Here is a 144,179-nt window from a genome sequence, read left to right as displayed (position 1 = left end):
TAGCTATGCCCGTTGAAGTGACTGCCTCTTTCACGTGGGCAGGAGTTGATTCTATGGGAATGACTCTCTCTTCTCTACCATCCCAGCTCTTGCATGAGTGCTCATCATTTAAAATACTTTGTGTTCTCGGTCTCAAGCCACCCTGACCCTACCATTTTGAAGCCATGGCGAACTTAGCCGCTGATGCACCACAACAGCTGCAACCTCACTACCACTGAGTTGTAGCTTTTCCGTCTCTGTGAGGGTGTGACCCCCTGTCTCATATTATCACTGATCTTTCTTGAATTATTATTGCTCACTGTTTTCTCAGGTATTAGCTCACTATTGGTTGATTCAGTAACGAACCTGATGTAGTCTCATAAAATGAAATGCCTAACATAGGTAGACACAGCCCAATACTTTGACTACACTGGGCAAGGATCTAACATGACTCTCTTCCCACACTTCTCTTTCCCCAACAACATCGATGCCTTGGGCCTCAAACAGCCACCCTTTTCCTCTCTTGCACTCCCTTGAGAAACTGAGGACTTTCAGAATGGAGGACAATTATACAATTCCCTCCAAGGACAGAGGAGACGTCTATAACACTCCTGACCTTTATAAAACAGGGGTGGCCATATCTCCATAGCCTCATGGAGCTACTGTGAAGCAGGTGTGCTCCTCAGAAAAGAAGCTTGACAGGACAAAAGTCTACAGACTAAGGTTTCACGTCTTAATATGAAAATGTCACAAGATAATAATGGGAGGTAAGGCTTTAGGTTTCACCTGTCTATACTGAAAGGCTTATCGGAAGTTATTTCCTCACTAATAATTTTAAAAAATGGACAGCATTCGCCTGAAATGGCAAGGGGAACCAACATTTACGGGCACCTGGAATATAGAGGTTCTAGCTATGCTATTCAATTTAGCCACGACAATGGCTCTGAGAGCTTGACCTTATTATTCCCATTTCATAGAAAAGCTGAGGCTAAGAAGTTATGTAATTTGCCCAAGATCAAATTGAGTCAAGCCTGGAACCCAGACTTGTCTTTCTTCTATATACTATGGCTTTGTTGAAAAGCATATAGTTACTAAGGATGTCAAAGTGAAGGACAAAGATAAGCAACCTTTCAAGGAAAATAAGAACATTCAATGGAAAAATATCGAAGCCATTTACATGGATCACAGAACCAATTCTGTGACACCAATTCTGACACCGTTTCCAATGTGTTTTTCTTTGACATACCACCAAGCAATTAACCCAGTTCTCTGTGGACACTAACCAGATGTCCCACAAAGTTAACTCAATTCTGACACGACCTACCTGGAGGTAGCATTTGATTCCACAGCGTAAGGGCCCAGTCCCACAAGCCCTCACTTCAGATGCCAAATGCAAGTCAAGGTTATTACCTCTGTTTCTGACTGGCTGCAAATGAGGGGTTCCCACAACTGCCTTCTTGGGTTCCATTAACTTACAAGAGCTACTTACAGAACCCAGGAAATCAGTTTACTTACCAGATTGCCCGTCTATTACAAAGGAAATCACAGGATACAAATCAACAGCCAGATGAAGATACAGAGGGCAAAGTCCCAAAGGCAGGAGCTTCTTTCTGCATGGAGTTGAGGACCTGGCACATGGATGGATGCATTATGGTCCCTCAACCCAGAAGCTCTCTCTGAAATCCTGTTCTTTAGGCTTTTGTGGAGGTAATTGAGGTTACCCAGGCATGATTGGCTACATCACTGGCCTTTGGTAACTGAACTCAGCCTCCAGCCTCCTCTGACACAAGGTCAGAGGGTGGGGCTGATCAACCCAACCCTCTAACCAGGTTGGTTCCCCCCAGCAACCAGCACCTTACTCTCCAGTTACCTGGAGCTCTCCATGTTTGCTTCATTAACAGAATAAAAGACGCCTTGATCAACTGATAGCTTCTATTAGAAAATTCCAGGGGATTTTGGAGTCTGTGCCAGGAATGGAGAGGAAAACCAAATATGCATTTCTTACTGTAAATCGTAATATCACAACATTTAAAAACCATTACCAACAAGCAAAAATTCAAAAATAAAGAGAGATTTGAGAAGTATTAAGAGATACTAATAGAAAGTTTCAGGAAAATTGGAGTCCAATCTTTGCTAACAAGTAGCAGACAAGAATGGGCAACAAATGCTTACCCGTGAAGGTATGAATATACCATAACGAAGACACAGAGAAACAGGAGTACCATTATGAAGAATGGGAATGTGGACAAAACCAACTAAAATAAAGTATTTCTTTTTATTTTTTAAACGTTTATTTATTTTTGAGAGACAGACGGAGAGCATGAGTGGGGGGAGGGGCAGAGAGAGAGGGAGACACAGAATCCGAAGCAGGCTCCAGGCTCTGAGTCATCAGTACAGAGCCCGATGGGGGTTCGAACCCACCAACTGCGAGATCATGACCTGAGCTGAAGTCGGACACTCAACTGACTGAGCCACCCAGGCGTCCCATAAAGTATTTCTTGAGTCTGGTTAAAACGGAAGTGGAAAAGGAAATAGAAATAAGCATGTTATATAAATGGTAAACGCTAGAAATGTGTCAAGGAATTTAAAAAATAAACTGCCTAAAGCAGAGAAAGGAGGGGGGAGGAGAAGGGAGAGAAGAAAAGAGAAGAGGCAGAAAGGGGGAGTGAAAGGGAGGGGAGAAGGGAGGAACAAGACACAGGAGAGAAGACAGAATTTCTAAAACGTTTCCAAGAAACAGGCATGCAATTATTCCGATGTTTATAGAAACATTGATTTTCTGTTAATGAGGGAAAATGCCGATATGAAATGCCTTTAATGATTTCAAAATCAAACTACACAGACAGGCTAAAGTGACAATATCAGCAAGGTGTTCTTCAGAGGAAGGAACTCCATGAATTGAAAAGCCAGGCTGGACTTTTTTCTTCAAGGTGCCTCAGCGAACCCTGGTGAATTCAGTTGCCTTCCCTTCTTTGCTTTTCTCTGGCGCATTACTGAGGTGCAAGCAAGCAAGGTGCTGTCACAACCCCCAGCCAATAAGGGTGGGTTGGAAAGACACACCTGCTACTCTTCCTTTTATAGTTAGGAGCAAGCAATGCAAGTGAGGATTTATATCATGTCTGAAAATGCCCCAAAGGCAGCCACTGTCTATAGGATAACTGGCGTGGACAGCCCAGACTCAGATACAGATCCCACATGGAACCTATTGGAGGCAGCTGTCTTTATGGACTGTAGGATAGTAATTGAGGTTAATTGCCACTGAAAGACACACACCGTGTGATCTCTTTATGTCCGTTTAGTGAGACGGTTTCAGCATCGAGATCTTTTCCCAGGGGCACCACAGTGATTTGCTCTCACAGTTTATGTGCTCCTTACATTTATGGGTTATGCACAAGCTAATGGGGCTAATTGTTACTGCTCCAGTGGAGGCCCCTTTAACATTTTCCCCTACCTCCTGCCTAAATGTCAAACCCATTGTCTACTTGTGCTTTAGTGTTTCCACATTCTGTAGTCTTCACCTTTGAATTGCAGTTTGGAAGAAAAAAAAGTTAGCACGAGTGGAGGTTGGCAGCCTTGACTGTTGCTCTCTGCTCAAGAGAGATTTTGTTTTTCGAGTCATAGAAAAAAAATGATTTAAGAAAAAGAATCCTCAGCACTCAGGCTCTGCCTTCTAGCTTCAAAGCCTTTTACAAGCTGCAATTCATTAAACGCAATAATCATTTGAGGCCAGTGGACCGACCTCTGCAGGGAGAGGGGCCAAGCCCTCCCACCCCACCCTCTTTCCCTTTGTGTTCCCAGCCACAGAGAGCAGGAGGGGGTGGAATAATTGTGCTCCCACCAGGCAGGCCGCCCGTGGCCCTCAGCCCAGGCCTGCTTTTCCTCCCTTCCTTGCCAGGGCTCCACGCTCCACTTAGCCATCGGGTACAGGCTCTTCTCTCCTCGGGGCGGCATTTGTCTGCTTTTCACAAAATAATCTGCCCACATTTTGATTTCCTTCAGACAAATGAAGAATTTCCTAGCCACAGCGCCCAACCAAGCCTAACATTCGCCCCATGGGACAGACTGCTCCCGCTTGGCCACTCAAGGGCAGAGAACCAAGAGGTATCACACCCCACTGTCACCAAGAGAGAGCCAAGGTACCCCCACAGCCTGCAGGGCCCATTGTGTCAACATGTGCCCTTTCCATCGCAGCCAGATCTGGTTAGCCCTTGGCAGTCTCCCGTCCACTACTGACAAGGGTTGCCTCTACAGTGAGGGTGTAAGCATGGCTGACTGCAGTTCTTTGGTATGGGGTCACTGACACAAGAAATATGTGGTCTACTGAGGTCCCCTGGGTCGCTCCACGGTTTGGAACACCTATTTCTTTTGCCTTCCGTTCTTCTACCTGTACCCTAACCAGATGGTTTCTTGGAGAGAGGGAACAATACTAAAGCACCCACAAGGCCCAACGATGGCATATTACATTTCATAAGAAAACACCAAGTTGCTTTTTATAGTTCTTTCTTTCCAGTTGCCTTTGCTCTCCTCAATTCTGCCCACTCGTTTAAGGAGAAAAAAAAAGGATAATGCCCTCTTAAAACACTACATTAATGATGCCAGTGTAAGAAGGCAGGTTTGGTCTCCTTTTAACAGCTGATCATTTCCTAACGGTACTAAAAACATTCATGCATTTCATCCACACAACAACCTTAAGAGCAGAAATTTGCGCCAGGGTCTCCACAGACACATGTTCATGTGGATGAAAGATGAAAAACCATATCCAAAGCCAGTCCTGACTGCCTCCTGCCCTTCTTCACCCTCTCTACCTCTCACCGCACCTGTCTGCTTTTTTCTCACCCCAACAGAAAGGTCCTGCGAAGACCATTCCTCAGGCACGCGTTTTCTCCAGGGCTCTCTCCTCGTGACCAGAGATTTATATGCTGCCCCACATGTAAGGTCCCACACCACTCCCAGCAACTCCATGAAGACCTTTCTATCCTGCTCCAGCCCAAATGAATCTCTTTTCTTTGAATTATGAAAATGTTCATTCTCACTGATGTTCAAAATTATAATTTTGAACTTGAAAGAGCCTTAAACTCCAACCCTCTCCATTTACGACACAGAAAATTGAGTCTCTGCGAGCTTAAGTGACTTTCCCTATGTCACAGTTAGTTTGTAGCAGGGCAAGATAAGAATTCGAGTCTCCGGACAACAACCTGCCTTACCACTTCCCCCTCAAAGATTGCCAGAGACAGGGATGCCTGGAGATCACCAAGGGCATCATGCATGGCACATCTAATCTCTTCAACGCTTTCAGCAGAATTAATTTCATTCCACAGTGAATCATACCCTTGCCTCCAACTGCATTCATTCTTATAGCACTCAATACTGCCTTGCTCTGGACATCTCCAGCCAGTTCTGTCATGAGCCCTTGCTGTTCTCTTTTCACCCTTTCTCCCCAGTTCTGCACTTCCCTGCTCAGGTCACTAGCTGGGCCCCCTCTGGACACAGAGAACTCACGTGTGTTCGCTAACACATTCAGAGTTAAAAACCATCACTTTATACTGATGTTAATTGGCACCAACATGACTGTGAAGACACATTAGACGATAGGACTTAGTTATAAGGAGGAAGTAGAGATGTCTCAGAATAGACTTGTATTGAACTTTTACTTTTTAGGGGTGCCTGGTGGCTTAGTCAGTTAAGCATCCGACTCTTGATTTGGGCTCAAGTCATGATCTCATGGTTCCTGGGATCAAGCCCCACGTTGGGCTCTGTGCTGACAATAGCAAGCTTGCTTGGGATTCTCTCTCTCCCTCTCTTTCTGCCCCACCTCTTGTGCTCTCTCTCTCTCTCTAAAAATAAATAAATCAACTTAAAAAAAACTTTTAAACAATTTCAAACTTACATAAAAGCTTCAACAGTGCAAAGAACTTTCTCCTTGAACTTTTTGAGCGTAAGTGGTTGACATGATGTGTCCTAACCCCCAAATGCTCTAGCGTGTAACTCCTGCTAGAGAAGATATTTTCCTACATAACCACAATACAAACATCAAAACCCAGACATTCACACCAATACACTACTAGTATCTAATTTGCAGACCCCATTGAAGTTTTAGCAATTGTCCCAAAAAGGTTCTTTATGACAAAAGCATCTAATCCAGGATCATACTTAGACTTAGTTGTCATGACTTTCAATGCTCATCGATTTGGAGCAATTCCACAGTCTTTCCGTGACTTTTGTGACTTTAACTCTTTCAAACATGTTACAGGCCAATTATTCATAGAAAATTTCTCAATTTGGGTTTATTGGCCATTTCTTCATGATTACATTAGATTATGTTTTGGGGGCAGAAACATCACAAAATTGATGTTCTCATTATTATTATATTAAGGCAGTATCTTATCAGGTGGTATATCACTTGGTCCAATTAATAATAACATCTTACTGGGGCGCCTGGGTGGCGCAGTCGGTTAAGCGTCCGACTTCAGCCAGGTCACGATCTCGCGGTCCGTGAGTTCAAGCCCCGCGTCGGGCTCTGGGCTGATGGCTCGGAGCCTGGAGCCTGTTTCCGATTCTGTGTCTCCCTCTCTCTCTGCCCCTCCCCCCTTCATGCTCTGTCTCTCTCTGTCCCAAAAATAAATAAAAAAACGTTGAAAAAAAAAATTTAAAAAAAAAAATTTAAAAAAAATAATAACATCTTACTAACAGCATAATACAACATTAGAATACAGAACACTTAAGAACCTAGAACGTAAGGAAGTTCTAGAATTTACAGAAGCACAATAATAGGGAAAGATTTTAACAAAATCCTCCTTGTTTTTGATAGATCAAGGGGCAAAAAAGTAAGTAAGGAGAAAGAGACTTAGAGAAATACAATTGATACAGTTGTCTCATTTTATATATATTGACTTCTGGACCATATGAGCAGATAAATATTTTTCCCCATAATTGACATGCCTTGGGTCACAGAGAGCACAGCATTAAGTTTACCAAAGAAGGCATTTTATACTTTATTTTAATAATAAAAGTAGAAAACATTTAAATCACTACTTGGTTATCCAAACATGCTTTTAAAAGTTACTCTTGGGACAGAGAAAATTCACAACCATGATTAAAGAATACTGAAAGAATAATAATAATGAGAACATCATATTTTATAACCTGAAAATATAATCATATTTTATGAGGTCAGTGTAATCAGAAGCATATCTGTAACATTAAATGCATTTTTAAAGAAAGAATGAAGTGTACTACAAATTGACTGAAGACGTTATAAAGAAAGCCAAAATACCAAAATAAAGAGGAAGATGACCCATTAAAGAAGAAGCGAAAACTAGTGAAGAGAAATTGAAAGAAAAGAAAAAACCTGATAAATAGAAGAGCTGGATAAACCTATGATCACTAAAGAGATTGGTATTGCTTCAGAATTGCACGTACAGATCAGTGAAATTCTATAAAGTACCTAGAAACAGAGTTCATGTATAAGTATTTCCTATATCAACAATGTGGCATTTAAAAAAATTTTTTTTTAACCTTTATTTATTTTTGAGACAGAGAGAGACAGAGCATGAACGGGGGAGGGTCAGAGAGAGGGAGACACAGAATCTGAAACAGGCTCCAGGCTCTGAGCTGTCAGCACAGAGCCCGACGCGGGACCCGAACTCACGGACCATGAGATCATGACCTGAGCCGAAGTCGGACGCTTAACCGACTGAGCCACCCAGGCTCCCCAACAAGGTGGCATTTTATATCAACAAAGGATGACTCTGTTACTCAATAAATGGAGTTGGGAAAATAATCTGGTAAATGGAATTAGATTTCCTAACTTATCCTATGGAGCTTTAAATTACAAAGAGATTAAGAAGTTACTTGTGACATTAAAAAATTATTTCTGAATACTAGGGGGAAAAATGAGTATTATATCCTACAGTGGAAATAATCTACCTATGTAGCATCCAGTATACAAAATAGCATCAAGACACTAAAGGTAAAAGATTAATACATTTGATTATATGACATTTAAATAATAAGGTAAAATTAAAGGAAATGACAAATTAGCAAAGTATTTGTATCATATAAAACAAATACAAAATATCCCAATATATAAATAGTTCTAATAGAGCAATTAAAAATAGGAACACCCCATTTATTGGTGATAATGTATCTACATATTTCATCAACAAATAAGTGAAAAAAACACCAAATCACACTAATAGGCAAAAAGGTTCAAATTAAAGTCATGAGATAGAACTTTAGGCTTTTCAATTTGACAAAGATTAATGAAGATACAGTCTATCCAATGTTAGACTGTAAAAGATACATTTCATATACTATTGATACAAATACAATTTAGAACATCTTACTGGTGAGAAATAATGTAGTATGTATAAAAAATTTAATGTGCATATTCCATTTCTAGAAATGTATTTTAAAGATAAAATTATGAAAGTGAGCAAAGACTTATGTTAAAATAAAGACAACCTAAATGTCCAACAATAGGTGTTTAATTGAGTAAATTATGGTACATGAAAAGATGAAATAATATTCAGTGATTAAAATCATTTTTCGGGGTGCCTGGGTGGCCCAGTCGGTTAAGTGTCCGACTTCGGCTCAGGTCATGATCTGGCGGTTTGTGAGTTTGAGCCCCGCGACGGGCTCTGTGCTGACAGCTCAGAGCCTGGAGCCTGCTTCAGATTCTGTGTCTCCCTCTCTCTCTCTGCTCCCTCTCTCTGCTCTCCCCTGCTCACGCTCTGTCTCTCTCTGTCTCAAAAATAAATAAAACGTTAAAAAAAAAATTTTTTTAATCATTTTGCAAAAAAATATATAACAGTGAAAAAAGCAGGGTATAATAGAATATGATTCCTCCTTTAGTTAAAAATATGTATATATATAATATATAATTTCTTTATGTATAAGGAAAAAAACAGATTAATTTATACCAAAGTGCTAATATATTAATAACAGTTATCCCTATTTGAATGATTTTTGTTTTTCTACTGGTGATTCTTGGGTTTCCCATGTTTGTCACAGTGAGAATGGCTATTTTTATAAACAAGAAAAGAAAATCTGCTATTTAAAAAAAAGGTATTTGAGCCCTTTAATGACAGTTACTGAATGTTTTTTCCCCAAGATCGCTGGTAATGAGCTTGGCTCAGAGCAAAAGCCAGGTCTACTCAGGTTTCCTTCTCCTCGCCACCCCCTCTCCCCCCCCCCCCCCGCCGCTCATAACTGTCCATCTACCCTTCCTCCCATGCCCTGAATCCCCAGAGTGCTCCTCTGTACACAAACAGCTCCTTTTTTGAGCCCTTTCCTGGGTTCCTAATAAAGAAAGGGCTGGGAAGCCCCATCAGGCATTGGGCTTTTCACAGCAGCTCCCATCTTCTTCTATAAACCCCTAGGCAGCTTACGATCCAGCAGACTCTCATCCCTGCATGACTCTCCTGAGTCCCAGCCAGCCCCAACACAATGGGCACTTCACAGCTTCTATGGAAAGGAAGCCAAGCCAAGAGCCCAGCGTGGTCAGAACAAAGTGTCCGAGCTACAGAGCAAAGTGCAGCCTGTGGCGATTGCTGTCAGTATCTGTACGTCCAGGGCTCACAACAGAGCCCCGTGGAAGAGCAATGACTAACCAGAGCATCTGAGGCCAGCCTGGGATGATTTGCTCACAACAAGACAAGAGTCTTACTGCAATAATTGAGGTCAATTCTGCAGAACAAAGCTAAGAAGACATTGTCACTGTCCTCCTATGCACATGGCCTGGATGGACCTGGCTTCTCTGGATTTCTATAAGAAAAAGAGGGAGAGGACATGAACAGTAGGTAGAGTGGGTTCCAGGCTACAAAGCAGTGTGATTTTGGCGGCTTCCATTTGCCTCTAAGTCTCTCCCCAGCTAGCTTCTGTCAACTAAAATAATTTCTAGATGCCTTAACACAGTCACTCCGTAAGAGTCCCTGTGGGTGGATTTGCTGCCTTCTCCCTGGAGGGGAGAAACAGAAAGGTGGCCAGGTGTGCTCTGAAGGTATTTTCTAAGTGAACAGATCTAGGAGGAGACCCTGCATGATGAGGGGCCACTGCAGGGCTCTGGGACTAACAGGGAAGAGAGAAAAACAAAGAGAGAGAAGGTCTAAAGCAGGGTGAAGGGGTTCAGAGAAATAGTTTTCCTGACTTTATGTCCTGGCCCAGCCCTGGGTTTGGGGTTTCTGCCTGTTCTCAGTGCTTGCCTTAGTGGGGTGGTACACAGGGAAATAGGAGCTTCTTGCTTGATTTACATGTGAGCTGGGCTCAGGATAGGGTTATCCAGCTGAGTTCCATCGAATTCTCGCTCTGCATTGAAGGTAGCAGTCATTATAAGTTTGGTTATTTGGAAGGGAATTTAATATAAAATCCATATGGGTTTAATATTCTGATGGGTCCCTTCATTTTCACATGTTTAGATCCAAAGCTTTTGCTTCAGTGGCAGGCACTCAACTTTTCCATCCCCTTCATACTTATCAAAACTTACCTGTCCAACATCCTAGCTCTTTGACAGCTCCTTCTTCAGGCAGTGAAGGATGGAGAGTGACTGGTATAACAGAGAAGCCAACATTGAACATCACTAGGTGCTAGTAATGTATCTGCCCACATACAGTGTAATGTTTTCCTGATTGCAGAGTCATATTATTTTCACCTCACCTAGTAGGTTGAGGAAGGGACTTGGACCATAGTGTTGGATGATGGGAACTCATTTCACCTATAGATACAGAAGGCCCCCAAACTAATTATAGCTCATGCCTATGCTCAAAGTCTCAAGGATCCCAGGCTGCTCCAGACGAGGCATACGAAGAGCCACAGCCACATCTACTCCATATGATTCCACAAAAAGCCCTTTTATTCGGTATTGTCAGCATCTGTTGCTTCAATGAACTCCTCCCATTGGTCTATGAAAAGCTTAGGAAACAGTGTTCCCTTTGAGGAAGCAATTTCAATAACTCATGATTCAGTAAAGAAGACTTCTCAGGAAACATCTCCTATCAATGGACTTCAAGAATGTACAAATGTCTTCCTTGTCCCTTGCATGTTGCTCTAAGTCGTAAGCAAAATCATCATAAACCAGACTTGCTATATTGTTGCCACTTAAACAGCATTTGGGATGATATATCCATTTTTTAAAAAGATCAGAGAAGCTGGTTCTGTCTGTGCCTAGAATAGTAGCAGATTCCTGACATACGAGAAATTGGGAAATGGATGGAAACTGAGGGAAAAAGGACAGAGAACACTCTAGAAGCTAGAGTCTCCCCACACTACTCTTCCAAAAGAAGGTGGCTTTGTTTTTGCCTGTTTTCTCTTTTTCTTAGGAAAATGAGGAGGAGTTTCTCTTTTTATAAGTCATGGTTTTTTTTAGTGCTATCTCCATTAAAAAATAAACAGAGGTTCCTATGAAATTACTCCACATCTACATTCTTCAGACTTTGGGCAAGCGGGAGAGAGAAGAATTTTCCCTAACTCGCCACCTGCTTCAGCTGTTCCATCCCCTGTCCCCCTATCTTGAGAGCTTCCTTATTTAATTCTAGTCTTGGATTTGCTTTGGGCTTACAGTCAATACAGTAGGTCTTCTCTGCATGACAATCACTTTAGTCCACAGATAGCTCTGGTTCGGGGTTCGCCTTTCATACAAATCATTTTTTAGATCACCTCATTTCTCCCATTTCTGTCGGAGGAGTTGTTTAAAAAAAAAAAATTCAGCTCAACGTCTTATGTCCAATTGCAGGGATTCTCTTTAACCTAACCACTGGTGTAAGGATACGTATAAAGATACAACTGAATTGAGAGAAAATAATCCTTACATTTACAATCAATTGATTTTTGACAATGGTGTCAAGGAAATTCAATGGGGAAAGAATAGTCTTTTTAACACAAGGTGTTAGGAAAATTGGATATCTATATGCAAAAGGTGAACTCAGACCTCACATTATTCACAAAAGTTAGCTTAAGATGGATCAGAGACCTAAATGCAAAGGTTGAAATATAAAACATTTAGAAGAAAACAGGAGAAAATCTTCGGTAACTTCAGTTAGCAAAGACTTCCTAGATACAACACCGAGAAAGAACACGATAAAAAGAAAAAAAATTGATAAATTGGATTTTATCAAAATTCAAAACTTTTGTGCCTCAAAGACATTAAGAAAATGAAACTAAGCCACAGGATGGGAGAAAATATTTTTGCAAATTACATAACTGACAAAGGACTTGTATCCAGAATATACAAAAAAAAAAAAGAAAAAAACTTCTTACAACCCAATAATAAAAAGATGAACAACTCAATTAAAAATGGACCAAAGATATAAATAAACATCTTACCAAAAAAGATATCGAATGCCTAATAAGCACACAAAAAGATTGTCCACATCATTAGTCACTAGAGAAATGCAAATCAAAATCACACACAGATATCATATTATACCCACCAGAATGGCTGTCAAAGACAGGTAACAGAATACATTGTCCAGGATGCAGAGAAATAGAAACCCTCACACAGTGCTGGTGGGAATGTAAAATGGTACAGGTGCTTTGGAAAAATGTTTGATAGTTTCTTAAAACTTAATCATAAATTTACCATAGGACCCAGCAATTCCAGACCTACATATCTAACCAAGAGAAAGGACAACATATGTCTATGCAAAGATGTGCACTCAAATGTTCATAGCAACATTATTCATAATTGCCTAAAAGTGAACAGAACCCAAATGTCCATAAATGGATGAATAGATAAATGAAAGGTGGTTTATACAAAAATGGAATGTTCTCAGCAATAAAAACAAGTGAAATATTGAAAATGCAACAACATGAATGAATTTCAAATACATGTTGAGTTAAAGAAGCCAGAAACAAACAGATTACATATTGAATAATTCCATGTATGCAACATGTCCAGAAAAGGCAAATCTACAGAAATGGAAAGTAGATTAATGGATGCTTGAGGCTAGGGTGAGAAACAGGATAAATTGTAAATGGATATGAGAAATCTTATAGGAGGGATGATGTTTTAAAATGATTATTGTGCTGTTACATCACTTAATAAATCTACCCCCAAAAAATCACCAAATGGTACACTTAAAATGACTGAATTTCATTATATGTAAACTTCACCTCCATAAAGTTAAGTCAGTCGCAACCAAAGTAAACGCAATGAATGAAAATTGTAAAGATAAACTCTCAATCTCAATTTCAAATGTTTTCTAATCCTTATTAACACACATACACACACACAAAGGGAGGGAGAGAGAGAAGGAACAGTTCTCTAACTGCAAAAAAAAAAAAAAAAAGAGAGAGAGAGAGAGAGAGAGAATGTCTTTATGTCTTTTCTGGAAATGCAAAATGATCCATTAACAAAAAACAAATTCATACTAACCTAGGCATAATCAAAGAGAATGCTAGTTATCTCCCACGCATTTTCTTTGTAAAAGATATATCTCAATAAGAATCAGTCCTGAATCTTGTATTCTTAAATTACATACTAGGGCAACCACCCATATTTTCCTCAAAGTTCTTTTCCAAACAGAAGGAAAAGCAGGAAGGAAAGAAATGGGGAAAAGGGATGGGAGGGAGGGAGAAAGAAAAACTAACAAACTAGAAGAAGGGACGGACCTCAAGCCAAACTCCAAGGTTGGACAAATCTCACAATAGTGAACCAAATTCCCATAGCTCCAACTCATAGAGCCAGTTTTCAGGAAGAAGAACCCACTGCCACTCCTCTCCCTTAGTACACATGCTCTCTGACACTATTCTTGAATGAATACAAACACGGAAGTTATACCCCAGGATTGCAAGCAAAAGCCCAGCTGCCCCCCTCCCTAGATTGATTAGCCCTAGGAACCATCAAAGTGATCAAACGTTCTACCCTCTGGTGGCCAGGGCAATATGTAAACCACTACCTATTTATGGAAGCCCCCAGTCCTGAGGAGAATACACTCTGTCTTTTGCCATCAGTGTCCAAACCCAAAGTCAGATTATTGTTCATAGGGTCCTGTGATCTCTTTAACAATCCTGTTTTTTTTTTTCCTTTTGAAAGGGTGCTGATCACTAGACAATCAAGATTCATCTAAGGAAGTAATATGAATTGTGAGGTTTCAGAACATGTGTCTGCAAGATCAAACTGTAGCTGCTCTTTCCAGGGTTAGCCCTGGGATGATAATCAAGGTATATCTGCGATCAACTTCTTGTCAACTGGCAGCTGAACTGGCCCCTTGCAGCCAGGCAAGACCTGAAGAGGAATCACGCTGGGGACATGACATGGGTCTAATTCTCTTTTAAGACCTGGGAACTTTTTTTGGTAGGCTGGAGAGAAGGATGTGAGAAATGAACCTCCTCCTGACAACAAAGAAGCAGTTCTGGTAACTGTTTATTTTACCCACAAAAGCTCTGCATGTCTATCAGACAAAAGGTGGTTTGTTCCTTTACAGACTCATTGATACTGTGGAATTGGCTGAGGTGGTTCCAAAAGGTGTTTGGCCAGTGCAAATGTATGAGCTTGGAGAAGGGCTTGCCAAATCCTGTTAAGGTTTATAGAAGTCAAGAAGCCATGGCATTCCAGCTCTGGTCATATTTCTCAAGTTCGGCTTAAGTTTTGTGCTTGCAGTTGACTGGCTTTTTGTATTTTGATTTTCATTAACACAGAAGGCTTGCTGTTGGCAATAACGCCTTGGAACGTCCTTGCTGGAGCTTAACATTTCAGCACATTTCGCATTGCCTAATGATGGAGTTGTGGTTTGCCAGGAAGGGACTGTTAACGCTTTCCTCCTAGAACTGGGTAGAACTATCCCCATGCAAACCTCAGCTAGTTCAAACAGAGCTTCTGTAATGGCAAAGGGAGAGAAAAGCTGCTATAAATACTTTTATAGGCTGCATAGGTGATTTACAACCCGCTTTATTAATCCTATAAAAAAGGCACAGCTGAACGCCTTTAAGTTACATGCATACAGATGACTAATTAAATACACAGTTAAAAGTCTTGACCTAGCACAATTCTGACCATTAAAGAAATAAGTCTTGAATTCCCCCGCCCCCAGGCAAAAGTTTTGGGATGAATTTGTGGGTGCAAGAGGAGTGGGAGGGAGCTGGAGGGGGAAGGTTGACACCATTGGTGATGGCAGGTGAGAGAGCTGAGGGGGAAATGGGGTTTCTGCTGGTTCATGTTTACCCACTCTTCACTACACTTACTAAAGACAACACAGGAGCCTTAGGACTGCCCAACACTGCCAAAAGGCTGCTTTCTCTGACTTCTGACAATGACGAGGCCATGGTTAGGTTGACTGGGGATGAATTAAATTGCCTTTGGATGTAGAAGAATAATAGAATCCTAACATTCATGTTGGGAGGGATCCTACTAGCAGCCTTTCTCACCCAACTGGTTTATTATCTCAGAAACTGGGATTCAGGGATGAGAATGACATTTTTCAGTGACAGGACTGATACATGGCAAAGCCAGGATGAAGATCCAGAAGGCACCTTGAGAACATTAACTTTCCTGAGACATTCAGGCTGTGTTGCCAGGAGACACAACATATTTTGATGGGGGCAGGGGGTAGGGACTAGGGGATTAGTGGAAGGCAAGTCAGGTAGGATATAATTCCAAGACTCAAATGTTTGCCAAACCATTTATCAGAAACATAAAAGGCCCTTTCAGCTTTAAGGTTCTTGGAAGGGATTGGAAGAGGAGGGAGTGGCCTCTCCCATCAGAGGACAAGCCCCAACAATTCTCCCATCAGCTAAGTGGGGTTTTCTTTGTTGGTTGGTCCTCTCACAAAGTCAAGCTCTGAAAAAAGATTTTCAGAAGCTTCTAAATCAGGCTGTGAAAGTGTTGTGAGAACACTAGGCCAATGGGTCAGGAAGATTGCATACCATGCCTGAGGGGCTGCTTAAGGCAGCCAATATTATTCCTCCTGCATTTAGCAGTCGAGGTGACCCACCCAAGTCAAGGTCACCTCCACACCTGCATGCTGCCCACTTAGGGACTGCAGCTGAGAACTTCCCCACCCCACACACACATCTCTGCCTGCTTTGCTCTATTCCCTCATGACTCTGGGGCCATTCCCTCAGCTCCAAAATGGAAGACAAGCTTTCTTCCCTGTTTATACATGAAGCACAGAGGCTTTTGCCTCTGCCTAGAAACACTGCTCTCATTGCCCTCACTGTCTTTCATTTATCTTCCACCCCTTCCACTAGCGAATCCTTATCTATTATTCAGGTTTTAGGTCAGATGTCACTTCCAAGTCAGAGAAGTCCTTCTGGATCCTAAGAGTAGGATCTGCTCCCTCAACGGGCTATGCACACCCTTGTCTCATAATTGTCTAGGTTCAAGTTGGTTCCTGCTAGACTATAGGCTCCGGGAAGGTCTGTAGTTATCATATCTCTGGCATACAAGATGGTGCCTGGCATACAGAGGGATGCTCATACCACAAGCACTTGTTACATTTCCAAGTGATCCTCTTCCTCCTCCTCATTTCTCTGTGTCTTTCGTGTCTGAAAACAGTTTCATAGAATATAATTGTTTTCATTTCAAATTAAAAAAATTATTGTACTCTAGATGCAGCAATATGGAAGAATATGATTGAATATGGAGATCGAATTAGTCTTCTAGGGCTGACATAACAAAGTAACAGATGCTAGGTAGCTTAAACAACAGAAATTTATTGTCTCACAGTTCCCTTTTGGCCTCCAGGCCAGAAGGCCAAAATGAAGGTATAAGAAGAGTTGGTTCCTACTGTGGGCTGTGAAAGAAAGACGTGTTCCAGGCCTCCCTCCTTGACTTGTAGATACCTGTCTTCAAGTTCACATGGCATTCTCCCTGTTATGTCTGTCTCCAAATTTCCCCCTTTTTGTAAGGACACCAGTCACTGGATTAGGGCCCTCTTTAAAGAACTCATTTTTTTTTTTTTTTCAACGTTTTTTATTTTATTTTTGGGACAGAGAGACAGAGCATGAACGGGGGAGGGGCAGAGAGAGAGGGAGACACAGAATCGGAAACAGGCTCCAGGCTCCGAGCCATCAGCCCAGAGCCTGATGCGGGGCTCGAACTCACGGACCGCGAGATCGTGACCTGGCTGAAGTCGGACGCTTAACCGACTGCACCACCCAGGCGCCCCTTTAAAGAACTCATTTTAACTTGATTACCTCTATAAAGACCATATCTCCAAATAAGGTCACATTCTGAGGTCCTGGGGAGTAGGACTTCAATATATGGATTTGGAGGGATAACAGGGACAGTGGAAGTCATTGCAACTATAGCTAGCTGCTTGAAAGCCTAAAATCAGAATGAAACAAAAATACTGGATATGGTCACTTTTTGTGGGGTTTGGAAAGCCAGGTTTGGTAGCATATTCTAAGGACATAACCTTCTCCAAATTCGAACATTCAAACCTTCAAGACCCTTCACTGTATCACAGAAACACCTTGATTAAGGAACACCCTGGGTCACCTGTCATAGTCAAAAAACATTACCCCTTTTCTCTCATGATTACTCCCATGACCATGACAAGAAGCAAAGGAAAACTGATTTTTCCAAAGGAGTTATGAGGTTTCCATTCCCTGCTCTAAACTCACATGATTATTTCCAGGATAACTGTGAAATTAGAACGTAGGCCATTATCCAGTGAGTAATCAGCTAAGGTCTCTTAGAGCTACATAGGCCTCTGCTTGCTGAATCAGCATTTCTTCTCTCCGTCCCCTTCACAAGGCCAGAATCCAGCAGACCTCTAACGCAGCCTCCCTCCTGCTTCCATCTATTTCAATTTGCATTTGTAGAGTGAGTGATATTGAGTATCTTTCCATATGTTTATGAGCTACTCATATTTCCTCTTTTGTTAGTGCCCTTTACATATGAATATATAATATATATATAACATTATATATATATATACACACATATATATATATAATTTATATGTGTTGAGTATAATTGACACAATGTTACATCAGGTTTAAGTGTTTAACAGTGATTTGACAGCTCTGTATGTTACACTGTGCTTTCACAATGGTAGCATCTCTCACCATATAACACTATTACACTACTAATGACTATATTCCCTACGCTGTACCTTTTATCCCCATGACTCACTCATTCCATAACTGGAAGCCTATATATCCCTCTCCCTTTTAACCCATTTTGTCCATCTCCACACCCCCTCCTCTCTGGCAACCATCAGTTTGTTCTCTGTATTTATAGTTGTGATTCTGCTTCTTGTTTATTTCTGTTAATTGTTTATTCATTTGCTTTGTGTTTTAGATTCCACATGTGAGTGAGATCATACAATATTTGTCTTTCTCTGTCTGACATGTCACTTAGCATAAAAGCCTCTCAACCCATGGCAAGATCTCATCCTTTTTTATGGCTGAAAAATATTCCAGTGTGTGTATGTGTGCGTGTGTGTGTGTGTGTGTGTGTGTGTGTATCACATCTTCTTTATCCACTTCTCTATTGATTTACACATGGTAAATACTACTGCAGTAAACATAGGGATGTATATATCTTTTCAAATTACTGTTTTCATTTCCTTTGTATAAATACCCAGTAGTGGAATTACTGGATCATATGGTATTTCTAGTTTTAATGTTTTGAGGAACCTCCATACTGTTTTCCATAGTTGGCTGCATCAGTTAAGGTAGGACTTAATGTGGTTCTTTCTCCTTCCCCCAGGTTCCCAAGTTTCAGTTTCATTTATGATTTCTTCCCAGCCAAAAGTTTAAATACTTAGGCACTCAATAAGTATTCCTGTTTATCTTTTATTCACATGTGTTTTTCTCTTAGAAACTTCGCTGATTCCTGAGTGGCATCTTCTGTCCCCTGCCTTTTTCACCAGGAATAGTTCATGTCTGAATTCTTTAGAAGTCTTGAGGAACTGCACAGTTTCCTTAAGTGATAGGTTTTATTTTCTCAGGGTGGCTTTGCAATATCCTTCAATAGCATCAAATAGCACTTCTATTCATTGTGTTTATTGCATTTTATGTAATTGTCTGTGTAGATGTCTATGTCTCTCACCAGACTACCTCCATTGAACGTAGGGACTATGTCTTGTTCAGTGTTGCAGCCTGAAGCTTAACACAGTGGCTGGCAAACAACAGGTGCCCAATAACTATTCTCTTAAATGCCATCACCTAGGCCTTTCCTGTGCTTTGGTTTCCCCTTATCCTTCCAGTGTCCATGTCTCACATACTAAGTTTGCTCAGATTATTGAGACCTCAGTATCTAATAACCTTGTCAACCCACTAGTCACATGGTGTCAAGATGGATGATCAAGTGTGGTGACTCCACTCCAAAAATAGTTTTACTAGAAAAAAAGGAGCTAAGGAATGAATTCTTTGGAATCTCTCAAATTCTATCCCTAAGCCTGTTTTTTTTTCTTTTATTCTTTTTTTGTGTTTTTTGTTGTTGTTGTTTTTTACGTATGAGGCTGAACCAGATTGAGTGACTTTGTCACCCAATACCTTGGCCACTTCTCAAATTAATCTTTGTCATTTGTTCCTTCTTACAGTCACACAGCCAACAAATACCCTATATTTCATTTTGCTGTTACTGGTCCTAAAGGGTGGGGAGTTCAATCGCCATTGAGACATGGATGCTACAGAAAGAATTTTAGATTCCCTTCTATGTGGCCACTGAATAGAATAACAGAATAATAGGATCTTATAACTCAGGGTACACATAAAACAGCCACCATTGTTGCCCGCTCATTTTTCCTCCCCACAGACTGGTGCTGAGTGAAGAGAAGACACACACATGCTGAACTACTCTAAACCTAGAAATTAGATATGATGACTTTGTTTGAGAAAAAGAACCCTGCTTTGTGTTCCTCATTTCCACCTTAGCAAACTTAGACTGCTTCTCAGAAGCTGGGCAAGCATGTGAAGGGAGGGAATGAGAAGAATGAAAGGGGATGCGTCTGTCAAATCCAGCACAAGTTTGCTTTTGGATTTGCTATGAAAGTGATTCATTTCATAAACAATACAGCTGCTGTAGGAGGCAGTCCTGTCAGATTTGATGGATGGCTGTGTATCTCTGGATCTTCTGCAGTTGTCGGGGCAGACAGGCTTTGGGGCCAAGCAACCATATCAAGTACATCTTGAGTCAATAAGAAATATGAGAAGTCTTCCTACCAGTGATAAAATACAAGAAGAAAGCAAAGTTTTCTGAATAGTAGAACTTTGGACCCACTCTACATGCTGGCCCCACCTTGCCTTTTGACCACAGTTTCACATTTGACCTATCCGAGTTCTCCTGCTTTGCAAGGGAGAGTTCTGGGGAGTCTTTCTCCCTTTTATAGGGCAAGACAAATCTCAGTTGGTCCCCAAATAGGAAAGCCTGAATAGGGAGATGGGTAAGGGATAAGGTATTATGAGGAAAGACTGGATTTCTGGGACCTGTGAGCTTCAAAGGACAAGTCCATGAATTAGATAATGGCCCTTCTCTTTTTTTGGCCCCCCCTCCTCATTATTAGCAGAAACACCACCAACAGAACAGCTCCTGGGGGTCATAAGCAGTGAGAACCGAGAATAATCACCCATGGGCTGTTTGCAGATAAAAGAATATAGCCAACGGTAGAGCTTTCTGCCATCTGTCTCCTCCACTCAGGCTTAAGGGACAGTGGATTTTGCTCTAACCTGACCTTTCATCTCCTAGAAAGCTTGAGTCCTTGCCAAGAAAAGCACTAATTTTGACAGAGGGAATGTGATTAGAAGAACTCTGGAAAAGTCCTCTCAGTCAAATATATCTACACACCCACTCACTTCTCCTGGTCTCTGAAAGCCCTACCACAATACCTTTCGTTAAGACATTGAAAGAATCTGTGAAATTCAATCATAAAAGGGTGGAACATGAAGCCATTTCTCACAAGACATATCTAAAGGAAGTCAATTCTGGTGCCCACCAGCAATGTATGAGTGACTTTGCTCTACATTTTAAATGTTTTTATTTGACTAATGTCAAAATCAAAGTCCTTTCAACAGTTTCCTTGAAGCACCCAAAAAAGCAAAACCAGAAAGGGAAGCCCTTGTCGTGTTTGAGTTGGATGGTTTATGCCCCTGCCTGCTATTGAGCTCTCTCTGCCCACGCTCACTTTGATTCTCCAGACTGCCTTCGTGTTTTTCCTTCCTCTGAGAATCTTCCAAATCGCTTATCAACATCAGCTGCAATTCCTTTGTGTCTTGTTCTGATCATAATCTCCTAATCCTCCCCAGATGCCATGCCAAGTGCAGTGGTGCAGCCGGGACTGTAACCACAGCTCATGACTCAGCACCTCGGACAGAAAAGCTGGGCCTCTGGCCCCAGGGACCTATGCCAGCACTAGCCATTCACTCTTTCCAGGCCCAAGGGACAACTGTCTCCATTCCTATTTTGCTAGGAGTAACACAGAACTGTGGGATGGGCAGAGAGGGCAGGCCTGAAGTGAACAAGGCTGGAACAGGCGCCTGCTGACAGGGGAGCCCACACAGAGCTGGATGCAGCCTTAGCACTAAGAGCTTTATTATTTGGGCCAGGCTTTTCCTCAGCGTGAGCATTGTGATCATAAGTATAGCAATGCTAGTTATCATTTATGGGTTATTTGATGTGGGCTAGGGAGTTTCCAAACACATCTTCCATCTATTAGCTCCTGAAATACCATAGCCACTCTACAAAGGCAGTTCTATTCTTCTCTCCATTCTTCAAGCGAAGGATCGGATCTGGAGCCTGAAATTGCAAAGGGATTTAAACCCAAGCAACCAACTTCAGAGTCCACACATTTAGCCACATTATTCCTTTTCAAATGAGTAGGCTTCTGTAGCTCCAGGTTCTACAAACCTTAAGAGAGAGCTCTGTATTCCCTTCCTACTAAGTCAGACCCAAATCATTTGCATGCCGAGAAGGAGAGCCCATACGGGGTGGGAAGCATGTCACAGGCAACAGCTGTGCTGCCTATTAATCAACCTTTGGTTCTTAAGAGTCAAGTGACAGTGCCTCATCCACATAAACCAACATCTTATGTCAATTTACAGTTTCCGTGATGAAAGAGGACAACCAAAAAGTTGCTTCCCATCCAAAAATGATTGAGGGCATATGGTATGCAGCAAGCTTCAGACAAGGGACACAGGCAAGTATGGCTCTCATCCACCTGCTCATGGCCCTGTGGCATACCACAAACTAGCAAGGATGCAGTGCCCTTCATGGTATGCCACAGCCCCAAACACATATTTGTCACATACCATTCACTCTGGCAACATGCATTCCACATACCCCAGAATTCTGCAACTCATGCTATTTTGTCTTCTGATGCAACAGCTTGCTGACAGTAAAGACTTCTTGATAGAAGGCCTCTGCTCCAAAGCTGAATGTTATTTGACTAATGTGTTAGATTCTTCCCCCCGCCCCCACTTTAAGCCACACCTCCTTAATCTTCACACACCCCAGCCTGCATAGCCTGCTAAAAATTCCATTCTGTCCCAAAGAGGACTGCATTCTAGATGATCCCTCGTGTCTTTAACCCAGGCTTGTCATGGGACTTCTTGACACTTACGGCTGCCAAGAACAACTTGGAATTCTTGCAGTCCACATACTCCATGCTCCTCCTGGCTTTCCTTGACACTAGAGAGCTCCAGCTTTCCTGGGCACATTCCATCCCGACTCATCCCACCCACCCTGGTCCCCTTTATTTGCTCATTGGGTGGTGTCACTCAAGCTTGTGAGCTTTTCTTTTCCCTTAGGCAGGGATTTAGATTTGATGGTTTTGTCAGCTCTGTGTGGTCCAGGGCAGGATGTAGTATTTAACTACCAGGAGATTGTGGCTTCCTGTCCTGATTCTTGTGCTAAGAACATACCCAGGTGCCAGTTGTGTTCACAATTACTAGGTTATCAAAAATCCACGTGGACAAAAAAATTCTGCCCCTATCTTGATTACTAGGAACACCTTCAATGTCAACTTTACCTCCCCCAGTTCCTTATATCTGCTGCTCCAAAACAACACGTCTTCTTTCTATTTAATGACCCCTCCCTTATTTAATTTTCTTCTTTCATCTCTGCTTTTTATATATGCTGTTTTAGACGTTTCATAAACTGGTTTCAATGCTTTCTGACTGTAAGTAGTAGGAAGAGTAAAGGAAGAAGTTAAAGAATAAAGTAACAAAAGAACAAAGGAGGGGGAAAAGGAAGGAAGAGGTAAACAAAATTAAGAAATTCCATACAGAACTCTGTCCATATCATATAAGATCACAATGCCTTAGCAAATTTAGCTTTTTCATCTAAGCAAAACAAGGGGCAACCAAGGGGAGGGAGCATCTGAAATCTCATAGGTAAGAAATGAATACCTTCAATTTCTTATATTATATGCACATCTTCACAGGTGAGGTGATTCTCTTTCTGATTCTCTTTCTCCACCTGTAAAATGAGGTGGGAATTATGGAACTGAGCCGCAATAACTAAGGTAAGACAATCTCTTATAAAATATTACCATTAAAAATACAAAGTAGCATTATTAAGGTCAATTAAAAACTCTGTTCCAAGCAGTATACTAATTGTTAGAAGAACACAATCATTTGTCAGTATTATCTAGGCAGAACCACAAATGCTAATTCCACCTTGTAAAGTGTTCTCTGTGTTTCTGATAAAAAATACATGATAATCATTGGAAATGAGTATAAATAGCTTAAAGCACCCCAATAACTTTTTCACCTTTGCCCTCCTCAGTTCTCCTTGGGAAGAACTTACCCTGGGACAATAAGTTTTACATTTCTGGGATTGCTATGCTTGGACTCTTAACCTCTCATTTGTCTTTGACTCTGTTTAATCTTCTTGAAACTCTCTCCTTCCATTGGCTTCCACCACTCTTTGCCAATTCTCCCCCAATCTTCTTGCTTTCTGTTGCTGGTTCCTCCTTCTCTGTCTTAACTATAGCCTCTTCTCTGCTCATTTTATACCGTCTGCCTTCCAGTGTATCAGTATTTTCCAATGGGGATATTACTGGAATTTTGGCTGGGCCAATTCATTGTGTGCAACTTTCCTTTTTACCACAGGACACTTAGCATCCTTGGTCCCCACTAAGTCATGCCAGCAGTACTGCCTCCAGTCATTGTGTAAGCCAAAAACATCCTTAGACATTTCAGAATGCTGCCCAGAGAGGCTGCATCACTCACATAGTATGAGAATTTGTGTCATTTTACCATACCCAGCCCAAATATCCCCCCTATGCCTTAGTCCTTTATTGACTACCTATTTTCACTTGGATAATGCAGAATAATTTCAAACTTATGTATGAAGCAGAATCCATAAGCTCTCATTTCCTTCAGTCTGATTTTCCTCCTGAATTCCTCTCCCTGTGCTCACTTCAGCAGCAAATATACTGAATTCCTATCTCTGTTGGCCACACATAATTATCAAAGCCAGAAACCTAGGTATCAACTTTTACTCCTCCTTCTTCAAATCCCAATCAACTAATCACCATGTCTTTTCAATTCTACTTCTTCAAGACTTTTGTCTAAATCTTTTCCCCTCTATCTCCACATAATAACCATTTCTTTGTAACCCGGTGATTTTAAGCATAGATCTTCAGCCTGGTGGCTGGCCATAAAAGATCTCCCAATAAGCTACATAATGATCAAATAAGTTTAGAGGGAATTGTTGAATAATAAACATCATATCTAAACTATATATATCTAAACATATTCTTATTAAGAAAAATATGGTTCTATTCAGAATCTGTGTTTCTCTGAGTTCTATAATCACCACAGAGTAAAACTGTTAGAGTAGGTGTGCTGAGGCATTTTTTTAATCCTGTCTGAGTGAGCTAGGTCAAAAATCTTATGCACCACTATCATATTGCACCACGATGAGTTCTTAAATGTATTAAATCTCATCCTTTTCCCCTCTCTCTTCTTCCTCTGAAGTTTGTTCTTCTATGAAGTCTCAGAATTATCTTCCTAAAATGTTTAACTGGTGCTATCATGCTTCTGTTGAAATTTGCTCAATTGATTTTTATCACCTAAAACATACATTTTGCTCAATCACATGTGAAATTTCAGGATATGATACCTCCTGACCTCTTCATCTTCTTCCTCTTCCTTGGCCCCTGAATTTTACATGAAGCTCTAGCAATGCCAAACTTAGAGCTTCCCAGCTATATTTACAGTTTTGTATCTCCTTGCTTTTGTACATGTGGCTCTCTTGGGCTGGAATTGCCTCCTACTGATTTGAATTCACTTATGTTTTAAAAGTATCAGCTCTGGCACTGTATACAGAATAGGTTTCATGGGGCAAAGGCAGAAGCAGAGAGACCAGAATTGATGGTGGCTTGGCCTATGGTGATGGCAGTGAAGGTGAAGTGTGTTCAGATCTTCACATGTTTTTAATGTATCCATTTTGTATATTTCTTTTTTTAACTTTATATATTTTATTTAAAAGCCTACCAAAAATGTTAAACTTGTTGATAGGTGGAAAAATTGAGCCATGAGGTATTCAAATATCTTGTCACCATTATACCTGAAAGAAAGTCCTATAATAGATTTTCTTACATGAAGTGTTATTCTCTGTCAAAAGCAAATAACAACAACAAAACAACAAAAACAAACAAACAAACAAAAAACCCTGATACTCCTTGTAAACGAAGCAGGGTGTAATTTCTATTCATCTTAAGGATCTTAAGATCTTGGATCCTAAGGATCTTTGGATCTTAGGGATCAAAGATAAGTGTCATAATTATCTTGAAAATAATGCCCCAACTGAGGTGTTCTGTTTTTGTTTTTGTTTTTTTAACAGGGCTGGTAATAAGAAAAACCATAAAACAAGAAAAACCAGAGAGAAATTCGTAAAGTTTCTTTCTGGCTCTTGTCCTTTCTCCTTTTTCAGCATTCTTCTCTTAATTGTACAATAGTCCCATAACATCATAAGGTCCTTTATCTTAATAATTGTATTGGTAATAGTAGTAGTACTAGTTAGTAGTGTAGTTGTACTAGAAATAATAGTAACAATACAATGCATTAACTGCCATCCATAGAATCTTGCCAGCCTGAAGTTTTATGCAAATTATATCACTTAATACTTATAGGAACCCTAAGAAGCAGTTGGTATCTATGTATCTGTTTTGCAGGAAAGGCAATAGAGGTTCCAAGAAGTTATAAAACTTGTTTAAGAGGATTCACTTAAATTGTGGAATGGAATTCAAATCCAGATTTCATGGCTTTCCCCCTCATGCACTACACCATATTGGCTCCTTTAGAGCCATTTTTACCCAGATTCCAATGATCATATGACAGTGGATCAACCTAATGAGGCATTTTAAAATAATGTTTTAACAAATTTGTTAAATAAGTTTGTGTTTTTTGTAGAATATCTGGTAAACCCAGATAAAACACAAAGCAGAAAATATTTCTATAATATCACCAGGGATAACTATTGATAATATTTTTATATTCTCTATATCATACTTATTATATATTAATATCATTGTGATTAAAAAGAGCAAGTAGTTTTAAAACATGATTTTTTAAACTTAATGAAGTTGTTAAAACATTCTCCCATATCATTAAGTTATCTTCACACATTTTACTTTTTTTTTTTGTAGTTAAATAGCAATTTATTATGTGGATGCACCAACAAATTTATTTCACCAATTCTATACTGTTGGACATTTAGGTTAAAATTTTTTTCCTTATCATAGGTTAAAACATGTATTTGTTTGTTTGTTTAAAGTTTATTTATTTACTTTGAGAGACAGAGAGAGCACAAGCAGGGGAGAGACAGAGAGAGAAGGAGAGAGAGAATCCCAAGCAGGTTCCACACTGTCAGTGTGCATCCCGATGTAAAGCTCCATCCCACGAACCATGAGATCACAACCTGAGCCAAAATCGAGAGTCGGATACTTGACTGACTGAGCCACCCAGGCACCCCTAAAATGTTTATGTATTATAATTAATTCTGTAAAGAATACTTTTATGTATGTCTGATTATTCCTCTGGATAAATGCCTAAACGAAGAATTGCTAGATCAAAAATAAAATGTTTAAATTCTTTTTCATTTTTCCAAAATGGCTTTCTGAAAAATTGTTCAGATTTAAATCCTAACCAATAGTTTTTTAATGCAGGCTGCTTCCATACACGCTAATACTCAGTATTAACTATCTGAAGTTTTACTATCTTTATGATTTTACATCTGGAGTTTTCTTTTCCTTTTAATAATTCTTCCCATTCACTTTACTCTTAAAATCAAAAGGGGAAGGATTTTGCTTCCACCCATGAAGGAATAGTAACTATATGGTGTTTGTACCCCACCCCTCATAACCAACAAGTTACAGAACTAGACAAAATGCTTTTTTTCATACATAAGATACCAGGCACTACTGATCTATGATTCATGAGAGCATGACTTAGAGCCTAGAGCCAATTTCCTAACCTTAGGGCAGGGAGGAGGAACCAATCTCTGAGTTAAGGAGAAAAAAACTGGAACACAAAAAGGCTGAAGCATCTAAAAATTGCAGGGAAGCATTCCAGAGTAGGAGGAGTTACACAAAGCAAGTTCTCCAGAAATATGCATAGTACTGTCATTGAGTCTCATGCCAAATCCAAGACTGCACATGTGTAAATTAATGCCATAAAACCAGGCAAAAAACAATAACAAAGACTGTCTCTAAGAACAACCAAGCCTTAGTAGTAGGGGATAAACTAGCCCTATAATAAGGCTACTCTAGACCTGCCGTAAGAAGCTTAACAATCCTCAAAAGGATCAAACAGAAGACAAACAATACAACTGCCTGACAAAATAAATGTCAATACTCCTTAAAGAAGACAACAAAATACACTCAATAGTGTAATATTTCTAATATCCAACGTCCACCCTCAAAATTACTAGATATGTTAAGAAGTAGCAAAATGTGATCCCTAATGAAAAGAAATCAGTCAATAAAAACAGATGTAGAAATGGCAGAGATGTGAAATTATTAGACAAGGACTTTAAAAGAGCTATTATAAAAGCTCAACAATTTAAGAGAAAATAAGGATATGAAGAAAAAAGCAGTTGAAAATATAAAAAGAAGACACATAAATACTCCAGAGGCCCAAGACATGACATCTGAAATGAAAAAATTCACTTAATGGACTTAAGAGATGATCAGGTATTGCAGAAGAAAGGATCGGCGAATTTGAAGACACAGTGACAGAAACTACCCAAAATCAAGCTGAGAAAACAGAGAGGCTGGGGAAAAAATGAATAGGACTTCATTAATATGTGGGACAATATCAAGCAGTGTAACATGTGTGTAACTGGAGTCTCAGATCAAGAAATGAGAAAGCGGCTGAAAAAAATAAAGAAATAGTGGCTGAACATATCCCAAATTAATTTTAAAAATTCTTTACCTTGTATACATTCAAAAAGCATAAAAAATCTCAAACAAGATAAATACAAAAAATACCACATCCATGAAGATAGACCACATTCTGGGCCATAAAACACAACTTAACAAGTGTTAAAGAATAGAAATCATACGATGTTTGTCCTCAGACCACAGTGAATTAAACTAAAAATTAATAACAGAAAGATAACTAGAAAAATCCCACAATAAGTGGAGATTAAATAATACACAGGTCAAAGAAGAAATTTCAAAAGAAATATTTAAAATATCTTGAACTAAGTAAAAATGAAAACACAACTTATCAATATTTGTGCAATGCATCAATAACAGTGCTTAGAGGGAAACTTGTAGCATTTAATTACATACATTAGAAAAGAAGAAAATCAATAAACTAAGTTTCCATCTGAGGAAACTAGAAAAAGAAGAGCAAATTAAATCCAAAGTAAGTAGGAGGAAAGAAATAATAATTAGAGCAGAAATCCATCAAATTGAAAACAGGAAATTAGTAGAAAATATCAACAAAACCAAAGCTTGTTCTTTTGAAGGGTCAATAAAATTAATAATCCTCTATTTAGACTAAAAAAAAAAAAAAAACCACGAGAGAAGACATGAGTTACTAATATCGAAAAGGAAAGAAGGGGCATCACTACAGATCCATGGAAATTAACATGATAATAAAGGAATACCACAGACAACTCTATGACCACAAATCTGATAATTTAGATGAAATGGACCTATTCCTTGAAAGATACCATCTGCCAAAACTCACATAAGAAAAAAATAGATAATATAAATATACCCATATCTAGTAAAGAAATTGAGTCAATAATTAATAACCTTCTAAAAGAGAAAGCACCAGGTCCAGATGGGTTTACTGGTGAATTCCACCAAACATTTGAAGAAGATATTACACCAATTATTTGCAATCTCTTTCAAATGAAATAAATAGAAGGAATACTTCTTAACTCATTCTGTGAGGTCAGAATTTCCTTAATACCAAAACCAAAAAAAAAGACATTACAAGACAACTACAGACCAATATCTCTCATGAACACAGATGCAAAAATCCTCAACAAATTACCAGCAAATCAAATCCAATAATGTTAAATGCCATGACCAGGTGGGATTTATTTCAGATATGAAAGCTTATTCAACATTCAACATTCAAAAATCAATTAATGTAATCCATCACATCAATGGGATAAAAAAAGAATAATCATATGATCATATCAATAGGTGCAGAAAAAGCATTTGACAGAATCCAACACCCACTCATGATATAAAAGAACTCTCAGTAAACTAGCATTAGAGAAACTTCCTCAACTTGATAAAAAGTATCTCCAAAAAGCCTACAGCTAAAACTATACTTAATGGTGAGAAACTTGATGTTTTCTCACCAAGATTAGGACCAAGGCAAAAATTTTTCCTCTCACCACTCCCTTTCAATATCATACTTGAATTCCTAGCTAATGCAATAAGGCAAGAAAAGGAAAGAAAAAATATATATACAGATTGGGAAGGAATTAATAGAACTATCTTTGTTCACAGATGATATGGCCATTTATTTAGAACTAAAAAAAATCAACACAAAGTTTCTAAAACTAATAAACAATTATAGAAAGATTGCAAAATACAAAACTAATCTACAGAAGTCAGTCACTTTCCTATATACCAGCAAAGAACAAGTGGATTGACATTAAAAATACAATACATTTAAATTAGTATCCCCCAAAAGGAAATAGTTGGGTACAAATTTTAAAAGTCTGTACAAGATTTATTTGAGGAAAACTACAAAATTCTGATGAGATAAATAAAAGGAGAGATATTACATGTTTATATATAGGAACACTAATATGGCCGAGATGTCAGTTCTTCCCAACGTGATATATAGATTCAGTGCAAACTAAATAAAATAAACTCAATAAAAATCCCACTCTGTTATGTTTTGGAAATTGAGGTGTCCTACCCAAGTCAGCATCAGCTTGCCAGGCACAAGGGTGAGTTATCTCGGAAGGAGATCCTTCAGCCCCAGTCAAGTCCTCAGATGACTGCAGACCCAACCAACATCTTGAGTGAAATCTTAGAGAGATCCACAGCAGAACCATCCAGGTAAACTATACCTGACTTTCTGACCTACAGAAACAATGAGATATAAGAAATGTTGGTTATTGTTTATAGCCACTTGATTTTGTGGATAATATTTTACACAGCAATAATTGTGTTTTTATTTGCTAGTAAAATAAAACTGGAAAACAAAATCTAAAAAAAAAGTTTATAATTGTATCAAAACAAGTGAAATACTTAGGAATAAATATAACAAAATAAGGGAAAACTTTTCACTAAAATTACAGAGCATTGCTAGAAGAAATTAAATATCTAAATAAATGGAGCTATCAACCATGTTCATGGATTGGAAGAGACAGTATTGTTAAAATACCAGTTCTCCCTAATTTAATATAAAGGTCCAGTTGTGACCTCAATCAGAAATCCTGCAGGATTTTTGTAGGAATTGACAAGTTTATACTAAAATTAATATGGAAATGTAAACAATCCAGAATAGCCATATAAATCTTGAAATAAGAATAAAGTTAGAGGGAGGCCTTAAATTATCTTATTTCTGAATTATTATATGGCTGTAGGATTCAATACAACACAATACAATGTTATTTCATTAGCATAAAAATAGACATATAAATTAATGAGACACAATACAGAGCCCGGAAAGAGACCACACATATAGGATCAAATGGTTTTAGCAAGAGTGCTAAGACATTTCAGTGGGAAAAACAAAATCTTTTAACATACGATGTTGAAATTACTGGATATCCTTTGGTGGAAAAAAAAAAATGAATATGAACTTTTATCTCACACCATATCCAAAAGTTAGTCTAAAATGGTCACAGAACTAAATATAAATGCTGAAACCATAAAATTCCTAGGAAAAAAATCTTTGTGTTCTTGTGATAGGCAAAGATTTCTTAACATAGTACACAAAACCACAAACTCTAAAGGAAAAATGACAAATTAGCCATAATCTGAATTTAAAACTATTGCTTCCCAAAAATCACCATTAAGGAATCAAAAAGTAAAGACACCAAGTGTGGAAAATAATTGTAATACATACATGGCAAAGTACTTGTAGCCAGAATAAAGAACTCCAAACCTCAATAATAAAAAGGCAAACAACTACATTAAAAATGGGCAAAGGGTTTAAACAAACATTTTACAAAAGAAGGTATATGGCCAGTTAGCACACGAAAGTCTCATCAGTCATCAGAAAAATGTGAGATACCTTTACACATATTAGAATGGATAAAATTTAAAAGATGGATAATACCAGATGCTGTGGAGTTCTCATGAAAAACGGTACAATCACTTGAGAAAACTGACAATTCCTTAGAAGTTAAACATGAAGTATTTGCCATTTCACCCTTGCACTACTATTTCCACAAGATAAATTAAAACATACATCCCTAAGACTTATATATGAAGGTTTATAGTAGTTTTATTAATTAAGGCCAAAAATAGATCAATTCAAATGACCATTAGTAGGTGAATGGATATACATAATGTGTTATATCCACCTAACCAACACCACTCAATAAAAAGGAACAGATACTCATATACGTAACACAAAAGATAAATCTCAAAATCATTTTGCTGCATGAAAGAAGTGAGACACGAGATAGTACATACAGGGTTCCATTTATACAAGATTCTAGAAAATGCAAACTAATCTGTTGTGCCAAAACAGATCAGTGAATTCACTCCTAGTTACAAGCCCAAAAGAAATAAAATATGTCCACACACAAAAAAAACTTGTACTTGAATATTCATATAATAGCAGCATTGTTCATAATAGTTCCAAATTGAAAACAACCCAACTGTTAACTGATAAACAGATAAATAAAATTTCGTGTATCAATGTAATGGAATATTGTTCCACAATAAAAGGAAATGATGTATGAACCTTGAAAACATTACACCAAGTGAAAGAAGCCATCCATAAAGACCGCACACAGTATGACTTCATTAATATGAAATGTCCAGAGTAAGCAAATTAATAGAGACAGAAAGCAACGGTTTTCTATGGCTGTGAGGTTGGGGCAAAATGGAGAGTGACTACTAATGGGGACAGGTTTCATTTTGGGGGTAAAGTTCTCAAATTGATTGTAGCAATGGTCACACAGCTTTCTTAATATACCAAGACCTATTGAGTCCTATGTTTTAAGTGAATAAATTATATGGTAGGTGAAGCCATTTTATTTAGTTAAATAAAGCTATTATTTTAAAAAAACTAGTCAGACTGGTTGTTGCCTGAGGCCAAAAGTGGATAGCAAAGGAGCAAAAGAGGAATCTTTTGGTGGCGATTAACATGGGTTTTGTTTGTTTGTTTGTTGATGGGGTTTTTTTGTTGTTTTTATTTTTAATCCTTGGGGCACATGGGTGGCTCAGTTGGATGAGTGGCTGACTCTTGATTTCAGCTCAGGTCTTGATCTCAGGGTCATGAGTTCAAGCTCTGCATCTGGCTCCACGCTGAGCATGAAGCCTACTTTAAAAAAAAAAAAAAATGTTTTTTATATTCATTGGGTAAGCGATTTCATGACTGCAACTACGAAAATTCACGGAGTTATACACTTCAAACAAATGCAATTTACTGTATGTAAATTGTTCAGGTTGCTTCTACAAAGAGCGTATACTGAAAAGTCTCCCTCCTAGGTGTGGCTCTCATTTCCCAACCCCAGATGAAATTAACATTACCAACTTCTTATATATTCTTTTAGGTGCATTTTATACATATGTAGGTACATTCATATATTTGCTATTTTTCCCAATCCTAAACCAAATGGTAGCATGCTATACACACTCTTATATACCTTGGTTTTTTCACTTAAAAATTTTTGAAGAGTTATTGATTTTCTTTGATCCTGAAGATTATATGTAAAAATAGTATCTAATTTACTTACATTTATGTTTCTGTAACTTTGAGGAAGATTGTGTCTGCTCAGGGTTCTCCCAATCATTTGCACTTCTTTCACTATAAACCACTATTTGTAACCTTTGCCTATTTTTCTATTACAGTCTTAGGCATGTACTTATTTATTTGTAGAAGCTCTTTCTATATAAGCAAATTATCCGTTACGCGTGTTACAAGAGGCAAATATTTCTTCCAGTGTGTCATTTATATTTTGACTTGGATTATATTGAGTTTTACACCAATTCTTTTAATATAGTCTAATTTATCACTCTTTCATGACTTCTGGGTTCTGTGTTATATTTAGGTCTTTCCCATTTCACGGTTATAAAAATAATTCTCCATAGGTTTCTTAGGTACGTTCATGGATTTCATATTTTGTGTCCAAATCTTTAATCATTTGGAAATACATTTTGTAAAATGCAGAGGTCTCAAATTTTTTCCAGATGGACACTCACTTGTTCCAATACCATTTATTGAGTAACCCATCTTTCACTGCTGTTTTGAAGTATCATCTTTATCATGTACTACATAACCATATGGACTTGGATCTATTTCTACACTTTCTATTTTATTCTACTGATCTGCCTATTCATGTAACAATAACAGATTATACTATACTTATTATAGCTTTATAATAAGAACTAATAACTAATAGGCTAGTTTCTCCCTCTTTCTATCTTTTTTATCAGAATATTTCCTAGCTATCCTTACTTATTTTCCATTTAAACTTTAGCAACAACTTGTATAGTTGCACAAGAAAAATCCTTTTGATAGTTTTTATTGGAATGATATAAAATTTATAGATTACAGGAAACTGACATCTTTCTGATTTTGATGCTTCCTATCCAAAATCAATTACAGTATGCCTTTTCATTTATGTCTTTTTTTTTACTAGTCTTCAAGTCCTTTCCTAGCATTTAAATTTTCTTCTTTATAAGTCTTGTTTATTCCCTTTTCAGTTGTTTTAATCTAATTGCATTAGCAAGAACTTCTTATAATTTATTAAAGAACACTGATAATAGAGGACATCTTTGTCTTGTTCTTAATTCTAATGGAAATGTTTCTAATATTTTCCTATTTAGAATCATACTGGTTGAAGGGCACCCTGGTGGTTCAGTCAGTTAAGTGGACAACTATTGATTTAGGATCAGGTCATGATCTCACGGTTCATGGGATCAAGCCCTACATCTGGCTCTGAGCTAACAGCACACAGTCTGTTTGGGATTCTCTCTCTCCCTCTCTTTGTCCCTCCCTCTCCCTCCTCTCATGTATGCACATGCTTTCTCTCTCTCAAAATAAATAAATAAACATTTAAAAAAAGAGAGTCATACTGGTTGAGTAAAATATATATACACACAAACACAGGTCTATTACTACCTATTGAGAGATTTTTAAAATCAGGAATAAGAAACAAACTTTATTAAATGCTTTTTAAACCTTTATGGAGGTTGTAATATTATGTTTTACTTTACCTATTAATCTTATAAATTTGGGAGTAAATTTTCTTATTGAAGTATAATTGACATACAATATTATATTAATGTCAGGTGTACAACATAGTGATTTGACAATTATATACATTATGAAATGCTCACCATGATAAGTGCAGGATCTTAAAATCAATGCTATACTTGTTATAAAATGTTTTGGAAGCTTACCTTCTTATTAAAGGTTTAAATGGCATGCAGTTCTCTAGCCTGTAAAGGTTTGATAAAATTACCCTCTGAATTCATCAAATACACTGGGTTTTTTTAGGAAGGGAGCTATCTTGAAAAATGTTCTCTAGGGGCGTCTGGGTGGCTCAGTCGGTTAGGCGGCTGACTTCCACTCCGGTCATGATTTCGCCGTGTGTGAGTTTGAGCCCCGCTTCGGGCTCTGTGCTGACAGCTCAGAGCCTGGAGCCTGTTTCAGATTCTGTGTCTCCCTCTCTCTGACCCTCCCCCGTTCATGCTCTGTCTCTCTCTGTCTCAAAAATAAAATAAATGTTAAAAAAATTTTTTAGAAAAATGTTCTCTATTTGTATTATGATGATGGTGGAATGACATTTTTATCTCCTCTTGGTCAGTTCTGGAAATTTATACTTTTCCAGAAAATTGTAAAGTGTATCTGGATCCTGAAAATGATATTTATTTTTATTTATTTATTTATTTGTTTGTTTGTTTATTTATTTATTTATTTAGAGAAGGAGGAAGAGACAGCATGCACATGTGCTTGCACAGGGACAGGACAGAAAGAGGGAGAGCAAGATTTTTATGCAGGCTCCACACTCAGCACAGAGCCCAATGTGGGGTTCAATCTCGCAACTGTGAGATCATGACCTGAGCCAAAACCAAGAGTCAGATGCTTAAGCAACTGAGCCGCCCAGGTGCCCCTCAAATTTATTTTGATAAATGTAAACACAGAAATAATTTATTTCTGTTTTATTCTCATTTTCCATCCTCTGCTTTCCCTAGCTTTGTTTTGCTTCTGTATTGTTACCCTTCTAAAATTGGACATTCAGCCATTTTCACCCTTTATTTATTGTTTATTACTATAAAATTCCTCTCATTACCGTGGAAGAGGGCCTATATCCGGATGGATCTCTTATGTTTTGTTTTCATTACCATCGTCATTATTTTCTAGATAATTGGCAACCTCAATGTTGAGCCCTCTTTAGCTGAAAAATTTGTTTAAGAGAGAGTTTTTCTTTCCCAAGTGGTATTTTGTTTTGTTCTATGGTTTTACTTTATAATTCTACTGCACAGTGATTAGACTAAATTGGTTAGAACTATTTCAACCATTTGAAATTTATTCAGTTGTGCTTTATGGCTTGAAATTTGGTCAATTTTTATAAACATTCCATGTATAGAAAAAGTAAGTTTATCTTCAATTTTGATGGTACAGAGATTCTATATATCAGTATAATCTAATTCAATAGTTGGGTCTTCTGTCCTTATTTTGTCCACTGGATCACTCATAAATAATTAACTTCTTCTCCACTAAATTGTATGAATAATTTTTCCTGTTTTTTTTTTTAATGTTTGCCTTTATACCTTTATAATTCTATCTTTATTATTTATCAGTTAATTAAATAATCCTAGTTATAGAAAGTCAGGAATAACTTCATTATCTATAGCTTTTTATTCCCCATCCCCATTTAATTTTTATTATGTATATTATTTCTACATTTTCAGGGTTTACAATGTTTATATTCCATTGATCATCTCCATTTCTTTTTATCTGTACTTCTTCATTTACCTACTTACTGGTTGGCTAAAATTCTTCTGCTACCATCTTGAGAAAGGGCTCATATGAAAAAGATTTCCTCATCATTTTCTTTTTCATGTTAAGTAATATTTTGTCATTGCTGTTCTTGTTGTTTTTATATGTAAAGGACAATTTGAACATAATTTCCTTGACTCACACATTCTTTCCTTCAGTACTTAATTTTATTTATTTATTTATTTATTTTTTAGAAAGAGATAGAGCAGGGAGGAGGGGCATAGGGAGAGAGAGAATCCCAAGTAGGTTGCACACTCAGCGCGTAGTCCTATGTGGGGCTCGATCCCATGACCCTGGGATCATGACCTGAACCAAAACCAAGAGTGAGACATTCAATCAACTGAACCAGCCAGGCACCCCTCTCCTTCAGTACTTTAAAGACATTACTGCATCCTCGCTGACACTGAATGTTCCTGTGAAGAAGTCTGAGGTCAGCACTGTTTTCTCTCTTACAGGTGACTTCATCATTTCCCTGATTCCCCCAATGTCCTTTAGCTTTAGGCCTACTAACTTTATAAGGAGATTTTGGCATTATTGTTCTATGTCAACTCTTTCCTGGGATATGACTCGCCCTTAAAATTTCTGGATTCCAGTCCTTAAAGTGTTCTTGATTTATATGAAGTTTTCCACTTTAGAGGCACCAATTATGCCTGTCTGTATATATGTTATATATGTACATATATAATCATATATTTATATATGTATATGTAAATATCTATATTTATATCTATCTCTATCTCTAGATATACTAGATATACTAGAGATAAATATACAGATATATACCCACGTAGGTATATGTCTGATTCATATATGGTAACATTAAATCATACTCTCCATTCATTTTGGAAGTATTTAATTTAAAATTCAGACTCTTGAAATCCCAACAAAGTTTTTGCTGCATCTACAGACTTCTAAGCTGGCTATAAGATCACAAACAGATAAGCATAATATATGTATCAGTCTTGGTGTCCTTCTCACACATTCCATCATCCACTAAAGAGCAAGCCCTTGATGGTAATAGCAAAAGCATCAGATAGGGGAAGCAATCTCAGTGTCCCTTAGAAATAACTAAATTAAGTCCCCAGCAATTTCTTTCCATTCATAATAATAGTATCATTCTACGCTCATCACAATTTTATGAGACTGAATGTTCTTTTCAGTTTTGTTGCATGTCAAATACTGACTACACACACACACACACACACACACACACACACACACACAACCACTTTTTAAAAAAAATTTTTAAAGCCTTTAAGTGTTTTTTGTTTGGTTGGTTGTGTTTTTTTTTTCAAAGAGAGAGACAGACAGACTGCAAGAGTGGGAAAGGCCTAGAGAGAGGGAGACAGAATCTGAAGCAAGCTCCAGGCTCTGAGCTGTCAGCACAGAACCCGACATGGGGCTTGAACTCAGAGACTGTGAGATCATGACCTGAGCCAAAGTCAGTGCTTAACTGATTGAGCCACCCAGGCGCCACCACGCAAAACCACTTTGATAAAATTCTTTAAACTTAGGAGCTGCTGAAGTAAGATGTGGATATAATTACAAATAGACTTCATGGAAAACAAGGATTTCACCACACTAAACAAACTCTTATAGGTCCCAACTCTATTAAAAAGCTTCAATAGGCAAGTATGTTTTGGGATATTATTAATTCCAGTTTTATTGAATTGTGATCAGAAAGTATTGACGATAATATTTCTAACTCGGGGAATTTACTAAGATTAATATCTGGCTGATTTTGAGATCAGTATTTGTCCATTTTCATGAATTTCCAAGGGCATTTAAAAATGGTATATTTCCAATCACCAGTTTCTTCATATAAGTCTTATTTACACCAGTTTATGTTATATCGATCTTTTTTTTATCCTGACTTATTTTTTTCCTCTTGATTTGGTCCCTTTTCCCTGTATTTCCTATTACTCCTGCTTAATTACTGTTGTGCTAATTAGAGATAGATATTTGTAGCTATATTTTCTTTGTGAATTACATCCGTTAGCACTCAATAACCTTTTTGTTTGAAATTATTTGGGCCCCTCAATTTTACCTTATCTGAAATTGACATCAGGGCCATAGCATTTTTCTTGTCTTTTTTCACTGTACTCTGGTATCTTTTTGCTTCCCTTCTCTTTTCAAACATCTCAGAGTTGTATTTTAGGTGTTTCTCCTGCATACAACATGAAATTGGGTTTTCCTATGTAATTCAATTTGAAAGGGTTGTTGTTGTTGTTCATTTAATAGATGCATCAGACTCAACTTATATTTATTAATATGACAGGTAATGTTTAGCTTTAGTACCGTCATTATTTTATTTTTTGTTTTCTGCTTTTTATCCTTTTTTTAAAATGTCTTCTATTATGTGACTTGTTGATTTCTGTATATTAATTTTGAGCTCTACTACCCAGCTGAAATCTCTCATTCAGTAATGCCCATAAGTCTCTAGGTATACAATTTAAAATAGAATTCTTCTAAAGTGACAATTGGTGAAGTCTCCCCAAATATTATAAAATATGTATTTCAGTTCCAAAGCCATGTCATGTTCAGTGGGAAAATAGCAAATGCATTTCCATTAAGATCAGAAATACGACAATTATTCCATTGTAACCACTATGGTAATACAATAATCTGAGAGAAAAGAATAAGTGGTATAAAAAATTGTACACAATGAGGTAAAATTATATACCCAGAAACAAGAGAATCAACTGAATGAAAAACTACTTTAAAATTTTTTTTAAGGTTTATTCATTTTTCAAACACAGAGGGACAGAGTGTGAGTGGGGGGGAGGGGCAGAGAGAGAGGGAGGAAGACACAGAATCCGAAGCAGGCTCCAGGCTCCGAGCTGTCAGCACAGAGCCCCACGCGGGACTCGAACTCAAGAACTGCCAGATCATGATCTGAGCCAAAGTCGGACACTTACCTGACTGAGCCACCCAGGAGCCCCCTCAAAACTACTTTAAACAATTAGAAAATTCATGGGGCGCCTGGGTGGCTCAGTCAGTTGAGTGACCGACTTCGGTTCAGGTCATGATCTCGCGGTTCGTGAGTTCTAGCCCCACGTCGGGCTCTGTGCTGACAGCTCAGAGCCCGGAGCCTGCTTCCGATTCTGTGTCTCCCACTCTCTCTGCCCCTCCCCCACTCATGCTCTGCCTCTCTCTGTCTCAGAAATAAATAAACATAAAAGAAATTTTTTTAAAGAAAATTCATTAAGTTAAAATATGTAAATTTCTTTCATAGGTACACAAATTAGTTAGAAATCATATTGGAAAAACAAAAACACTTATAAATAACAAGTCTCACAACCACAAAATATACTAGGAGAAAAAAACCCAAAAACTTTCACAAATTCATGGAAAAAAAAAAGAAAAAACTTTTAAAACTCCTGAAAGGCACTTAAGAAGATTTGACCTAATAAAAAGGTGCACTGTCTTCTGAGATAAAAGGTGATTAGAATGTCAATTTATTTTATAACCTAATGCTACAACATTAATTTATACCAACAAATTTTTATTATAATATGCGAACACTTTCTTGTTTGAAACAAATAGCTTTTAAATCTCATGTGAAAAGATGATATAAATATCCCATAAAACTCCGGGAAGGAGGAGCAGTGAAGGAGTAACAAGTCCAAATGAGTATTAAGATACATTATAAAGCTACAATAATTTAAATTGCATGATGTTACAGTAATTCATATTGCATGATACTGGGCATGAATAGATAGACCAGTGGAACAGAATAGGAAGTAGAGAAATAGTCTAAATCAACATGGGAATTTAGTATATGATGAAAATGACATTTCAAGTTAATGGTGTTAGGAGAACAGAATGGCTAGCTAGGAAAACTGCTGTCATATCACCTACTTAAAATTTAATGTAATACATTCTGAATGGATCGAAGACTTAAATGCAAAAATAAACCATAAACATACTAGAAAAAAAAAAAGTCTATGCACTTCTTTTGAATTTAAAAATTTTTTAAAGTTTATTTATTTTTGAGGGGGAGGAGGGGGAATAGAGAGAGAAGGGGACAAAAGATCCAAGGCAGCCCACTCCACCATCTCACATGAGATCGTGACCTGAGCCGAAGTCAGACGCTCAACCAACTTAGCCACCTGGGTGCCCCTCTTTTGAATTTTAAAACGGGAATGGTCTTCCAGCTTATGACATAAAATCTAAAACCCATGTGAAAAGGACGGGTAAATATAACTATCCCTAAAATAACTTTTGAATAGCAAAATGATAGCGAATAGGATTAAAAGATAAAAGGTGAACTAGGAAAAAAAAAGTTGCCACTTGTATCACAAAGGGTCAATTTTTCTGTTTAAAGAGCTCCTAAGATTGATAAGAAAATAGCTAATAATCAAATAGAAAATATGGATAAATTATATGAATAGAAGTTCACAGAACATGAAATACAAACAACACAAATATGAAAAGATTTCCAATATAAGAGAAGGCATTACTATAATTACACTGAGACGTATTTTTTTAACTTATAAGGTTGACAAAAAATCCAAATATTTAAAAAGACCTTCTTTTGGCAACAGTAAAAGGTACAAAAGTATATAAATGTGTGTACGCTTTGACCCAGCAATCTGGCATTGGAGAATTTACCCTACCCATATACCTGTACATGTGAAAATGTTGTATTCAATATTATTTTTGCAATATTGTAATAGTAAAAACTACCCAAGTATAAGAGTGACTGGTTACATAAGTAATAGTACATCCATTCAAAGAATATTTTGAGGGGCGCCTGGGTGGCGCAGTCGGTTAAGCCTCCGACTTCAGCCAGGTCACGATCTCGCGGTCTGTGAGTTCGAGCCCCGCATCAGGCTCTGGGCTGATGGCTCGGAGCCTGGAGCCTGTTTCCGATTCTTTGTCTCCCTCTCTCTCTGCCCCTCCCCTGTTCATGCTCTGTCTCTCTCTGTCCCAAAAATAAAATAAAAAACGTTGAAAAAAAAAATTAAAAAAAAAAAAAAAAAAAAGAATATTTTGAAACTTAAAAAAAATTTAGAAGCTATATATTGATATTAAAGTATTTCCAGGATATATTAAGCAAAAAGAATAAAGAACAAAACAGGGTATAAGCATGATAACTTTAGGGTTAGAAGAGCTGAATGTGAATATACATTCATATTTGCTCATATTTTATAAAAAATACCCTGGAAGACACATTAAAAAATGAAAAATAGAGGTTATGTTGGTGGAGGGGGGCTAGATGAATTAGGCATAGAATGTGAAGAATAATTTATTAACTTCTAGATTTGTTTTACAACTAAATGAATCTATTGCCAACTCAAAGGATTAAATTTACATAGACTTTCTCTTTTTATTGGTGTGAATATAATTTATAGATTAATTTAGGTAAAAATTGTTATCTTTGCCCTGATGAGCCTTCCTATGCCTAAACAAAGTATTCTTTTTCATTCTATTCAAATTTTCCTTCAGTATCTATCTCTAGGTTTTCACAATTTTCTTTCCACCAATATTAAACATTTCTTAGGACATTTATCACTAAATATTTTACTGTTTTTGATTGTGTTATATTGTTCTTTTCTCCATTACAACTTCTAAAAGATTACTGTTTGCTGTCTTTATCTGGGTGGGCTGCTATAAGGGAATATTACAGACTGAGTGGGTTACAAATGGCAGAAACTTATTTCTCACAGTTTTGGAGGCTGGTAAGTTCAAAATCAAAGCACCAGAAGATTCAGTGTCTGTTGAGAGCTTCCTGGTTCATAGACAGCCATCTTGTCGCTGTGTCCTGACATGGTGCAAGAGGTGAGGGAGTTGTCTGGGGTCTCTTTTACCCTTGTAATACCATTCATGAAGACTCCACCCTCATGACCTAGCACCTCCCAAAACCCCATCTCAAGATATTGTCACATTGGTGTGGAGGTCTCAATATACTAATTTTGGAAGGATATAAACATTCAGTCTATAGGAAAGACTTAATTTTGTTATGCTAATTTTATATGCAGACATCTTTCTGAATTTGTTCTTTTTTTATAATAATTTTACAGTTGAACTTTTTGGATTTATTTCTCCTGTTCAATTGCATCAGTTTGGACTTCTGGAACAGTGGACATTAAATTACAGCATGGTGTGTGAACTTCCTTACTTTGCTCATGAATTTAATGGCAAATGTTTCATAAGTCTTCCCTCCCACCAAAAAAAAAAAAAAATGTTTTAATGAGCTTTTAGGGCAAAGAAAAAGATGTATAGAGATGGATGTTCAGGATATGATAGACCAAGTATTGACCAACTACATCCATGGGCCAAATCTAGCTTACTGCCTATTTTTATAAATTAAGTTTTACTGGAACAGAGCCACATTCATATGTACTATCCATGGATGATTTCATGGAAAATATTTACTATCTGATTCTTTACAGAAAAAAAAATTTCCATCTTCAGTGCTAAAGTGTGCTTCAATAACAATTCTAAAATATTACTGGCTTAAAATAATAAAAGTTTATATCTTACTTAAACTACCTATCCAACTTACGTCAGCAAGGGCATGAGTTCCAACATCCACTCAGGGACCCACGTTGATGGACTCTCATAATCTTGTAGATATAACACCTGGAACACACATTCTTCTAGGGACACATATCACTTCCATTCATGTCTCATTGGCCAAAAACTTGTCACATAGCACCATCTGTGGAACTATAAGAACTAGAAAAATGGAAGACGCTCTTATCTTCACTCTTGGGAGCTTACAGTTTAATAAGGAAGAAACGAGTGGAAAGAAATAATCAGCTAAAATTCAAGTAGGTCCCATCAACAGGAACAAAGTTCCATAAAAAGGCCAAGCAGGAAGAAGTGATCATATCTGTTTCAGAACATGAACAAAAGCTCTGAGCAGGAGCGGCAGTCAAGACTTCCTAACTGGAGATACAGGGTAGAGGGTGTTTAAAGAGAAGGGGGCACTATAAATAAAAGGCCTGAGGCCAAAGTACTACAAGGGCTCAGAAAATAGAGTCTAGTGTGATTAAAATAGATGATATATTTAGGAGAAGAGAAGGCAATATAACTGGAACAAGAAGCTGGGGCCGCAGTGGTAGAATCTTGAATGTTTGGGCATGAAGTCTTTTGCTCAGCAATTTCATATGTAAAGATGTGGACTAGTCAATCTCACTGGTTTTGCTCATATTATAACCTCAGCACTTAGCGTAGTGCTTGGCACATGTAGGTGTTCAATAAATATTTATTACATGACTGAAAAAATAGATGAATACTTTCCTATTTTTTTCCTTTATTATTTTAGAGCTGGTTAGTAATTCACAGTAAAGAAAATATATCAGTGAAGACTGGTAATGCTGCTGAACACCTTCACTAAACTATGTAGACATATTGGCATTCTGCAAATACGTATAGCTCAAAGTAATTATTTTGTCCACTTTCCTAGTTTCAACCAAGTTTCATCCATTAGTTTCACAGCCCAGCCCTCCTACCAATTTCTTAATCCCTCAACTCCCTGCTTCACTTCTTCTAACCAACTAAGATCTTATCTCCCTATTCCTAGTGACTAACTAATGGGTACTCTTAAATTAAGTTCTTCACCTTAAAGTTACTTTTTCCAAAGGGAAATCCTAAATTAACAAAGGATCACTTCAAATCAATGAAAAAAACAAAAAACAAAAAACACTCTTCCTTCTAGCATAACCAAAATAACTTCCAGATGGATTAAAGAGTAAATTGTTTTCATAATTCAATTTATAGAAAAAAGTAGAATCAGCCCTGAAACATCCAAAGAGAGGATGGCCTTGTAAGTTTAGAAGCAATAAAACACTTTAAAAAAGGAAAGATCAACAGGCTTACTACTAAATCCTAAATAAGCATAAATAAATAAAAAACAAATAAGTATATTAAAAGAAGTCACAGACAAAAGAAATTCTTTGTAGCATATTTAATGTACAAAGAGTTAATGGCTCTAAAGTAAAAAAGAGGGGATCCTGGGTGGCTCAGTTGTTTAAATGTATGACTTTTTTCGGTTCAGGTCACGTTCTCGGCTGAGTTAGAGCCCCACATCCGTAAGGAGCCTACCTGGGATTCTCTCTCTCTCCCCCTCTCTCTCTGCCCCTCCCCCACTCTTGCTCTTTCTTTCTCTCAAAATAGATAAACTTTAAAAAATTAAAAAGTGGGGCGCCTGGGTGGTTCAGTCGGTTAAGCGTCCGACTTCGGCTCAGGTCATGATCTCACAGTCCATGAGTTCAAGCCCCATGTCAGGCTCTGTGCTGACAGCTCAGAGCCTGGAGCCTATTTCACATTCTGTGTCTCCCTCTTTCTTTGCCCTTCCCCTGCTCATGCTCTGCCTCTCACTGTCTCAAAAATAAATAAAAACATTAAAAAAAATTTTTAATAAAAATAAAAAAGTAAAAAAGAGTATAATCAAATATTAAGAGAGAACAATACCTCAATGGTCAAAGGAAAGACAGTTCATAATAGGATAAAACTAGAAAAAAAATTAGAAAGATGGTCAGTCTCTCTAGCAATAAAATCCAAATTAAAAATAAATTAATTTACCACTTTACTGGAAAAATTACTGATATAAAAATGATATAAAATCCACTGCCGGAGGGGTGTCTGGGTGGATCAGTTGGTTGAATGTCTGACTCTCGATTTTGTCTCAGGTCATGATCCCAGGGTTGTGGGATCAAGCCCCGCATCAGACTCCACGCTCAGCATGGAAGTTAAGATTCTCTCTCTTCATCTGTGCCCCTCCCGTCCATGCAGTCTCTCTCAATCTCTAAAAAAAAATAAAATAAAATAAAATAAAAAAAATTTTAAATCCACTGCTGGAGACATATAGTAATAATTGTACTTTCATCTACAGCTGCTATGATTGTAATTGATATGGCTCTTTAGGAAAGCAATTCGGCAATACGTATGAAGAAGCATAAAAATGAAGATACTTTTTGATCCAGAAATTTCACTTCTGGGAACCTGTCCTATGGAAACAATCCAAAATATGGAAAAAGGTTTATTTACCAAGATGTTCATCATAGCATCATGTGTAATTATGAAAAAATAAAAACAATCCAAATTTCTAATAAGGGAATAGTTAAGTAAATTACAATGCATCATTTGAAGGATTTTATGTGGCCACTAAAAATACGGTGAAAAAACTAAAAAGTAAAATGTTTATTCTATAATAGAGTACTCAAAATATCATGCACACTAAAATATCCAATTAGCAAGAGTTGTCATATAAATGGTAAAATTATGGTGTTTTGAAACCTCCCCCATCCTGCCCTGCCGTGAGAAAACTCTACTCGTGACAATTTCCCACCTTAAACAGCGTAATAATCCATTGCTTTCTTAGTGAAAACATGGAATGAACTTCAGTTTACATGTCATTGTTATTGTCTTGGGTGATTATAAAGCCCAATCCATGCTGTTCATTGAGCGCCCTCCCTCCACTGCCACGCAAGCCATTCTCTAACTTCTGGGCTTTGGATCCATGTGAAGAAAGCTTAGGGCTAGCCTGTCCTGTCAAACTTGGATCCTCATCTGGCCTCTGCGAGGGGGGGAGAGGCAAGTAGCTTAGGAAATGAAAGGTATTTAAGGGTCTCGTGCCACTACAATGACCTTCGCATGACGCCTCTTCTGCAGAGGCAAGAAGGTAGATGTCTGCTCCCCGCATTACCCTACATAATAGGAATGTTTTTGTGACATTCCACCTAAGTTATCAACCACACACTGTATAAAGACTAAGGCAAGGGAGACCATCCCTGGCCTTTCCTAAGTAAGAGTATACTCCCAAGTAGCACAGTTATGGTATAGTTCTATTGCTATATAACCATCTTTAAATGATCTAGAATAAATCATTTAACTAAGCTTAATAAAGCATTTATCTTGGGCCTGGCTCGAAGTACTTAACGTGTATTAACTCACTGAATATTCCCAACAGTCCTACAAGGCATGTGCTGTTATCATTCACATTTCACAGATGGGAAAACTGAGGTACAAAGAAATTAGATGGCTTACCCACCACCACTCACTCAGCAAGTTAGAAATAGAACACAGGCAGTCTGTCCCCACAGCCTGTATTCTTAACTACTATGTATCATCGCATCTTGTAATCGAGTTCCTACTGGTCATTATGGTGTGCCCTAATCTAATCTATTGTCCTTGTAAAAAGGGGAGATTTGGAGATACACACACACAGAGGATGCCAAGTGAAGATAAAGAGAGAGATGGGGCAGTGCTTCTACAAGCAAGGACTGCTAGCAGACCACCAGAAGCTAGGAGAGAGACACAGAAACAACTTCTCTCTCATTCTTCAGAACACAATAACACGGCCAACAGCTTGATCTTTGACTTGCAGTTTGCGGTACTTTGTTATGGGAGCCCCAGCAAACTACCACAATACCTTTTCTTTTTACTGTTATCATCGCCCATCTACCTATCTATCTCGGTTAAAATGGATTAGAAGTCAGGTGAAGAGTAGAGATTTGCAATGGAATGGGACAGTTTAGAGCAGTAGTTTTTTTGTTTGTTTGTCTGCTTGCTGTGTTTCAGTTTTAAGTTTTTTAATGTGTATTTATTTCGGAGACAGAGGGACAGAGCACAAGCAGGGGAGGGGCAAAGAGGGCCAGAGACACAATCTGAAACAGGCTGCAGGCTCTGAGCTGTCAGCACAGAGCCCAACGTGGGGCCTGAACCCACAAACTGGGAGATCATGACCTGAAGTGGACACTTAACTGACTGAGCCACCCAGGCGCCCCTAGGGCAGTAGTTTTAAAACTACATTATATGAAGGCTTAAGGTTCCAAAAAGTAACCTGAAGAGGCAGGTTCCATGAGGTCAAACAGTGGACAGAGAGCAGAGCTCTAAAACTCTGTCACCTTCACACACACACCCCAACTTCAAGGAAAGCCAGTCCACTTTTCTCTGTTGCATAATTTGTGTTCAAACTAAGATGCTGTTTGAAGAAAAATTCCCATTGCATTTTAAAAGGTCAAGAATACTGGGACACCTGGATGGGTCAGTTAGTTAAGTGTCCATCTTTGGCTCAGGTTGTGATCTTGAAGTTCATGAGTTCAATCCTTGCATCAGGTTCACTGCTGTCAGCGCACAGCCGGCTTCAGATCTTCTGTCTCCCTCTCTCTCTGCCCTCCCCTGCTCACGTTCTCTCTCTCTCTCAAAAATACATAAACATTAAAAACAAATAAAGACATAAATAAATAAATAAATGGTCAAGAATACCGATTTAAAAGCAAAGCGTATTTCTTCACTTGAGACAGTTTTTATCGAGCCACTATTGTGTTCCAAGGAATATTTTAAAACTCAAAGACCAGGGTGCCTGGGTGGCTCAGTTGGTTAAGTGTCCAACTCTTGACTTTGATTCAGTCATGATCTCACAGTTCATGGGATCGTGCCCCACGTTGGGCTCCACACTGACAACATAGAGCCTGCTTGGGATTCTCTCTCTCCTTCTCTTTCTACCTTTCTCTCTCTCTCTCTCAGAATAAATATTTAAACTTAAAAAAATTTTAAATAAAACCCATGGGCCATTTTTAAGTGTCTGAGTGTCCCCCTTCTCAAAATAAATAAATAAACATCTTAAAACATACTGGGCTAAACAGAAAATTGGAAGTTAAAAAACTTTTTTGAGTATAGTTGACACACAGTGTTAATTTCAGCTGTACAACCTACATATCTGATAAGTTTATACATTATGCTATGCTCACCACAAGTGTAGCTACCACCATATCTCACCATACACTATTACAACATCATTGACTGTAGTCCTTATGCTGTGTCTTTTATTCCCATGTCTTACTCATTCCATAACTGGAGACCTGTATCTCCCTCTTCCCTTCACCCATTCTGCCCACCTCTCACTCTTCTCCTCTCTGGCAACCACTAGCCCGTCCTCTGAATTTATAAGTCTGATTCTGCTTTCTGTTTATTTATTTGTTTGTCTTTTTTTTTTTTTTTAGATTCCCTATATAAGTTAAATCATATGGTATTAGGCTTTGTCAATCTGACTTATTTCACTTAGCATAATACCCTCTAGGTCCATCCGTGTTGTCCCAAATGGCACGATTTTATCCTTGTTTATAGCTGTGTAATATTCCATTGTGTATATATACCACATCCTCCTTATCCATTTGTCTACTGATGGATGCTTAGGTTGCTTCCATATCTTGGTTATTGAAGATAATGCTAGAATAGACATAAATGTACATATATCTTTTTGAATTAGTGTTTTCATTTTCTTTGGGTATATACCCAGTAGTGGAATTATTGGATCATATGGTATTTCCACTTTTAATTTTTTGAGGAATCCCCATGCTATTTTCCACAGTGGCCATACCAATTTACATTCCCACCAAGTTTCCATTTTCTCCACATCCATGCCAACACTTGTTAATTCCTATCTTCTTGATTTTAGACATTCTGACAGGTGTTAAATGATATTATGGTTTTGATTTACATTTCCCAATGATGAGTGATGTTAAGCAACTTTTCATGGGTCTGTTGGCTATTGGTATGTCTTCTTTGGGAAAATGTCTATTCAGGTCCTCTGCCCATTTTTAAATCAGATTGTTTGTTTTTTGGTGTTGAGTAGTGTAAGTTCTTTACATATTTTGGACATTAACCTGTTATCGAATATATCATTTGCAAATATGTTCTCCCATGTAGTAGATTGCCTTTTTTGTTTTGTTGATGGCTTCCTTCCCTGTGCAAAAGCTTTTTATTTTGGTATAGTCCCATTAATTTATTTTTGCTTTTGTTTCACTTGCCAGAGGAGGCATATCTAGGAAAAGGTTACTACAGCCAATGTCAGAGACATTATCACCTCTGTTCTCTTCTAGGATTTTTATGGTTTCAGGTCTCACATTTAAGACTTCAATTAAAAAATGAGATTATTGAGTAAAAGATGACTAATTAGCTTATTGTTAATAATCAAGACATGTAATAACCAATCAAAATTTAACTTTCAAGCCGAAAAGCAATGGTGCCTTGTATAGTCTTAGATTTTCTGTTTGAAATGTTACAAATAGGTAGCGATTTCCACTTTTGAATATTCAAATCCATAGGGTAGGAATAATAGAGTGAGCGGGTCTCAGTAAAATTAAAAATATGTAACGTTTCTATTAAATAAAGACTAACAAGAGAAGCAATAGGGATTTGTTTGTTTCCAGTCATTTCAAAAGGCAACCAATAAAATATATGACTTTATGGGCTCCTTCAGAGGCTGAAGTTTGACAGTTTGGGATTGTGTATGACCTGGAAGAAGGAATCTTCAAAGGTATTAAGTCCATAGTATTCTGGAACACAGTTTGCCACTGAAATGATTTTCAAGTCTGCTTAAAATTAACTTAAAGCTTTGGCATTTACTTAGCCTTAAAAACAGACGAATCATTCTGTCATCAAATATATACCTAGAGTATATATGTGTAAGACGGGGCACTAAGCAGAGCAGGCCTGCCCAGCAGCCGACCAAGAGAACTGATCTGGAAAGAACTGCTGGGGCCCGTACCCATTCAATAGGAGGCAGGCCTGGCTGGCAAGATCTGCTCATTCCTGCTGCCGACCTATACCGTCCCCACTCTGTCAGGACCTGAAGGCATCTTTCTCTTCACTCACTAGACCAGGAGGTGTTCCCTCTAAGATATATATTTTTTTATTATTGTCAGTTGTAATTCAAGAGAAAGATGGCTGTTCACGCTGCCACAAATTGTCACTAAAATCGGATCCTTAAAGATTTGGTTTGCATCCTATCCCACAGGAAACATCAACTGCACTGTCTTTAAAATCATGCACGAGGTTCTGTGGGAAAACATCAAAAGAGAAGAAATTCAAGGAGTGAGACCATAAACTCATGATCCTGATTTTCAACAAGAGTTCCAATATTTATATAACCAAACAACTATTGTTTCCTTTACAGAAGGCACCCACAAAGCTATAAACATTCCCACAATGATTCCATTGTCTAAAGATGACCGGGAAATACTTTTGGAATTTCCTTTAGAGTCTGAGACATTTTCTTTTGAACAACCTCAAAGGTGATCATTCTTTTTGTGCAAGTTCCTTAACATCCTTGAGCCTACGTTTCCTCACAGTCCAATGGTATCTATTTCACTGGGCTTTTGTGAAGGTTCAATGAGAAAATCTGCTAACAGTACTCAGCACAGGGCCTGGCACCTGGCAAGTGTTCAATAAATGTTACTAGTATTATTAGTCATAATTCCTAGAGGATGCATGATATTTTTGGAGTGTTGAAGGACTTTTGAATCTAAGTCTTAAATCAGGTGGTGATACAACTAAGCAACACGGTGTAATGTCAGCCACAAGAAGAGACTATAAAGCAAGAAACATATTTTCTTTTTGTAGTCTATAGATTGGAATTTTTTAATTTTAAAATTTTAAAATTGTTTTTTTACAATTTATGTATTTATTTTAAGAAAGAGAGACAGAGCGTGTGAGTGGGGTAGGTGCAGAGAGAGAGGGAGAGAGAATCCCAAGCAGGCTCCATGCTGCCAGCACAGAGCCCGATGCGGGGCTCAAACTCACGAACCACAAGATCATGACCTGAGCCGAAATCAAGAGCCAGACGCTTAGCCCACTGAGTCGCTCAGGTGCCCCAAAGAGAATGTTTTTAAAGGAGTCTCAATACTTTGCTAAATACTTAAAAGAAGCACCATCTTCTAATGTCTACCCTGAAGGAAACACATCAGCTTCTTGCAAAGAAGGCTTCCTGGCAATGGGTGGCCTCACCATCCATCACTGTTTCCATAGTCACATATGGTTCAGTCCAGTGGGAGGTGACTAAGAAGAAGAAGAAGGCGCATGCAAATTGAAATAATACAAACCAGCACCTGTGTGCTTCTGCTCCATAATTCTCTTTCACTTTATCTCCTCCCTGTGTTCTTTCTCTCTCTCCCTCTGTCTCTCTCTCTCTCTCTGACCCTTTGAGGAGAAGAAAGAGGGGATTTTCTTAGGTTTGTGTGTCTGTATCATACGTGTTTATGTCATTCCACTGAAAGCAGGGAATCTGAATTGTTAGTGTGGCACAAGTTTCAACCCTTCAATTCTTATTTCTCTGCAGCAAATTACACCATACCCATCCTTTCTGTTCATAACTTTAAAATTGCTTTGTAAGTGGCTTGCTCAGCATTACCCAGGCCCAGGTGGGAACTCTGTCTTTCCCTGAGTAAAGACTGCCAAGCAGTAGTAATATCACTAAAACATTAAGATCAATAATCCTAAAACACTGGGGATTTCACTTACATACAAACCATGTCTTTTCTGTTTATTGTATCTTTCCCCTTGGCATCTAGAGTCTATTAGACGTTCCTTATCTATAGAGAAACAAAATATAAGGGAAGGGGATGTAGTCAGAAATAACTTAGAGCGCCTAACCTCCCTGATAATGAAGGTCCTTATGAGAAAGCCAAACGTTTGTGGACATAGGCTTGCTTTTAAGCCTCACATTTCATAGCACTTGATCCACGGGAAGACACTCAGAGTGTCAGGCTCCTGACCCTGGTTTCCAAAGGACCAATTTTTGTCTTCGGTGGTAGCAAGTTTACAAAATTCCATTACGAACGCTAAGCATGAAACTGGTATGTAGTGAAAAAGTAAAGTTTATATCCTGGCTTGGTGAGTATATTGCTACGTGTGTGAGTAAGGAAGATTCTGAGGCAGAGGTTAAATAACCAGTGGGTACTGATTACATTTCCCTTCTGAGCCCTGCAACTTATTTCCCAGGAGAATTCAATCACAAGCTAGAAAAACCTTAGAGCTGTAAGGGATCTTACAGCTTGAGGGATCTTCTTCATTATAACAATGAGGAAACTAAGGCCAAAACAGAGTTATGTCACGAGCTCGAGTCAAGCTAGAATTCGTTTCTAGGTCCAGGAAGGACACGGCTCTCTTAACTTGCAGCCACAACATTGTTTTCAGCTCTTGCTTTTCACTTCTTAGTTTCCTTAGGAGACAGAAGTATCTCACTACCTACCCACTTCCATTCCCCAAATCTCATAATCAGCTTCACCAGGGAATCGCCTTACATTAGAGAGATACAGAACACATTAGCAAAGAGTCTGTGGGTCTCTCTAGAGAGGGTTTAAAGGAGAAGGAGATCTCTATTAAAGAAATATTTTAAGTGCAGTCGTTACTACACAGAACAGCAGCTTTCTGAAATTCCTTTCATGTCCCATGATTCTTCTATTAGACACCCTCCATGACAAAAATCAAGTGTCAAGAGGCCTTCTAACACGCTGACATCGAAATGTGAATTTCATCTCAGATAAGATGCAGAACTAATCTTCGATTTAATCCTACTAAGCCATGCACCCCGTTTCTTTGGGTAAGTTTGAGTCCACCGTCGACAGAAGTTAAATAAATCAGAGCACACATGGACGAGAACACGATTTTCAGAGTTATTTGGAGATCGTCTCTACCTTGCCAGCTCACGGCTTGCAGCAAGTAAGTAAACTTAGATTAACCCTAGATTAATCCAAAGACAAAAGAACCTTCAGCCAAGAGATTAAGATAGGGCTGAGGGGGAGGGGGAAGAAAAATATGCTATGTCCTAATCACTAGGAAAGAACAGGCTGTCCAAGCCAATTCTGGTCTGATCTATGAGATCAATTGCATCTGGAGCTCTTTGACTACTGGCAGTAAACACAGGGACAGCAGTGCAGTGCTGAGGAAGGATTACCTCATTGAAAAGAGCGGCCGTGGCTACCAACCTCCCTTTCTGAGCCTCCCTCTCTGAGCCTGCCCTCCCTGTCCTCAGCCATGACTCATTGCCAGTTGCCCAGTGATATGTAGCTAGTCTGAGAAGTATGTTGATAGAGCAAACCTACCGTCTCTTTTCCAATCAACCAACTACGCATCTTCCTATTCAAATCCATCTTAAAATTTAAATGAATACAAATTAGTGAGCTGCTTTCAAATGGTTGGTCTTCTAGGGGGTGCCTGGGTGGCTCAGTCAGTTAAGCATCCAACTTTGGCTCAGGTCACAATCTCACAGCTCTTGAGTTCGAGACCCTCTTTGGGCTCTGTGCTGACAGCTCAGAGCCTGGAGTCTGCTTCACATTCTGCGTCTCCCTCTCTCTGCCCCACCCCCTCTTGCTCTCTGTCTCTCTCTCTGTCTTGCTCTCTGTCTCTCAAAAATGAATAAACATTAAAAAAAATTTTTTTTAATCAAATGGTTGGTCTTTTTTTCCCAAAAATTCTCTGTTGGGGCTGCCTCTACAGATCACAGTTAGGGGAAACTGAATCATCTCACTTATCCCCTTTCAACATTGAACGCACCCACATAACTGTGGGGGCATGGTTTGCCATTCAACTCCAGGGCCAAAGAAGATACATGTTATTCTTATAGCTTATGTTTATGTAATTAGGCTCCTCCCCAAAGGAAAAGCTAGGATCTCTTTCTTTGTCCTTTCCCCCCTTTCACTTATTTCCTTCTTCAGGAAAAACCAGAAAGCAAAATGGATAACGTCTTTATGGGCCACTTCCATTAGTGATCATACCAGAGTGGAAATGGTGTACAATGCGAGTCTGAGAAAGAGTACAGATAAGGCTTGGGTCAGATAGGGACTGGGAAAACAGAATTTCCCTATTAGCAGGGAAAAATATATTGGGGTGGGGGAAGAAAGGCTCATACTGGCTTTTTTTTTTTTAATGGCATAGAATGCCTCTTGGACTTCAGATAACTCTTACAAAACATTTTGATGGATTGAGTGCAAAAAGTGAATCAAACATATGGATTAAATTTTCATTATAATACAGATGGGGTTTTTTTATTATTATTAAATTAAGTAAAATGTTTGGCAAAGTATATTTGGTTTTGGCCAAACCCAGGACATTTGAAAAATAGTTTTGAGATATTTAGTGAACTGAACACAAAGCCAGGTTTACCCATCCCTAAAGTTTGGAAAAATTAAATTTGGCTCATCAAGGTTTGATTCAGCGTCAAATATATTTGTGAGGAAATAAGTTTCTGAAACACCAAAATTGCCTACATGCCTTAGGAGAGCAGTGGAAATGCCCAGTAGTTATTGAATAACTCAACCTGCCCAGCACTATAAAAGGCAGCAATCCAGTGACCTGAGAAAAAGGTGAGCTGTTCCCCTCCTCCCTCACCAAGATATTAAGAACTGAACCAAAGCCAGCGTGTTCTGTATTTGCAACTATGCTGTCTAGCCTAGAAAATTAGCACAAAGCAGCAAATGAATAGGAAATGCTCATTTGAGAGAAAGGTCATCACCGTAGCTGGATGGCTGACAAGGCTTTTATTATCTGCATTAACCAGAAGAATTTAGAAAAGCAAAGGACAGTAACAATATTGATGAAAGGTAAGGTCATATTGTTGGATATTTTTTTCCAGGCATTAAGAACTTCATTTTACTTATTTGAAGAAAAAAAAATCCCAAAGGAATGCATGGAAATTTTTGGCACTCTAATACCAGCCTATTTGAATTTCTTTCCATCAACCCATGGGTTACTGGAAAAATCTTTTTTTTTTTTAATCCATCTATCAGCAACCCATCTGAACATGACTATACATGAAATTTCAAGTTTGGCAATCTTTCATTCCTGCACATGGCCATTGTGAAACTCCATATTACCCATGTTAAAACTTCAGTTTTCTGCCAGGGTTTGGGGGGAATGGGCTCATCTGAAGAGTCAAGTATTCTGGGAAACTAAATGTTCTAAATATCAAGCCCCGCCATCAAGCTATTGAAAGTTTGCGTTCAAACCACTGTGAGTCAAAGTACTTGTCGATCTATGATCCACTCCTCTGTATTCTCAAATAAAGGACTATGTTGTATTGTAAGAATGTCCTAAAGGTGGATGAGCCAACAGGGATATTTGCTTCTCAACTACATGATTTCATCTTGCAACACTCTTTTAATACTTGTATCTTCTTTGTAGGATGCATGAATCAAGAAAGCGGAACCACTCTCGATATTTAAAGCATAAAGGGATTTAATATAAGGATTCAGCAACTTATGCAAGCATTGGAAGGCTAGGTGGTGTGATGAACAGGGATACCACTGCTAGCATTTACTAACTCAGGAAATGAAGACTTCATGGGAGACTGGTACCCATGACCTTAGCTGACTGTGGTACAAGAGCAGGTGATTCTCAGGGGGTTATCTGGAAATCCTGAGGAAAACCATGTGCCTGCCCATACTGTGGCTAGAAAATGGCCTCTCCTTTTCCACATTCTACATCTTGTGGGAACACCTCTCTTTGGTAAAATCAAAACCTAAATCCTTCCAGTAAAAGGAAACAGAGTTTCCAGACTTTCAGTGCTTGCACAGAGGAGAGAGTTTGGAAGGAAGAGAATGATGTTGAGTATCAACAGGCGTTACTGACCCATATTGTTTTCCTGCTTTTTTGCCTGTTGCTAAGCACTCTATCACTTAGTGGGTTTGTCTTTGACATCCCACTCCATTCTTTTCCATCTTTATTTTTGTGGTACTTAACATGGTCATGGCCAGAAAATCTGCTAGCTAGTTTATTAAGATAAACAGTTGTGAGAGAAGACCCTGAGACATTTATGAAGCACAGTGTAGCTGAGTGGTAGATGCCAGACCAAATGTATTAACCCAGCTCTGCCGATTATTAGCTATATTATATTAATTTTTCTGACCATAGGTTTTCTCATCTGAAAAATGGGAATAATAGCAACTGCCATACCTACTTTTCCCAAAGATATTGCAAGTATTGAATGACTTATACAAACTACGCTGTCCTGTAAAATTTAATTCATTCTTTCATTCTTTCACCACACTTAGTGCTTCTTTACTCTAGGGCATAGAATGAGACATTTCAGGTGTGTAACACAAAGACGACTAACGGTCTCTGTGCCATAGAAATTTGCCACTCAGTAGCAGGATAAAGTACATTGATTAAAAAAAACAACAAACTATAAAGTAGAGTATCTTAAGGGCCATAATGAAGTACAAACAATAACAATTTAGTCGAGGAAGAACTATTATTTCCATTTGGAGGAATGTGGAAGTTTGCTTTGTTTTGTTTTGTTTTTACCTAGCTCTCTCATCTGCCTACCTATTCTTCTGTTTGATGCCTGGACTCCCACTTTCATGTACTTTGCATGTATTTCCTACAGATGCCATCATCTTAATGCCACCACTTACCCATCTAATTCCTTTTACTCCGTTCCCCTTGTAATTGTTTTAAGTCAGTCTTACCACTGTTTGCCTGCACCACCACAATACCTTCCTCATGAGTCTGTCTGCCCCCAAGCCTGCCCTCATCATACTGACCACCTCACCCCACCCAACACACAGTCCTGTAGAAGGCTCATCTGTCCTCTGCACTGCTTTTAGAATACTCTATCTCCTATGCAAATCTAATCGTACAATAACCTATTTAAAATCTCTTCAAAAAACAACCTCCAGTTTCAGAATGAAGTTGAAATGCCTTCCTCCAGCACACAAGGTCCTCCTTGATTTGGCCCCAGTTTTCTTCTCTAAACTGAGATACACAGATGTGTCTTTCTGCATGAACTTCACGACGCCTATTTGTAACACTCAAAACAGCATGTTTTCTCCTTCCTGATTCATGATGGTGTTAAGAGTAGTGTAACTGTGACCCTTAGAATGAGGGATTCAATTTGGGATATTGGTGGCCTGGGGGAACAAAAGGGCTGGCTGGAGAGAATACAAGAGGAAAAAGTACAAGAGAGAAGGAAGAAAGGTAAAACCTGCCATTTGCATCACCTGCTTTATGTGATACTGCATACAGGAACCAGGACTCAAACTTACTGTCAGGTTTGGAAGGATTCACTCAGGAGGCACACTCAATGCAGTTCCAGCACGAGTAAGATTCTTCTTTTCTATGTGGAGACCAGAAGTCAGGAATGGTCTGCACCCTTTTATAGAGGAAGAATCCATTTGGAGAGAAGTTTTACATGACTACATGAACCTCCACTGTACAGACTGTCCTCCAAATGTTTTCTAGTGGGATGTGGTTGTTGCAATTATTATAAGGATTATCTAACATTTACATAGCACGTCACATTTTCCCAAATGCTGCCATAAATATCTCATTTAAGGATCAACTTCTGGGCCCTCAAAATTAAAGGCTGGAGTTTTCAAAGGGTGCCCAGGCTACTTGCCAGGCTAACTAAAATGGTTATCATATGCCATGTTTTTATGGAGGCTTTGAACTCTCTATTAAGTCTTGGCAAATCTAATGTGTCTAATTACGTGTTACTTCAAGTTAACATGGCGACATGGTAGAGTCTCAAAAATACTTAAATGAATGAATAATCACAAACCTTTGTGCTAGGAACTCAGATCATCCCTTTAACACATCAGGTAGTAGAGTATGGAAGATCCAAGGGAGTAGGTAGTGTGAGAACACACGAAGGCTGATGTTGATTGCTGACTTGACTCTATTTGTTCTCCTTAAGTGTCAGACTGGTCTGGGTGTGTTCCTGTGTCTAAGGGTGGAGAAGTAGTGTGTAGAGAGAGAAGAAAAAAATCCTTCTATTTTATGATTAATGGAATCACTAAGCTTTTCTGAACATTTTTCTTGGAGATTTAAGGGCCCGTGGGCTTAATACTGTGCGACTGAACTAGTGATGGGTTTCGAGAAGACTAAAAATTAGCTTTTTCACAAACCTTTCTCCTTGACTCAAACATCAAAAGCTTGTCAACATCAACTTAGAGAAACGGAACCAAACACAATGTGTTTAGACTCCAAATTGAAATTTGAAAGGATACATAAGCGATGCTTTTCAGTCACGTCACAGATCATTATCCCTTCCTTTTTTTCCTCCCTTCTGACGTTCTCTTCTGAAATAACTAGATCTTTGTGTTCTGAAGCTTCTGAAATTTCTGGCAGGATCCATATGACTTGATTCAGACCACAGGACAAATACCCTGCTGGGGCAAAGTGAAAATCACAAGTGTTTTCACTTGGTACTTCTGGTCACCTAGTCTTGTGACTTCTTTCTGCGAACAGTGTAGTTCCCAAATTTCTTAATATCCTTTTGGAGAACCATGAGGACTGCTTCTTTTACAATGTAATCCTATAGACAAAGAGGGTATATTTCATGGCTTTAGACTTCTTCGGGGAAAACTAAGACTGTTACGAGGGCCTTAACTTAAAGATTTTTTAAGCTAGCAATGGCTCTCTAATTAGGGAAGGGATGAAAAACAACATTTGGGAAGTACTCCGTGGCTGCTTTTCATAATGTTTGTATTTGTTTCCTGTGACAGCTGTAACAAATCACCACAGTGCTGGAAGCTTTAAACAATGCACATTTACTCTCTTACAATTTTGGAGGTCAGAAGTCCGAAATTAGTTTCATTACGGCAAAAGCAAGGTATTGGCCTTACTCCCTCTGTACCATACTCTCTCAGCAGGCTCTAGAGGAGAATCTGTTTTCTTGATTTTTCCACCTTCTAGAGCTGTATTGCCTGTACTCCTTGGCTCATGACCCCTTCTTACCATCTTTAAAGCCAGCCACGTGGTATCAGTGGTCACATTGCCTTCTTCTGTGTCAAATCTTGTTTGGCCCTCCTCTTATAAGGGCACTTGTGGTTGTATTGGGTTCACCCAGATAACCCAGAATAATTTCTCTATCTCAAAATTCTTAATCATATCTGCAAAATCTCTTTTGCCATCTAAGACAGCATGCACTATTTCCCGGGAAAAGGGCCTGGATATCTTTTGGGGGCGTATTATTCAACCTACCACATTTTTGCTTTTAATTTTCACAGCTATACCATCACACGGGCATTGTTATCTCCATTTTACAGATAGGGCTACTGAGGCACAGACAAATTAATAAATATATCATTATTTCAGGTAATAAGTAGCATAGCCAAAGTTCAAATCCAATTCTTCCGGGTTTATGGAAGAAAAGAACAAATATCAGAAATACAAAGCAACATTGATGAAAACTTTTTCACATCTTTTTTCTAAATTCCTTTCCCATCTCTCCCTATATAGCAGAGAAAACCAATTCCCTCTCTATCTTCCTGGTATTTGACAGAACAAAAAACTGTCTATTTCTAGATGCGGGATTGGAAAGAAATGGTCACCGACCATTGGTTGGGACTGAACTTCATACTTTATCTAAATTCTTTTTATAACTTTTCTCACCTTTCAGCTTGTATTAAAAAGCAATTTTTGGTCCTTTCAATGTACCAGTCACTGTTCTAAGTGTCTTTATAGGCATCAACTCATCTAACTCTTGCAACATGCCTAGGCTATAGGTGCTATCATTACCCTCTTTTTTTCATTCACAAATGAGAAAATTGATCTGCACAGTGGTTAAGTAATTTCATTAATTTTTCACAGACTAGGATTCAAGCCCAGGTATCTTTAACCATTAGGTACTGTACTATGCTACTTACAGTCTAATGCTTTATATATATTTTAAACCTCTATTTTCTAATGTCTATAAGGAGAGGCTTTATTCCGATTCTCCCTTTTCCCATATCACTGACTATAGTTTATTACACACGAGAGCTAGGCCTTTAGGTATTGACTAAATAAAACAATACCAATTGTAACTGTTATTTCTGTTTTTCTCATATATTTACTCCTGAATATATTCCTTCAGAACTTTGCTACTCAAAGTGTGGTCCCCAAACCAGCAACATAGGCATCACCTGGAGGCTTGTGAGAAATGGAGACTCTCAGACCCCACACCAGACCTCCAGAATCAGAATCTGTATTTTAATAAGTTTCCCATGTGATTTACATGCATGTTAAAATTTGAAAACCACCCTTTAAAGAATATATTTAGATTTAACAAACTTATTCCACAATACCTACATGGTTCTCTCACCTATTTATACACTTGAATGCTGTGGCTTTGGCCTCTTTAATTCCACCCTAAGCCTAAAGTTCTATGGTGTGGCCAGTTCTATAAAAGCTATTTCTTTTGAAAACATTTGTTTCTATGTGAAAATAGCAGTGTTACTTATGGAAACCATTAGTAGCCATGACTTTTTTTTTCTTCAAAGCAAGTACACAAGAATCTCCCCTGCCCTCAAACACACACAGACCCAGCTTCAGAAGGCTGCACTGCAGGTAAGCTAGAGAAAGCTGCAGCAGCCAGGCAGAGCAAGGACTCGCTGCCTGTCCCTGGAACAGGGGAGGAAGCTGCTCATCACTGTGACACAAAATAAAGCCCCTAAAGTAGCTCATACGTTTCAACCATCAGGACTGTTTCATAACGACCATTTCCCCTTCTCACACCCACCTCCAGACCCTGTGGCACCTCGCTGCAGAAACTCATGAATAAAGAAGAGAATGATATCCAAGGAAATCCAAGGAAATGCCTTCTGGAGAATCTGAAGAATGGTTTGTGATGCCAAGATTGAGGAACCCCTTTTTCAACTACGAGCTGATATTACTATAAGAATAATAAAGGACTCAGTGAGCATGGAGGGAGATCAGATCACTGCAGATCCCCACTCTTGAAATTGGAAATCAACCTGACTCCTAAAATCGGATAGGAAAACCGAACTGTGAAGAAACCAACAGTTTCAGACAACATATCCTGCTTCTCTTTCAGAACTCAGTTGACTTTACTAGACTTTTTGTTTTAATATTTTAATCTACATCCACATAAAAAGTATTGGTGGATTGTTATAATTAACATGGTATCCTCAATCTATAAACACAGAGGATGTTAATACCCCCATCATCCACAGGGTGGGCAGTTTTGAGAATTTTAGCCTCCAACCTTGGATTTAAACAGTTCCCGATCCCAAGTGTATTTAACTGAGAACCTTTGCTTCTGATCAAGATGAAGTACCAGAAAATAAATTTACCCTCACTCCTGAAACAATAAAAAGTTAGACAAAATATATGAACCAATGGCTTCCAAAACACAGGACATGAGGCAACAAAAAACAATGACCTCTGAGAAAGATTTTTAATTTTTTAATGTTTATTTTTGAGAAAGAGAGAGACAGAGAGAGAGAGAGAGAGAGAGAGAGAGACAGAGACAGCACAGCGGGGGAGGGGCAGAGGGGGAGGGAGACACAGAATCTGAAGCAGACTCAAGGCTCTGAGCTGTTAGCACAGAGCCCCACACGTGGGACTCAACCCACAGACTGCGAGATCATGACCTGAGCAGAAGTCGATGCTTAACTGACTGAGCCACCCAGCCACCCCAAGAAGTGTCTGCTGTTAAAAAGCTCATAGAGGTTAGGTCTACCTGGATCATCATCTCTCTATCTTAAACTCAACTTATTAGTAACAATTATATCTGCAAAACCTCTTTTCCCATGTATTGCAGCTTAATAATAAGAGTAACAGCAGGGGTCAAAAATATGGAGGCCATCGGGATCCTGCCAAACAGAAGTACTCAGAAGGGTCTCACTTTAGTAGTGGGGTAAAAATAGCCCTCCATTAAATGTTTCCCTCATCCAGATTAACAAAGTTTACAAGCAAGACTCAAAAGCACCAAACTTTTTTCTGATTACTTAACCATATCCCAGAAAAAAACTCTAGAATACCTATAGGAACACAAAAATATATAGCAGCCAAAAAGGTAAAAATCACAATGTCTGGCATTTAATTTAAAAAATTAACACACTTGAAAATCAGCAGGAATAGGTGACCTGTAATGAAGAGATAAACAATCAAAACCAACTCAGAACTGACAGCAATGATAGAATTATGGACAAAGACCTTATTATAGTTATTACATCTATATTCGATATGACCAAAATGCTACAGGGAAAATTGACCATACTAAGTAAAAATATGGAATATATATAATATTTTTAATTTTTTTTTTTCAACGTTTTTTATTTATTTTTGGGACAGAGAGAGACAGAGCATGAACGGGGGAGGGGCAGAGAGAGAGGGAGACACAGAATCGGAAACAGGCTCCAGGCTCCGAGCCATTGGCCCAGAGCCTGACGCGGGGCTCGAACTCACGGACCGCGAGATCGTGACCTGGCTGAAGTCGGAGGCTTAACCAACTGCGCCACCCAGGCGCCCCTATATAATATTTTTAAAAGACACACAATGATCTTTCAGAGATCAAAAACACACTATGTGGAGTTAATGTCATTTTAGATATTGCAGAAGAAAATATTGGTAAACTGGAAGACATAGTAAGGGACACTATTCAAAATAAAATACACAGAAAAAAAGAATAAAAATAAACAATTAAACAAAACATTCATGAGATCTGGGCAACTTGAAAGTGCCCAACATGTATATAATTGGAATCCTCAAAGGGGAACAGAATGAACTTATGAAATAATAGCTCACAAACTTCCAAATTTGTTGGAAACTATAGACCCACAGATCCAAGAAGCTCAACGAACCTCAAGCACAAGAAATATGAAGAAAACTACCCCAATACACATCATATTCAAATTTCTTAACTACAGTGATAAAAAGAAAATCTTAAAAGCAGCTACAAAAGAAGATCATAATATGTACAGAAGAACAAGAATGAAACTATATTTCTCATCAAAAACAATGCAAATAAGCAACACCTATATAGTACTAAAAAATTATCAACATAGAATTCTACACTCAGCAAAAATATCTGTTTTTTAAATATCCATTTAAAACAAAGGTGAAATAAATATTTTTTTTACGTATACCACAGTTGAAAGATTCCATCACCATCATGCCTGCACAAAAAAAATGTTATAAGAAATCTTTCAGTCACAGGGAAAATGATAGCAGATAGAAATATGTATCTGTACAAAAGAAGAAACATCAGAAATGGTGACTACATGGCCAAATATTGATCATTTACTTATTATAGGAAGGTCTTTAAACAATAATTGGCCATTTAAAACAGGGAATGGTAAACTTTTTTCTGGAAAAGGTAAGAGAGTACATATTTTAGATAATGCAGGCCATACAGTCTTTGTGGCACTACTCAGCTCTGCAGTTGTATCATGAAAGCACCCACTAAAAAAGCATGTAAATGAATTGGTACAGCTGTGATACAGTAAAACTTCATTTACCGAAACAGAGGGCAGGCTGGACTTTAGTTTGTCAATCTCTGACTTAAAGGAAAAATAACGATGATGCAGGGTGAGATTTATAATACAAAGAAAAGTAAAAGGTTTGACAACTACAGCATAAAGGTGAGAACTGGAAATATATTACTGTAAGGTTCTATTATCATATGTGAAGCAATACAATGTTACTTGAAGGTAGATTGGGCACAGTTAACTGTAACTTCACTGTGCTGAGTTAACTATTTAAGTGTTCTGTAGGCTAAAGCAACTGTTTCCAGAACCAAGCAAAGAATTAGAGTTAAAACACCATCAAGAAAATAAAAGGGAATCACAAAAAGTACCTACTTCAAAAGAAAACAGCAAAAGGAAGAAAGGGAACAATACGTAGGATAAACATAAAATAAATAGCAGAAAAATATAACACCCTGATTAAAATGTCAATAGTAATCATGAAAAAGGGAAAAACATGCAGGTTAAAGGCTAACTTTAGTGGAAAGATGAAAACTGTACAAAAGAACCACGTGGTACACTTGAAAGTAATATAACACTGCATGTTAACTCTACTGTAACAAAAATAAAAGCATTTTTTAAAAAATGAAAATAAAACAAAAATATATTACACTTCCCAGTTTGCATTTAAAACAAATTCCTTAAGAGATAATTGACTGTTAAAAGCAAAAATAATGACAATGTATTGTATGGTCTGTAATACAAGTAGAAGTAAAATGCATAACAACAGCACAAAGGATGGAGGAAGCAATGGAAGTATATTTGTACTGTTCTTGTATATGAGGAAATAGGGTATCATTTAAAGGTAGATTCTGATCATTAGAGATGATTATGAGAAACTTTAGAGCAAACACACACACCAAAACAAAACAAAAGATATAGCTAAAAAGCCAATGGTGGAGAAAAAAGGAAGATAATAAATATATTAAACACAAAATAAAGAGGAAAAAAAATGGAACAGAGGGATGGAAAATACAAAAAATATAAAACAAGTAACAACATGGTAAGCTCAAACCCAAATATATCAATAATCACCTTAAATGTAGATGCTCTAAACTCCTGCTGTCCAATACACTAACCACAGGCCATGTGGAGCTCCTAATATTAGTTAAAAATTTACTAAAATAATCTACTTAGCTCCCCAGTCACACTAGCAATGCTTCAAATGCTCAGTAGCCAACTGATTAATGGCTAACATATTGGACAGATAATTTATAACATTTCCATCATCAGAGAAAGGTCTGCAGGAAAAGACTAGTCTAATTAATTTCAATTAAAAGCAAAATTATGCAAATGAATAAAAAAGCAAGAGTTATCTTCCAAAATAAAACACACAGACACATCAACACCCATGTGTACATGTGTGTGCAAATGGGAAGGGTCAAAAGTTAAAGATTGGAAAAAGATATACCACGTGGATACTAATCATAAGAAATTTGGAGTGATTCTATCAGTGTCAGACAAAGCAGGCTTCCAAATAAGGCACACAACCAAGGATAAAGTGGAACATTCCAAAATGATAAATGACTCATTTTACTTAACAATCTTCAATAACACTAAAGAAGACTTAACTAAAGATGTTTGTATCCAATAGCAGAGATTCAAAACCCATGAAACACTGCACTAGACATATCCTCCTTCATGAAACAACATAAAAAGCTGGACAAAATATGTGAAACAGTGATTTTCAAGGCATTAGACATCAGGCAACAAAGGACAGTAGTCCTTGAGAGGCCAGGAAACAAATGAGGTGAATCCTACAGTTGCCTCATCGACAGGTCCTGGTGCAAAGACGGAGAGCACAGGTAGAACTTGGTGGCTCCCTGAATGGAAGACACAGACCTGATGACCCAGGGAGATGAAAGCAGTTACAGGTTATAGGACGGAATGCCAGAGAAGAGACAGTTATATGAAGAGAGAACTCCAGAGATCACAGGGCTATACACATGTCTAAACAAAACAAAACAAAAAAGAGCCAAGGAGAACGGAGAGCACTGAAAATCGAATAAATGAGGGTAAGTGTAAAATTAATTTTCATTATTTTTAATTTAATTTAAATGGTAGATTAAGGGGTGCCTGAGTGGCACAGTCAATTAAGCATCCAACTTCGACTCAGGTCATGATTTTACGGTTCATGAGTTCAAGCCCCACGTTGGGCTCTGTGCTGATAGTTCAGAGCCTGGAACCTGCTTCAGATTCTGTGTCTCCCTCTCTCTGCCCCTCCCTCGCTCACACTTTATCTCTCTCTGAATCTCAAAAATGAATAAACCTTAACAAAAATTTTTAAATGGTAGATTTAAAACTAACTACATCAATATAATTACATTAAATATACACTATATAAACACATCAATAAAAAGACAGAAATTATCCAATTAGATAAAAATAAAAATAAGACCCAACTATATGCTATCTACAAAAAAAATCACCTTTAAATGAACTTATCAATAAATTATAATTTGTCAACTATAAATTAATACTTAAAGTAAAAGTAAAAAAATGGACATAGATATGGCATGCAAACACCAATAAAAAGAAAGTTAGAAAAGCTATATTGATATCCAGAAAAAAGACTTAAGAGTGAGAAATACGGGGACACCTGGGTGACTCGGTTGGTTGGGTATCTGACTCTTGGTTTAGGCTCGGGTTATGATCTTATGGTTTGTAAGATCCAGCCCTGCTTTGGAACTCTCTTCTCTCTCTGCCTACCCCCACCCCCCCCTCGCACAGTCTCTCTGAAAATAAAGAAACAAACTTTAAAAAAAGGAAAGAGAAATATTTCAGTGGATAAACTGGGACAATAAATAATGATAAGGAGTCAATTCTCCACAAAGACATAACAATCCTAAATCTGAATCTACCTAGGAACAGGATTTTAAATGAAAGGATAAGTACACAAATCCACAGTGATATCTGAATTTTCGCCCCTTGTCTTTCAATCATCGATAGGGAAAATGAACAGAAAATAAGATATAGAACACCTAGCAACATAATCAACACACTTTACCAGCCATTTACAGATACTCCAACCAACAACAGCAGGATACACATCCTTCTCAAGTGCACATGACTATTCATCAAGATAGACCATATTCTGTGCCGTAAAACAAACCTTAACAAATCCAAAAGAATAGAAATTACATCACATATATTTTGAACAAAGCAAAATTAGCTAGAAATAAAAAACAGAATGGTATCTGGAAAATTCACAAATATTTAGAAATTAAATAACATACTTCTAAATAACACATGAGTCAAACAAGTCTCAAGAGAAAATTTTAAATATTCCGAATCCAATGAAGGAGAAATACAACATCAAAATTTTAAAAAATTAAACATATACCTATCATACATTCCAGCTTTTCCATTCAGGTAAATACAAATAATGATGAGAAAAGGAAAAAAAAAGTAAGAAAACTGCATCCATGCAATAATTTTTACATGAATGTTCTTAAAATCTGTATTTGTATTTGCCCAAAATTGCAAACAACCCAAATGTCTACTAACAGGGGGATAAATTTTGTTATATCCATACAATGTAATACTTGCATAAACAAATTTTGTTGTATTCATATAATGTAATACTGCCTGGAATAGAATGGAATAAACGATTAATGCATACAACAATATGGGTGAATTTCAAAAGTATTATGCCGTGGGAAATAAGCCGGGCAAAACAGAATTCATATTATACAACTCTGTTTATATAAGATTCTAGAAAACACTAACCAATCTATGACACAACAGAGATTATCTGGAGATAGGATGTGGAGTGTGGAGGGGAAAGAGGAAGGGATTATAAAAGGACCCAAACTTCTAGGGATAATGTCTATGTTTACTATCACAATTATAATGATAGTTTCATAAGTATGTAAATATGTCAAAATGCATCAAAATTGTGCACTTTTAAATACGTGCAGTTGTTCTATGTCAACCTTGACAAAGCAGTTAAAAATAAAAATTAGCCAGGGAAATCTATGTGACCTTGTTCAATTTTAGTTGACTTTAACTAGATACCCTGCTGAACTTGAGATCTAAACGTAAGCAACTTCCATCCTCCACTCTATCCCTTCCTAGCATATGTAAAAATAAATAACAGGGGGTTTAACAGGAGCCTGAATTTCATAAAATTTTGTTTGTATGCCTAGAGTTTAAATTGATGTTATCAGCTTCAAAAAAATTCTAAAGAGAAAAGCCTTAAAGATAAATGTAATTCAAAAGAGTAACTATCATCCCTAACCTTGACATTTAGCATCTCTCAGCCTATTCCCTGCTTCTCCCTCTGGACCATAATTACCAGCAATGGCATCAAGTTTTCTCTTTTCCATTATGCCGTAGGGTCTTTTTTTTTTTTTTATAAAATTGTCCAATCCACTGTTAAGATGCTGTGTTACTTCATGATTAAGTGGTTTTCACTTTTTATTCAGAATAAAAAGCTCAGATTGGGCAGTTTTATCACTGCCTATCCCACATCTAGGGAAAAATCATCTCATATTTGGCAGCAAGAATAGCCAGTAACCCGTTTTAATGCCACAACAGGCCTTGCCTGCTAGGGGGCACACCCCTGCTTTAGGGGTGCTTAGGCTGCAAGAAACCCATACAGAACTCTGACTCACTCAAATAAAACCATGAACCAGGTCGTGAAAATCTAGAGCAAAATGTATAATGTTGCAGCCCATCCACATCTGTTCAATCACATTAGCATTCATGACCAATATATTAAATTGAATACCCTAATGATATTTGCCATTCCTGGTTTGGAGTTAATTTCCTCAAAGTATTAGCATTTTGTTTTTTCTGATTTTAGAAATTATTAAGAACTGTTCTCTACTTAACTAGCGACAAGGTTATGGACGCTTCCTCCCAACACAAAGCAGCCCCTGTGGCCCTCCGCACTTTGGAAATCCAGTTGCTAAGAAAATAATGCTTTTCAAGCTTAGCGATGGAGTTCAGGCCTCCTGAGCATTTGAGCACTACAACCCCACCTTTCACACAGAAGAACCCTTGGGGCCCTCATGCTCTTTAGCTCTCACTGTTGGATGGCCAAGGAAACAGTTTGTGGTCAGTGGTCACACAATAATCCTTGACAAGTGGCTACAGCCATTTGGAATCTCAAGTCTCAAAGGCGCATTTCCGCTCTTTTGTTTATTGTTACTGCCTGAGCTTCATCCCAGGGTTTGTTGTAGCTATTGTTATTTTTTAAAGCGGCAGGAAGTTGCCATTGTCTGTTTTGGGTTGAGTTTCTCTGGCCTGCTCTTTCAGTGTCCACGTTATTAACAGCACCAGGAAAACACTGTTTGTATTTATCCTCTCCTAAATGTCAGCTTTCCCTGGACCTTGGCTGCTTGGGTTAAGTGGAATTTTCCAGTACAAACGTCCCCCAGTTTCTCATTCTTGATTTGGCAGCTAATTGACCTGTCATCCTTCATTCTGCATAAGTTATTTACAATGTCTGGAACATTTCTGAAAAGTAAAATAATGAGGCCTAAAGTCAACACATTTTAAAAGAAATTTTAAGCTGTCCTCCACACTTTCCCAAAAAGGTAGCATTGAAGTGATGTGATGGCAAGCTGTGTTTCCACCCTTCTTAAATAAAGAATCCCTTTGGATGGGAGTCTTAGCCACGGAAACTGAGGAATCTTCTTCAAAATGCCCCCTTGGGTTCTCCTGTATGCTTTTCTTATTGGTATTAATAGAATCAACCACAGAATCCTTGCTTCACATTTTAATAGGCATTTATACAATTCTGATTTGAAATTTGCTTCATAATACATTTGGCCAATTACTTCACAACTATCACTCTGCTGACATTGTACAACTGCCTTACCAGCCTTGGGATGCCTATTTCCAGGATCCTTTTATGAGAGAAATAAATTTTTATCATAGTCTCTATATTAACATGTCTTAATCCCTGGCCCTAATCTCTGGAACTTGTGAATGTTACCTTGAGTGACGAAGTTTCTGCAGGTGTGCTTAAATCAAGCATCTTGAGATGACAAGATGACTCTGGGTTATCTTGGTGGATATTAAGTGCCATCCCAAGTGTTTAAAAAAGAAAGGCAGAGGAAGAACAGACACACAGAGGTGAAGGCAACTGAGGACAGGAGCAGAGATGGCAGTGATGTGGCCACAAGCCAAGGAAGGCTGGAAGCCACCAGAAGCTCAGAGATAAGGCATGGATATGGCCTGGAGCCTCATGAAGCAATGTAACCATGCTGACACTTCAGTTTCTGTCCAGAAAGACTGATTCCAGACTTCTGGCCTCCATGACTATGAGAAAATAAATTTCTGCTGTTGCAAGCCAAAAAAAGAAAGCAAAACTTAAGGACTATCAGAGCAGGAGACACCTTTGGGCTTTTCTGAAATCTCCACTTCTTGCTAGGGATTTGGTTGTGACATGTAGGGCAGAATCATTTGCTCACATATGTCTCAGACTGAAATGGAGTCCCAGGTACTTGTAGAATCAGTGACTTCACCGTATTTCTCTACCCCTGAAATAAGAAGGAAATGCGGTTTGGCCATCCCTGAGGACAGGGCCAAGAAGACATTTGTTAAGGGAGGCTACTCTGGGGGATATTATCAGACATAGAGATAACTCACATCCCTAACTTCCTTTTCCCTTCTGAACCACAAATCATCAGATCTGTCTTTTATTAATTTATCTAAAGTTTTCTTGACCCTGTTTATATTTTCAGTCTGCACAAACTCCTGAGTTAATGAATCTGGGAACCGCTGCATAAGAGGTTTGATTGTGTCACCTGTCGGAAAATAGAAATGGAGGGAAGGGGAGTCATTCAGGCAGAGTCTCTGTGCCAGAAGCCAGACCAAAAAGCTCCCTGAGCCTACCTGTGTACGCATGCCCCTCCTGTGATTACAGAACAGCTCATCGTGCCCAGCCATGGTGGGCAGAAGAAAACATACAGCGAGCACCCTGCCAGCTGTATTTTCCATCATAATTTAGAATTCACACTAAAGCTAGAGCTAATGTGCTCAGCTGGGCTCTGCAGTCCCTTAACCTTTCTTTTGGTAGAAAGGATATTGACATCTTTCTTGAAAAAATATTTACTACTACCTGTGAAGCTGCTTTGTGCTACTTTGTGTTCAGAGTAAATAAAACAGGTGTGGTTCTTACCACTTGGGGGATTCAGTGGGTAAAAGGAGCAGAAATAGGCAGACAAACAAAAAGAAGTTTACAATAGATATAGGAGATGGGATAACTATACAAACATATCAATAAATTAAGAAGAGGATTAAATATTTACAATATACTCCAGAGCTACCCTGCCTTACAAGTGCTACAGTTAAATGGATGGAGAGATGGGTGGATAGATGGAGGGTGGATAGATAGACAGTCCCAGGAACTAGGAGAAAACCTAGAGAAAGTCTATGACTTTCTTGTTCTTTTTTTTTTAAGCTTATTTATTTTCATAGAGTGTGTGTGTGTGTGTGTGTGTGTGCAGGGGAGGGGGGAGAGAGAGAGAGAGAGAGAGAGAGAGAGAGAGAGAGAGAGAAAATCCCAAGCAGTCTCTGTGCTGTCAGGGCAGAGCCTGACACAGGGCCCTATCCTGGGAACCCTGAGATCATGACCGGAGTCAAAACGAAGAGTTAGCTCATCCGACTAAGCCACCCAGGTGCCCCAACTTGCTTGTTCTTAATCTGGTACTACCAGTGAAGAGATAGACAGTCCTCAGTAGATTTGCTACAAGAGGAAAGCTCCTATTGGGACACATTTTTAAGAGAGTTAATCTGATATGGAGAAATAGGCAAAATACAACAAAAATAACTGCAATAAAAATAGAAAAGATGGAGGGAATAGGTTTGGAGTGGGTGTGTGTGTGAGAGAGGAGAAGACCAGGAGGAAGGATTTGAGGGAAGAGGTTTCTGGTAAAGATCGTGTGTACTCGGTACAGTGTGGGCATTGGGAGCTTTCAAAGTTCTCCAGGTGATTCTAACATGCAGTCAAGTTGGAGAATCACTAACCCATATCACCCTACAAATGGCCATCAGAGTAAACTTTGAATTATTTTCATTTTATTGTTTCTTATAAAAGATATCACATTCTTTCCTTACCAATCATTGTTACATGCCATCCTTTCATTTATTCTTTTAACAAATGACCTGTAATAGCCATAGGTAATTATTTTACTGCCCTAAGTCTTGGCCTTTAACTTGTAAGATGAAAATAATACTATCTACTTGTAGCTTTGTCTAAAAGATTAAATGAGGCAACATTTAGAAAGCATTTAGCACAGTGCTTGGCACATAGAAAATACATAGAAACAGTGGCAGTTGCTAGTAATAACTCCCCTTATTCTCCCACAGATGATTTGCTAAGTAAACACTCTACCACCAAAAGCATCAGACTAACCACTTCTGTATCTTTGTTCATGTTGTCCTTTTCCCAGAATATAGGCTCCATTTTTCTCAGTCTAAGCCCTGCCTATCTGAAGTTCTACCTCCTTGAGATCTGTTTAGGTGATCTCCACATATACTTTGCCCTAAACAATCCCTCCCTCTTTTGGCCTTCCTAATGACATTTTTGTCCTCATTCTTAGGTGGTCCTGAACTGTCTCTTCACTTTACTATGCATGTTAAACATTGTCTCTGAAGTCATCCTGTAAATCCCTTGAAATCAGTATTGGGTTGGGCCATCATTGCACACCTATGGCTGCTCGGGCAGAGCCCATTTACTGTGTCGAATTGAATTACCATTTGCATCTAAGAAACACCCAGTAGATGGCAAACTCCATGAGAGCAGAGACCCTGTGTGGGGGATTCAGCTAAATCACCCCAGGACTAACCGGGTGCTTGGATATGCTAGGGCTGCCATAATCAAATAGCAAGTCTTGGGTGATTTAAACCACAGATTTACTTTCTACATTTCTAAAGGCTAGAAGTCTGAGATCAAGGTGTTGGTAGAGGTGGTTTCTTCCGAGACTTCCATCTTTAGTTTTGAGGTAGGCTTCTCTGCATATGTCTTAATCTCCTCTTTTTCTAAGGACACTAGGCGTATTGGAGTAGGGCCCACCCTAATGGCCTCATTTTCACTTAATTACCCTCTTTAAAGATCCTGTCTCCAAATAGAGCCACGTTCTGAGGTGCTGGGAGTTAGGACTTCAATATATGAGTAGGGTGAAGGAGGCACACAATTCAGCCCATAACAGTGCTCAGTAAAATTTGGGGTTTTTAAAATTTTTTTTTAGATGTTTATTTATTTCGGGCAGGAGGAAGAGCATGAGTAGGGGAGGGGCAGAGAGAGAGAGGGAGAGAGAGAATCCTAAGCAGGCTCTGTGCTGCCAGTGCAGAGCCCAACTCAAGAGACCTGAGCCGAAATCAAGAGTCCCTCAGTAACATTTGTTGAATGAATGAATGGCATCTGGTTCAGCATAACCTATTATGTTCCTATCTTAGGTGGTTGTGGTAGGAAGACGAGGAAGCTATAATTTTTGCCTGAAGTGCCTTACCAGTCTAGTGGAAGAAACCATCACGCACAATTTCAATAAATGGAAAATAAACTAAGTTAAAAGTACACACACGGGGATACGTGAGACAAAAGAGAAGCATCTAGCCCTGGAGGGGTTTCCAGGACGGCTCCCTTAAGGTGATAATTTCTGAAGTGAGTTTTAAAAGACAAATGAGGACATTATAGGAAGGAAAGACAAGAAGGAATTGATTTTAGCATAAGATGATTACACTGTCTACAGAGTGGTAGATGGATTTAAGGCAGGGGCAGTATTAGAGACATGCAGAAGAATAAAGAGATGATTACAGTAGCTCAGGTGAGAGATGAAGAGTGTAGGCCAGTGGTAGTCAGGGCATGGAAAACAGCAGATGTGAGAAATATTCCAAGGGTAAAATCCACAGGCTTTTTAGGTTGGCTGAATATGGAGGTGATAGAGAAGCCGAGGCATAGGAAAGCTCAAAGGGAAGGTGACGTGTTGAAGAACCTGTGTCCATGTTTTAAAACCACCACAATCAGCAACACACACGACTCGTGAGAAATGGAAATTCTTAGAGTCCACCCTAGATCCCTGAATCAGAGTATCTCGCAATCCCGCTGTGCGCCCCAGGAACCTGTTTTAACAAGCCCTCCAGGCAATTCTGACACCTGCTAAAAGGCGAAACTCTGAGGATAAGAAACATTTTCTTTGTATCCAGGAAAAAAAATTATCTCACCTTTGTTTCTTTCTAATAACTCTCATTGAATTATTCATGCCCTAGTGTTTGCTGAATATCCCAAAACCAATTAGTTGAGGGAAGGGAGAAATTGTGGGGGTGATTTGGATTGTCTCTATGTGTGTGTGTTGGGAAAAGGGGGTGGGAAAATGCCCAAATACAAATGATCTCTATGCATCAAAAGATTTTCTGAAATCTGATGTTTCTCATTTATACAGTCAAATTTAATATATGACCTAGTTTGGGGGAAATATTTTGTAGTAAGGACACCAATCAAAAGGAAATATAAGCACATCAGAGAAAAAAGTTCCAATTTGGGGAGCAAGATTTGGAAAGCACAGTTTTATTTTGATTGCCCAATACATTACTCATGCCTAGTAAAAGAAAGGATGCATTAAAATAATTGGTCGATATCTCAATAGATGTTTTAGTGGAACCCCACGGTGGAATCAATAATGGTGACCCCAATGCAATGACCTTTGGAGTTCACAATTCTGCTGTCTCACAGGTTATTTCCAATTGACTTAATAGGAAATGTTCAGGTGCAAAACCAAATGGTTCAATTCCTGGAAAATCATTAGTAGTTAAGTAATTAAACAATCATTCACTTATTAACTTTTCCAGGTACTCTGGTCACACTTGACATCACCAATATTGCTTGGTAATTATATAAATTATTCCTTTTCCCCATTTAGTAGTTATCCAAAAATATATTTTCATGAAGATAACAGACCGGGACATAACCTTCAAAGCATGGCAGTTGGGGAGGGGGGGGGTGGTGAATCTAGGGTGCTAAGTTCTCCCAAGAATGACTGCTAATTCAGAACGTATACTGTGAGCAAGCAGAATGGAGTGGTTGAAACAACAAGGATTTGTTTCATGTATTACTTGAAATTTCAACAAGCATGAACATTTAATAAGTATAAATAATAAAGTTGTCTTTTAAAAGTACAATTTAAAAAGAAAGAAAAGATCTGGGTGAAGAAAAGAGCAAAGGTGTCAAAGTCAAAATGTTTTGGTTCAATTCCTGATTCTGCAACCTGTTAGTTATATGATCTTGGGCATGCTTCTTAGCCACTCTAGGCTTCAGTGTTCTCATCATTAAAATAGAAATGCTTACCTCAAACACTTGCTGACACATTAAAAGAGCTAATATATGTAAAGCACTTAGCGCCATGCCTGTCAAGATGAATACTGAATAATACTAGCTTTGGAAGCATCTCAGATCAGAGTTCAAATCCCAGTTCTTCTACGTACTAGCTCTATGCCCTTGGACCAAACATTTCACCCTTGTAAGCCTGTTTGTTGGTTAGTTTTTAAGATACGTAAAATGAGGACAAGATTATCTATCATGTAAGACATTGGAGGATACTGAGTAGACACTTAACAAATGATGGCTATTATACGTTAGCTCTTCAGCATGGATTTTATCTTCTACGTCAGTTTGCTTCCGTTCTCTCTGTTACTTAGGCTCAGTTGAGTCCTTGGTACTGCTCACACTGGGACTGGCAGAGGACCTTCTTCACAAAGAAGAGATGGTTTTCTTCATTTTGTGTGTTTGTGGAAAGGCCATCTTACAAATGTCTGCTTTTAGACCTTCAGGAACCACCGCATGGGGACCCCATAATTGGCGGGGGAAGAGGGCAGAAATATCTCAGACATATTTTCTTGATGTTTTTGCATTTTTACCGACACAGCCTCTGTCTTGTTAGAATGAATTCTTAGCCATTTGGCCTTCGTTGAAGCCTCAGATTCAGCCGGGCACAAGCAATGAGTCAATATAGTCAGAAATGGATGAAAAGAATGTCATAAAAATACAAAACCACAGAAGGTGATTTGATATAACTACATTATTTTGTTGTTGTTTTACCTCTCCACGACAAAAACACAACATGAAAAACAAAATGTCAAATGATACACGGAAAAAGTATCTGCAATAAGTATAGCAAAGTGGTAGTGTCCTTAATATACAAAGAACACTTGTAAATCATTAATATGAAAAAGACTAGTATCCCAATAGGACAAAAAAAAAGAATGGGCAAAGGATAGGAATAGAATGTTCACAAAAGAAGACATACAAAGAATGAATAAATGGATGAAAAATTATTGAACTAGTAACAAATAAAAGTAAATGAAAACTGAAATGTAAACAAGTTGAAAAAAAAAAACCCTGAAATTTCTTCAGGTGATCAAAGGATTTATAAGTTGAGAATTCCTAGTGTAGATAGGGTATAGGAAAACAGTACTTTACAAAGTGTTGATGGAACTTCTCAGAAGGGCAATGTGTATCTGGTAGCACATATCAAAAGTTTTATGTATAGGGGCACAGGGGGGGCTCAGTCAGTTAAGCATTCGACTTCTGATTTCTGCTCAGGTCATGATCTCATGGTTCATGAGATCAAGCCCTGTATCAGGCTCTGCACTGACAATGAGGAGCCTGTTTAGAATTACCTCTCCCTCTCTTTCTGCCCCGACTCCCCTCTCAAAATAAATAAACATTAAAACTAAAAGTTTAGGGGAGTCTGATGGCTCAGTTGGTTATGTGTCCAACTTTGGCTCAGGTCATGACCTCGTGGTCTGTGGGTATGAGAACCACGTTGGGCTCTGTGCTGACAGCTCAGAGCCTGGAGCTTGCTTCAGATTCTGTGTCTCCCTCTCTCTCTGCTCCTTCCCCATCTCTCTCTCTCTCTCTCTCTCTCTCTGTCTGTCTCAAAAATAAACATTAAAATAAATAAATAAATACTTAAATAAATACTTAAATATTTAAATATTTAAAATAAATATTTAAATAAATATTTAAATAAATAAATAAAAATTTAAAAAAATAAAAGTTTAATGTGTATAACATTTGATCTACCAATCCTACTTTTAGGAATTTATCCTAAGATAAATGGTCAAGATTTATGTTAAGAATGTTTGTTACATAACTGTTCATAATAGAAAAAATTTTCAAACACTCAAAATCTATTCATGTGATTAGTTAACAATAAAAAATGGATCAGTGATTTTTTCATAAGAGAAAAAATACATCCATTACATATATTGTGCATCTATTGACATGATTATCTGTCCCCAGCATAGGAGAATAGGGTAGCAGAGAAACAAGCTTGTGCAAAGGCCCTCTAAAGGGAGAGGCTTCTAGCCCACATGAGGTTTGGTCATTAGCTCTATCTTTCTAGACTCCACGCTAAGTTAAAACTGGGAGTGGAACTCCTCCAGGCAGGGTCCCTATCAGTCTTGTTTACTGCCGTATCCCAAATGCCCCAGCACAGTAGATGGTTGCTAAACTGAATTGCATGACATTTCTATAAAAGTGTGTCAGTGAGGGTACACAGAAGGGTGGGTGGAAGGATGCTTGCCAAATGTTAACAGTGGTGAGCTCTAGGTTGAAGGATTTGAGGTAATGCTTACCTTCTGGCTTATACTTTTATGTATTATTTGAAATTTCAATGATACGCATGAGCCAGTTACATAATTAGAAGTAGCGAATCACGTTACTGTCATCTAAAAACCCCAAAACCAAAAAAAGATCCAGATGGGGAAAGAAGCACACCGCTGGCCATTGGACTTGGATGCAAGCAGGGTGCTTCGGGGAGCCGCGGCTCACTGTCGGCAGCTGCAAAGGCAGGTGGCATAATCCGGGGGTCGGCAAATGTGTTTGTCGGGAGCTCAAAGAGGAGCTTCGCCAGCACCAGGGTTGCAGGCCCACTGCCCTTGCTCCCCTTCTTCCATCACATGGCAGCAGCTACCACTCATCCTTTAATGCCTGACTCAAGTCTCACCTTCCCTGGAAACAACCCCAGTTCTGGCACCCGGGCTATAAATGATCCATTTACTTGCACGTCTTATCCATTCATGTGAGCTCCTGCAAAGCAGGAAGCATGTTTTATTCATCTGCTATTTTCAGGTCTAGCATCATCCGATACATAGCAAAAGCTCAACAAATGCTTGTCTACAAACCAGCAGACAGTAGCTGATGTCCCCTGGGCTTCGCGATACACCTGTTACTGTGCCCCAAGAAATCTCCCACATCCCCAAGTTTTCCTGCAGCTGGCTTGACCTGGCCCCCCAACTGTGCGGGGCCTTCAGTAGATACCCATTCACATGGGGGCATCCAGGTCTGAGGGATGGAGATAGTGTACCTCCCAAATATCATGAAGGTTTTAGGATGCTGCCTTTCTGTGTCTTCCGACTGCCTTTTACCCGCCTGTGTTCAAATAAAAATGAGAGAAGAGATCAGTTTAAAGTCATGTGTCCAGGCACCAAAGCTTTCCGAAGGAAGAGACACGTATTCCTCCGATGCATGATTTACCCGGAGGTGGAGAATATAAAGGATCTTTCATCACACCGATTCTCACCACCATGTAGGCACAACCTCACACATCAAAGGGCTCTGGGCAGCCCAGCAGTTACATAGTCTTCCTCTGAACCCCTCAGCCATGGGCCCCCACATGCATTTATGCCAAGCAAACACTGGGCAGCCAAAGGTATTCAAATGTCACCTGAACAAAGAGAAATAATGAAAACTGGGAAGTTATGCTGCCAACAGATTGGCAACGTTTTTATCTGATTTTGTGAGGTTTCTCTCTCAGGTTAAGCAGGAATGCAAACACTAAGCTGTTCCACCTGAGCTGAGCTTTTTAAATGTTGCTGCCTTGGAATCAGAACTGTGAGAAATGATAATGTTTCCATTAACAACAAGAAACGGTGTTAGAACAGTGTCTTTCCTGCACTTCAAAAAAGCCTGACAGGGTTTAGAGGGGACGCTCTCAAGAAGTTTATGGGTGAACATTCAGCTTCCTGTTCATTCTCTTCCATGCCTAACAGTGCTTTTACTTCTAGGAATACATTTTACAGAAATAATCCAAAATATGGGAAAGGGAGTCTTGCATTATTTATATAAGAAAGAAGGGAGGATGGGAGGAAGGAAAGGTGGAAGAAAGGCAGGGAAGAAAGAAGGAAGAAAGGATCAACCTAAAAACCTCCCACTGTGGGATATTTAAATAGTTGATGGAATTCTATTCAAGATATTATTGTGAATTCATTAAAATAATTTTTGAAGAGTAGCAATCACATGCTTTCTATAAATGCTTGCCATGACTTTTGGAGGAAATGCAGAATACTAGTATCATTAACCACACGTATGTGAGGAAGACAGAAAGCATATTATTAATACTACATATTATATATAATATATATCTTATTACATGTTTATATATATACATTTTTATATATGCAAAATAAAATGGAGATCATGCTATATGCTTATTTTTATATCCTACCTTTGGTATATAATATTTTATTTATGAGCATTAAATATTCCTTAAAAATATGATTTTCAGCACCTGCATAGAAGTCTTTCATGTGAACATTCCACAATTTATTAGGGTGAACCACACAAAAAGGTGTTTTGTAGGTCACCATTTATCAGCTGTCAATAATTTCATATGCTGGATCACCTGGGTGGCTCAGTTGGTTAAGCGTTCAACTTCGGCTCAAGTCATGATCTCACGGTTCGTGGGTTCGAGCCCCGCATCGGGCTCTGTGCTGACAGCTGGGGCCTGGAGCCTGCTTCAGATTCTGTGTGTGTGTGTGTGTGTCTCTCTCTCTCTCTCTCTCTCTCTCTGCCCTTCCCCTTCTCACACTCTTCCTCTTTCTCTTTCTCTCTCTCTCAAAAATAAATAAACATTAAAAAAATTTTTTTAATAATTTCATATGGTTCAATTCAGTACAGTTGACCCCTGAACAACATGAGGGTTAGGGGCTTTGACGCCCTGCACAGTCAGAAATCCGTGTATAACACTGACTACCTAAAACCTTAATTACTAATAGCCTCCTATTGACCGAAGCCTTAATGTAACACAGTTGATTGACATGTTTTCTATGTTATTTGCATTATACACTGTATTCTTACAATAAAGTAAGCTAAAGAAAAGAAGATATTTAGAAAATCAAAAGGAAAATGCATTTATAGTACCGTATTGATTGAAAAAACCTGCATATGAATGCACCCACATGGTTCAAGCCCATGTTGTTCAAAGATTAACTGAATTTATCTAATTACCATTGGGGGCACTTGGGTTATGTTAATTACTCATAGTGGAATCAGCTTAAACAAATATTTAATGCATCTTATGTTATTTGGATGAAATTTCTAGTAGGAGAATTTGTAGATAAGCACATTTTTGAGGTTCCCCAAATATTTTTCCATATTGCCCTTCAAGAACTTGTACCAATCCACATCCCCATAGCAGTCCTTGTCATTCTGTTTTTATTGCACTCCAAATGTGAGAAACTCCTTATAGTTTCTTTTTAACACATAATACTCTAGAACAAATTGCCATGTTTCCTTTCTTTTCCATTTAAGATAACTGGCTCCCCAGAATAGTTGTGAACAATTTGTTTCATCAAAGCTTGTTGGTGTGGAGAAAAAAGTTTTCTGTTGAAACTCTCTCTGGGAAGATCCAAATTAGAAATCAGTTCTGAAGTCTGGAGTGAGGAACATATGGGCTAGGTTCCGTGCAAGGTAAACACAGCAACAGGCAGAAACAGGGAGGTGGAAATTCCAGAGTAAAACTCAGAATTCTCAAGGTTAGAGTCTAGAGAAGTGGTAGAAATCCACCAGTTCAGACTGGAATAGAGTGAAGTGAAAAGTATGACAGCCATTAAGAGAGGGCTTGGATGTCTTTGGTGTCTATGTATGACCAGTGATGTCTCCATCTCGGCCAGAGTAACCCAGTGTCTCAATCAGCATCCACATTGCTACAGAGACCTGAAACCTGGCTGTCACAAAATCAGATGGCAACGTGGTGCTGAGTGATGGTTATAGTCTAGGGGACAAGAAATAATAAAAAGATGAGAGCAGATCATTGACAAGGTGCCCTTCTATGGGGATTTCTATTAACTCCTTTCAGTGTAAGCAGCAAGTCTCCCAATGGTTCAGATAAATACCCTGACAAGGGTAGTAAACAATTCCTTGGCCATTCTGACTACCTACCCCTCAAAAGGAAGAATACTGGGAGGTTTGAAGGGCCCAGTATAGCCTGGGGGCTACCCAGGACCTCTGTAAAGGGAACTCAAAGAGTGACTTTGTCCTCCAGAAACCACCTAAAGAAAAGGCAGAAATCCTCTAGCCAAAGTGACCCCAGGCCAACTAAAACATCAAGCTGAATAAAAATGTGGAGACCTTTCAAGGGGAGGCTCCATAATGAGCAATTCCAAAAGCTTCTTTCAGCCATGGCAAATTCCTGGTTCCCAATAAAACTCCAGACCCCCAAGTTTGCTTGCCTGGGGACTTCCTCTAGGAGCAAAATACAGAGCTTCCTTGGAGCTTTTCAAAGACCTTTTCACAGATTGTCACGTCCTCACCAACAGCAAGTACACCATCAGCAGAAATGCATAAACCAGTAAACCAGCTTGGTTCAGCTCATGAACACACCCAGACCTAATTTTCCTCCTCCAAGCTCATTGGCTATAAAGACATTCAAGCTTCAATAATTTAGTTTCACACATCACCGGCAACTAAATTTCATACTTGTCAAAACTTAATGAATTGCTTTTGAGCTGTGGGCCAGAGTCTGGAACTGACCCTAGTCCCCATGCAGTTTCCCTCTTTAAACCTCTCAGATTCCTATCCTTTCATTGTACAACCAGCAATAAAAACAGGTAGTCAGAAAATGGATCTTTAAGCTTCTATATTTCAGAAAAGATGAAGAAACTCAGCTTTCATTTCTTTTAAAAATATTCCCTCTCCTACTTCTGATTCGGAGTTATGCATGTAGAATTAACTCTACAAGGACTTCTCAATTATATATAATAAATTTTCTGTTCATACTTGCTCATCATATAACAATTTAAACCAGTGGTTCTTGTATTCTTTCCATAAATACTTCCTTGGGCATCTGACATATCTCCACAGATAACCATTTCTCACTGCTATTGTTGAATTTATGTACATTAGCATGACTTTTTCTCTTTCTACTCTATAGCCAGTATTAGCTAACTTCACCTGAGAAAAGCTTTGAGGGTTTCAATTTCCTGGAAGACCCACTTAAAGTCCTAGAGAACATCAGTGGACTAGTACCTATTTTGAGAACCTTTAGACAAATCTTCTCTCACCTATTCTTTTTTTTTTTTCATTTATTTAATGTTTATTTATTTTTGAGGGAGAAAGAGACAAAGCATGAGCCGGGGAGGGGCAGAGAGAAACGGAGACACAGAATCCGAAGCAGGCTCCAGGCTCCGAGCTGTCAACACAGAGACCAACACGGAGCTTAAACCCAAGATCATGACCTGAGAAGTCGGACGCTTAACCGACTGAGCCACCCAGGTGCCCTATCTCTCACCTATTCTTTTTTTTTTTTTTTTATAATCTCTCACCTGTTCTTTTTTTTTTTTAATTTTTTTTTTAACGTTTTTATTTATTTTTTGAGACAGAGAAAGACAGAGCATGAATGGGGGAAGGACAGAGAGAGAGGGACACAGAATCGGAAGCAGGCTCCAGGCTCGGAGCCATCAGCCCAGAGCCCGATGCAGGGCTCGAACTCACAGACCGCGAGTTCGTGACCTGAGCTGAAGTCAGGCGCCCAACCGACCGAGCCACCCAGGCACCCCTCTCACCTGTTCTTAAGTGGTGCCTCACAGACTCCAGATGAAACCCCTCAAACATTGCTAATGAGATTGAAAACTTATGTCTGGAGCATTTTTTTAAATATTTGTTTCATTTATGTTTAGCCAGTTTACATGGTTTTGTGGTGATTTTTTAAAAGTAAAAACTACAGTGGAGCTTAACTGAGTTTATACTTTGTTCCCAATATACTCTTAGCCCCAAATTTTGAACTCCCATGAGTAATGGGTAGATCATACTTTTCCATTTTATTAGAGAAAAAAAAAAAAAAAAAAAAAAAAAAAAAAAACGGCTTTATTTTAGGCTCTTTTTCTACTTTGAGTATGACCAAGAAATCTCTTACCAGACTCTAGCCACAAACAGATAACTATAAAGCATGGATAAATTATACAAACACAAATCAAATATCCAAAGGCTATTAGAGTGAACTCAAGCAGGTATACTCTGGGTAAAACCTCGGCTTTGAGAAAAGGGATTGATTTGGGCGCCTGGGTGGCTCAGTCGGTTAAGCATCCGACTTCGGCTCAAGTCACGATCTCGTGGTCCGCGGGTTCGTGCCCCGCGTGGGGCTCGGGGCTGATGGCTCAGAGCCTGGAGCTTGCTTCCGATTCTGTGTTTCCCTCTTTCTCTGCCCCTCCCCCATTCATGCTCTGTCTCTGTCTGAAAAATAAATAAACGTTAAAAAAAAAAAAGAGAGAGAGAAAAGGGATTGATTCTGGCTGAATTAACAGTTTTCATGCCTTTGGCTTAAAGTCAGGCTGAAGTCAGTGTCACACAGGGTGACTATACCTCTAATAAAAAAAGTCACATTTGGAGGGGGAGGAGGCCCAAAAGACGGAATTGGGGGCAACCACAGCTACAAGAAAACAAGAAGGAAATTTCAGAAAGGAGTGATCCAAAGAGGTGGAGCTGCCAGTTTTTTATATACATTCTTCCCAGGTGTCTATGTGAATGACCCTTAAATCACAAATGCATATGGAAGATCTCCAAGTCCCTCATAAATAAATAAACAAATAAATAAATAAATCGCACTAAACTGAAATTTGAGCCACCACCAAAGAGACAGCATTTGAAGTCTGAGTCACCAAGTTAATTGCCTGCTGAAACAAACAAACAAAATGTAACAGAATTCAGAACATCTATACCCAATCGTTCACAATGTTCAGGGCACGGTCTAAGATTTCTTACCAAATAAAGAAACTCTCCTCAACAAAATAAAGGAAAATATTCTCACAATAAATGAAAAGGCCGTAAATATCTTCTGATAAATGAAAACTATTTTTAAAACTATATAGAAATATTAAAACTGAAAAACACTATATCTAAAATTAAAAATTCACTGAATGTGCCTAATAGTACAAAGGAAAAGACAGAAATGTCAGTTAAGCTTGAATACTTATAAACAGAAAAAAAGTCCAACCTAAAAGAAGTGGGGGGTCGGGGGAGAAGATTGGAAAAAATGAAACCCATGGACATGTAGAATAAACCCATGGACATGTAGAATAATTTTTTTGAAAAAAAAAGTCTAATATATGTGTAATTGGAGTTCCATGAAGAGAAGAGAGACAAAGAGGGTATTAGAAATAATTAAAGCTATAATGACTGAAAATCTTACAAGTTTGTGATAAGACTTAAATTTACAGATCCAAAAAGCTCAGTGAACTCCAAACAGGAAAACTCTGCCCATGATTCAAATTCCTGAAAACCAAAGATAAAGAAAAAATCCTGAAAAAGTAAGATGAAAACACATTACACATGGGAGAATGATTCAAATTGAATGACTTCTCATTGGAAATTGTGGAAGTCAGAAGAGTGGGACTTTTTTCAAAGGACCAGGGCAGGGAGGAGCACTATTAATCCTGAATTCAGTATCCAGTAAAAATATTTTTCAAGGATGAAGACAAAAGACACTTTCATTTAAAATAAAACTAGGAGAGGGGCACCTGGGTGGCTCAGTCGTTTAAGCGTCGAACTTTGGCTCAGGTCATGATCTGGCAGTTTGTGGGTTCAAGCACCACATTGGGCTCTGGGCTGACAGCTCAGAGCCTGGAGCCTGCTTCAGATACTGTGTCTTCCTCTCTCTCTCTGCTTCTCTCCTGATCACTCTCCTTCTCTCTCTCCCTCTCTCAAAAATAAATAAACATTAAAAAAAAAAAAATCTCATGGGGCGCCTGGGTGGCTCAGTCGGTTAAGCGTTTGACTTCAGCTCAGGTCATGATCTTGCGGTTTGTGAGTTCGGGCCCTGCGTCAGGCTCTGTGCTGACAGCTCAGAGCCTGGAGCCTGCTTCAGATTCTGTGTCTCCCTCTTTCTCTCTCCCTTCCTCACTCTCTCTCTGTCTCTCTCTCTCTCAAAAATAAACATTAAAAAATAAATAAAAACAAAATAGACTCTGAACTTTTTAAACTTTTTTCCTTCAGAACACAGTACACAATTCACTGATTTTAGTCAGATACCAAGATAATTTTCTACGTTCAACCTAACTCCATTAACATATAATTACCCCTCATGTAAGTGGGACTTCACAGCTTATTCCCTTCCTTCTAAGTCCTCGTTAAGCAAACATACTCCTCTTCACCTCCTCCCCAAGCCCAATCACCAGGCAAGGTCTATGCACCCCTGTTTCCTCATACACATCCTCAAAAATTCTTGACCCCAACACAAACTCATTTTTCAAAAATTATAATCTTAATTGCCTCTTGAGAGCAGGTAGGAAAGGTTGTCTCAGATTGACTTCTATTTATGAACTAAATTATATCAACTGGCTTTTGCTTTCATGATGTGTTTTACTGTTTTCTATATAGCTGCAGGTTTAATATTCTCTAATTCACATAATCATTTCTCCTTTGCCCACCCAATTCACTGGAAATTATTCTCTCTGGGAAGTTCTCTGCTGAACCAATCCATGATCTCAAGATGATGTCAATGTGGAATGAAAATTTTTCTGTTATGGTGACAGTGAGTTGGGTATGGCAAGCTAAATGCAAATTTCAGTTAAAGAAAAAAAAAAAGGTGGCTAGGAATAGAACATAAGTGCTTTTGACTAGATCTCTAGCAAGAAGGATTGGTGATTCCCCTATGACTAATGTCATGACAAGTTATAATCTGAGGAGACACTCAAGCCTTAGAATATAAGATGTATGGTATAAGATTCATTATATGGCAGGCATAAATACTGAATTAAGCTAATACAATTGCACAGAGCTATAGGCCCTGAGATGTTCCCCAGAACAATAACTGAATGAAGTGTCTCCTCTTTTGTTTCAGAAAGATGAGTTGTGGGTATGTTGAGAGATAAAAGTGGTCTGATAACCACCATGGTGGGCTTATAAAAGTCAAAAAAAATCAGATAGTGAAAAAAGGAAAAAGTGAAAAGGTAAAATTCCCAATTTCACCCTTCTCTCACTCCCTCTCTCTCTCTCTCCCTCTCTCTCTCTCACTGTCACTTCTCATGTTCCATCCCCCATTTCTCAATCCTACTTCTGAATGGTAAGTAGTTTTAAGAATTATTTGGCTAGCATTCCAAAAATTTCTATTTATATGCATGTTCTCAAACCCCTCTCTTGCCTTTTTAAGATAAACTTTAAAAAAAAATAATTTTAGATTTAAAGAAAAGTTACAGAGAATTCACATCCAGGTCCCCCTACTGTTAACATTTTACATAGTCATGATACATTGATCAAAACTAACAAATTAACATTGATATATTACTATTAACTGAACTATACAGTGTATTCAGATTTCGCTAGCTTTTTCATTAATGCCCCTTTATGCCGCTCTAAGAGTCCATCCGGGATCCTTGTTGAATTTAGTTGTCATATCTCCTTAGGCTCTTCTGCTCTTAGTCTCCTCTGACAATTTTGAGGAGTACCGGTGAGAAATTTTGTAGACTGTCTCTCAATTTTGATTTGTCTGGTGTTCCTCTCATGATTACATTGGGGCTATAGGTATGGGAGAAGACTACTGCAGAGGTAAAATGCCCTTTTCACCATATTATAACAGTGGGTACACAGAATCAACATGGCTTATCACTGGTGATATTAATATTGCCCCCACTCGGCCAAGATAACATCTGCCAGTTTTTCCCCTATAAAATTAGTATTGTTTCCTTTCTATACTCCATTCTTTGGAAGCGGGTCATTAATCCAACCCACACTCAATGCAAAGGGGATTAAGTTCCATCCCCTGAAGGGGGTGTCATCTACATATATTATTTGGAATTCTTCTCAAGGGAAAAATATGTCCCTCCTTCTTTATTTATTCATTTAATTCTTTATATCAGATGAACCGGTTTATATTTATTTTATACTTTAAATTATAGTACAATATTACACCTTTCTTTTTAACATACGTGAAATCATTTTATGTGAAAAGTTCTGAAACTTTTTGATTTACATAATCCACACTATTTTTCCATATCAGGCTGGATAGATCTACTTCACTGTCACTTCTACAAAATATAACATTGTAAAAGTGTTTCGTATTTTACCTATTCAGTCCTATTTCATAAGATATTTAAGTTGTTTTAATTTTTATTCTTATTCAAACAATGTTCAATGAAATTCTTGCGTACATCTTTATGTATTGCAAGTCTATGTCAATAAGCTAAATTCCTAACAATGTAATTGCCAAGTCAAAAGTCATGTGCAATTTCCAATGTGGTAGGTATTGTCTATTTGTTTTCAAAAGAGTTGTACCAATTAATAATGGTGGTGGGCTTTTAATACGTCACTGCATTTGTAGCAGGGACCCCACTTTCTCTTTGTAATTGTGGTGCAGAGACCCCTTTTCTACTTACAGCAGGCTGTTTTCTTTATATTTTGTGCTACAGACACACTAACTTACAGAAGTGGGACTTAAGTTTTAGTCTTAGGTGGACATGTTCTTATCAGCAATTGACAGAAGCCACAGAAATAATGGGAGAAATAACTCAAGGCTTGCTAGATCATGGGAGCAGAAAATAAAAACCAAGAGAAATATGACCAGAAAGGGTAAAAGGGGTGGGAGGAGTAGAGACCTCAAGGAGACTCAACCCCAGGACCTGCCAAATTAGAAAAATAGACCAAGGTATGTTCTTAAGAAAGAGACTGTTTCAAGAGCTTCTTGACATAAGATTCTAAGAAAATGGAATAACCAGATCTGGATATAAGGCTAACCGTTGGAGTCATTCTTAATATTTACCCAAAGAGATCAAGCACACCAGTAACTGTTTTGTTAGGGACTAGCAACTGAAAGAGGTGATGATAAAAAGGAGAAAATTAAAATCCAAAGCCTGGCTTGTTCTGTGCAAGAGATAGCTGAATTCTAAAAAGAGGTGTTTTGCTTTGTTTTGTTCCCCTCTAATGGGCCTATCCTCGGGACTTCTTTCACCACAAATCCTTTGCAAGACAGGATGCCAGTCTGCTGTGGCAGATACTGCCTTTGAGAAAGGCTTGAAGTGACCTGTACATCATATATGAGAGAGTAATGCCTTCTTTTTATTTCTTGGGGGATGCTGGTAAATCAGGACTGTAGTCTTCCTCCCAAGACTCTGCCTAAAAGTTTTCCTGTCATTTTTGCTATAAGTAGAGTCCTCCCCGCCCCCGGCAAAAAAATAAACCTAACCCCCATAGCACAATAAATATGAACACAATCCTAACAGAGAAGGCTGCCTCTTTCCTAACCACAGATCTGCTGACTGGTTTGGGGTTAGTTTACATGGAGTCAGTAAGAAGTCTATTAAGTTAGGGCACTCATCTTTTTAACAATGATACAGAATCTCCACATCTCTCAAATATACATCAAGTTTGGGGGCCATTCATTTCCATTACCCTCTCTCCATGGGAAAAACCAAGAACACCAAGTTTCTAAAACAATTAGCTGAATCACTGCTGCAATTTAACATCTTATTAGAAAATGTTCATTCTTTGTCATTGTGCCTGAAGCCAATGGCACAAAGGAAACAATTACTTAAAAATAGAAGAAATAAATTAAATAATACCAACTAACAAATTTCTTTTTTTTTAAATATGAAATTTATTGTCAAATTGGTTTCCATACAACACCCAGTGCTCATCCCAACAGGTGCCCTCCTCAATACCCATCATCCACCCTCCCCTCCCTCCCACCCCCCATCATCAACTTACAAACTTTAAATTGAAACAATACCCCCTACATGTTCTTCTTGGACAACTCTTCCTCCTCCCAAGAGATTAGTAGGTAAATGACATCCTATTTTCTCTATTTGCACAACATTAATCATGTGGGTAGAAGGGGATACAATAACATTCTTGCACCAAATAGCTTGGTCTCTCCAGTTTGTAGCTAATGAGTTTGCAACCCATGGATTTTGTAGGCTGATTCTCTGTGACCTAAGGAGCCACAATGACAGTTCCAAAGGCTACACTAATTCCATTTTGAAATAAATGAGGGAGGGACTGCTTAAGAGTGGACATTAGGAACTGAGCTATTTCCATTACCCTATTTTAAGAAAAGCACTAGACAGATGGCCCAGGTACTAGCTATTATTGACCCCTAACTTCAGAAACTCATTTGCAATAAGCTTTCCATACCTATTTGGATGGGAAATGTACTATTGCCTCTCTTCTCCATGAGGCGATCAAGAAACACACTTCAAAAAATTCCCAAGGGACACATAATCATCCTTTCAAAATAGCAATTTGGCTGTAGCAGCCTTCTTCACATTCAGCTAAGCAGGTCTGTGAATGGTAATGGAGACAGCTAATGCCTTTTGGGTTTTCTGGGGATAGGGGAAACTTACCACTACATGTAATTAGTAAGGAATAGCCAAAAAAAAAAAAAAAAAGACAGCTGTTGTGGAAACCAAACTGAAAATACCCTAACAAATAAGGCTAAACAACATTCACTGGGTCCTGCTGGGTGGAAGGGGATACTTTTCTAATGTTAAGGCTTCCAAAGTCATAAATTAGTAGGACTTTACAGGGGCCTGTAAAAGGAAAAGGGAAGATCCATAAGAAAATGACAGATTCTGTTTAATTTCCATGACTTTTTTTCACCTGCCAGCTCTTTCTTCTTGGTTAACTCATCTGATGTCTCCACTTCCACCGACAACAACAAAAGCAGTAGCAAGATTCTCAATTATTAGTGACTGGGTTACCTACAGTGGAGGAGGAGGTCGTCACCTGCTAAGATGTGGCCAGCAATGACTGCATGAAGAACGTTCCAAAAGCCCACAGTCCAGCTCTCCCCTTGCTGGGTTTCAGGCAGGAGGAAGCAGACCAAGGCCAGCAGGAGCCATCTGGTAGAGGAGAGGGAGGCTTTCAACTTGCCGAAATCTATCTGGGACTTTTTTCTCCCATGGTGCCCTCACAGGCCCCTTCCCTGAATTCTCCCAGAAAGCCCATTCATCGCTGCCTCCAGACCCTTGCTCTCCTCTCTGCCTGGGATTGCCTGGGTGCTGTCTCCTCATCCTGTCCTAGTCTAATTTGAACTCATTCTTCAATGACCCACTTCTTCCTGGTTTATAGACCTTTCCTTTCATCTCAGCCTACTCTGAGCTTCTGCTTACTTGAAACTTGTACCTCTTACAATCTAAATAATAATAATAATAATAATAATAATACACTAGTCATGATTTACTTTCCACAGTTTCAGTTACCTATGATCAACCATGGTCCAGAAGGAGATGATAGACCTCCTGATGTATCATCAGAAGGTCAATAGTAGCCTAATGTTATGTCATAAGGCCTAGGTCATTCACTTCACTGCATTGAAAGAGAGTAAGACATTGAAAGAGAGATATCATTCACATAACTTTTATTACAGTATATTTTTATAATTATTCTACTTTGTTATCAGTTATTATTGTCAATCTCTTAGTGTGCTTAATTCATAAATTAGACTTAATCATAGGTATGTATGTATAGGAAAAGTCATACATATAGGCTTTGGTACCATCACAGTTTCAGGCATCCACTGAGGGTCTGGGAACATATCCCCCTACACACACACGAGTAAGGGGAGACTTCTGTAACGACAATATTTATGTAGGTATGTAGATATGTATTGAGTATCCACCACATACTAGGGCCTAAGCTAAGCAGTTCATACATATTATTTAACTTCACAGTTATCAAATCAATTTGACATTTGAGGAAACTGGTTATAGAGCTAGTAAGTGGCAGGATGAGATTTCAACCCACATCTGTCATCAATAAAGTCCGTCTTCTTCCCATATTCCATACTCCATTCTCCCAGCTTCCTCACAATATACTTGGATTGAACCCTTTCTATACCATTTTGTGTCTTATTCTATGTGCTTATGCCTTATCTACACAATGGCATTTACTCCTTTGATGAGTGGAGATCATGTGTTAAAAGTATGTATACTCACCATTTTGTCTAGCATGGGGCTAGGCACTTGGTAGGTGCCCAATATTTGTGAATAGATATAGAATGGATGTAGGACAAATGGAATGTATATTTCTTTGAAGTTCTTTATAAGAATGATCTTACTAGACTGCAGGACATGGAGTAGGGAGGGCTGGGTGGTGGTGATGTGTGGAAGGAGCCCCCAAACAGTCAATAAATCATCATTCTTGGGTTCACTATGGTTCTCTCATCTCCTCAGCAATAGGTGAGGCCATGTGAGACCTGGCACAAATGCAGTACCAGAGAAATCCCCACCATGGACCATCTCTGCCACAAAAGCAGTGTGGCTGTGGCACTCATTGTTCCTAAGGTTTGTCTGAGGGGTCAAGGTCACTTCGCCAATCAGCTCCAGGACAGAACTTAAACATTTTCCTGGGCTCCCTTGCAAAGTTTTAAATGGCTTAGTTAGATCATTGGGAACCAGTGCCAAATGGAAGTCTTTCTGACTGACCTGCTATTAGGAGGTCACTGCATTATAAACCTTCAAAGCTTTAACCATAAAATAACTTCAAATGCAATGTCAAGAGAAGAGTTTTAACATGTAATAAATAAAATTTAGAAGATGCATAAAAATTAAAGGATGGGTCAATGAATTTGAATGACACACACGTTAATCAGCCAGGTTACTTCACCTTGCTGTGCCTCAGTCTCCCCACCTCTGTCATTCTCCAATTACCTTCTAGATGTCACCTGAGATTCACTTATGGCCTGAGCTTCCTTTCCCAAGTGTCATGTAAATATATACTGTGTTCCTAAAAACCTCCCTGCACACAACCTCCATGACAAATGTGTTTCACTCAGATGCTTCTGTGAGGGCAACTAGGTGCATCTTAAAGAAAAAACAAAATGGATGGAGTGAATTATTTTCTGAGTTGAAGGAAGCAAAGCCAGAAACAATATAGGATCCAGATATACAATCTGCTGCTCATCCTTGAGCCACGTTGCTTTCCTTTACAAGTACTTAAGAGAAAAATGTTTCTCATCAAGGAGAGCAATACCTTTGTAATGACTGATAAAGTGATTTGAGAAAATTCCTTACTATCACAGATTACCACAATTTTCATGTCAGTTATAAATTAAGAATGTACTTAATGCATTTTTTAAGTGGACAAATGCCAGCAAAAAGAATACAGGACTCACCGAAGAGGGGAAAAGCCACAGTTCTCACCAAATCTCCAGCCCAGTCCACTTGGCCAAAACTTCCTTCCTTGTTAAATTCTCCTATCTCTACTTTTCATGGGTCTCCTTTTCCCCTTAGGCTACTGCCACATTATCTGCAGTCTCCTTTGGCCACCTGTACAAGACAACACTTTCACCTCCTCTCCTTCCTCTGCTTGATTCTCTAACATTCCAGGAGCCAGGATACAAGACACCCAAGGCTTTAAAATCAGACACAAAGTTTCAGGACTAGAGGGGACCTGAGCTGCCCTTCTGAGAACAGGACTTGGACTTGTGTCACTTGCTAGCTGCTAGGCTCTCAGCTGAGTCACAGACTGGTGAGGCTGTCAGATCCCTGTCTTTCAGACTAAGGAAGCTCTGACTCTATCTAGAAGCCAACAGCATTTAGGTTTCTGTCTTGGCTTTGAAAGAGGAGACCTACTGATACCATATGCTAGTTCATTCTTTTTCTGTGGAAACTATAGCTATGGAACAGTAAAGCACTATACTGGAAACAGGTAATAAAGACAGTTGCCTTCTGGAGAGCCATCTCCAGTGAGATTCCTCATTGTGTCAGACTATGGTCTTGCCAAGCAGCAGTGACCAGATTAGTCCTACATATCGAAATAATAGTGGGTGGGGACAGGAATCCAAGCTTGGCAAAGTTGTAATCTAATTTTGGGGGTGTTGAGCATAAGCAGGATAAAGCCCTATAGGGACCACACGGGGTATTAGGGAATAAAATGGCTCCTTCCTCAAGGAAATAGCTAGAAAGGAAAGCTACCAAGATACATCCCAAAAGGCTTTTGGTCCTTTGGGACTAAATTAGGGTCATCAAAATCTCTATGTTGGGAATGAATTAGTCATTATTATATTATGCCAGGACCGCCTATTGTATCTATTCTTCAAACCTCACCCATGTGTTATACCCTCCAGGAAGCCTTCCATAAACTCCATCCCACCTTGAGTTAGATGCTGTTCTTCTGGTCCCCAACACCGTATCTTAGTAGTGACTTACTGCACACCTTGTACTGTAATCGTGTACTTCATCTCATCTAGAGGCTCAGCTCCTTGAGAACAAGGCTTATATCTTTTGGCTCATAACTTTAGCACCTAGAATTGTACCTTGGGCATGGTACATGCTTACTATATGTTTAAATGAATGAGTAAATGAATGAAAGAATCTTTGCACTTTTTGTAATAGAGTCTTTCCTTCCACCAAAGAGCTAATCTTGGTGCATTCCCATAATGCTACAGAGGGTAGGGCATTGTGACATCACTCTAAGACAAGACAAAAGCAAAGAGGTTGTACTAAGCAGAGTACAAAGAGGCTATTGTCAGCAGAGAGTCCGGAGGTTTCTCCTTCCCTTGAGAATGATTAAAGTAGCTCAAAGCCCTATGGGTATTTTCTCAGCCTCCCATTGGGCCAGACTGACCATGAAAAGGTATATGATATATGACCTTGGAACCCCCTTTTGTTACTGGGGTGCAAAAGAAACAAGGTTGGGCTGTGTGGTGGTCTGGTGTGCAAAGCCTGGAAGGATGAGATTGATGTTCTATGCTCTAGGCTCCAAGGACAACATGACCTGGTCTTGAGCACAGGGTGAGTGAGACCTCAGCCCTCTGGCGACCCACATAGGAATTCCAGCTGTACCATGAAGTTATCATATACCTTTCCTGAGCTCTTAATTCAATCTTCAGTGAGGGGAAAAAAAAAAAAAGAATGGCTGGCATTTTCCATCAAGGCTCCGAATAAAACTGGAAATACTTTGTGCTGCTGGGGGGCAGGGGTAAGACGAGCTGCTGAATTGTAATGGGTCCTTAAACAGGCCACACAGCCACAGGAAAAGCCATTTGGAAGGTATATTTTGATTAGTCCTTCTTTTAAAGACTTACAATATTTTTAAAGAACCACATGAATTCTGTTCTTAACTTGCATAAAAGCCTGCAGTTAATTTTTATGAGAGATTTCAAATCCCTGAAAAACAGGTTTGGTAAAATCTCTGACAAGACTCGAACTGCAAGGTTTAGGGAGACCTCAGAAGAAAATCAAGATTTGTATTTTCTTTGTACATTTTCCCTGAAATGCTGGGTCACTTTTTTTGGTAAATAATATTTACAGGACAGCAAATCATGCTTAACAAGTGAACTCCAATCCACTCATTGGAAAATGCCAACCATGAGTGACTTTCTACTGACCTGTAGTGGATGGGGCAAACCATCAAGCTAGTTATTTTCAGATTAAGAGTTTTCTTGGTTTCTGATAAGGGATGTTGAAAGAAGCCTTCATAAAACACACCATAAACTTTTGTCTTCCTCCCTCACCCCTAAAAGGCTTTACTCAGTTGAGATTTTCTGTTTATATTCCTCACATTGGCAAAAGGCATGTGCTGGCCAATAAAATCCTTCATCATGCAAATACCTGAGTTTTGACTTGATCTGTGACTACACATGTAGGTCAATTAAAGCCAACACATTAAGAAAAAAAATTTGTTTCTAATTTAGCCACTTAACTGATTTGTATCCTTAAAGTCAATTAGTTATTTCACAAATGCTAATATCCCCCCAATGATCTCTGGTTTGGAAAAAAGTGACTGAGAAATCAAATGATCCTCCTGACAGGTTAGGGTGTATGGACACATCAGAAAAGAACTAGCATAGGAACCAAAGGTAGACTTAATTTTTCTCTCTCTCTCTCTCTCTCACCTTCCCCTTAGTCCGAACTCAAAAGTGTGGAAGACCAGAAGCGCCTGGGTGGCTCAGTCGGTTAAGCATCTGACTTCAGCTCAGGTCATGACCTCACGGTTTGTGAGTTTGAGCTCCACGATGGGCTCTGTGTTGACAACTGGAGCCTGGAGTCTGCTTTGGATTGTGTCTCCCTCTCTCTCTCTGTTGTTCCTCCCTTCTCTCTCTCTCTCTCTCAAACCAAAAAAAAAAAAAAAAAAAAAAAAAAAAAAAAAAAATTAAAAAAAGAGTAGAAGACCAACTTGTGGCATTCTGGCTACTTCTGAAGAGCCAATTCAGCATTTACAATATTTCTACATGCCCTTCACACTACCAGAAAAAAAGCAGTGGTTCTGGAGGCCAGGACCAGCAGACTGCTGTGTTGAAGAGGTCAGAACGAAGACTCCAGGGCTAGGATACTGTGTCAACTCCCAGCACTAGACCACAGCAGCAGGTCCTCAGCAAATGAAATGCCCAGGAGTTGAGTCCAGTTAGAAGTTAAACCTCAGACTCCCCTCCATCACCCTCAGACCCTGCCATTCTCCATCCACTTCTTCCTCCCTTTGCCCACCTTCTCCACCCTGGAAGCCCAGCCTCAAAACAAGCTATATCTGGAAACTGCTTAGCTTGTGGCCAGCGTGTGAAATATTTTAAACATTCTAACCCTGCAGCAACAGCGATCAGTGGTTTTACGTCCACACTGGAGTGTGAGGACCAAATGTAAATAAATGTTTAATCACAGCGTTATTCCCAGAATGGCAAGACACTGTATTTTAGGATTTGGGAAGAAAGGGTCATTGTTAAGCATCTCAGAGGAATCGAGGTTGGGAGCAAGTAAAGGTTGATCTGAACAAAAGATCATGCTAGCTTTTGCTAGACAAATCATGTACGCTCCGGAACGGGCATGTCTGGGTGGGCAGAAAGCTTACTCCACAGAAGGGTTTGAAAGGATAGCCGAAGGAGAGGGTATTAAGCCAGTATGGAAAGTACATAAACACTCCTCCTTCCAGCCTAACTGCAAGAAGTGACCATGCAGAACTTTCCATACATGTACATGGTTTCCTTTTCCAGCATTTATAAAATCTATTTACACATTTTCTAAGCTGTCTCCCTTGACAACAACTGATTCCATTAGAGTCCTGGAATCTTAAAATGTCTGATATAATCCATTCCAATGTTTTTCATTTGACAGTTGGAAAACCTAAGATCCAGAGAGAGACAGTGACTTCCCCTAGATTATGAAAGTTTTCTGCTCCGCCAAGGTTGCAACAGCATTCAAAAAGCAATCATCTATGTGACTTAGGGCAGGGAGGCTGGGGTAACACAGTGTGTTTGGATAATGACCAACTGTATGATCTTAAGCTATTTCACTCATTTCCCTGAACCTTGGTTTCCCCATTTCTAACAAAAGGGATAATAATAGCACCTACCTCAGAGAGTTGTTAGAAGAATTAAATGAGACAATGTAAAGTACTGAATAGAGTGCCTGGTACCTAGGAGTTATCAACAAATGTATCTATAAACATTACTGTTGTTGTTATTATTACTTCTGCTAATGGAATCGTGAAGTCAGGAATAAAAAATTAATATTTTTTATTAATAATAAGAAGAATATTATTAACAATGATAAAACTAGAATTTGAGTGTGAGTCTGGGCACTTTACTAATTGCTTTAAATACAGTAGTTCGTTCCAATCTCAATTCTATAGATAAGGAAACTGTTCCTTAGACAAGCTGAAAAATTGCCTTAAATGCTGTTAATGATTTTCCCGGAATATGAACCTAGGTATCTCAGACTCCAGAATTTACAGTTATTCTGAAGGAGACATTAATCATCTATAGATTAAGGAGAAATAAAGAAAAGGAAAAGGTTTAATTTTATGGGTGAGCTCCTTTACTCTTTTCCCAACTAAGAAAGGTGAAAGTCCACATTTTAGAGCAAAATGGCCAGTATCAATCATTTCACTTAGCCACGTCAGACTTTTATAATAAATGTTTTGGCTAAGTGTAAGGTCACTCAATGTCAGTTCAATACCCTTTAACAGGGAGCTAAAAGTCAATCCTGCCATCTTGAGATTTATCTCTGATGAACACTAAAATTGCTTGGTTTTCTATTGATTGAGCATTTGAGATACAAAAGCTCAAGAATTGGCTGCTATTTATTTGATGTGCCCCTGTATCCATTAAACTTGGAGGAGTGTTAGCTGCTGTTTTAACATGTCTTGAAGCTTCCCAAATCTGTCTTTCATAATTGTGTGCAAAATGTCACTTGTTTGGAAAATGGAAGTAAATTGTGGGCTACTCTTTCCCTACAAGTGGATATTCAGAGATTTTATTTATGCAAGCTATTAGCCAGGTTAACTGTGCCTGTCCCATCTATAGGGGGATGAGGTGGGAGGTGGGCTATGGGTGAGGCATTCTTCTTAGAGGTTCTCAAAGCCCTCTCAAAAGGTTACATCTTCAGTCAGAAGGCTCACATGTTACAAAATATTGGAAGGGGGGGTGCCTTAAATTGTGAAATCTGTGAGGGATCTCATTTTTCTGGAACTCCCTGACATCTGAACCCGCATGCTGCTGGAAGGGTTCCAAGAGCACCATAAAATTAGGGCTGGTCCTGTCTGAACTGAGTCCAGATCATTTCAAAGTGACTCAAGGCTGGGAAATAAATATTGAACCTAGTTAAATGTTGCTTGAGATTATGCTTGGCACTGGGCATCCAGTCACTGATTTACTCTTTGGTTACATGGGTTATTTTGAGCTCCGATGGATATGCCAGGGGAGATTCATTCAATGGCAGCAATTATTTGCAAGCACAGTTGCATTTCTGACACATTTAACGGAATATAATGTAAAGATTTATGAGATGGTATTGGGTGGGTGGAGAAGACATAAAAGTCTTTGGTTTCATGCTACTTGACATTCAGCTTTTCCCCAGTTCTTTTCTCCTGTTCCTTACCTTCCTTGGTAAACTTTGTTCTTTTCCTTTCTTTTCCTTTATTCATTTGTTCGTTCATTCATTCATTCTTTCTGCCTACCCCTCTTTCTTTCTTTCTCTCCTTCTCTCTTTTCTTTCCTTTTTTCTTCCTTTTGTTTTTTAGACATTACCTTATCTTAGGAACAGTAAGAAGTCAGAATCAGGGAAGTCAAAAGAAAGAGTTCTAATGATCCATATAACTTACCCCAACCCTTTAAACTGCCAAAAAATGTAGGGGTAGCTATCTGGAAAATAAATATTTTAAATCGCCAGTTACATGTTTTAAAAAACAGACTTTAAAGCAAAGGTGCCCCTTAGCACACCTGCACCATGTACAGCCACCCACCTGCTGAGTTGACCTGTGGCATTTTCAGAAGGGAACTGTTGTCAGGTTTGGTACATGAGGGCCACAAATGGAAGTCCCTTGCAGTCCCAGCTCTCTGCCTTCCCTCCCTTCAGCAATAGGAGGACACTCCCCAGGGCTGGGCATGATCTTGCTGTGTGATCTGAGGCCCTGGATGCTGTGTCCAGTCCCAGCCTGGCCAGGCACTGGAGCAGCCTGCGAGTCAGAGAGAGCCACGTGGGATTCCTGATCTGCACTACATCAACTGTTGACTTTGGACAATTGACCTAAAACTCTCTAAGATCAATTTCCTTATTGGTAAAATGAGGATGGTAAGAGTTCCTGCTTCACAGGGCTATTGGGAAGATTCACTGAGTTGATGCATGTAAAGTGCTTAGTCAGCACCCAGTGTGCAGTAAACAGTAATTGGTAGAAATTATCATAATTCTCCAAATGTCATACCACCTCTTTCTGAAAGGCCTGTAGACTCTGAGCATAGATGTAACCACAGCCCCAGCCTCTACACACCTTGGCCCACCGATGAGGCAGCTCAAAGGGCTGGCAGGGGTGGGAGATGGGGGCAGAGCAGGGGGTCCACCATGGCAGTCAGGCAGGAACCCCATCCAAGGACACACGTTTGTTCCTTGGACTACACAGGGGATTCTCTGGCTCTGACCGGTGTCTACATCGGCACAGCAAGGTGTGGAGCCCTGGCCCATACAATTTAAAGCACAGGTCTTTTTAACTTGCTTATCTCTTGAAAAATTAGACACAACAGAGTATAGATTAAATCCTGCTAGGAGAAAAATCAATAAGGAATATCTGTTCAACAGAGCTCCAGGCTTTGACTGTCTTCTTTCAAGAACTATTTGATCCAAAATAAATAAATAAATAGCGATTTGATCCAACTTAAGTCCAGGGCCACCCTTTGCATGTATGTAAGATTTTCTAGTTCCCAATGTATTTCCCCGTACCTTATCTTCTTTGAGCCTTCCCAAAGAAGGGTATTGGTGTTGTTATCTCCACTTTACAGATAAGAAGCTGATACTCAGAGTTTTACGTCAAGTCACCCAGCTAATACCTGCTTGAGCTCTTTCTTGGTCCCAGGTCTCCTGACCCCAGTGTCCCTTGCATGACACCACTCGGCTTTTTCTACCCACCCACCACAACCCCTAGTACAGTCACCGCCCGGCACTCGTTAAGAGATATGCCCAATGCATAGGCTCTGAAGAGGGGCACAAGTTAAATAAGGTATGAAAAATCTCTGGGTTTAAAATGTAGTCATGAATATGTGCCAGATGCAAAAGGACTTCATGGAAAGAAACAGAGTCCAAGAATTTCTGGAGGGCCCTTCACTGAGGAGTTTTAGGAAACAGGCTACAGATGAGGGGTGGCTTACTTTGTGAGCTAGTTGAATATACATATCACGGTAATTGTAATGATAGTATGTCCCATAGGCCTCAGACATAAAATAATAGTCTCACCAAAGGTACAAATGAATGAGGATTTTTCAGAGGTAGATTAGCTCCTGTACTACCAGCCATGATAAATTATTTCTGCCCTTCCAAACACAACACTTTTGGAGAGTCCCCATGTCTTGCTGCTCCCATGCGAAGTGGGGAGGAAAGACCTGAGCTGGCCGCAAAGACAGACAAAATGGAACCAGTGATGTTTGTTCCTCTTCCCCCTTCCCACCACCTGGAAGATGAAGACTGACAGAAATTAATGACTCCTGGTAGCCATGTATGGATTAGTCAACAGAGAAAGCATGATTTAAATCAGAGCTATGATATGATTATGTCAAAATGTCCCACAGAGCCCTTTCCCAACCAGACCTGAATCTGTGGAGGTGAGAGTGGACACTCAGGGTGAGCCAGAGCCTCCACACAGAGTTTCCCAAGCGGCCCAACTCCTTGATCCTGTCACTGTAGGGAGCACAGGGAGACTATCTTTTTTAGGGTATGTTCCAAAGTAGTCCTCTTTCCTTGTTTTTAGCCCAGAATAAAAGAGGCTCTTTCCTATGCAGAAAAACACACCATTCTCTCCACATGGTGAGAAAAAGCTCAACACCACTCCCTCCCTGAGCTAATTGAATTGACGGAGCTCTCTGTAAGCAGTCACAAGACTATAAGTGAAGCCAACTGGAGCATGCTCAATGATGTCCACAGATCCCAAAATTTCATTTCCTTAACGTCTGTAGACAAATCAGCTGGGCAATTGCCGGCAGTGTTTAACTTGCCATGGTGGGTCAGACTAGGAAGCTGCTACAAGTCCAAAGGCCACCCGGGGAAGGTTCTTGGCTTCTGTCAACAGAAAGATTTCCATGGCTGTTCTGGAGTTGACCCCACCAGCACAGAGGGAAGCCTCTACTGGCAAGCCATAGGGTTTTTCCAGACGGGTGTGGCCTCCTGCTGTCACCATGACACGCATCGCCACTGCAAACACAGACAACTAAGGTGTCTTCGACCTGGAGACCAGGCTGGATGAATGCAATCAGAACCTCCTTCCCGGGAGCCTTAGTGGGCTTCCTCCCCAGAGGCACTCCTCCTCTTACCAGTGCAGAATGATGGTGAAGGGCAGGGGTTAAAAGTTGGGCTGCCAAGACTTGAATCCCAGCTCTGTCCATGTGAGGTTGCTGTGGGGGTCAAATGGCACAATTGGTGTAACGGCTTAGAACAGCACCTGAGTCTGAGTAAATGTGGTGTCCTCTCAGATTTGACTTCTGCCTTCCCAGGCACTAGCCCACCCTCTTCCCCTTTCCCCAAGGCTCCAACCTGCTTGCCATGCGGGGCCAGTGCTCCTGCTCTGGGCTGCTCCTCCCTTCACCCCTGTGAAACGTGCCTTGTTGAAAAGGGTCCACCACCCACAAATCCACAAAGGATTTAATGTGTTGTCCTACCAGGAGCCTTTTTATTCCACAAAAGAGCAAAACTTTAGCTACAAGGAGCAAATTCCCAGGAGAGAATCTCAGATATTGTTGGTCTGCAGGTGGAAAGGCTTTTTTTTTTTTTTTTTTGGTATCCTGCAGGAAAGTAGTAAAGGATAGAGGAGGAAGTAGACCAGGGCCTCATAACTTAACAGTGACTTTAGGATGATAAGAGCACGTGTGACAGGTTTTGCAAGTAAAGTCAAGAAATATGGAAGAGATGATACCAGAAAAAATAGTGTTGACAGCGACCCAGTATTCACAGATGGGGGCCAAGATATGGAGACCCTGCTTGCAGCCCTCACTAGCCCAGGGCTACCTGGCCACGAGGCTGGCCCACAGGCCAATTGGCTCTGGAGTCTTTGGTGAAAGATGACAAAGCTAAACATTCACTTCATTTTGCTTTTCATGTATCCAAGGGCACAGGCGACTTGAAGACACTTTGACAAGTCTGTTCTCTGCAATTTCCTGGGACCAGCACAGCCACATCAATTATCTCTCTATCCCTCTTCACCTCCCTTGCATCTCCTCACACATTCACACATACTCCTCCTTTTTCTAGATGAGAAAAAGGAACTAGACAAAACACACACTCTAGAGACTGTGAGTGGCTGGGTGAGGCTGGCAAGGAGTGATCATATGTGCCCACTGATAAAGGCAAGATGAGTCACCAAAGGCCCACCCCCTGTGCCCTCTGCAAACAGTCTGCCATTTTCCAGGTGGACAGCGACCACCTCCTTCCTTTCTGCCTCATACTCAGGTCACCATAAGCCTGTGACTGGCCATACAGTGCAAAAAGGAACCAGTCAGAAGGGACTGAAGTAGAATGCGGGAATCCAGGCACTGCTGACCCCCACCAGATGGAACATTATCCTCTTGGAATCATAATGGCCTCCCTGAGGCAAGGGGAGCCCGTGCCCCCTGCCCATCGACTAAGTAGCCCATCCAGAGCTCCAGTTCCTGGAGGGAGGACCTTAGCAGGTTTCAACTAACTCAAAGCCCAGCCCATTTCTGTGTAGCTCTGGGCATTTAACAAATGCTTTTAATGATGATGATGCAACCCTCTCAGCCTAGATCTGTCAGGGTCCCCAAGGCATGAAATGGTCCCCTGAGAAACATATATTATCTGAAGCTTTCCCTTTTGCTTAATTATATTGTACTAATGTTCTTTTCCACAGGACTTCTCCTCCCCCAACTCCTCCACCCAAACCCGGCTTCACTGTGGGTTGGATTTACATAAAAGACCGGCACATTATAATTGTGATGATTGATCACCGAAGTTTCCTAGGGTTCAGATTGTTTCCTAATGTGGGTCATTTTTCATCATAAAGAGTCGGCTGATAATGATGTCATTTCCATTGCTTGAATTTCAAGGCACTGGCCACATAACAGAGTTTAAATAACTGTCTATAGGGCAGCAAAATCGTGTCATTATCAGTTTAAAGCAGTCTCTGCTTTACTCCTGGGGACAAAACAAGAATCAGGGCCTCCTAAAACTCATCAAACAAGAGCAGGATGCCAGGAATACAAATCTGTACCAGGAGCTGCGTGGGGAGGGGAGGCAGTGAAGAAACCTGTTTTGTGTGAAGCTGTGTGGTAAGCATCAGATAAAAACAACAAAGTCATACTTGACAGAAAATAAGCCACATTGTTGATCATTGGATACCTTAAGTGTACTCTCCCACAATCACTTAACTGATTCCATGGCAAGATTAACAAGAATTGAAATCAGTCATGAAGGGGGACTTTGGAATAAAACCCATGTATCAGAATAAAAACCATGTATCAGCCCTTAAGTGCACCTCCCACTAAGAGAGTGTGCGGAATGGAGCTGGAATATGACCTACATTTGTGTGTGTGAAATGTGGTTGTGAAATGAAATGATGCTATATGTGTGTTTAAAACCAATAGCTGCACCATTAAAATCCACGGCTTGCAGGTCCTAAATCACTGCAGCCCCAGACGCTCTCTGCTTTCTGCCGTTTGCCTCTAACCACCTTCCTGCACAGCTCTGCCTTCTGGAACCCTACAGGACGTCCTGCAGATGTTAAAAGCTGTCAGCTCAACCCCAGTCCTACCTTCCATGGCCTTTCTCATTCCGTCCAACATGTGTGCCCTCCCGTGCAATGCTCTACTTTGAAAAATTTCTAACTTAAGAAAAATTGTAAGAAAAGTAAAATGAACACCTGCTTCACCTAGATTCACCAGTTATTTCTATTATCCCAAATTTGCTATATGTATACATATATACATATATTTTCATTTAATCATTTGAGAATTAGTTGCTTTACCTAAAAGACGTCACAACACTTCTACCCCTACATACTTCAGGGTATATCTTGAAAGAACAAAAAGAGTCTCTTCATTCCACAGTATAGTTACCTTATTCAAGAAACAACATTGATACAATGCTATTATCTAATACATAGTCCTTATCTTAGCTCTCTAATTGTCCCTATAAAGTCTTATGTTGATTTAAAAGTGTATGTGTGTATACACATACACTCACATATATTTAAAATATTTAAATTGTTTAATATAAATTATAGATGTATATATGTAATATATGTAATAAAGTGATCTATAGATACAGTACATCTCTAGGATTTAATCAAGGCTCTCATATTGCATTTAGTTAATATGTCTCTATACTTTGTTCCCCTTTTTGCTCTGTTTTGGTTTTGCCTTGCTTTGTTTGGTTTTGTGGTACTGGTTGGATCTTAGCAGTATCAGCATGGACTCATTATTTTCAAAAAAATGTATTTGTAAATAAAACGTAGATATGTCAAGAGGACACAAGATCTGGCTGGAAGGAATTCCCACTAGGAAAACTGGCATTATTTGCACTTCAAATGGCTAATGAGAGAAATGGCTAGAAGACACTGGGGGAGGGGGGGTGGAGAATATATTTTAATTTGAAAAAAATAAAAGTGAGAAGAAGGAGACAGGGGAGCTCTTCTTTAGGGAAGAATAACTAATAACGAAGGAAGGAAATTAGCAAATTACCATTTTATAACCATCATAGTAATAATTCTGTGAAGAACCACCATATCCAGTCCATTTTTACATCTCTTCTCTCCCACAATGAGAACCCAAGCTCCCAACAAACCCAGTATTTCACCCACTTGTTCAGTCCTGAGATACACACGTTTTCAATATTGTTACATCATTACCATTATCAATAGCTTAAGTCAAGTTCAAGGTTTCTTTGCAATTGGTCCCTTGGAAATATCACACCAGGAATACACAGTCAGAATACTATGCTTAGAAGTGACTCGAATATTTTTACTAATGTGTGATGTTTATCTATTTAATATAAACATACAGTCTTCTTTTTCTGTTTGAACTCAATATCTATCTTTTTTCCATCTTTGTGGATTGAATTTTATTTTTTGGACATGTAGACCATCAGCAGTTTACAGGTCAAAAGGTGTACTCAAGAGAGGTCCCTATCCCTTGCATTTGGTTCTATTCATTCCTGTAGATAACTAATTTCATTAGTGTCTGACTTATTTTTCTTGTGTTTTGTTTTAAAAAATTAGCAGGTTCAACAAAGGTGTTAAAGCCATTAACATTTGATATCTGTCTTTCTCTAACCGACTTATTTCACTTAGTATAATATCCTCCAGTTCCATCCACAAATAGCACATGTTTTCACTCATATGTGGAAGTTGAGAAAATTAACAGAGGACAGTGGGAGAAGGGAAAAAAAGTTACAGAGAGGGAGGCAAATCATAAGAGACTCTTGAATACAGATAACAAACTGAGGGTTGATGGGACTGGGGAAAATGGGTGATGGGCATTAAGGAGGGCACTTGTTCGGATGAACACTGGATGTTGTATATAAGTGATGAATCACGGGAATCTACTCCCAAAGCCAAGAGCACACCGTATACACTGTATGTTAGCTAACTTGACAATAAATTATATAAATAAATAAGCAAGCCATTAATATTTGCATCCCTTTCATCATAATTGTTTTCAAATATTTGGAGACTAGATGAGAAAATTCCAAAAGTTAAATTCACCCCAAAAACATTCCTGCCCGTTTCCTGCTTGGAGCTAGAAGAAATATCTTTGTTTCCTTTACAAAAGATATCAGTGAAGGTAAACAGTAGGGAATAGGGAGAATGAGGGAGGCCAAGTCCAGCCATGTGACTCAGGGAGCTAAGCACCATCAAATTCCTCAAAACATGTATTTTTTTTTTTTTTTTGTCTGAGCAGCAAATGAGAAAGCAAGTAACTTGCCCCACTACTGATTCTCTTGCCACTGGTATGATCAAAATAACCAGCCAAGCTACAGCACTTCTTAAGCTAAAAACAAATCTTATCAGATTACTCTCCAGCTGAACACCCTCCCATGGCTCCCCACTGCTTTCAGGATAAACCCCAAACTTACGCAGTCTTCAGTAGGCCGCCCTCTGTGTGCCATCGCAGGCTCACACAAGTACGCGTGCACACACGCACACACAGGCATGCACACCCTAGTGATTTTCAACAGCTTGGTTCTTTTCTTACCCTGCTGTTTGCTTTGTTCACACTGCTCCTGCAACTTGAAATGTTCTTCCCCACAGGAGCCACACAAGTTTCACTTTGATCAGCTCCATGAAGCAAGTCTGTTCTACGAGCCCTGAGGAAGCCTCTTATACCGCAAGGCTCCCCATCGTCTAAAAGTTGGGAGTTGGGTTTATAACAGAACCTTCTGAGATTGCAACTACTTGCCTAACACAAGACAGGTGTGATAGGAATGGGGTTTGCGAGTTTAACCTTCTTTAACCTTTGAGCCAAGGACAGACAGAAGAAGACTCATTGCTATGACAATAGAGCACTTAGCCCCAGCCTATAGCATCCTGCACAAAGATACATCTGTGAACCCTTCTGACAGTGAGGTCCACTGTCCCCCTCCCCCCCCACCAAGTGCCTTTCCTGCCTCAGGCCTCTCCAGTTCCCAACCCTGCAAACTTACAGCTCTATCTGCCTCAATCCTACTTTTTTTTTTTATTCCAACCAGGCTAGCGAATTAACAGTCTTTTGAGAGATCTCTTCATTTGAATGCTTTTCATGCACTCCTACTTCCTGGATCCTACCTCAGACACTACATGGCATTATAACAAACCCATAAATCCTGATACTTAACCTTGGTCTTGTTCTATCTATTGTCTTCAACTCCTCCCTCCCATTTGAAGAGATACTAATAGAACAATGATTTTTAGGCTTTACTGTGAAAGAGAATCACCTGAGGAATTTCTGACTCTGTTTGCCATGGGTGGGGCCCTGGGATCTGCATCTCCAGCATATATCTTAAGAAACACAATAAGTAGACTATCTGGGTGCTTTCCGTCACCCTTCACCCAAACTGGGGCCTCTGAGCACTAGAGATATTCTTTCTCCTAATTACTCAAAATGACCATTCACCAGACATGAGGAGTGGAATCCAGGCAATCATTCTCACCAGAACTACCGCCCTCATCTGGTCTAAGTAGGAACTACAGCTCTAGGACACACTTCAAGTTCTTTATCCCAATTATATTCTTACCCTAAAATAAGTTTTATCTTTGAACTATGTATGAATAATAATATTTTCCACTCAAGTAATGGACATTATTTTGCTGTGTACTCATACTCTCTGTTTATTCACATCAACGTGATTTTTATTGGAACAGAATAATAATGCTTAACAGTGTATTTAATGTGTAAAGATATTTAGATGCTATGTATATTTAGAATTCAGCACCCATCTTGCAGGAAACAATTCCACTAGCATCCAGCTAATCACATATTCCCTTCCTCAAAAACATAATAAAATCAAATTGGGCTTGACATCTATGGAGCTGTTGCAAATCAGAATTACTACCACCTGGAAGATGAGTGGCAAATAGGAGGGGTGGACAGTGTCGAAGCCATTCGTAAGCAGAGTCTGAAGGAGGGAACAGAGCCAAGTCCAGTCAAAGCACAGGATGGCCGGAGATGAGGGGCTGTTTTCTTTTGGCCTTCCAGACATAAGCATCTTTATGTTTTCTTCTGAAGGTGTCAGAAACTATTTTGGCCAAAAATGCATGTGGTCTTACATGTGTAGATTTTGTTTAAGAGTCTTGAAAAAATCAGAAGAGATCCTCAAGAGGTAGGTAAGGGATGTGGAAAGCGGAAGTGGAGTGCATGGCATAGCCCAGCTAATGAAGCCTCTGCTCCCCTGGACCACAGGAGGATCCTGTCATGCCACCTCTCCCAAGAGCAGTACCGAGTGCCGTGGTTAAGTGTGAGGTTCTGGGGTCTTTCTGCTGGAGTTTTACTCTCACTTTGCCACTTACCCGTTGTGACCTTAGGTGAGTTAGTCTCTCCCATCCACTTGAAGAGGAATGGTTTTAACTCATACAATTGTGATGATTGACTAAGGACTTGTTTTCGGCAAGATGGGTGATGGAAAGAGAATTCTAAGGTACACTATCCAAAGACCTTTAAGTAAACACTGCTATTATTTTTTATTGTGGCAAAATAAGATATAATATAATAATAATAAAATACACCATTTTAGCCATTTTTAAGGGTACAGTCCATTGGCATTAAGTACATTCACAATGTTTGTGACCATCACCAGCATCGGTCTTCAGAACTCTGTCATCATCCCAAACTGAAACTCTATTATCCATTAGCTGTTTTTGGTCATGTTCATAAATTCTCCAGCATGGTATCTAACACACGTTAACTGTAGGCATAACATTAGGGATCATGGGGCTCCATTTTGGCTCTTGAATTTCATTTTTGAGTTCTATTTGGAGAGATTAATATTTCATTGCTTTTTCTTAGAACTCTTCCAAAGAACAAAAAGAAATTTTGCTTTTAAAAAATAGAACAAAAATCTATCTTGAATTTTTATAAAGTTAAAATATATTATGGGATCCTAGCAATTTCATTTTTCCTGGATCTTAACGTATTGTGTAGTTCATCACCTCAGGCATTATTTAAGATTAGTCACCAATTATGCTAAACTATGCTTTTAAAGTGCTAAGATAATGTGAAATAAAAAAAAATAATGGAATTGCCTAAAAGCTGATACAATAATGAAACTATCATGATTACATAAGCCTTCAGTTTTCCTGTTGTTGTACCTCAAGTATTGTACCATTTTTCAAGGCTTAAGAAAGGCAGAGATACTCCCTTTGTAGTTCTTTTTTAATCTTTCAGTGTACATAGATGAGAATTCACAATTTTTGTTCTTTACCCATAAGAGCACAGTTAAGGACATTTACAGAGGAAGATAATTTGCAAGTATTAAACAAATCAGAAGATTAATGCAAAGAGAGTACAGAAGTAAAATCTCGGATTCTGAGCCTTCAGATGATGATTTCCTATGATGAATTGCCTCAAACTCTCAAATCAATGAGTGGACACTTATTTCTAAGGGCTAAAAGGAAACATGGTGTTCTCATCGAGTTAGTCACTCAGTAAGAACTTTATCCTGCAGCCTTTTGTGATCAGAACCTGAATGATCCTGTTTGCTAAAATGATGTGTGACAATATTCTTTCATCTTTTATGATGAGTGGCTCAGTTGGTTAAGCATCTGACTCTTGATTTTGGCTCAGGTCATGATCTCATGGTTTATGAGATGGAGCCCCACCTTGGGCTCTACGATGACAGCGTGGAGCCTACCTGGGATTCCCTCTCTCCTTCTCCCTTGCCCCAATCCCCACCACTTGCTCAGGTGCAGGCATACACTCACTCATGCAGTCTCTCTCAAAAAAAAAAAGTGGATGAAGGAAAATAGATAATGTAAAAAATAAAATTCTATTGAGTTGATTGTTCTAAGTGATGTTTATAAAACTGAAATGTTTGCAATTATGGAGCAAAGAAGTCTGTCCTCTCAACATTATAAGCCATCAAAGTTTTCAAAAGTACTACATTTTTCATGATAGGACTTCAAGAAGATAAAAGCAGAAGTCACGATAAGCTAAACCTTTTTGAGAAGTATTTGAAATCTGGAATCTGATTTACAAGATGGATATGTTTCAGAATGAAACGTGACAGCTAATGACTGGTTAATGATGTTCAAAGGAAGCTGCCCATTTTAGTTATACATACCTTCTAAACCAAGAAAACATGGAATTAAAAAATGGGATTTTCTATGTTTATGTTTTTGTTAAAATCGCTAAAATTTGTTAAAAATAAAGGTTTTTTTATATTTCTGATTTTGCTTCTGCAAACTACTCATAAAATGACTTAAAATATAAAAACTTAAAAAGGGTTAATTGTACTAAAATGCCAAATGTTGAGAATTACGCCTCATCTACCAAGGATTAAGCACTTAATAAAATTTTGTTGTTATCATCACTGTCATCATCAGGGTCCACAGAGTCTCATCAAGTTCTGACAAAGAAACCACATCCTATGCTCCACGGAACACTACAAGGACTCATAATCACCAGCAGATCTGGTGTCTTGTAACCACATCCAGCTTAGAAAAGTGGCCAGTGTGCCTGCCCACTGTGGCATGCAAAGACAGATCTGTGGGACGATGTGGCGATTCACAAGGTAAGCATTCTTCCTAGAGCATGTGCAATACACAGCACAAGACCTGCTAAGACACAGACAGCATGTCACTGATCATAGCTCACCTCCACTGATTCTCACAGCACTGAGCCCCTGCCAAAAGACCCTATAATATACCTTCCAGGCCTTTTAAGAGTCTGATCTTTCGAAAGACGAAAAAAGAACACAAACTTGTACCCTGAGTTCCTTCTGATGCAAGGCCGTGACTATGAATGATGAAGGAGGCTATGGGAGGGAAGTAGCCATCATACACCTGACTCCAGAGAAGAAAAAGACTGCAAGAGGGCACAGAGAGGAAAATAAACATGGAGGAATCTTGCTAGTAACTCTGAAAACAAAGACAGAAAGTGGGTCAAGAAAGCTCCCTGTCTCTATCTGTCCACCTATGATTTTTTTAAGTGTATTTATTTTGAGAGAGACAGAGGGAGTGCAGGAAGGGGAGGGGAAGAGAGGAGAGAGAATCTCAAGCAGGCTCTGCGCTTTCAGCACAGAGCCAATGAGGGGATCGATCTCACACACTGTGAGATCATGACCTGGGCTGAAATAAAGAGTTGGTAGCTTAACCGAATGAGCCACCCAGGCCGCCCCTGATTTTTTTTAATTAGTAAATGCGACCTCCTGGTTTGGTCCAATCTAAGGGAGAACTTTCTAGTCACAAGAGAGATCCCTGTGAAAAGGAAAATGACCACGAGACGGTGGTTGGTCCCCATGTTCAAGGAGGCGCCAAAGGACCACCTCAAAAGTATCCTGCTGGAGATTTCAGGAAGGGACAAGGGTAAGCGTAAGCTTTTGATGCCACTGGTTCACTCCCTGTGGGATCCTATCTGACTGGCTGTGTCTGTCAACTAAAGGTTACTGCTGCTGTCCAGGCCGCCCTAGATACATAAGTCTGTCCTTCTGGATTCTGAAAACTCCCTTCCTTCCCTCAACCCTCCAGGGGTTACCAGCCCAGAGATAATGCACTATTTCGTATGGATCCCCACCTCTGCTCTCACTTTGGAAATGGTATCTTTATTAAACCCTCTTCCAGGTATCTTTTTACTTATTTATTTATTTATTTAAATTCAATTTAGTTAACATACAGTGTAATGTTAGTTTCAGGAGTAGAACCCACTGCTTCATCACTTCCATGTAACAGCCAGTGTTCATCCCAACAAGTGCCCTCCTTACTGCCCATCCCCCATTTAACCCTTCCCCCCCCACACACCCCTCTTCCAATTATCTTAATTTGAGTGGGCATCTGTGCTTTGCTGGGACCCTGACTCTACCTTAGGGGCTGCTGAGAGGATTAAATGTGTCTGGCACTTAGTAAACCATCATTGCAAAGATATTTCTACCCTCCTCTCTTCTGTCTCTTGCTCCTTTGTTCAGCCATGGTGAAACCTTCTAGCTGGGCCGTCTTGTGATTCTTTAGTAGAGGAGTCAGCAAACTTTCTCTGCAGAGGGCCAAAGAGTCCATATTTTAGGCTTCGTGGGCTACACAGTCTCTGTTGCCACTGCTCAGCCCTGCCGTTATAGAACAAAGCAGCCAGAGGTGATACATAAAAGAATGAGCATGGCTATGTTCCAATGCCATTTTATTTATGAACACTGATATTTGAAATTCATATAATCTTCATGGGTGGTGAAATGTTATTCTTTTTTTGATTATTTTTCAACCATTTGAAACTATAAAACTATTCTTAGCTCACAAGCCGTACGAAAACGGGCAACAGGCAGGATCTGGACTACAGGCCATAGTTTGCCAACTGCTATTTTAACAGCGCCCTATGATTTAGCATTTGTGCTATAGCACAGAGCTTTTATGCTCCAAATTATTATTCTATTTTTTATACTTTTTTCATTATCTGATAAGACTACAAGTTCAGCCTTTGAAGCCAAAGTTTGCTTGCTCTTTCCCATCATCTTTGCCAACTGGTTTCCAAAATCCTGTCACATGGCACACTTAGACCACTCCCCTCTATAGCACCTTCCAGGAGCAATGCACTTGAAGCTGTTCCCACATTAGAAACCCATTCCAGCACTGTCTCTTCTAGAAAAAGGCACATCCAAAACGAGCCCGTTGTGACTCACTCCACAGAAATAATACGAAGTCTGCTGCATTTGGGCAAAGCCTGTATAGTGGCAACACTGAGAAGATGAAGTTTGCCTTTGCAGAGTTCCACCTGCTTATGCTCATCATGGACTGGTACACATTCAGGCCATTTACTGATACCTGATGATTTATCAGTCTGATGATATCTCTCCTCCTCCCCTTCTCTGAAGGCCAATCTAATCAATCAGTACACAAGCACTGGTAGATGCTAAGGTTAAGCATCCAACTCTTGATTTCAGCTCAAGGCATTATCTCACAGTTCATAAGATCAAGCCCCGAGTGGGGCTCCACACTAACAGCACAGAGCCTGCTTGATATTCTCTCCCTCCCTCTCTCTCTCTCTCTGCCCCTCCCCAACTCATGCATGCACATGCTCTCTTTCTCTCAAAATAAATAAACTTCAAAATAATAATAACAATAATAATAATAATTCCTTACCTAAGGCAGTGCTTTTCAACCCTGACTACACATGATGACCACCTGGAAAGCATTCTAAAATGCTGATGGTCAGGACCTACCCTACAGTGACTGAAATTTTACCTGCAGTTTTAAAGAGCTTACCAAGTAAGTCTGGTGCAAGAGGAGGCTTGAGAATCACAGATTTAGAGGAATGGCCAAGGGAGAAGTTTTCACACAGCTGAAGGAGGTCAAGATATGCCCATTTCACATCATGAATGTGGTTTTTTTTTGTTTTGTTTTTTTTTTTTTTTTACTCTCCCATGCAAAACCTCTGAAAAGAAGGCATTTGGGAGACTGAGATGGAAATGAAAATAATTGTGCACCTAGTTTGTGTTCTGTTTTTGTTAACTGCTTTTCATTCATTTATTCATTCATCCAACATTTATTAAGCTACTCTGTGCCAGGACCTCTGCTAAACACTGTGGATACAAAGATGAATAAGAGAGTCATGGTGTCTACCCTCATGGAACTTACATTCTCACAGGTAGAAAGGATAGGAGGAATTGAACAACTAATGACACAATTATTATTTAATGACAATAATGGTAAGACTTACAAAGCTCAGGGTACACCTTCCAGGGGGATCTGACTTCCTTGAGGCATATCAGGGAGGGCTTCCTTGAGAAACTGATGCTCTGGCTGAGCTTTGAAGCATGAATAAGAACTAACTAGAAAGTAGGGATAGTAGAGGGAACCACATCTGCAGAGGCCCTGAGGCAAGTGGGTAGGAACTGAGAGTTTTTAGAAAACTGAAAGAAGGTACTCTGGTTGAAATTCAACCAGAGCAAAGGAAGAATGGTAGGACACATGAGGGCCAGGTCAGGCAGGGCCTTGAAGACCTTATTAAGATGCTATCTCTTACCTCATGTGTACTTCATTAATATCTGCATGTTACAGACACAGAGCTCTAGTAACATGCTCAGGGGCCCATCATTGGAAAGTGGTGAGACCAGTATTCAATCCTGCTTCTGTCTAACTGCAAAGCCAGTGTCATTTCTGCCTCTCATGTGTCTCCTTCTGCAGTTCCATCCACCTTCCGAGGTGATATGTTTCACTAGAAACAGAAATTACATATCAAGTCTGTGTTTCTATACATGTTTCAAAAATATTAACTTCAGAGAAACTGACAATCATTCTATGAAAGGAAAGATTAGCCCACACCTCCTTGCCAGTCCTTTGCAGAATTCAAAAGGCTCCTATCACTGGACAATATAGGTTAATCAAAGTCATTTATTGATTCATTTATCAGTATTTAGTGAACACTTACATGCCCAATGCTAGATACATAGGTGAAAATACATTATCCTGTCACTAGTGGTATTTACAGTCTTTCTAGAAGAGAGTAAAGAAGCAATGTATTTTGCCAAATTCAAATCAGAAATTCCTTTAACAGGAAATAGGAGACAAGAGTGGTAATATTTTATGATTAATAATTCTTTCCACAGGATTATCTCTTTCTGCCCCACTCCTTCACCCCCCCCCCAACGCTTTTCAAACATGACCACTCAAAAATATCAAGGCCAGTAAAAATTGTTAGCATTTAATAGCCAAGGAAGACCACAGGGCACATAAAATTTCAGCAATGAGCAAAGACATTCTGGAGCATGATCAATGAGGGTAAATTGTATAAATCTTCAAAAAAAAATTTTCTGATCCAGTTCCAAAATCAGCAATGTACATGAGATTTATCCAATCCTCTTCCAGATGGTTTGAGGAAATCTGAGCTGAGTCCTAGACGTAATGGTTAGTATAAGAAATATGAAATGAACAAATAAAAACTTCATTAAAATCCTAAAATAAAACTGAAAAATCTATAGCAGATGGTATGGATCATAGATAGTTAAATGTTTGACAAAGACAGTAATGATTATTTTTTTATCAGTAGCAGGGCTTTGGGAGACAGACGAGAAGATTGAATTATAGGAAATACGGTATTGATTTTTGAAAATGGAAGTTAGATTGATTCTGGCCAGTACTTCAGGTAAACTTCTTTGATCCCTATTAAAATATTCAGTTTGATCCTAACAATCAAGGAGGCACCTCAGCTCTCTTTGCTGAGACCCAAGGGTAGGTGGTAGGAGAAAAAGAAGGGTCCATCTTCCCACTGTCCTCCAGGAACTCCCAAGAGCCACCAAGTCAACAAAGTTCTCAGGGAAGTTTCACCCCATGACCCTGAAGGACTAGCACACCTGCCCCCAGTGAAATTTCCAACTAACTCCAGTCTCAAACACACAGTCAAGAGAGGTGATTGAGGGGGAGTCCCTGCTAAATCCCATGTATCCATTTCCTGCACCTCAAAAACACATGGCAGGGTGTGTGTGTACCAAACATACATATACATCGCCAGTCATCCTCCCAGACAGCGATTTCTTCTGCCCCACCAAAGTAGCTAGAACTTGGCAAAAGAGATAGAAAACTCAAGCCATCACAGCAAAATAAAGGCATCTCCCATTACATCCCCAAACCAAGATCCAAAAGAACACCTTTCTGGTCCTCTTTGGAGATCACAGAGTCAAAGCTGAGCCTAAGGACAGCCTTCTCTTTCTCCTTTTCAGGAATGCCTCAGAGGCCATCACTCTTCACATTTCTGGCAGCCACCTTCCCTCAAATAAAATGTTAAAACAGCAATAGACCATAGTGCTTTCACAGAAAGCAAATCTTTATCATACAAGACATCATGCCAGCCCTGTCCCATCAAATTGATATGCACTGACACATATTTATTCTCAGCTTCTCGTCTTCCAAACATTATGACCCTTAATTTGATCAGTCATTTGTCCCATTACCCTAGATGTGAGCACATGTAGCCGTGTGTTCATCGTGTCCATTGTGATGAAGGTCCTCGACAGGTTGTCCCGGTCTCTGCTGTGTAAACCCGTGTTCTAGACTCACTACCCAAAGTGTGGTTCTTGGATTAGCAACATCAACAGAACCCCAGGCCTCATACCAGGACTGCTGAGTCAAAATCTGCATTTTAACACTGTCCCCATGTGAGTCTCATGAACATCAAAAGTTAAAAATCCCCCTTAGGAAGTACGGAATTCTGTCTAAATTGTCTTAGTTTCTGAATACATGTTGGTCGTGATCATTGTTAACTACATTACTAAAATGGGGTTCTATAGGGAGATAGAGGAAATACATAAGAAATTTTTGTGGTTACTATTTATATCTTGACTCCACAATTTATGTCCCTTATATGAAGCGCTTAGAGATTCAATGATCTTATATATTTAAGTGGAATAAATGCCGTAAAAGTTCAAAGAAGGGGGAGCTTGATTTCCAGATGGGGAAATCCCAATGAGAAAGTAGGACCTGAACTACAGAGGGGTGGTAAGATCTTGCTACAAGATGACAAGGGAAATCTTCTAAATCCAAAACAGATATATTAAGTTGCCAGCTAGCACTAACTAAACATGTGAACTTCAGTAAATCATTTCTTTTCTCTGAGCATTAATAAAATCAGGAAGGTGATGTGGCCTAGTGGAAACAAAATTTGGTGTCAGGTATATACAAGAATTGGGATCATACCATGCATACTTTCAGACCACAATGCTATGAAGCTTGAAATCAACCACAGGAAAAAGTCTGGAAAACCTCCAAAAGCATGGAGGTTAAAGAACACCCTACTAAAGAATGAATGGGTCAACCAGGCAATTAGAGAAGAAATTAAAAAATATATGGAAACAAACGAAAATGAAAATACAACAATCCAAACGCTTTGGGATGCAGTGAAGGCAGTCCTGAGAGGAAAATACATTGCAATCCAGGCCTATCTCAAGAAACAAGGAAAATCCCAAATACAAAATCTAACAGCACACCTAAAGGAACTAGAAGCAGAACAGCAAAGCCAGCCTAAACCCAGAAGAAGAAGAGAAATAATAAAGATCAGAGCAGAAATAAACAATATAGAATCTAAAAAAACTGTAGAGCAGATCAATGAAACCAAGAGTTGGTTTTTTGAAAAAATCAACAAAATTGATAAACCTCTAGCCAGGCTTCTCCAAAAGAAAAGGGAGATGACCCAAATAGACAAAATCATGAATGAAAATGGAATTATTACAACCAATCCCTCAGAGATACAAGCAATTATCAGGGAATACTATGAAAAATTATATGCCAACAAACTGGACAACCTGGAAGAAATGGACAAATTCCTAAACACCCACACACTTCCAAAACTCAATCAGGAGGAAATAGAAAGCTTGAACAGACCCATAACCAGCGAAGAAATTGAATCAGTTATCAAAAATCTCCCAACAAATCAGAGTCCAGGACCAGATGGCTTCCCAGGGGAGTTCTACCAGACGTTTAAAGCAGAGATAATACCTATCTTTCTCAAGCTATTCCAAGAAATAGAAAGGGAAGGAAAACTTCCAGACTCATTCTATGAAGCCAGTATTACTTTGATTCCTAAACCAGACAGAGACCCAGTAAAAAAAAGAGAACTACAGGCCAATATCCCTGATGAATATGGATGCAAAAATTCTCAATAAGATACTAGCAAATCGAATTCAACAGCATATAAAAAGAATTATTCACCATGATCAAGTGGGATTCATTCCTGGGATGCAGGGTGGTTCAACATTCGCAAATCAACCAACGTGATACATCACATTAATAAAAGAAAAGATAAGAACCATATGGTCCTGTCAATCGATGCAGAAAAGGCCTTTGACAAAATTCAGCAACATTTCTTAATAAAAACCCTCAAGAAAGTCGGGATAGAAGGAACATACTTAAACATCATAAAAGCCATTTATGAAAAGCCCACAGCTAACATCATCCTCAATGGGGAAAAACTGAGAGCTTTTTCCCTGAGATCAGGAACACGACAGGGATGTCGACTGTCACCGCTGTTGTTTAACACATTGTTGGAAGTTCTAGCATCAGTAATCAGACGACAAAAGGAAATCAAAGGCATCAAAATTGGCAAAGATGAAGTCAAGCTTTCACTTTTTGCAGATGACATGATATTATACATGGAAAATCTGACAGACTCCACCAAAAGTCTGCTAGAACTGATACATGAATTTAGCAAAGTCGCAGGACACAAAATCAATGTACAGAAATCCGTTGCATTCTTATACACTAACAATGAAGCAACAGAAAGACAAATAAAGAAACTGATCCCATTCACAATTGCACCAAGAAGCATAAAATATCTAGGGATAAATCTAACCAAAGATGTAAAAGATCTGTATGCTGAAAACTATAGAAAGCTTATGAAGGTAATTGAAGAAGATATAAAGAAATGGAAAAACATTCCGTGCTCATGGATTGGAAGAATAAATATTGTCAAAATGTCAATACTACCCAAAGCTATCTACACATTCAATGCAATCCCAATCAAAACTGCACCAGCATTCTTCTCAAAACTAGAACAAGCAATCTTAAAATTCATATGGAACCACAAAAGGCCCCGAATAGCCAAAGTCATTTTGAAGAAGACCAAAGCAGGAGGCATCACAATCCCAGACTTTAGCCTCTACTACAAAGTTGTAATCATCAAGACAGCATGGTATTGGCACAAAAACAGACACATAGACCAATGGAATGGAACAGATACCCCAGAACCAGACCCACAAACGTATGGCCAACTCATCTTTGACAAAGCAGGAAAGAACATCCAATGGAAAAAAGACAGTCTCTTTAACAAATGGTGCTGGGAGAACTGGACAGCAACATGCAGAAGGTTGAAACTAGACCACTTTCTCACACCATTCACAAAAATAAACTCAAAATGGATAAAGGACCTGAATGTGAGACAGGAAACCATCAAAACCCTAGAGGAGAAAGCAGGAAAAGACCTCTCTGACCTCAGTCGTGGCAATCTCTTACTTGACATATCCCCAAAGGCAAGGGAATTAAAAGCAAAAATGAACTACTGGGACCTCATGAAGATAAAAAGCTTCTGCACAGCAAAGGAAACAACCAACAAAACTAAAAGGCAACCAACGGAATGGGAAAAGATATTTGCAAATGACATATCGGACAAAGGGCTAGTATCCAAAATCTATAAAAAGCCCACCAAACTCCACACCCAAAAAACAAATAACCCAGTGAAGAAATGGGCAGAAAACATGAATAGACACTTCTCTAAAGAAGACATCCGGATGGCCAACAGGCACATGAAAAGATGCTCAACGTCGCTTCTCATCAGGGATATACAAATCAAACCACACTCAGATATCACCTCATGCCAGTCAGAGTGGCCAAAATGAACAAATCAGGAGACTATAGATGCTGGCGAGGATGTGGAGAAACGGGAACCCTCTTGCACTGTTGGTGGGAATGCAAATTGGTGCAGTCACTCTGGAAAACAGTGTGGAGGTTCCTCAAAAAATTAAAAATAGATCTACCCTATGACCCAGCAATAGCACTGCTAGGAATTTACCCAAGGGATACAGGAGTGCTGACACATAGGGCACTTGTACCCCAATGTTTATAGCAGCACTCTCAACAAGAGCCAAATTATGGAAAGAGCCTAAATGTCCATCAACTGACGAATGGATAAAGAAATTGTGGTTTATATACACAATGGAGTACTATGTGGCAATGAGAAAAAATGAAATATGGCCCTTTGTAGCAATGTGGATGGAACTGGAGAGTGTGATGCTAAGTGAAATAAGCCATACAGAGAAAGACAGATACCATATGGTTTCACTCTTATGTGGATCCTGAGAAACTTAACAGGAACCCATGGGGGAGGGGAAGGCAAAAAGAAAAAGAGATTAGAGTGGGAGAGAGCCAAAGCATAAGAGACTGTTAAAAACTGAAAACAAACTGAGGGCTGATGGGGGGTGGGAGGGAGGGGAGGGTGGGTGATGGGTATTGAGGAGGGCACCTGTTGGGATGAGCACTGGGTGTTGTATGGAAACCAATTTCACAATAAATTTTAAATAAATAAATAAACAAACAAACAAACAAATATACATACATTAAAAAAAAAAAAATTTGGTGTCAGGTAGGCCCAGCTCCAATTCTAGCCAGACTATGTCACCTTGGAGCAGTTACCTTACCTTGCAGAGCCTTACTAAAATGAGAGTAATACTAAGAGAAGGGGTACCAACTTCCCAGGTTAGTGTCTGTTGCCTAATAGGTGGTCAATCATTACTACTTAACCATTTCCCCTCCCTGCCCTCCAGCAAAGAATTGGACCAGGACACATGTGAACTAAATCTGGATCTGAGTTGGGAGTTACGGTCCAGATTCAGAAAGTCCTGAAGGGTTCAGGCTTGGTGTGGCAGGAAGCAAGCGTCATTGTGCAAAGGTAGAAACAGTATTTTAGGAAGACCAGGCTAACAGTGTGCCCAGAATGGACCAGAGAGGCAGGTGACGGTGAGTAGTGAATTGGCAAGCTCACTGTAATGCATGTACCAGCTTTCATAGCACATCTGACCACATCTGCATTGATCATGTGACTCTGCTCTCAGATCCATTTCTGCATTTCCCCTGCTCTAGCCTGTATATTTGGGGACTGTATATTTGGGAACTGGCTTCCAGGTAGGATCAGCCAATGGGGGCTAAAAGGCTTGTAAGTAAAAGGAAGAAAGAAGCTAAGAGGTTTATCCTTTCTTCTCCCTGCCCAGGGTGGCATCTTAGGCAATGCTATATCTCCTGGGAGCCACCAGCTCCAACAGGCGACCTTGTGCTCTGTGCTTCCAGCTCTGTCTGGCAGCTTGAGCTCTGGGCTCTGGTAACACCTCTTCCCTCTGCAGTCCACCTGCTTGGGGTGAGACCAGCTTCCAGCTATTGCCAACCTCTGGGTTACTGTACCCTCTCCTCTTTGGCTTCTCCGTTTTACCATCACCTGGATAAACAATACCAGTCCCCTCACATAGCAACTGAATCAAAATAGATCTCAGATTATTTCATACGAATATGTGGATTTCTACATCTATCACAAAGACCAAAAGTGTTTATATTTCCTAACTAGACCTTAACTGACATAGCAACTGAATCAAAACAGATCTCAGATTATCTCATACGAATATGTGGATTTCTACATCTTGGAAAATATACAAAATAAAAGCTACATAATGAATGATCTCCCAGTGAAAGTAGGAGAGAAACCAGGGTCAGAATTCTCCAACTGGAAAATATCACAGATCCATTAATATAGGATAATTATTAATCTGTGAAAGTAGTGGTATCTATGAGCATGTCACATTTAATTTAGCATTGGCATGGATGCTCTAGAAAGGTGAATAACAAATGCAGAAATTAATTCCACAGATATAATTGGGAAATGCTGCAAATACCCAAAAGGATGGTGAAATGATCCAAAAAAAAAAAAGCTGGCAGTTACAGAAATATGGGCAGGATATGGTGGTGAAACTCATAAAAATGCATAACTGGGTCGAAATAACAAAATGAGATACTGCCTGAAAAATGTATACATATAGGTAAAAGAAAGTAATCACAAACACAGCTATTCCAGGGGTAGGAATGAAAATAAGAAATGAATAAAGCTGAAGAAGATTGAGGAGTGACAGTACAAACTTCGATGTAATTTTGAAATACGATGGAGGAAAAGAGCCTTGTTATTTTGAGCTTTAACTGTCAACACCCTATAGTTTTTTAAATAAACAACAACAACAAAATGATGTTCTCTCCAACTTCCAAGCACTTCCCCCGATTTATATACCATTGATTAGGCTATACTTGCTAGCCTTGCCAAATTTTGCATACCTCCCTAATAAAAATGAGGGGGAAAAAAATTAAGAACTGCAAGAACTCTGGGAAATAAAAGCCAAATAAATGATAATGAGATGGAGAATATGAATGATAAAAGAAGTTAAAAGAACCAGATTGGCTGAACAATCATATTTCTAGCACAGACCCATAGAAAATCAGGCATATTGTGTGGGACAAACAAATTCCAATTAGAGAATAGACTTCAATGTTGACCTGATTATCCAACGTCCAGCTCTCATTTTTATGGGATGAATCCAGACAAGTAAAATAAATTCTTGGAGACAAAACGACTCTTTCTAATATGGAAAATTACTCCCTCTTTCTCCATGAAGCCCCAGATGGTCAGGGGGAAAAAAAAAAAAAAAAAGCCCAGTGTACTATTTTCTATTCAATTTGAACCTTAAATATCATTTCTCTAAGGATAAAATTGACTTCAAGGTGTCCATACAGTGTGTTTCTGTGTGGTCAGGAAGGGTTTTCTTCCAGGAAAACGGGAGCTCAACTTGGAAAGGATACAGTCAGCACAATGCAGCAGCCACCAGTAAAAATCGCGTGCTCCCAAGCAAACTATTAGGAAAAAGAAGAGTAAAGGATTTAAGCAAAACACTCACATCTCCGTGTTAGGCTGAGCTGTTATAATCTAAGTATTCATGAGAAACCATTTTAGCATTTAGAGGGTGGTGGGAGAGAAGGAACCACAGTAACCGTAATATAGTACGGGTCTGTCACATGATCTAATTACAGAAATGAAAGCAACCCAGGAATTATGTGGTCTATTCAAGCCTGCGGGGAGTACGAACAAAGAATATAATTAAACATCAAGCCTGTTGATTAAACAATTACTATTTAAAGCAGATATAGATTTAAAATTAATTTGCTGCTGCATTCTGAGGATTTGGGGACTGAGATAAACAGTGCTTGAAGTTTAATTATCCGTGTGGAAGATGAAGGGGCTCATTTCGTTTTGGTGAGCACTGCAGAGCCGTCGAGATGGTGAAAAGGCAAGGATTCGGCTCGGCGGCAAGTCTCCGGGGCTGCCAAAATATGCGATGCAAAGAAGCAAGGAGGCTCGCTCAGCCTAACCCCCCACACAGTGTGGTAATGTCAAAGGAGAGATTGGGCAACTGCAAATTACTATTTAAATGAACACTGGTTGGAAGTTTACCTGGAGGGGGAAACGCACTATCTCCAAAAGAACAGAAGAAGGCCAGCCAAAGAGTTCCAGGAGCCACGGACATGCGATGTGGGGAGTAGAGACCTTCACGCATGTTTGAGCAAATAGGACATCTACCTGCCAGCTCCTCTGAATGGAGTGATTCTTATCAGAGGCCACATGGATAGTGTCCCAGGGCAAAACTGCAGGGCTGGGGGTGGGGGGGGGGGGGGGGGGGGGGCAGGGTGAAAGGGTGAATTGTAGCGAAAGACAATAAACAGAAACTAGAAAATTCAAAAGTGATAAAAGGACTGTTGAGATGCATGGACTCGTGTCAGCATTCACACACCGTGATCAAAAGGCACGGAGACAGAATTTCCAGACCTCAGACGCAACTCCCAGGCAATCACGAGGGAGGTGTGCGCAGTGACCCGGCTGTGCTCCATGGCCCCCGGGCGGGACAGTGCTGCGTGGCGTGGTGGTTACAAGCATGGGTTTAGAATGGGACAAGCGGAATGTAAGGCAGCTCTGCCACTTTTTCATTTTATGACCTTCACCGAGCATTTGGCTCCCTGAGTTCCATTTTATGACCTTCACCGAGCATTCGGCTCCCCGAGTTCCATTTCATCGGTGAAAAGGCTTTCCTTCTTTCCTCATTGGGTGGTTGTGAATATTAAACATGGTGGTGATTGCAAACCCAAGAGTGTCCCCTCCCTACCTAAAACCCCCAAAAGCCCCCCCCCCCCATGGCTTTTTGGGTGATGAGGAATCTCTTTAAGTGCCCTGCCAGGCGGCAACAGCATGTCTGTCCCCACCACTGACACCACCAGAACTTTTTTCTCCCCACTCCAGTCCCACGGGGTCTTTTTTCAGTCCTCTTTTCTCTCTCCTTTGCTGTGTCTTCTGCCATAAAGCACTTTGCCTCTCCTTCTGCATCCAGTCTATCCCTTCTGCAGCTCTCACCTTGCCTTAACTTGGGTGGTGGTTAGAAGCTCGGGCTCTGAAGACAAAGCATCTGGCTCAAAACCCCACCTCTGCCCCTTACCATCTGTGCAACTTTGCCCACCTAAGAGTCACTTTCTTCCTGCCAAACAGGCATGAGTACCAGCGACTACCACCTACGTTGTTGTAAGGGCCACAGGAGTTCATACATGTGATGGTCTCAGCACAAAGCTTGGTGTACAGGGACACCCAGAAAAGTGCTCTGGTCACAGTCCTCCAAGGCCTTGCCTTCTGTGTCACTTGTCACATTTCTGATGTATGTTTGTGTGGTTAGTCCAGGATGCCTGTCTCTGCACTAGAATGGAAGTTCCATGGAGGCAGGATTTTTGCCAGTGTTTAGTCCATATAATAGATTCAGTTCTAGGATAGATGCTCACGTACTTGCTGAGGAATAAATGAATGAAAATGCTGAGCATAGAATGTGGCCCAGAGTGGGGTCTCAATAAATACTAGCTTTCAAATAATAACCCACTGATAATGTCAGTTGATAAATTAAAAAATTAATATTCACTTTGCCCAGTAGTTCTTGCCTGGGAATATTTGTGCCCCCAGAGACATTTGGCAACGTCTGGATGGGGGGGGGGGGGGTGTGGAGAGTGCTGCTGGCATCCAGTGGGTAGAGGCCAGGGAGGTTTACTAAACATCCTACAATGCACAAGACTGCCTTCCCACAAGACAGAACTATCCAGCACAAAATGTCAATGGTCCCAAGGTTGAGAAACCCTAAACTTCACCTTCTGTCTTTTTTCCCCTGATTGTTTAATTCACCAGTTGAGTCAGAACAGGCAAATACAGGTTAAGGAAATGATTCTTGCCTTTCATCCTGTCCATTCCTGTAGATACAAGGCCATCATTGCCCCTCCCTCTGGTCCCCCAAACTCTATTGGCCTAACTGGACAGTCTCATTTCTCCTCACCCTTGTGCCAGGGGTGAAGCTGAAATGTGGGAATGTGGGTGAGGCTGAAGAAAAGTACACATTGCAAGCCATCGCCCATCTTGTTCCATCTGCTGGGTCATACATTATTCCTATGTTCAACAGAGCTTTGACAGAAGCCAAATGTGAGCACCACGACTTGGCTTTCAGGACAGAGCTCTGCTTTGAATATCATGCTTCAAAAAGCTCATGTAACCAAGAAAACAGGGCAGGGGCCAACATGTCTAATGCAGAGCGATGCAAGAGAATTTGCTCCAACAATAACCCTGTGCTCAAAAATTATCAGATGTAAAGTCACAGGGATGAATTATAGGATCTGAGAAAAAAGTGAGATAATGAAACAATTTTTTTCTGAACTGGCAACCCAGATAATGTCAAGTGCACCAACACACACAGATGCTAGAGGTTAATATAAGCTTTAAAACTTAATAATCAGTTGCATAAAATTACAGGCTCACAACGGTTAAGAGTAGGTCAAAAGGAAATTAAAAGTGTTGGCGAGGATACAGAGAAATTGAACGCTGTGCGTTCACACACACAAGGCACACAAGGCACAATGGTTCAGTCACTGTGCAAAATAGTTTAGCAGTTCCCCAAAACATGACACATAAACTCACCATATAACCCAGCAATTATGTTAATACCAGTATAACCTAAATATATACCCCCCCCATTAAAAACAGATAACAAGAGCACGTAGATACATATTCACCAGAGCTAAAATGTGCAAGTTGCCCAAATACTCATCAATAGATGAAAAGATTAACCAATTGTGGTATATCCAATACAATGGACTATTATTCAACCATAAAAAGGAAAAAAGTATGGACATGGGCTGCAGCATGAATGAAACTCTAAAAACAGTACGCTAAGTGAAAGAAGGTCGCATAACGTAACTCCACTTATACAAAATATTCAGAATAGATAAACCCAGAGAGACAAAATGTGGGCAAGTTGTTGTCAGGGGCTGTGGGAAAGGCAAAATGCAGAGAAATGCAGAAAAACTGCTTAACAGGTAGAAGTTTTACCCAATAATACAGATTATCATCTCATTTAAATTAAAATGAGGTGGAAATGTTTGGAGTTAGAGAGATGTACAACACTGTAAGAGTACCAAATGCTACTGAACTGTTCATTTTATTTCTTGATTGATTGACTTACTTTTTATTTTCTTGAGAGGAATAGTGTGCACAAATGCAAAAAGTCAGGGAGGGGCAGAGGGAGAGAATCTTAAGCAAATGTCACATCCAGCATGGATTCCAACACGGGGCTTGATCTCACAACTCTGTAATCATGACCCGAGCCGAAATCAAGAGCCAGACACTTAACCGACTGAGCCACCCCGGTATCCCTAAACTGTTCACTTTAAAACACTTGATTTTATGTTCCATCTCAATAAATTACTTTTTACAGCATGCCAAAATCACATAAAATTAACAAACACTGAAAGAGAGAATACCTCAAAATGGGAACGGATGCAGTAGCCTGAGGGTTTTAAGTGATCCATTTTTGCAGTCTTTTTAAAGTTTACGTGATCAGTTATAAAGACTCTGGAAAACACATAAAAGTACTAAAAAGAACATAGAAGGCACTATCAATAATATTCCTAGTTTTTCAAAATGTTCATTAATGTCAGCGCTAAACTACCTTTGCAATTAAAAAACTGAAAGAAAAAACCAAGACCCTGTATATTAAGATAAACCCCACAGTTGAACACTTATTTCTGCCAAAGCTTTTACTGTAAGCTTGCTTCTCTCCATGGGCAGAAGTGCAGCAGAGGGACTAACTATGGCCAAGGAAGCATGTAAATCTGTGACTTTTTAGCTAAGACCTCTCTTCTATTCTTTCATCCATCCCAGAACAGTGTGCCTGACTTTCATCAGGCTTGTAAACACTGGTCTCCATGGGACAGAGTTTGACAAGACCTTCCCCTCCATGAATGTGCCATTCACCCTCCATGAAAGAGACCAGAATTTCTACTCCTCTCACCTGCATGGCTTCTTCCCCACCCACCAGAAGAGTTCTTCATTAATTATTAAACTATTAAGCTGTGGGAATAGGGAGGTGGGGGGGCGGGGTTAATACTCTTGACTTCATTAGAAAAATCATTATTTCCAAAAGATGTGCAAGTGATGATGTCTCATCTCCCATTCTTCTAGGCTTTTTTGAGCATGAACATGAATAACATGAAAAGAAACAAAAAACAGGAGCAGAAGTTTGGGGCTTGGCTCAGTGCAGAACGGATGTTACCGGTGAATCAGTCACTATCAAGGGCCCATGTTGTAACCAGCACTGGGGTGGTAGTGTCTCTAAAAAAAGACTCGAGAGCACCATCCTGATTCACAGATCCAGACATTCTGGTTTTGAATATTCACTCTTACCTTATCCATCAGTGGCCTCTCTCCCAATCCAATTTTATCACCGAAACTTTAACTTCACTATCTCCCCTCTTCTTTCAACGGTTGCTCCTCCTGCTCTCCCGTCAAGACTGCCCTAAGCCAGCCACCTTTTCCGGATAGAAAAAAAAAAAAAAAGCTCATAAAGATGTGTAAATATCCTAAAGAGATTTCCTCCCAAAAGAAACTGGTAGGTCCAACAGAGCACCCCCAAAATGGTAAAGGAAATAAAAATAGGTAACTGGCAGAATCGTCACTGTTGAGAACAAGGGGAAGCGGATTTTCCCAGTGTAGCATTGCCTCCCTGGCACAAGCAGTCTATCCCATAGATGATGGATGGTGCTGATTCCTCTCCGTTTCCATCTCCATGCAAGGAACTTAGCATTAATAGTTTCCCCCAAAACAGCTGCTTAAGGAAACATGACCACAGGCAGTTAGAGAGAAGAAGCCTAGCCAGCTGGCCTTGCCTCTGCTTCTTGCTGTGCGTGATGTACAGACACAGAACCCACAGCAGGGTCCCACGGAGTCACACAATCAAGAAAATAAGAGGACAGACAGCTATTTAGTCAATTTCTCAATGTTTTCTTGCTCTGTTTTGTCATGACATACGGACATGAGATCTCAATAGAAGCCTAAAAAATAAGTGAATTGTGCTTATCTTATGCCAAGCAAAACACTTCAGGGTTTTCTTAAATTTTATGGTTTATGTCTCAAGCCAAAACTTGCCCTGGTCAAGACTTGGAACCTAGTTGCCTAGAATGAGGCCTGATTGTACTCTGGGCTTTACAGAACTGGCTATGGGGCCCAAGTGAAAACTCTGTAGAGAGGGAGTGTCAGGTCTTCAAAAAGGTACATTTCCATATAAACCAAAGACACAGCCAGATGTGAGGTTACTCACACTCTGAGCTCTGAGAAAACAGAAAAGTCAAGATGCTGTCATGAGCAATTTGGTATCACTGAATTTCTCCTGGAACACTCTATCCTGCCTGTAAATATTACCACATCCCATTCTAGGTGGCTTCTGGAATAAGACGAGTAATTGGTCAGGATTTATTCAGGCCAGCATCAGGAAGCAGGCACACTCCACACAGTTTTAACTCTGTCTCACCCCTAGTCTTCCAGCCTAAACACCTGCACAGCACAATAGGATGCTTTAAGACAGCATCACAGGATTGGACAATGGCTGGCAGCAATCACCTCCCAAACTTGCCAGACTTGGGTATTTTTTTTTTAGGGCAGAAAGAATCTAATGGCCACAAATACTTCATTTAGTGCTTTTTTTTTTTTTTTTTTTTTTTTTTTCCTAATGCATTGCAAGAAGTTCACTCTTCAGCACTGGATTCTGCCAAGGATCCCATCTCAACCTTCCATCCCACTTCTGGAGGAATTTCATCCAAATCTTTCATTAAGACTTTTCCACGTGCTCTGTGTTTGCAGAGAACTTTGCAGTAACTTAGTACCCCTCGCACTCTATCAACCCTTACTTTGCAGAGGGAGACCCTCCAGGCTCTAGGGAGCTTTACAGCTAGTTGCCAAGACTGTTTTGAAGTTTTAAAAGAATTAGAAGTCTAGACTTCCAGACCTCCATCCTAGGACCCATCCCACACAGACACAGAAGGGGCCCCTGAGGACCAGTGACTGATTGTCTTCCCTTTTGGCTGGGATTAGTTCTTGAGTTTCTCCTTAGAGTTACTCCTTGGAAGGCTTTCTTATACAGATAAAGGCCAATACTGCAGTGTTTTAAGGTCCTGCTGATCAGGAGGAAGTAACATATATATTGGCTACTATGTTGATAATGTGCATGTATCTGGACAACCTGACATCACCCACAAAGAGAACAAGACCCAGGTCAAGTAACTTTGAAGAACCAAGCTAAAAAGGAAAGGAGACGGGGTGGTCTAGGACCGGCATACATGAAATGGAATAAAGGGGTAGTGACAGGGTGGGAGGAAGGGGATGAGGGCACTAGACACTTGGCTGGCTTGAAATGGAGCAGAAGGAGCAGAGAAAATGAAAACCAGACTTGGCCGAATTGACAAATCTGCCAGGGGCCAGCACTGCCTTTACCAGAACACGGGGAGGAGACATCAGCAGCAGGGTCCCATGACTGGTTGGAAGGTAATGTCTTTGACACCCTGCCCTCATTAGCAACACTCCTAAGGGAACAGTAAGCTCCCAATGAGTTGTAAAGATTAGGTTGAACGTTAGCAGCAGAACAAGATCAGGGGAAAGATGGAGGAAAGGGTCAGAGTTCCCCAGGTGGGGAGAAGTAGGGAGGGTCAGGTTTCCCATCAGGCAACCATGCCTGGGCCCATCTCCTGGGGAGGGGGGTGTGCTGGCACAATTCAGGCTGTGGCCAAGCCCCTGTAAGTGTCTCCCCCAATCCATCTGGGATCTCTGATCTTCTAGGGAAAGAGCATGGGAGGAAAAGTTGGCAACATGAGATGGCCCTATCCTGTCTCTGGTGTAAGAAATGTGTTCATCAATCTCACGACACCTCTTCCCATTTCTCATTCTTTCTCCCCAAATCTCCTCTAAACTCCTTGTAGGACTCCCAAGGCGAAACAGTTAAACATATGGTTTACTTCTCTAATAAAATATAACTGTCAAGTGTTACCTTGATAAATCTTACCTAAAAAATAATAAAATTAAAAAAAAGTCTAAGGATTCAAAGTTGTCTATGAAAAAATATTCCTCACATTTTAGCTTCACAGCTTCCCATGGTTTCCCTTTTACTTCCTGGGATACCAAACCTTCATGCTGCATCTGGCTGCTTTAGCTTCTATCAGGGTGCACCCTCAAGGAACAGGGTCTAAAGCTCTTGACCTTTTCTGACAACTTCTCTTGATAATCTGTCTTAGCATCAAAACTTACGTCCTCTCCTCCATTCCCTGAGGGCTTTGCTCAGGGCTGTCTACTCTGATAAACTAATCCGTGCCAAGAGGAGACAGTTGCCTTGCAGTGTGCTGAGATGATCCAATGAGAGAAACCAATATATACAGGTGATGCATCCATATTATTATCAAAAACAAATTATTATAAATGCATCTGGCCTCAGAGGGAACAAACCAACATTTTTATAGAGGCTGTGAGAACTTTCATTGAAGTGAATGGTTCTGTTTGGGGGGCGGGGTTGGGGGGTACTTCAGGCCACAGGGTAGGTTGGTAGGGGAGAGGGGAAGAAAGAGAGAGAGACACAGCAACTTTTGGCTCTCCTCCACTCACATTTCACAAACCAGCCGCCCACTCCTGTGCTAGGTGCCCATCCTAAGTTTAGGCCACGTTTTGCTTCATTCACTTGAGCCTGGAGAAAACTTCATTTGCTCTGTAGTTAATAAACTGTTTGAGGGACACCAGAACAATAATGTACAGTTAGTTCCCAGCTATAGCAAATAACATGCCTTTGGGCCAAATATCTAATAAAATCTCCTGCAGTTGGCAAAGAACCATTATCTGGGGACTCGTTCCCCTAGACAGGGACAGGATTGCTTTCATTCTGTCACCTTGCAGCTCTGTGACATGGGACAAGTTGTTCAGCCTCTCTGAGCCTCAGGCACTCAACGTATAGAATGGGGATAAATGCACCTATCTCCTCAGGTTGTGAGGAGATTTAACAATTTAAAATTGTTATATCATATTTAATGATATAAATTTAACAATTTAACAACTTAATAGTTATATCCTATCTGCCAACCATATAACGTAAGGCTTGTTAGAGAGTAAATAAGTGAAAATAGTAGCAACCACAGCAACTCTTCCCAGGCACTTTGAGAGTGGAAATACCCAGCTTTCAAAAGGTACTCAAGGTAGCTGTGTAACACACTTATTAGTCAAGAGATGTAGAAACCATTTGGGTTTGAGAATTTCACGTCGCCCTTTGAGAGAGCTGGCAACCCCATGAAGTGTCTCAATCTCAAGGGCAGGAATTTCTGCCCTAGAGATAGATACTACCTGTCTCTGGCAACTTGGGAGACAGAACATAGGGCCTGCCCACTGCTGTGAGACTTCTCCCTCCAACCAAGGCAAGGGCATACCCACTCCCTGTCCTTCTCCTGACCTCACCCTTTTCCACCCACCCACTCACCGCTCCCCTCCCGGCTGTGAGAGCCTGCGAGAGCCTGCCTAATCTCAACTCAGGGAGTGCTCGTTGCTCTTAAAATGCCTTGCCCAGCTTAATCAGTAACCACCAGCCCTCCGCTGCCAGTTAGTCTCCTGCCCTGACATGAGTCCCTTCTCGTGCCAGCCAGCAGATGTGACTTTTTGAGGAGGATTCAATTCCCAGCCTTCACCCTCCTGCCAATGACAGCCTCCCTCTCTGAAGGTTACCTGTCACCGGCATTCTTGCTCATGAATGCAAAGTAAAGTGGGTGCTTGCCCTGACCTTGAAGAAGCACATCATTCTGTATACGATTCCTAAAAAAGAACATTTGCCATTTGCCGCCGTTCTTGTGTCAGGACTGAGAAAAGGAAGCCCCACATGGCAGGATACCCTCTCAGGTTCAGGGATGTGTCTTGTGAATGGCACTTGTCAACTGAACCTTGCAGTGATATTCAGTAGGCATGATGTGGAGAAAATGTTAATGAAATCCCGCTGAACTGCAGGAACACATTTGAATAGAATCAGAGTCATATGTGGGATTCTTTTCTCATATACTAAGCCTTCTCTGCATATATTAACCTTTTGCCAGCTTTTAAAAAGCACCAAACCAAGATGATTCACTCATTCAATCATTCTTGGTTTTGTTTGTTTGTTTGATAAATTTGACATGTTGCATTCAATCACTCTTCAAACATTTATTGAGTACCCATTATGTACCTAGCACTAGAATAAAAAAACTGAATGAGGGATAGAAGATTATAGGCAAATACACTATTATTCAACATTTTACGTGAAGAATCTAACTTCTCAGTTTGTTAAAAACAAAGCAAAGAGACTATAAGCATTTCCGGACATTGCCTCATTTGGAAATAGACAAAGAGAAAGGAAGGGCTCTTGGAAAGAACAAATAGAGTATTAAGTTGGTGTGGGCATGCTGCGGACTTGTGAACATTTTTCAAAAGAGAAAAAGCACGTTTGATTATGGGAAAGAGATGAGCAGCAGCCAGAATGGGTAGGATGGTCTTAGGCAGTCTTTCAGAAGGGGAGTGCCCAGACTTGCACTTGTTTGTGAAATAGTCTTTCAGGCAAAAAGGACCTGCGATGGCCAAGCTGGGCCAGCCCACCTTGTCCATTCTCTGCCCTATTCCCTGACACCATTGATAGTGAACTCTGGCTGAGCCATGCTCTGCCGATAGCTGTGCGAGCCACCACTTAGCAGAAGCTTCCTGATGTAGAGCTTTTAGACAATTCAAGGACCCAGTCTGTCATCATCATTGAGAGTGCATGTTTCCATTGCTGAGTCAAAAGAGCTAAATTGGAGCTGGACCAGAAACAAATGGTGAGTCAAATGAAAGGCTGTAGCTGCAGAGCAAACCTCCTGCTGCTAAGATAGCCTGGGCATGGTGCAAAGTAACCTTTACAAAAGTTAAGGCTCATTCATTCATGCAACAAACCTTTATGGAACATCTCCCAAGTATGAGAACTGTCCTAGGTGCTGGGGACAGAGCAGTGAACCAGACAGACAAAGCCCTATCCTCATAAATCTTATATTGTAATGGAGAGAGACAATACATGAACAGAGAAATTTAAATTATGACTGAGGTGAATAAAAAAAAAAAATCAAAAGATGAGCCACAGAGTAACTTACTGTAGGCCCTTGTATTGGTCCAGACTTTATTGCAAACAACAGAATCCAATGTAGCTAGTTTAAACAGAAAAGGATTCAAAGGAGGGAATTCAGGGACTTATTGTTAAAAGGGCTGGAGGAGCTGGCTCTAGACTGACCTCTCAAGAACAATGCTCAAATGAATTACTGGGACCTTATGAAGATAAAAAGCTTCTGCACAGCAAAGGAAACAACCAACAAAACTAAAAGGCAACCAACAGAATGGGAAAAGATATTTGCAAATGACATAGCGGACAAAGGGCTAGTATCCAAAATCTATAAAGAGCTCACCAAACTCCACACCTGAAAAAAAAATAACCCAGTGAAGAAATGGGCAGAAAACATGAACAGACACTTCTCTAAAGAAGACATCCGGATGGCCAACAGGCACATGAAAAGATGCTCAACGTCGCTCCTTATCAGGGAAATACAAATCAAAACCACACTCAGATATCACCTCATGCCAGTCAGAGTGGCCAAAATGAACAAATCGGGAGACTATAGATGCTGGCGAGGATGTGGAGAAACGGGAACCCTCTTGCACTGTTGGTGGGAATGCAAATTGGTGCAGCCACTCTGGAAAACAGTGTGGAGGGTCCTCAGAAAATTAAAAATAGACCTACCCTATGGCCAGCAATAGAACAGCTAGGAATTTACCCAAGGGATACAGGAGTACTGATGCATAGGGGCACTTGTACCCCAATGTTTATAGCAGCACTCTCAACAAGAGCCAAATTATGGAAAGAGCCTAAATGTCCATCAACTGATGAATGGGTAAACAAATTGTGGTTTATATACACAATGGAGTACTATATGGCAATGAGAAAGAATGAAATATGGCAACATGAAGTGTCTGTTCATGTTTTCTTTGTAGCAACGTGGATGTAACTGGAGAGTGTGATGCTAAGTGAAATAAGTCATACAGAGAAAGACAGATACCATGTTTTCACTCTTATGTGGATCCTGAGAAACTTAACAGAAACCCATGGGGGAGAGGAAGGAAAAAAAAAAAAAAAAAAAGAGGTTAGACTGGGAGAGAGCCAAAGCATAAGAGACTCTTAAAAACTGAGAACAAACTGAGGGTTGATGGGGAGTGGGAGGGAAGGGAGGGTGGGTGATGGGTATTGAGGAGGGCACCTGTTGGGATGAGCACTGGGTGTTGTATGGAAACCAATTTGACAATAAATTTCATATATTGAAAAAAAAAAAAAAAGAACAATGTCCAACGTCTGCACATTCTGTTGGAAGAAGCTGTTGTATTAGGAAGGTGTTACGTCCCTGCTGACTGCAGAACCATTCCAGCCCCCAATGAATTAAAGTAGCTGTTGCTGCTGTGGCAGAGCCATTGAATCAGGTAGTGCCTCTGGCTACTTCATGTCACAGCCATAGCTGGAACTACTTTCTCCAGAACCACAGCACTCCAACCACAATCCATGTCAGCAAAATGATGCTCAGTCCCATCAAAATGGAGACCCCGTGGACCACAAAATGGATGCCCTGCATTCTGTTCATGGAAACTAAATCGTTTCTAGGATCCAAGCTCCCAGAAGGCCTGGGAAATGTGAATTTTAGTTCTGTATTCTCAGCCAAGGGGAAGGGAGTTTGAAGGGATGTTAACCTACCCATTCCATAGGACTATCACACCCGTTTGGGAGGGTCATCAGGGAATGCCTCTGAGAGAGGTGACATTTAAACTAAGATCAGGTTGAATCACGGGAAGATGGCGGCGTAGGAGGACGCTGGGCTCACCGCGCGTCCTGCTGATCACTTAGATTCCACCTACACCTGCCTAAAGAACCCAGAAAACCGCCAGAGGATTAGCAGAACGGAGTCTCCAGAGCCAAGCGCAGACGAGAGGCCCACGGAAGAGGGTAGGAAGGGCAGCGAGGCGGTGCGCGCTCCACGGAGGCGGGAGGGAGCCGGGGCGGAGGGACGGCTCGCCGGCCAAGCAGAGCCCCCAAGTCTGGCTGGCAAAAGCGGAGGGGCCGGACGGACTGTGTTCTGACAGCAAGCGCGACTTAGCGTCTGGGAGGTCATAAGTTAACAGCTCTGCTCAGAAAGCGGGAAGGCTGGAGGACAAAGGGAGGGAGAGCTGCTGATCCCCCGGATGGCAGAGCTCAGCTTGGCGGGGAACAAAGGTGCTCGCCAGCGCCATCTCCCCCACCCATCCCCCAGCCAAAATCCCAAAGAGAACCAGTTCCTGCCAGGGAACTTGCTCACTCCGCGCAAACACCCAACTCTGTGCTTCTGCGGAGCCAAACCTCCGGCAGCGGATCTGACTCCCTCCCGCTGCCACAGGGCCCCTCCTGAAGTGGATCACCTAAGGAGAAGCGAGCTAAGCCTGCCCCTCCTGCCCCCGTGCACCTTGCCTACCCACCCCAGCTAATACGCCAGATCCCCAGCAACACAAGCCTGGCAGTGTGCAAGTAGCCCAGATGGGCCACGCCACCCCACAGTGAATCCCGCCCCTAGGAGAGGGGAAGAGAAGGCACACACCAGTCTGACTGTGGCCCCAGCGGTGGGCTGGGGGCAGACATCAGGTCGGACTGCGGCCCCGCCCACCAACTCCAGTTATACACCACAGCATGGGGGAAGTGCCCTGCAGGTCCTCACCACTCCAGGGACTATCCAAAATGACCAAACGGAAGAATTCCCCTCAGAAGAATCTCCAGGAAATAACAACAGCTAATGAACTGATCAAAAAGGATTTAAATAATATAACAGAAAGTGAATTTAGAATAATAGTCATAAAATTAATCGCTGGGCTTGAAAACAGTATACAGGACAGCAGAGAATCTCTTGCCACAGAGATCAAGGGACTAAGGAACAGTCACGAGGAGCTGAAAAACGCTTTAAACGAAATGCAAAACAAAATGGAAACCACGACGGCTCGGATTGAAGAGGCAGAGGAGAGAATAGGTGAACTAGAAGATAAAGTTATGGAGAAAGAGGAAGCTGAAAGAAAGAGAGATAAAAAAAATCCAGGAGTATGAGGGGAAAATTAGAGAACTAAGTGATACACTAAAAAGAAATAATATACGCATAATTGGTATCCCAGAGGAGGAAGAGAGAGGGAAAGGTGCTGAAGGGGTACTTGAAGAAATTATAGCTGAGAACTTCCCTGAACTGGGGAAGGAAAAAGGCATTGAAATCCAAGAGGCACAGAGAACTCCCTTCAGACATAACTTGAATCGATCTTCTGCACGACATATCATAGTGAAACTGGCAAAATACAAGGATAAAGAGAAAATTCTGAAAGCAGCAAGGGATAAACGTGCCCTCACATATAAAGGGAGACCTATAAGACTCGTGACTGATCTCTCCTTTGAAACTTGGCAGGCCAGAAAGGCTTGGCACGATATCTTCAGTGTGCTAAACAGAAAAAATATGCAGCCGAGAATCCTTCATCCAGCAAGTCTGTCATTTAGAATAGAAGGAGAGATAAAGGTCTTCCCAAACAAACAAAAACTGAAGGAATTTGTCACCACGAAACCAGCCCTACAAGAGATCCTAAGGGGGATCCTGTGAGACAAAGTACCAGAGACATCGCTACAAGCATAAAACATACAGACATCACAATGACTCTAAACCCGTATCTTTCTATAATAACACTGAATGTAAATGGATTAAATGCGCCAACCAAAAGACATAGGGTATCAGAATGGATAAAAAAACAAGACCCATCTATTTGCTGTCTACAAGAGACTCATTTTAGATCTGAGGACACCTTTAGATTGAGAGTGAGGGGATGGAGAACTATTTATCATGCTACTGGAAGCCAAAAGAAAGCTGGAGTAGCCATACTTATATCAGACAAACTAGACTTTAAATTAAAGGCTGTAACAAGAGATGAAGAAGGGCATTATATAATAATTACAGGGTCTATCCATCAGGAAGAGCTAACAATTATAAATGTCTATGCGCCAAATACCCGAGCCCCCAGATATATAAAACAATTACTCATAAACATAAGCAACCTTATTGATAAGAATGTGGTCATTGCAGGGGACTTTAACACCCCACTTACAGAAATGGATAGATCATCTAGACACACAGTCAATAAAGAAACAAGGGCCCTGAATGATACATTGGATCAGATGGACTTGACAGATATATTTAGAACTCTGCATCCCAAAGCTACAGAATATACTTTCTTCTCGAGTGCACATGGAACATTCTCCAAGATAGATCATATACTGGGTCACAAAACAGCCCTTCATAAGTTTACAAGAATGGAAATTATACCATGCATACTTTCAGACCACAATGCTATGAAGCTTGAAATCAACCACAGGAAAAAGTCTGGAAAACCTCCAAAAGCATGGAGGTTAAAGAACACCCTACTAACGAATGAGTGGGTCAACCAGGCAATTAGAGAAGAAATTAAAAAATATATGGAAACAAACGAAAATGAAAATACAACAATCCAAACGCTTTGGGACGCAGCGAAGGCAGTCCTGAGAGGAAAATACATTGCAATCCAGGCCTATCTCAAGAAACAAGAAAAATCCCAAATACAAAATCTAACAGCACACCTAAAGGAAATAGAAGCAGAACAGCAAAGGCAGCCTAAACCCAGCAGAAGAAGAGAAATCATAAAGATCAGAGCAGAAATAAACAATATAGAATCTAAAAAAACTGTAGAGCAGATCAATGAAACCAAGAGTTGGTTTTTTGGAAAAAATAAACAAAATTGACAAACCTCTAGCCAGGCTTCTCCAAAAGAAAAGGGAGATGACCCAAATAGATAAAATCATGAATGAAAATGGAATTATTACAACCAATCCCTCAGAGATACAAACAATTATCAGGGAATACTATGAAAAATTATATGCCAACAAATTGGACAACCTGGAAGAAATGGACAAATTCCTAAACACCCACACGCTTCCAAAACTCAATCAGGAGGAAATAGAAAGCTTGAACAGACCCATAACCAGCGAAGAAATTGAATCAGTTATCAAAAATCTCCCAACAAATCAGAGTCCAGGACCAGATGGCTTCCCAGGGGAGTTCTACCAGACGTTTAAAGCAGAGATAATACCTATCCTTCTCAAGCTATTCCAAGAAATAGAAAGGGAAGGAAAACTTCCAGACTCATTCTATGAAGCCAGTATTACTTTGATTCCTAAACCAGACAGAGACCCAGTAAAAAAAGAGAACTACAGGCCAATATCTCTGATGAATATGGATGCAAAAATTCTCAATAAGATACTAGCAAATCGAATTCAACAGCATATAAAAAGAATTATTCACCATGATCAAGTGGGATTCATTCCTGGGATGCAGGGCTGGTTCAACATTCGCAAATCAATCAACGTGATACATCACATTAACAAAAAAAAAGAGAAGAACCATATGATCCTGTCAATCGATGCAGAAAAGGCCTTTGACAAAATCCAGCACCCTTTCTTAATAAAAACCCTTGAGAAAGTCGGGATAGAAGGAACATACTTAAAGATCATAAAAGCCATTTATGAAAAGCCCACAGCTAACATCATCCTCAATGGGGAAAAACTGAGAGCTTTTTCCCTGAGATCAGGAACACGACAGGGATGCCCACTCTCACCACTGTTGTTTAATATAGTGCTGGAAGTTCTAGCATCAGCAATCAGACAACAAAAGGAAATCAAAGGCATCAAAATTGGCAAAGATGAAGTCAAGCTTTCGCTTTTTGCAGATGACATGATATTATACATGGAAAATCCGATAGACTCCACCAAAAGTCTGCTAGAACTGATACATGAATTCAGCAAAGTTGCAGGATACAAAATCAATGTACAGAAGTCAGTTACATTCTTATACACTAACAATGAAGCAACAGAAAGACAAATAAAGAAACTGATCCCATTCACAATTGCACCAAGAAGCATAAAATACCTAGGAATAAATCTAACCAAAGATGTAAAAGATCTGTATGCTGAAAACTATAGAAAGCTTATGCAGGTAATTGAAGAAGATATAAAGAAATGGAGGGGCGCCTGGGTGGCGCAGTCGGTTAAGCGTCCGACTTCAGCCAGGTCACGATCTCGCGGTCCGTGAGTTCGAGCCCCGCGTCAGGCTCTGGGCTGATGGCTCAGAGCCTGGAGCCTGCTTCCGATTCTGTGTCTCCCTCTCTCTCTGCCCCTCCCCCGTTCATGCTCTGTCTCTCTCTGTCTCAAAAATAAATAAAACGTTAAAAAAAAAAATTAAAAAAAAAAAAAAAAAAAAAAAAAAAGAAATGGAAAGACATTCCCTGCTCATGGATTGGAAGAATAAATATTGTCAAAATGTCAATACTACCCAAAGCTATCTACACATTCAATGCAATCCCAATCAAAATTGCACCAGCATTCTTCTCGAAACTAGAACAAGCAATCCTAAAATTCATATGGAACAAAAAAAGGCCCCGAATAGCCAAAGTAATTTTGAAGAAGAAGACCAAAGCAGGAGGCATCACAATCCCAGACTTTAGCCTCTACTACAAAGCTGTCATCATCAAGACAGCATGGTATTGGCATAAAAACAGACACATAGACCAATGGAATAGAATAGAAACCCCAGAACTAGACCCACAAACGTATGGCCAACTCATCTTTGACAAAGCAGGAAAGAACATCCAATGGAAAAAAGACAGTCTCTTTAACAAATGGTGCTGGGAGAACTGGATAGCAACATGCAGAAGGTTGAAACTAGACCACTTTCTCACACCATTCACAAAAATAAACTCAAAATAGATAAAGGACCTGAATGTGAGACAGGAAACCATCAAAACCTTAGAGGAGAAAGCAGGAAAAGACCTCTCTGACCTCAGCCGTAGCAATCTCTTACTCGGCACATCCCCAAAGGCAAGGGAATTAAAAGCAAAAGTGAATTACTGGGACCTTATGAAGATAAAAAGCTTCTGCACAGCAAAGGAAACAACCAACAAAACTAAAAGGCAACCAACGGAATGGGAAAAGATATTTGCAAATGACACATCGGACAAAGGGCTAGTATCCAAAATCTATAAAGAGCTCATCAAACTCCACACCCGAAAAACAAATAACCCAGTGAAGAAATGGGCAGAAAACATGAATAGACACTTCTCTAAAGAAGACATCCGGATGGCCAACAGGCACATGAAAAGATGTTCAACGTTGCTCCGTATCAGGGAAATACAAATCAAAACCACACTCAGATACCACCTCACGCCAGTCAGAGTGGCCAAAATGAACAAATCAGGAGACTATAGATGCTGGCGAGGATGTGGAGAAACGGGAACCCTCTTGCACTCTTGGTGGGAATGCAAATTGGTGCAGCCACTCTGGAAAGCAGTGTGGAGGTTCCTCAGAAAATTAAAAATAGACCTACCCTATGACCCAGCAATAGCACTGCTAGGAATTTATCCAAGGGATACAGGAGTACTGATGCATAGGGGCACTTGTACCCCAATGTTTATAGCAGCGCTCTCAACAATAGCCAAATTATGGAAAGAGCCTAAATGTCCATCAACTGATGAATGGATAAAGAAATTGTGGTTTATATACACAATGGAATACTACGTGGCAATGAGAAAGAATGAAATATGGCCTTTTGTAGCAACGTGGATGGAACTGGAGAGTGTGATGGTAAGTGAAATAAGCCATACAGAGAAAGACAGATACCATATGGTTTCACTCTTATGTGGATCCTGAGAAACGTAACAGAAACCCATGGGGGAGGGGAAGAAAAAAAAAAAAAAAGAGGTTAGAGTGGGAGAGAGGCAAAGCATAAGAGAGTCTTAAAAACTGAGAACAAACTGAGGGTTGATTGGGGTGGGAGGGAGGCCAGGGTGGGTGATGGGTATTGAGGAGGGCACCTTTTGGGATGAGCACTGGGTGTTGTATGGAAACCAATTTGACAGTAAATTTCATATATTAAAAAATAAAAAAATAAAAAATAAAAAAAAATTAAAAAAAAAAGAAACCACACCAGACATATTCTACTTCGTGCAATTACATTTGGATGTTTTGGTGTCTAACAAATAAACAATGAAAACCTGAAAAATAAATAAATAAATAAATAAATAAATAAACAAACAAACAAACTAAGATCAGGTTAAGAAGTGAAGAAGAAACTTTTTTTTTTTTTTTTTTTTTTTTTTTTATTTTTGGGACAGAGAGAGACAGAGCATGAACGGGGGAGGGGCAGAGAGAGAGGGAGACACAGAATCGGAAAGAGGCTCCAGGCTCCAAGCTGTCAGCCCAGAGCCTGACGCGGGGCTCGAACTCACAGACCGTGAGATCGTGACCTGGCTGAAGTCGGACGCTTAACCGACTGCGCCACCCAGGCGCCCCAAGAAGAAACTTTTTGAGCACAGGAAAGAAACAAAGGTAACAACTGCAGGGATAGTGATTACGGGCAATAGAGAACTTGAAGTAGCTGGCAGAAGGTAGATCGAGGAGGGCTTAGGAGATTGTACTTAGGAGTTGGATTTTATTCAGAGTACTGGAAAACCATAGGCAGTTTTATGAAGGGGATTGACATACTCTGATTTGCATTTTTAAAAGAAAATTCTGGCCTCAAGGTGAAGAATACATTATGGACAAGCAAGGGTTGAGCCAACGTTGTGTCAAGGAGACAAGACTGAAAATTCTTGAGGATCAGAGTGGCAGTGACTTGGGCTAGAATGTTGACTACAGAGGTGAAGTTTTGTACCCACCAGATTTCAGAATGAATTAGATGAGAAGAATAACAAAAGGGAACCATTAAGGATTGCTTCTGTGTATCTAATCTAAACAGAAGGTGGGTGATATTCCATTTCCTGGAATGAAGACCAATGGGGAGAAAATGTCTACAACTCACCCCTTTTTTTCCTAACAGCCCAGCTGACTACACCTGCCTCTTTATTAACCACAGAAAAGAGAAAACCAACCAACTCACCAAGTCTTTGATGTTAAAAAAAAAAAAAAAAAATCAGTCACATAGACAAGTTGGAAGTAGACACAACTAGAAAGCATCATATTTTGCTCTCCCAACTAGCCATTATTTTTTTTTTTAGTGTTTAATTTTGGGGTGCCTGGGTGGCTCAGTCAGTTAAGCGCCCGACTTCGGCTCAGGTCGTGATCTCGCGGTCCGTGAGTTCGAGCCCCGCGTAGGGCTCTGTGCTGACAGCTCAGAGCCTGGAGCCTGTCTCAGATTCTGTGTCTCCCTCTCTCTGACCCTCCCCTGTTCATGCTCTGTCTCTCTCTGTCTCAAAAATAAATAAACGTTAAAAAAAATGTTTAAAAATTAGTGTTTATTTTTGACAGAGAGAGAGAGACAGAGTGTGAGCAGGGGAGGGAGAGAGAGACACACACACAGAGAATCCTGAAGCAGGCTCCAGGCTCTTAGCCGTCAGCCCAGAGCCCGACATGGGGCTCACACTCACTGACTGTGAGATCATGACCTGAGCCAAAGTCAGACGCTCAACCAACTAAGCCACCCAGACGCCCCTTTTTTCTTTTTTTAAATTTTTTTTAGTGTTAATTTTTTTTAAATAGTTGTTCAGGGGGCGTTTTATGTTGATTTATTTACTTTGAGAGAGAGACAGAGAGTGCAAGTGGGGGAGAGGGGCAGAGAGGGAGAGAGAATCCAAAGTAGGCTCCACACTGTCAGTGCAGAGCCCGACATGGGACTCAATCTCACATATCATAAGATCATGACCTGAGCCGAAATCAAGAGTCGAATGCTTAACCTACTGAGCCACCCAGGCACCCTCAGAGTATTTTTAAGGCCTCCAACTCTGCAAATGAAAGATTCTGACATAGGTGGGATTGATACTCAGACTGGGATAAAGGTTTACACAGTAGAAAAACGTGGGGGGGGGGGGGGCAGTGTAGAATAGTTTGGGGGAGTTGGTGTCTTATCTCCAAAGAAACAAAAGTTAAGGGATATAGAGTCATTTTAAGGTGAAAGCTGAGCTCTAAAAACACATATGAATTTAGGAACCTAGCAAGTCAAAGCCCCATGTTGCCATTTTGGCACACAAAATAATCCTCAGGCTACTACTCCCCTGCCCCTCCACTCCTCACCCCTCTCTGTTCACTTCCACCATCAAAACACTTTCTAGGATTAGAATAGGATGCTTCTTGGGTTTTATGAACTATTAGTTAAATGATAAAATGTCAATATCATTCTGTCTTTTTTTATTATTATTCTGTCTTTATAAATACAAACACTGTTAGTGATCAGTCTGGGAATCACCCAGAAAAACAAACTCAGAAAAATCACTGCTCTAGCCTATGTTATAACCTCTTCAGCAAATAAATAAACAAATAAGAATTTAAAAGTCTAAGTAAGAGACAGAAAAAGAGGCCATGCCTATGCCCTGCCTCTCTTAAGCAATCAGAGCTCTTAGAATAGCTCTGTTGCTGGGGCAGAAGCAAATAATCTTTTGCTCTCCCTAAGCATTAAATCTTCCACATGTCTTTAGCACTCTCCATGGGCATACTGGTGCCAAAGCAGAGAAAGATTTAATTTCATGTTGCTAGGTTTTCGCTTTTCTGTGGTTAATAAAGAGGCAGGTGCAGTCAGCTGGGCTGGTTAGAAAAAAATGGGGAGAGGGTAAAAAGTGTTTCTTTGACCAACTTCAAAATTTGCAAAACCACAAGATAAGACAACTCATAACTTGTTCCAAGCACCTATATCTCACTCACTTTAAAGGGAAGTGCTTCCAAAAGTATTTCACGTTTACAAATGCAATTATTTTGCCAATATAGGGCACTCTGAGCTTTACACATAGCAATTTCTGAGGCCTTCACCTACCCCTTCAAAATTAAAGATTTAAATATGTAATATAGTAAGCCTCAAATTCTAGCTGTCAAATTGATGAGTTGTGGGTGACAGAGATGCACACATACCCAGAGCTCTCAAGAGTTAAAGGGTAAGTCAGTGTAATCTATCCCCCTGGTAAAGGAAAATCGGTCTGTGTAAAAAGAAAGATTAATTCTTTTAAAGGATTGTATTTAATAAAATAATTGGTTAGTAACTAAATGGCTGGCTGAATTTGGTCCATTTCCTCGTTTTGGAGCCATCAATTTGGGCTCAGTTTTCATCTTTAGTTCAATCTTTGGCTACATTGAGATTTTTATTGAGTGCTTATACCAAAGGGTAGGAAGGAAAAAGCAGGAGGGGCATGAGCCACAGTTTGTCATTTTTGTCACCTAATAGCAAAATGGATTCATGTATAACTTTTCTTTAGAATCTCTTGGTTCTGAGCAGATGGCAGATATTTAATACATGTCTCTTGAATATGTAAATGAATCATGGTACCCATCTGGTACAGGCAAATTCTACACTGGGGATTGTGGTTGCCTCTGTAACATACACTGCACTTTTCTCTTATTGAGAAAAAGCAACAGTGTCTGAGGGAACAACCTCATTTAAAGAGGTGGACCTGGCTGATTGTACGTAATCTCAACCCATCTTGCTGAGACTGTCTATGAAATGGTCATGTGACCTTTGCTGCTGGCCAGTGAAAAAGAAAAGAGGTTTGAGGGGATGTTTTTCTTGGTTCTGAAGAGAGAGCAACAGGAAGCCAGTTTTCTCTTCCTCTGTGTATGTGAATAAGGAGGCTTATAGCCCCAAATGGCAGCCATTTTGTGGCACAAGAAAAACCAACCTGAGAATGAAACCAAAGCTTAAAACAGCAGAATGAAGAGACAGAGAGAACCTGGCCTTTTGATGGTATTTTTGACTCATTGAATCAAACATAAAGCCCACTCTACTTCAGAACTGAGTGATATAAGACCTAATATTCCTGTTGTTTAAACTAGTTTGAGTTCAGTAGTCTATTTCTTGGAAATGAACTGGAATGATGTGATGACCGACACCATTTGCAAAAAGAGATTTTTAAAAAATTTAATTATTTCAAATATCCAGTTTACCTCTCTTTGAAATGGACATCATTAGTTAACTTTGTATTACTTAAGTGTCCTTAACAGTCCCTTCTCACTAAAAGCTGATTTTAAGAATTTAAAATCTACAAAGGCAATAGGAAATTAGGGCTGATAGCATATAGCCCCTGGGGAAATTATGCTTTCATTTATATCAATGTTTTACAGCAAATCTTTCAGTGCAGTTTTTTGGTTCTTGTAGTTTGGTTATATTTTGGTTAGTATTTTTCTTTTATATTTTATTTATTCTTGGGCATCTCTAATCCAAATTTGTATAGAAGTAACTTAAGCCATGTTGTAGAATGGACAGGAAAGCCCCACCGACCATGCCCACCTACTCTATAATTAACTGACCCTTCTTCCGTACATCCAATGAAACACCCATTCTCTAACTGGGTAGTTGGGTATGAAACCTAACTG

General features: G+C 39.7%; 1 long non-coding RNA gene across 1 annotated transcript; it reads right to left on the bottom strand.

Annotated features, from left to right (window-relative positions):
• Positions 1 to 23,266: 23,266 nt before the first annotated feature.
• LOC132681311 (uncharacterized) lies at positions 23,267 to 126,222 on the bottom strand. The gene is made up of 3 exons (XR_013554102.1): positions 126,104 to 126,222; positions 30,265 to 30,431; positions 23,267 to 23,338 (listed from the first exon to the last, which is right to left on the bottom strand). It is a non-coding gene; the product is annotated as an uncharacterized LOC132681311 (long non-coding RNA).
• Positions 126,223 to 144,179: the final 17,957 nt, after the last annotated feature.

Source organism: Panthera onca, chromosome A1 (genome assembly GCF_046562875.1).
Source record: "Panthera onca isolate mPanOnc1 chromosome A1, mPanOnc1 haplotype 2, whole genome shotgun sequence".
Classification (NCBI taxonomy): Eukaryota; Metazoa; Chordata; class Mammalia; order Carnivora; family Felidae; genus Panthera; species Panthera onca.
The sequence above is the reverse complement of the archived record's forward strand: the minus strand, read 5'-3'. Positions and strand labels throughout refer to the sequence as shown.